We start from the raw sequence: 144,179 nt of genomic DNA, 5'->3' as shown, positions 1-144,179 counted from the left end.
TATACGTGGAAAACAACATCTACAATCCAGTGAGACAGACGCTGCTCAGAAAGGGCACAACCTCTCCTAGATACACCATTACAAATAAAAAGTTGGCCTGACTGCCGTATAGGTGCAACATAGGCTCTAAGGGCCCACACTGAGCACAGTAGCTTCGACCTTTCACATTGTGGCAGGTGGATGGACTGATTGAAATGAGAGTGAGACAGAACCTTAGGGAGGAATGCTGTATTTGGCCACAGCGTGACACCTGAACCATCAAGGTTGTACCTTAAAGACTAACCGAACCCCACCAAAATCTGTGGTGAAGCCTGACACCTAATGGTGAAAAGTAGGGTACTGCACTGCTCATCTGTTATTGGCTGGTCTTTGTGCCAAGTGATGTCACCTTCCATAGAGTACAACAGGTGGTGACATCACCTGGCACAAAGACCAGCCAATAGCAGATGAGCAGTGCAGTACCCTACTTTTCACCATTAGGTGTCAGACTTTGGGGTTTGGGGTTCAGTTACTCTTTAAAGTGTAATTGAGTGTAACAGTTACTCTTTAAAGTGTAACTGAACTCCAAACCCAAATCTGTGGTGAAGCCTGACACCTAATGGTGAAAAGTAGGGTACTGCACTGGTCATCTGCTATTGGCTGGTCTTTAAAAGGTAGGTATATACCATACCTACCTTTTAAGTCTCTCATAATTACAAAATTGTTACCCTCAAATTCACGGCTTTCTTGTTTTGTTACCCTGTAACTACAGCATTGTTATTTTATTACTACCCCATAATTACAAAGTAGTTACACCGTAATTAGCGGGCTGTAAGCGTTACCAAAATGTCTCATTCCCATAGACAACCACTATAGTACTGATCAATTCTACAAGAAATAGGTAATCAATCAAACTGCATCATATGCATCATATCAGACCACATTGACTGGACCAGATACCATTTTTAATAAAAGCAGAATATCGGCACAATATATCTAACCTTGGAGTGTGTGTTTGTGTGTGTGTGTGTGTGTGTGTGAGGAGTGAGGTTAATAAGTTGTCAGTGAGCTATGCTCCTCAGAGAGATTTTTACCCATAAAGCATCTCTGCACCACTCAGCTCAGCTCACCTCTCCCTCTATCAGGGGAGGGGGTCAGAGAGCGAGCGAGCGAGCGAGAGACATAGACAAAGACAGAGAGACCGAGTGAGAGGTATGACGTGCGACATCATTCCACAGCTGGTTAACAGATGGCTGGAGCTGACAGACACAGGAATGACCTTCTCCCATCTATACATCTACTTAGCGGGCTCCAGTTAGACAGCGACCAACTACAAACACTGGTATGGTTGGAAAATATTTGCAGTACTTTGAACCGATGGAAGAGATAACAACATTGTTAACAGTAAGCTGTGCATTGGGGACTAGCTCCTGTCAACTGCTTAATAAGCATTAACTAACCCTTAATTAACAGTTAACTAATGTGTAATTTACTAATGGTGTTCATGTTAACTAAGGTATTAATTTATACATTATTTAATAGTTTATAAAGATGACTATTAAATAATGTATAAATTAATACCTTAGATAACATGAACACCATTAGTAAATGATTACCAGACACATTAGTTAACTGTTAATTAAGGGTTAGTTAATGCTTATTAAGCATTACCTAACCCTTAACTTAGTGACCCTTATTGTAAAGTGTTACCCACTGATGATTTCTATACAATAAGAGTAAGGACATCACCAGAAGACATATTTTACAGGCATGTTTTTAAGTGGGTAACTTGACAGTACTCTAATGAGTTACTACTGTAGTTTCAAAAGTTTCCCCAACACTGATCCCTTCGTTGCAAGGAATGTGGAACTTGCTTCAATTGGGACCCAGTTGTTGGTTCCCATCCCCAGGTAGATCTACTGCCTATAAATAGCATAATTTCAGAATTGATTTGGAGAAATAGTAAGCTCACTTTCTCGTTCTAGGCAGTGTCACTGGTCACAGGAGGGTCAAATGTGCTGGTAACGATTCAGTGTCTTGCTCAAGGACACTGCAGCAGGATGGGGGTCCGAACCCAGGTCCTCCAGGTTGAAATGTCTCTCTGACCACAGGGTCACCCTGCTGACATATAAACTGTCGTCATTACATAGAGAAAAAAGCCAAAGTAACTCATCAACTCTCTCTATGCAGCTCTTCCTGTCTCCTCCTCTGCATTCCTGTCGCACTCTCTGCAGTCATGACAACTCCATGTGCATCAGGCTTTGTTTGCTTCGGTTTAAAGGAATAGTTCACCCAAAAATGAAAATGCTGTCATCATCTACTCACCCTCATGCCAAATGAAACACAGGTGAAATTTGTTAGTCCATATAACACACAGGGAGGTTGCCAGCACAACTTGGTAGCAGCCTTCTCCAAAACAACTGAAGTCAGTGGGGACCTGTTCTTTAGAGTTCCAAAACAAAAACAGCCAAACAATCACACTGTGAATAGAAAGACCTATACACCATTATTTGTTGCAAATCAATCAGCTGTAGTTAAGATTTGCACTAAATGATGGTGTAAATATACTGTAGGTCTTTTTGGAACTCTGAAGAACTGGTCCCCACTGACTTCAGTTGTTTTGGAGAAGGCTGCTATGGAGTTGTGCTGGCAGCCTCCCTGTGTGTTATATGGACAAACTTCACCTGTGTTTCAACTGGCATGAGGGTGAGGAGATGATGACAGAATTTTCATTTTTTGGGTGAACTATTCCTTTAAACTGATCCATAGACTAACTTGCCAGGTTAAATCCAGAACAAATCGATATGCCATCAAGCCTCAGCCACCCTTGGTCACATGGAGCTACTGGGCATGTCCTATGTTGTTCCCACTCTGATCAGTCGTCTTCAACATATTTTCTTACATTTGTGACAGCCCTAACCCTGTGATAGTGATATTTGGCGCAGCCCTAAAAGAAATTTCACTATTTCCAACCGAGACAGAAGCCATGGCCTTTTCCAAACTCCTTGCCAGACAGCTCATCCTTTTCAAGTGGAAAGCCATCACATAAACGCTGGTGGAGGAGGTCATGGCACATCTCAAACTAGAAAAACTTTTTGTAGTTCCACACAGATTTTTTTTTTTTGGTAACTCTTTGCAACAATTTGAAAATAATTTAATTATTTTATAACACAAGAAAATAGTCCAAAAGACAAAAGGTAGATACATAGGACTATAAACACATGCGTGTGCACACACACACACACACACACACACACACACACACAACCACCAGTCCCTACTCCAGTACAGGTTAATTTGTACTGGACATTGTTTTAGTTGTCGTCTTGTTCATGTCTCTGATGCATTATATGTAAATCTGGGCATCATATGTGTATAGTTAATGTGTTAAACCTACACAAAATTATAGGCTATTAAAATATTAAAATAATAATTAAAATAATTAGGCTATTATTTAAAAAAAAAATTCATTTGAATCATAATGCTAGCTATTAAATTGTTGTAACTTGAACATACAAAAGATGGACAAAGTCAAGTTAGGTTTATTTATATTGCCCTTCATCACAAAAGAAGGACTTTACAAAGACAAGCCTACCTAGATCTAACTAATCAACAATCAATCATAAAAACAAAAGAACCAATACAATGTACAAACAAAATAAAAAGGGACGGCAGGGACAATACCTTACAAGGCAAGACAAGACACACGTTGGGCAACTTTATTAATTTTTTTTCCTGGTCATTTTTGTTGTTACCATGGTACATATTATACAAAAATTCAAAGCAAATAATAACAAAAATCTTAAGACAGCAAAATCAGCTTCATTCATTTGCCGTCTATTTCTGCCTCTGCGCCTCTATGTCTCCGTCTCATCGTTGATTTTTTTTTTTTTTTTTTTTTTTTTATTCACGTAATGCTCAGCGCTCACCTCGTTCAATTTCCTCCTTCCTTCCTGTCTGTGATGAAAACATAAACTAACAGCTCTCCTGTCCTGGAGCTGCACTAACAGCAGTAAATCTACTTATAAGATGGACAGAGGGAGAGAGAGAGAGAGAGGCAGAGAGAGAGGGAGAGAAAACATGATCTAACAACGTTTGTGTCCTTATGTTTCTGTGGAACTAATAAATCTTCATCTGGAGCGGCTCTGGCTGGGCTGCCAGCTGCTGCCGAGTGTTGCGGAACATCTGACAAGGGCTGAAACATGGGCAGCTTCGGCAGGGATGAGAAGACCCGGGACAGCAATGTGGAGAACAGTGGGCTGTAATGGTCACAAAACAGAAAGCAAGGGAAAAACACTCATTTTGACACTCTAGGTCATGTAAGTCTTTGTCTAAGTCTACAGCGACTTTCATTTTTAAACTGAAAGATTACACTAGTTGGCCTGGTAACACTTTACAATAAGGGTCACTAAGTTAAGGGTTAGTTAATGCTTAATGAGCATTAACTAACCCTTTATTAACAGTTAACTAATGTGCCTGGTAATCATTTACTAATGGTGTTCATGTTAACTAAGGTATTAATTTATACATTATTTAATAGTCATCTTTATAAACTATTAAATAATGTATAAATTAATACCTTAGTTAACATGAACACCATTAGTAAATTACACATTAGTTAACTAGCATTAACTAACCCTTAACTTAGTGACCCTTATTGTAAAGTGTTACTGATGGTCTTCTGTGCTGGCAAAGTTTCCATGAAATCTATTCAGTGTAGAATTCCATAAATGCATGAGTCAATCAGATAATAAGGCTTATTATCACCAATTAAATTAAAAAAAAAAAAAAAAAATCCACATCAAAAACATGTTTGTCATTCTGTGACACACTAGAAAGGCCAAGCTGTGGACAGTTGACTTGAATTTTAGAATTCTAAATCCATTTTGCATCAGTAGGAGTATTTGTTGTGTTCTTTTATCTTTCTATTTTACTTGATTTGATTCTTCTAATGCAATGCATTTTTGCTTGTTCTTTTATATGAATTTTATCTTTTTATCTGTCTTTTATCTGCCTTCTATTGATGATGATTCTATTTGAGCTGTATGTTGTGTATGAAAGGTGCTATACAAATAAAGGTTATTATTATTATTATTATTATTATTATTTTATGGATACGAGCCAGTGTTGGTTTTCATAATCACACAGAGAAATAGTAGCTACAATTATATTTACCCACTTCAGTTGATGACTTGTTGGCCCTGAGATGCCCAAAATCCACTGGCTAGTCTGCTGTTAAATGTTGAGTCTTTGGAGGTTTAAAGAAAATGTCCTGGTTCAGTTCAGTTGCAGTACAAAGACTTGAGCTGAGTCAGGAAGAGGTTTAAATGACACACATACACACACACACACACACACACACACACACACACACGCAGCTGATGGTTTTGACTGGGAGAGGACTGTCTGGAGGTCTGAGTGGTGGAGGGAACTCACCGCAGAAGAGGTCGACCGTTAGCCTCCACTATGCAGAAGTGAGCATGTTTTGACAGAAAATGGATTAGAAAATGGGCAGTGGGATTAAAAATAGCCTCTAAAATAAATAAAGAAGAATAGCGAGAAATCCCAGAGATGAATGGGAGAAATGGCAACAAGTGGGACAAGGGAATAAAATGGGATGAAGTCTGGGGGGGAAAACAGTGTTGGCAGATATGACCTATGAGGATAGGCTGAGCCTGGAGCTGCTAAAATACAGTAGGTAATACTTTAATATCTAGCAGTGCAAACAAATCCAAACTACACTAATCCAACTACACTAATGGCTAGGGCCGCAATGAGTTTTTGATAAATTAAAGAATGTCAAAAATATATGTCGTAAATATATGTACCAATGGCTATTTGGTCCTATGTATGCCCTGTAAGCTACTTGAATTTAGTTTGGTTTATTATTATTATTATTATTAACATTATTTTCAGTGTAGACCCAAGGATTGTTTGGGGTTGGTTGGGGGGTGATGTTCTATATGCTTGAAGGGAGGGAGGGAGGGAGTGGGGGAAAGGGCGATGGGGATTCTACTGTCAATGTAATTGTATTAAAATTCAATAAAATTGTACTGGGGAAAAAAAAAATATATGTTGATAAATTATTTTCAACTTTTTTGAATGATCTTTATACTGTGATTTGCCGCCGATGGCCTTCATGGATGACAAATGATGGTGGAATGGTGACTGCACAGTGCAATGAACCTGCATTGATCGTTTGAACTCTTTTGTGCATTGATCAAAAAAGTGTCTTTTTAATTTTTTTTTTATTTTGTTACGCTGAAATGTTGGAAGGAAAGTGTATTCTTGATTACAGATAATTTGAATATTCAGTGTAAGATCGGACAGATCACTCAGATATAAATATGGAGAATGCTGAAAATGAAAACAATGCTCCCTTCTCTTTTTTCATTTCTTTTACATGCTCCAATGCGATAATACTTACATACAATTTTTTTTTGTGACACTGAAAGAAAATCTTTTATGGGTATCGTTTGACAACTTTTTCATGCCATTACAAACACAAATAGGGTAATAGGGCAAGTAACATTAAAATTAATGTGCGGGGGGGGGGGGGGGGGGTTGGACCTCGAGATCTTAAAAAGGGGTCAGAGTTCAAGGCTCCGAGGGCAACGACCCAACCGGCCCGGCGATAATTTAGCCGTGTTGTCAGTTCATATATTAAGCCAAGTTCTTTAGCTCTGCTGTAACCATTAAGAAAATACTACTGAGGCTTAACCAGTCATCTCCATTCATCCTCCTTTATCCAACATCGTCATATTTATTGTCCAGAGGGTTTTCTGTCAGACGTAAAATTTGTCCATATAGCCTGAACATTAATGAAGCATAAATTATTGAAATTTCACTACTATTTCTCATTATGCTTTGTACCACCCTGAGGTGGAGGTGCATTTTCCTATACAACGAATACTGACACAGTGTTTTATTCACCCTACATTACATACTAGTATCCTATACTTGACCTAATAATAATAACATGTAATCATCATACAAGGCTTGGTGTGACAATTTCAAGCTGTGGAATTTGGTTGATGATTATACTCTAAAAACAAAAGTTTCTTTATAGCACCAAAAAGTGTTTCTATGGTTGTAATTGTGCAGAAATCTAGTTTGTACAATATAGAAATGTTGTTAGAATATGATGTCAGTAACTGTAACTGTTTTTCTGGTGCTGGTTCCCTAAACAAAGACAAAAATAACCTTATTTATTTTTTTGAGTGTTTAGAAGTGTGAGATCCACCTATTGGCTGATGATAATAATAACATTATTTATATAGCACTTTTCTAATAGCTCTTTACTGACACTTTACAATAAGGGTCACTAATTTAAGGGTTGGTTAATGCTTAATAAGCATTAACTAACCCTTAATTAACAGTTAACTAATGTGTCTGGTAATCATTTACTAATGGTGTTCATGTTAACTAAGGTATTAATTTATACATTATTTAATAGTCATCTTTATAAACTATTACATTAATACCTTAGTTAACATGAACACCATTAGTAAATTACACATTACATAACTAACCCTTGACTTAGTGACTCTTATTGTAAAGTGTTACCGATTTATCTAACCAACTTTTAGCTTATTTTAAGTTTTTCATTCAGCATGAATTACCTCGACTACAAACATATTAATAATGGTATTAACAATAACATCATTACTAATAATATTTCTAATACTAATACAAATATTATACTACTACTAATAATAATAATAACAAATGATGAACAAATAATGTAAGAAATATACAAATAAAATAATAATTTTGAAAGCACGTTACCAGACTGCATGTGGAGCAAAAGACTGGCTGCAATGCTTTAACATGAATGAAACAGGGAAAAAAAAGAGAGAAACAGAAGAAGGGAGAGAGAGAGAGAGAGAGAGAGAGACAGACAGAAAGCAGAGATGGCGTAAATCTTCCTCTGTTGTGAGGAGGTGGTTTTGGTGGTTTTTGGGGCTTTGGCATTTAGCTTGTAGTGACAGAAGAAGCCAAGGTGTGTTTAAAGCCAGATTAAAAAAAAAAAAGACTTTATAACCCAATCAGGATTGTTATATCGGACTTTACAAATTTGGCTCATATTGTTATTGAGTTTGACTTGGGAGCACGAGCGATTTGCAACAGGTCAACTTTACTATTTGAAAGTGGTAATCTGTGAGATCCTTGATTCTTAGCCACTCTTTTCACCACTTTTGGTCACATGGGGGAAAGTGTGAGTTGAACTGCAGACTCTCAATGTGTTCGATTCCCAGCAGGGACTCTTCCACAAAATCCAATAGCTGTTAGACTCTAAGCCTCGTTTTATTTTGTCTCCATCTTTGGTGCCAAGTGGTTCCTGTGTACCAGAGGGTTTATCCTGGGAAAGACCTACACCAGGTGTTTAGAAAAGCATAAAAGTTTTCATAAATTGGCTACAAGTTGAATCACTATTGTGTTGTATCAATCAGTGATAGAGACACAAACATTTATTTATTTACTTATATGAAACCTTTATTGGTAACACTTTACAATAAGGGTCACTAAATTAAGGGTTAGTTAATGCTTAATAAGCATTAACTAACCCTTAATTAACAGTTAACTAATGTGTCTGGTAATCAGTCATGTTAACTAAGGTATTTATACATTATTTAATAGTCATCTTTATAAACTATTAAATAATGTATAAATTAATACCTTAGTTAACATGAACACCATTAGTAAATTACACATTAGTTAACTGTTAATTAAGGGTTAGTTAATGCTTATTAAGCATTAAATAACCCTTATTAAGCACTAACTAACCCTTATTAAGCATTAACTAACCCTTAACTTAGTGACCCTTATTGTAAAATGTTATCCATTTATTTATAGGAAAATGGCATAGATTATTAGTTGAACTATTTTATACTATCTGATTGTTTTTCCATTCTCTTTTTCCATCCAATGCCAGTCCTTGCATCAGGATCTCAGTACTGGACCTTTTAACCCATCATATAGCTGCTAATGAAAGGAGATACAAACGTTAGCATTTACCTCCTTCTGCTTCAGTACTAAAGAGTGAACTGTTTGGTGCCACACACACACACACACACACACACACACAGCTTCTATAAAATGGCCACCAGTCATTCCTAGTTTCTCAGCAGGCAGTGATTTAGAATCTGTTCATCTTCAGTTTTTTTTCTGCATTTTATTTCTTTATCTCTATAAATCCTCTGTTTTTCTTTTGTGTATTGTCTCTCTCTTCTGTCACTGGATATGGGTTAAACTCCCCGTCTCTCTTTGTCTCTTGTTCCTGTTTTTCATTTGGGCGTTTTACTGAATGTCCATCTCTATTTCACTGGCTGTGTCCTTTTCATTTTAAAGTTATGGGTGAGATATGGGATTTTATCAGACTGCTCTTATTGGCTGTTGGATTCTAAAAGGTTTAGGGGAAATCCAATCACAGCTTTATTATTTTGGCATTTTCACCTTTAGACGGTTCAAAGTAGAGAGAGAAAGGAAAGGCTGGTAGAGAGAGGGGACAAAGGTCTGACTGAGCAACATCACAGCTTTATTTTATTGAAAATAAATTCACCAATACACTAAATCTGATGTAGTACATCACATCCTGTGTACTGGCAAATAGAACGTTGACTAAAATGAAGTTCAATGAAATCTATGTAAATATTATACAGTGCTGTGCAAAAGTCTTAGGCATATGTCAAAGATATCCATAAAGCGAAGATGCTTTCAAAACTAATGAAATGAAAAGTTTCTGAATATCAAAAATTTACAATAAACAGCAGTCTACTGACACACTAATGCAGAAAACAAATACACATCTAAGACTTCTAAGAATTTCATATAAAAACTCTAGGGTGCCTAAGACTTTTGCACAGTACTATATATATGTAAATATTGTATAATATTAGTATTCAATTCAGTAACAATATAGACTCATGTGTAACGTGAAACAAAGAAAAGTAATAATGGATTTTCATGTCTATAGGTATATTTATGTATTGTTGTTGCTTATTATTATTATTATAGTACACAGGATAAGACAAGGAATTGTTATTGTTATAGTAATAATAATAATAATAATAGTAACTGCTGGATATTCGTGTTTAATTTTAAGATAGGTTTCACTTATTATTACTATTATTATTATTAGTAGCAGTAATAGTAGAAGTACCAGCAGTAGCAGTAGTATACAAGTAGTGTTTGTATTAGAAATAGTAGTAGCAGCAATGGCATTAGTAGTACTACTAGTAGTATCAGTTGTAGCAGTAGTACCAGGAGCAGTATCACACTGGTCAGCCATATTGCAGTCTATGCTGGTGTGTCAGCAGCAGACGGTGGTTGTGCTGATGAAGTGCAGAGGGTCTGGGGCTCAGGAGGCCATCCATCATCTCCATCATGGTTAAGTGAGGGGCTCTGGACTGGGACGCCACCAGACCAGGACCCAGTCCCACTGGTCTGAACTGGACTAAATAAACACCATCTTCTCCATCATCCTCCTGACAGTGACAGCCCAGCACCTCAGCCAACACTGTTATTCTACTGAAGCTGAGTCAACATCATCATCATCATCATCATCATCATCATCATCATCATCAGAGACAGAGTTTTTGGATTATATGGATATTGGTGTTGCATGGGAGAAGTTCATTGTCCAATAGGGTATAATATTAAATGTTTAATAAGTCTTTAATATCTGTGTATTTCACAAGGTAATTGGAATTTGTCATTCATCTTTGGCATATCCCTCTTAGACAAAGCATAGTATGCTACACCTCCAAATACAATTATATTATTAGCATTAAATACTTCTGTGGACTGGAAATGTAAATGTTTTTTTTACATATGAGAAGTGTACTTTTTCTTCTCTATTCATCCAGCAGTGGTGAGCCCCATTCTAATATCTGTTATTCTTTAATCATAATAACGGAGTAAAAAAAAAAAATTGCAATATGCAGTAAAACCAAAACCAAATCAGGAACAGATGCGGAAGCAAATTGCTCCGACTCACCACCGCGAAAGCCTCTCGGTTAGGAAAATTGATAAGAGATATGTGGTCCTTTTGATCGGAGGTCATGTAAAGAGTCGGGTTTACTGTCAACCCCGATGTGACGGAGGGAACGGACACAATGATGGAGACAACCCTGAAGACTCATAAGGGTTCAGGATGGAAAATCCATAACCAAAATCAAATCAACAACAAAAAAATGGAAAGAACAAGGAAAGAACTTGCTAGCAGGGTACAGACTAGTAGATTTCCGTTATTAGCATTATTACCACAACAAATTACATTTGCTACTACTACTATGACTACTAACTGCTGCTGCTATCACTTCTAGTACTTTCTCTGCTATAATAATAATTAAATATAATTAATAAGTAAATGAAAACCCTGTGTTCCATCAGCGAGTTCTACTCATCCATAGCAGATATATAGTCAGTTATATCCAGGAGCATTTTGAATCTTAATGTTTACCTTTATAGGAGAATTCCTGTGTGTGTGTGTGTGTGTGTGTGTGTGGGGATAGGTCACGTCTCGCTGCCCTCTGCTCTCTCTTTTGATTTGCAGTACATAAAACACATACCGCCCAGGGATAGGTCATTCACACACACAGACACAGACACACACACACACACACACTCACACACACACACACAGGTCAAGTGTCAGAGGTCATGTTGTGTCTGGAGAGGATTTACTCTCTTGCCTGTCAGATCTCACACATGCACACACACACACACACACACACACACACACACACACACACACACAGACGCATGCACACACCAGCTCCAGCAGAATGACTCTGGATTTGCACTGGACCAACTGGGCCAGACCAGCACATTTCTTGTTTCCACAGTTTGTGGAACTGATATTGTTCTTTTATTAAAAATCTGACCCAGGCTGATGTGGTGGATATGATGCAGTTTGATTGCTTACATATTTATTGTAGAATGAATCAATACTACACTGGATGTCAGTGGGAGGCCCTTAAACTGAACAGATTCTGAGATATTTTGATCAGATTCCACACAAGTATGAATGACTATGTTATATTTTTTGTTATTATTATTATTATTATTATTATTATTATCAATGATTATAATAATACTAATCATATTATTGTTATTAGTATCATTATTATTATTATTGCTATTATTATTATTATTATTATTATTATTATTAGTAGTAGTAGTAGTAGTAGTAGTAGTAGTAGTAGTAGTAATATTAAGAATAGAAGTCCACAAAATTCAAACAGTTACCTCTTGCTGCCACTAGGGCCCGCCACAGTGTGAGGTTTCCTTGTGCAGCAATGTTTCTTTCCACCCTTGTACTGCTAAAGCTGGGTACACACTACAAGATTGTTGGGCCGGTTACCACCATATTTGGATATCCTCACAATCACGGATGAAAACCTTGATCTGAAGCGTGGTCGGGACCAATGGTCCACACGGATTACCTGGTAGCTTGAAGTGATAACAGGTTTTATTTGAAACACACTAATCAGTCTCAGACTGAACTGAGCCACCCCGATCATATCAAACATGTTTGATATTTACAACCTGACGTCTGGACGGGTAGGGGAAGTTGTATTAAAAACTTATGTTACTTTTAAATTTACAGCCCACATTGACTAGGGCCTCCAGCCATGGCTTTACCCAAATTCTCTTTTTGTGTTTTTTTTTTTCTTCGGGGGCATATTAAAGGAATAGTTCACCCAAAACTGAAAATTCTGTCATCATCTACTCCCCCTCATGCCAGTTGAAACACAGGTGAAGTTTGTCCATATAACACACAGGGAGGTTGCCAGCACAACTCCATAGCAGCCTTCTCCAAAACAACTGAAGTCAGTGGGGACCAGTTCTTCAGAGTTCCAAAAAGACCTACAGTATATTTACACCATCATTTAGTGCAAATCTGAACTACAGCTGATTGATTTGCAACAAATCATGGTGTATAGGTCTTTCTATTCACAGTGTGATTGTTTGGCTGTTTTTGTTTTGGAACTCTAAAGAACAGGTCCCCATTGACAGTTGTTTTGGAGAAGGCTGCTACCAAGTTGTGCTGCAGCCTCCCTGTGTGTTATATGGACTAACACATTTCACCTGTGTTTCATTTGGCATGAGGGTGAGGAGATGATGACAGAATTTTCATTTTTGGGTGAACTATTCCTTTAGTGCATGTTTCATTATTGTGCATACTCATACATATTGAGTCACATTGGATGTGCAAGTTCCCATGAGATTAGAAGTCCTGACCTCAGTGACACATCAGCAGTCAGCAGGACGATCTCAGTTATATCTATGGTGTGACGTCCCATTCCTCCAAACATTAGCCAGGGAGAGCCAAAAAAATATGTGAAATCCGTCGTTATGTGTGTGATGCAATGCATTTTCAAAATCAGTCAGGAATTTAAAAGTCTTCTAGTGTGTTCCCAGCCTAAGCCAAATTTGTCTCTTTTAGCGTGGTCAGTGTTGTCACCAAAACTCAGCTATGTTAGCTCGCCTGACATTCAATAAAATTGATGATGAACTGAGCTCAGCAATTCAATACTCCTCATTTAAATTATGATCAAAAGCTTTTTACAGTTTTTCAAAATTGCTTACACACATTTTCTGAAACTAAGGCTCATTTTCTCGAAACTCTAAACACAAAACCACTAACACAAAACTCCACAAATCTCTTGCAAAATGAAACACTCAACACACACAACCATCAAATGAATACATTTTTCTAACAACCGACTGCACACTGATGTGCTCAACAGAAAATGAATATCTCATCAATAGGCTTATGCCTTTTGCATGTTCAGACTTACACTTGTGCACAGCAGCCAAGGCTGTTACAGTAATGTATATATACACAAATATTGTTACGCCAAAATACTTAATTTCAATCACAAATACTCTGTTTCAACACGTGAATATGTGTTGGATATGTGAAGTGTTCTACATACAAAACACAATGCAGTAGTAGAAAAACAGAAAAAAAGGTTTTCTGTAAAACAAAAACAAAAAAAATACATAAAAGGATTAAAAAAAAAATGAGGCTGCATCCTGCCTCCTATTTGGGACAGACAGCACCTCATCTACATCACAAGCCATGTTCACACAGCCTGGTCGTCTCTCAGTTCTGCACAAGATCTAAAAACATGATGTGATTGGTTATGGTACAAGAATATTTCTATTTTTCAATATGAAATGACACATTACTGTAACACTGGCCAACCATCACTGAGTAGCACAGGCCTACTGATGTGTAGGACTACAGTATACTATACGTAAAGAACAGTAGCATGGTGTAGAGTGGTGTAACAGCCTACTCTCTACACCATGCTACTGTTCTTTATACTGTAGGCCTATTTCTGAATGTCTGGATGATGGAAGCAGCAGTGAAGCTCAGGTTGGTCTGGACTCTCTGCCCAGCCTCCCTCATGCTCAACCCATGTGGAGCACATGGTGAACCAAAGTGACCCAGATCTCATCTGAGATAACTGTTCTCCTTGCTCTTCTTCCTCCTCTTCCTGTCACTCCTCTTCCTCTAGCTCTCACTGCAACATTGTTCTCAAAAACAAGAGAGCTCACCTGTGGCCTTTTTTATAGTGCTAAAGCTCTGATTTCTGAGTGAACAATTCAGATATTAGTGTTTATATGTGTGATGAGTGGATGTGGCCAGTTGGTAAATGAAGTTAAGCATTTGGGATGGCAGTGCTTCCAAATGAACACATGTGATTTTAGTTTTTGAATGTTGTGCCTAATGTAGAGAACGAGAGAAAACTACACATTACTGTGTGTAGTGTGATAGAGAATTGCAAACTGAGTGAAAAGCAGAAAATGTGCTTGTAGGTTTGCAGACTTGGTTTAGGGATTTGATTCATGAGCTTCAGGTTTTAGTGATTGTGTCCCAAGTTCCAGTTTTAGTGTGTAAACAATTGTGAAAAACTGTAATCCGTCTCACAGTTATGAGAAATTTGAAACCAGTTCCAGGGTTCCCTCTTCTGTTGTAAACTTCCATGACTTTTCCAAGTCCATTGACCTAAGCTTCCATGACCTAAAAAATATGTAATTCCTTCCTGGTTTGTTAATGTATTAATTTTGTTTTTCTAGAGGGGTCAACAGTCCACTCCTTATGCTGCGGTCACACCAGAATTGGCAGGTGTGAAGTTTTTCCACTTTGACTTATCTGAAGGTTTTTCCAGTAAAAAAAACATTATGAAGTCCCTCCTCAGGGTCGAGGTCTGTCTTGATGGACCAACACTATTGGCTTACTGTCAGATTATTCAAAGCCCCAGTCTAAATCAGTGTGGCACCTACTGGTGGACACTTTCTTCCTACTAGTAGCCTATTTCTTTACGAAGTGATTTGTCAGATTCTTAAAGGAATAGTTCACCCAAAAATGAAAATTCAGTCATTATCTATTCAGCCCCATACCAGTAGAAAATTGGGTAAAGTTTGTTAGTCCATACAACAGTCCCGGGGATCCTCGGAAGAAGTACATCGCAGCTTTCTCCAAAACAAGTAAACTAAAAAATAACAGGAAATAGCACCCGACGTCCACGGACGTAATTTTTGGACTAAATCAGGTCCGTCCATCGTGGTCATCATTTAGCCCAAAAATAGTTGTTGAAATTTGGGCTATGTTTAGTCCGTTTTTTTCTGTCCTTTTTTAGCCCAAGATGGATGTCCATTTTAGTCCAAATATAGCCCGACACAGACAACAAAACAACCTTTTGTAAAAGGTTGTTTTGTTGTCATTACCAAGGGTGACAACAATTCTGGAGGCATAGGATTCTTGAAAAGAAATATGGGTGTCACAAAAATACATACATAAGCTGGTGATTTTTCTTATGTTTTGGCTATTTTGATACAATTTTTCACAAATTCAAATGTCTTTGTAAATCATCAGGCCTTTGATGTGGTGGTATCAATATGCAATATGCATTTTTTTATTTGTATATTTTATTATCTAAGTAAATTACATGTTGAAATTATAGTGAAATTGAAACAACGGCCACATCTTGTCACCCACCCCTAAAATCATTAACACAGGTGCCCCCCAAGGGTGCGTTTTGTCCCCCATCTTATACACTCTGTACCCCAATGACTGCCAGGCATCTGGTTCAGCTCACACCTATTTTAAATATGCTGATGACACAGCATTGGTAGGGTTCCTAAAATCTGACAATTCATCGGTGGAGGGCTTTGAGAGGGAGACACAGGGTTTCATTCAGTGGTGTTCAGATAATTTTCTTAAGGTCAACGTAAAGAAAACGAAAGAGATGATCATAGATTTTAGAAGGAAACAGACAATAGTTTCCCCCTCCAAGATTAATGGTGAATTAGGTGAGCGGGTCTCAACTTACAAGTATCTTGGAGTTGAAATTGATGATCACTTAAGATTCAATGAATGTTAAGTCTAAGAAACTACAACAGAGGCTGTTCTTTCTTAGGAAATTGAATCACTTTAGAGTAGACCGTTGCATGTTCTACAAATCTGTTCTGCAGAGCGTTTTGTCCTTCGGCCTGATCTGCACCTTCGGAAATATGTGTGTTAAAGATCATGCCAAACTGCAGCGCAGGATCAAGACAGCAAGTAGGATCATTGGGGGTGATCAGGTGTCTGCAGCACAGCTGTACAACGACCTTATTTTAAAAAAGGCTGATCAGATCCTCAGTGATCCTACCCATCCTCTCCACCTGAAATTCCGAAGGAGTAGCAGGTCAAACTGCCGAATCCTGCAGCAGAAAATTAGAACAAGGTACAGCAAATCATTTGTGCCTACAGCAATTAGATTACTAAATGAGAGATAGATGTGTACCTATATTACTAGGTCTGGGTATTTGATTGTGTATATTGTACATTTAGATTGTATTTTGTTTGTGGGTATTTTGATTGTGTATATTGTATATTTAGATTGTATATGATGTATATTTTATATTGCCAGCATTGCTCAGGATATTCTGTTGACGTGTGTGTGTGTGTGTGTGTTTGTTAGTGCATGTACAGTGTACCTCTGTGTTTTAAACAAGTCTTAGGTTTAACTAACGGTAATGCTAATTAGTAACTGCACTTTACTCGCGCTGAGATATTTGATAGTTGTTTGATAGCTGAAAGCGCAACTTTTCCGTAGGAGAAAATGAAAAAACAGCACCAGCGTTTTTTTTCCACAGGTGTTTGGTGGACACGGCCTCTTTAGCTAACCTCCTCTCAAGGCCAAAGATGAGCTAGTTTAAGCCAGAGGTGGCAGAAGTACACAAATTCCTTACTCAAGTAAAAGTGCAAATACTCAGTTAAAAATATACTCTGGTAGAAGTTGAAGTACCGTTTCAAATCCCCTACTCAAGTCAAAGTATAAAAGTACATGGTCTTAAATTTACTTAAAGTATTAAAGTATATGTCGTTCTCCAAAATTCATTTCTAATGTTCTAAACTGGTTTTCTGTTGAGCGTTCCTCTGAATCCCAGATGAGAAAGAGTCTGCAGCTCAGATCACAAACGTTAATTCTAGCAGCTGAATTCACTAACGTTAATTCTCTCTCTTGTTGCCTCTCTCTTCTTCTTGTTGCTTCTCTCTGTGTCCCTTTTTGGTGTCGCTTTGCTGAACAAGCAGCCGATCACATCTGGCTCTTGATCAGCTGCTTCCGGGTCTGATGCGGAAAATAAAAAAAAATGTTGAAAATCAGTTGATGATTTCCCAAGAGTAATGGGTCTGTTTTGAAAATGTAGAAAGTACAGATTTTAGTAAAAGTAAAAAGTCTTCAGTGAAAGAAAAACCTGAGTAAAGTACAGATACTTGAAAATCCTACTTAAGTACAGTAATGAAGTATTTTTACTTTGTTACATCCCACCTCTGGTTTAAGCTTAGCTTAAGGGGCAATGTCTACCAAAGACCAGTTTTTTTTTATTACTTCCTAGGGAAGAGTTGCGTTTTCAGTGCTTTTTAAGACCCAAAACTCAAGTTCAATTTCACCGCTCATCAATGTCACTTCAGAGTTGTACCAACCAATAAGAATGAAGCAGTGGTGGGACCAGGAGCTGGCTAATGTTTATGTTGCCCTAGCTAACGTCGGGCTAACGTTTATGTTAACCTAGCCAACATTAGCCTATGAGCCTACGTCCGTATCATAACAACATGTCTTCACAGCTCCCCGCTCTAGTGCTCACCTGCCGCTGCCAAAGCGCTCGGCCCCAGCACTTCCAGCACTCAGGAGGTCTTTGGTTGACACAGCTCAGTGTATTCCTGCCTCCGCTTCTTTTCGGCGATCTTACAGTTTCAAGAAAAATGCAAACTTATGGTACAGCAGATCTTGACTAGCTAGTACTTTCTCACTTGCAAGATTTTAGCAATTGTAGCTACTGATGCTTTGTGCTATGTTTAGTTCCACATAAAATTCCATGGTAAATGATGTTGCATTTTCATAACAAGATGCCTATGCGCCAGTGGCGAGTAAAGCAGCATCACTTTAGACTGAACATCAAAAGAATTATGTTAAAAAGATTTTTGTATACTCTTTATTTTGTTTCGTTTTTTGTCTGACTGCAAAGGTTGATTTGCACCAAGGCACAGTTATTTTTAATCAATTATTCTATGCATTTACCAAAATGTAATTCTGTGTCTTAGTGGTGATTTTCTTGGCAGTGCCACAGCCAAGCCAGTCTGTTTATGGGAAACACTGCTTGATGAGTTGCTATGCCATGTGCATAGTATCAACATGAACCAACAGGATTCCCATCCTGTTGGAGGAGTTACACAGAGTATGTAATGCATACCCTTTGGCCAGCACTTTGCAAGTAATACCATAATGAATTAGGGTAAGCGTACCAATTAAGCCCACTAAATCTACATTTTTCATATGCACAGCCTTGATTTCTAGCAGGAAGTTTAAGATATAATGGAAATGAATCTCTATCTACCATTTTAGCTTACATTTTGTTCCTATTTGCTTGAGGAGATTATTGCGAAAATAAGCAGAATTGGAATAGGTTCTGGGTGTACCATTTAAGCGCATAGTTCCAAATAAGCACACTCCATCATTTTTGTCACATAAATAAATTTAATGATTGTGGAAGATAAATAAAATAACACAATAAAACTACACCTATGCAGAAACTATGTCTTTCCATTATGTTTTTATGTCTTTATGGTGTAGGATACATGCAATATTGCATTACATATTTCAGCAAAATCATCCCATTACTGACAATGTACAATATGTAGGCCTATACAAAAGTAGGCTACTTTGTACTAACTCTACTCAAATAACAAAAAACCCCAGAAGGACCTATCCTGTACAACTATATTATATTATCTATATTATTTATGATGGCTCTGCCTGATGTCCTGACATTGATTTGATTTCCTATGTTTTGCAGATTCATCGAGGGCTTCTCTGCAAGGTTCCTATCCCCCCTGTCCCCAGTCCACTACCAGACATGGTGAGAACAAACAACAAACAAATGGTTCTTTCTTAGCCATTTTATGACGGGAATTTATGATACACAAATGCATACATACTGTATAAACATTGTAGGTTAGGTGTAGCACACTGTCATCTCAGAAGTGCCAGGATTCATGCTCAAATGCCATGTTGATGTTTCAGAACAATGCAGGGCTTCAGGAGAGCATAGCAGGAGCTCCCCCTCCACATCCTCTTCAAGATCAGGTGTGTTCAATTGACATCTTGGCCTACAAGATACAAAACTGTTTCATTTTGTTTCTGCTGGCATGTGAACTCACTGGGATGTCTTATTGAACGGGTTTGAAATTGTGTTTCAGAACAATCCAGGGCATCTGCACACCAGTCCAGCCGTAGAAGAGATTCTCTCTCTAGATGTCTTGTCTTCCCAGGGTGCATCTGGCAGAAATTCAACCAGACATGGTAAGAAAAACAAGACTAGGTGGACCTGGTGCAAGCCAGGCCATAGTGCAAACAAGGCGATATCACGTATACCACCATAACTGTGCAGGTCTTGACGCCACTTCTCATGCAACTTTCAATAATTCACGCCATTCATGCTCAAGTGCCATGTTGGCGTTTCAGGGCAATCCGGGGCTTCAGGGGAGCGTAGCAGGAGGTCCCCCTCCACATCCTCTGCAAGATCAGGTGAGTTCAGATAAGGGTTCGACCGACAAGGGTTTTTTGATGCAGATATTGATTTTGATATTTTTTACCTGAACCTGCCAATATTATGTGCCAATATTCAATATCTTTTAAATTTGGTCCGTCCGTCCGTGAGGCGTCTGTCCGTGAAGCGTTCCTGAGATATCGCGTAACATGAAAAACATTATGATGTCAACTTCACTGTGACATCATAATGTTTTGCTTACCACTGTAGCTGAGAAAACGATCTTGGGTCATTCTACAAAAACGGAAGTGCTGTCACTTACTTTTGCAGACACCAAAATCCTTTAAGTTGACCTAATAATCACATTAATTATATATGTTCAATAAATAAAGACTATCCTATCCTTGCAATGATAAAACAAAGTTTATTGGCGGAGGCATACAACCGCGAGGCGGCTCAAGTTCATTTTTGTAAATGGTTTATATATGAGTGTTCCTGTCTATGTGTTTACAACATTTCAGAATTTCAGAAGTGTGTTCTAAAGAAACTGGTGGATATATTGGAGGAGGTCAAGCGTGTCGGGAGGGTGGAGCCAAGGAACTCTGATTATCATGTCAACAAAATGGAGAGGATGGATGAATTTGATCGCTTGGAGGAACAGCTCAAAAGTGCTGAGGAAAGAAATCTAATGGTAAAGGAAGCTGCCCACTTGATAACCCAAATGATTTGCCTATACTCACTCACCCTGGCACGTATTTTTGTGAGATCACGTTGGAAACGCTTGTTGCCATCTCCTGCCACCGGTAGGGGCGCTAATTTAAGAAACGCTCCTGTGGGTTGTATTAGAGAGGATAGGAACAAACGACCTATTTGGTCGTATGGTTTGGAGGACTTCTTGTTTCAATGACATGAAAAAATATTTTCACCTTTCACTTTCAACCAATACCAAACGTATCTTAGACGATTGGCAAAGCTGTTTTTTTTAACGTCTTTTCAAAATGGCTCAATGCAGCTCTTACAGGATAATCCAAGTCTCTTGAAGCCAACAGATCCCAGTGACTTGAAAAGACCGATATTTACACCATTATTTAGCTGCCCTAGATAGGTAAGACTAGCTCGAATTAGCAGAAAAAAGACTTCCAGTTTAGCCGTTTACCCTTCAAAATAAAAGTGCAAGATTTGAAAATAGGTAGAAATACTGTTTTAAACCAATTACTTTGTATTTAATCGTCAGATTCAATAAGTAAGCACCCATATTGATGTTTGATGTCATAATAATAATGAAAAAATGCATGTATTACACTGTGCAGAATACATACAGAGTGGAGACTAAAGTGGACATCAAACCCTAACCCTACTAGCATGGGGGTGAGTAGATAATGACTGAATTTCCTTTTTTTTTTTACTCTGGCATTTGATCCAAGGACTGACAGGATGCGACAACTGAGCATTTGTCTGACATGGATTTAGAGGCTGAAAAAGCTTGGTTTACTTTTGTAATATCTGTAATGACTGAGTAAAATGGAGTAAAATTGACATTTATTTTGAGCTATGATGGGCCAGGAAAATAACAGTCATTTAGTCGGTTAAATAAATTCCTGGTTTTATCTTTTATCTAATTAAGTCCAGAGTTGTACTGAGATGATTTGGGGTTGACAGTGTGATGGTCTAAATGCCCTGGACCAGTTAACTGAATGTGAATCTGAACAGGATTTTGTAGTGTATTCGTACATAATGCACAAATACACTACTTTATGGACAGGCAAGGCAGGCAACTGCCAGGGCTGACTCACAGTCCACAGCAATCTCTCAAAATGTAGGAACCCCCCTAAACTACGGTACCCTTGCAGCGACACAATCAGTTCCTGATTCCTGATTGATTGATTTTACCATGCAAAATGATGAGGGCATATCTGTCCGGGAGTGAAAAAAGAAAGAGGAGGAAGAGAAAAGAAAACAGGACAGTGGTAAGTGGAGCAGATAGTGATGAATGATGATACATAGGAAATAACGTTAGTAAGTCAAAAAGTTAGTTAGCAAGGATACATGATGATGTCATGTAACGTTAGCCTAGCTAACTTTTGTTTTAGGACTAGGAGTTGGCAAGGCACTTGACTACTGCTATCTAGCAAGCTAACAGAATTTAGTTTGCTAGCTAGCTAGAAAGTAGTAGGGGTTTTTTTGTAAGCCGTTATTCTAATTGGCTTGTGGCTTACAGAAGTATGAGTAAAGTTATTTGTTTGGTTTTGCCTGACAAAGTGTCCTCTGGCTGTTTGCCCCCAAATCCAAACATAGAGAGACTGCGGAGCGCGTCATACTTGGAAAGCCAAGCCCACCGTCAGGGAAAACAATATCGCTAACAACCCGGCAAAAGCGGCGATAGGCCAGAAATCTTTACAGATACGGACAGCCTGACAAGGTTTTTCCTGTTTTCGAGTAGACAAGTCTGTCAAAGAGTTATTTCAGCACACTGCCTCCAACAGAGAGGAGAAGGTACACTGAAAAAATGAACTTAATTGGCCTCCATCAATGTCCTTTTTCAATAAAGCTGGATAAATGATCCCACACAGTGACCTGAAGTGAAATACTTCGAGCTTTACCACTACTTCATTTAATCACCAGGTAAGATAATAAATTGACCTTGAATAATTTCACTTAATATTGGAAATACAGCTATGCTTTTCAGACTATAAGTTTGAGAGATGCTGATGTGACATTGGTTATTAAAGTGGATTGTTGCTAAGTTAACTATCTTATGTTAGCTAAAAAGTCAGTGAGATTTCTCATTACTTTGCACCTGGACTGACAGTCAGAGCAAACTGTCCTGAGACCCACATATGAACACAACTCATCTGTTGTATAGAGAGGAACTGGCTCAGTTATGTTAGCTTAGTAGCAGCCTAATGTTAGGACAGCATGGTAGCTTTTAACATTCAGGTTATTTTACAAGACTATAACTAGATAATTACTGGGAAGTTACTGACCAGTGACAAAATACTGGCCACATTATAAGTCAGCATTGCAAGCATTCTACACATGCTTTGTTGAGGTCAGTACTGACAATCAGTCTCACAGCTTGAAACAACTGAAGCTGGAGAGAGTGACTCTACATGGACCAAGATCATCAGGAAACCACAAAGAACCCTGAAATATCTTTATTAGCAGTGGATTCAACTACTGGCTACTACATCTGAAGTTCCTTTCCAGGAAAATAAGTTGTTCTGTTCCATTCCATTCTATGTGCAAAAAACTGCTCCTATGCAATAAAAGTCCTTTGTTATAAACTGCCAATTAAAATTATTACCTATAAACCTGTTGATGTTTGTATGTAGATGATGTCCAAAACAAATCAGTGTTTAAATAAAGATGAATATGTTTGATCATTCAAATAGAAAAGTTTATGACAGAAGGTTATTGAGCAGAGCAAAGAGTTAAAAGATTTTGGTTGTTGCATTTTTCTGGTCAGCTCCATGGCTACTGTTGTTGTTGTTGTGTTTTTGTACCAGCTAATCTTCAGATTATTGTTCATCTCTCCATGGTGAAGTTATGGAGGTCCTTGGTACATATTTACAGCCAAGACACTTCTGAGGGGAAAGAAACATTGGGCCAAAAGCTCAACCTCAGTAAACTATCTATGGCTCTGGATCAGAAAAGTATCACTTATTTCTGTTTGTTAAAGCGACACAAAGCGATTTTCCAACCACTAGAGGGTGACAGAAACCACAACACATTTGTCAACAAACCACAGCAAAGCTGGTGGACTACGGATGCCCAAGGACAAACCGTGCATAAAGGCTAATCGAATAGAATAGAATATCTTTGTTGTCATTGTACAAGTACAACGAGATTAAGTTTGCGGCTTCCTCACTCGATGCAATAAAAGAACAATAAATAGGTAAAAATAGAACAATAAATAAGAAAAAAAAAATAGCAATAAGGTAGCAATAAAGTAATGAACAGTATAAACAGTGTCTGGCAGTAGTAAATAGACCTATTAACCGGTGAGCTGTGTCGCTCACTGGTTAACAGTCTTGCTTGGCCTTATTTTTCTCCCGCAATGACAAGTGAAAAGATAGGTCGCAAGTTTACTAGTTTGAGTTTACTCGCTCGCTTTATCGATTCCGCCACAACGATACATTTTTTCAGGAATGGGAGAGAGCGCTGCTTTCAAACAGCGAGGGAGGAGACAAGCTAGTTTTTAAAAAATTAAAAGCTACTGAACGGGCCGGGAGGAGCTTCGAGTCGGACCGACTTTGACAACAAGCTTTAGAAAAGAGGTGGAAACAGCAAGACAGCTGGCCCGTGTGTGTGGCTATTGGTTTACATCATAACATTTCACGAAAATCGGGGACTGCCCATTATTCCGAAACCCCAATAGTCCGAAAAATACCCACCCATTGGACCAAAAGCCCATTTGTCCAACAGCCCGTTATCCCGGAGGTGGTTGGGTTGAGGCATGGGGTCACTGAGGTTAGGGTTAGAGCAAGCTTACGGTCAAGGCTGTCAGAAGCCACGGTTGTGGATGGACCCAGGCATGGAGTTTTCAAACTATTGGGGTTTTGGAATAATGGGCCGTCGGAACAATGGCATGGCACCTGCAAATCTCCATATAGCACACGTTAGTTTCAGGATTGGTTATAGGGTCTGAAATCGCTTATTGCAGGTTTAAGTTACAAAGCGCAACAAGGAGGGTGCTTGACAAGGATAGATCACCTAGGTCAGTAGTTCTGAAAGTGGAATCCGGTGACCCCCAGGGGTCCTTGATGGGGTTCTAGGCGGTTGCCAAGCAAAATGAGGAATAGTTTAATTTCAATGTAATTTAAATCACAAGAAATTCTCCAAATTAAAGAATGTATAAGAACGACTATTGTAATCCTAGGTTTCACTCTCACCACTATTGTCTCCCTAGACACTACAATTAAATACTAAATCAACAATAGTGTTTCCTCTGTAATCATATGCAGCTGTGGTGCTTGGGGGGATAGTTCCAGTTTTGTCCCATATCTGTTGCTGTTTGGGTCCAAGTTATTTCAAGTTGAGGTTGTATACACTTAACACTAAACAATTACAGTCTCCTATTATGGGTCCCTGGGACTACATTTGATTTAATAGGATTCTGGGGTAATGTTGGTTTATTTGGGGGTCTGGGACATGAAAACATTAAAGCCCTGACCTTCTACCATTTTAGAAGTGGGAAACCTCTGAGTCACAGGCTGGGGGGTTAGGAAAGACCCTTATAAAGTGGGTTAGAAAACACTGTCTTTAAAGATCTCATATCATGTAAAAAGGATTTCCCTTGCCTCTTTGATTATAAAGGAGTTGGATGTCCAGGACATCCTGGAAGTATTATAACACACAGTAGCCAACTAAATCCACACAATCCATATTATAACACTGAGCCTCTAAACAAGATATTTGGAGTTCCATAACTTTGTGGCATCACAAAGGTATGCTCTGTTACCTGGTGCAACACAAAAGGATGGTTCCCCTCCTTCCCTGCTCCCAAACACAACCAGCAAACAAAAGGTTTAAGCCCCAAACTGTTTATTTATTAACATGTAGTGTGTATTTATATTTAGTTATCATGGGAACAGGCTCCAGGGTGGGTACATGGCCAAAGTAATAAACAAAAAGAAAACTAACACAAGTATCCTAATCTTACCTGTCTAAAAAGAACCAAAATTACAGGAGACTTACGTAAACTCCTAACCAAGGAAAAACAGGAGAAAAGGGATTTCAAACAAAAGGCCACCCACCCCTACAACTCCCAGGGCTGTCACAGACCAATAAACCAACAAACAGAACTAAAGTGCTGGCAGGTTGGAAGCTGGCAAAGAAGACATCTCTGGACAGGTGGCAGCAGCTTTATACTCTGGTGTACTCAGCAGGAACCAATCACCAACCAGGACACGCCTACACAATCACACAGTACAACCAATCACAGCACACCACCTGTTGCTCATTGTTGCTCGTTGTTGGATAGTCGTTCACAACGACAGCAATCCCCCAAACATCTCTTAACTCGAATTGTCACAATTGCAAACTACTTCATAGTACAAAGCGGTTAGGAATAATAACTATTGTTTGAGCTACAGTTATCTGCAGCAGTATTTTTGTTTCAGTATTCTAGCGGTGCGGAGTGGAGTATCACAAACGACGCTAAGAGGTTGCGAAGACGTTTGCGACAGTGTTGTTTTTTGGCACTACCACTAGGAGTCGCCAAAATCAACAATTTTCAAATCCTACACAAAGGGGCTTTAAGTGCTCAGGACCAAACTAGTAAACAGTTTCAGGGTTGAGTAGAGAGTGACTTGACTAGAGTAACGTCTATCGGCTCTCTTATGTTTCAGCTAGTTGAGGTGAGCATGGTGGATCCCCACTACTTGAGATGCCATACTGTAGATTCACCCGATTTGCCCAAATTATTTTTATTATTATTACCCTATTTGTCAAGCTGTATGGAGCCATTTTATGTTTTTTTTGGTCGTCCCCAGCAACTTCGGTTGTTTAGGAGAATGCTGCAACACTGTTTTGCTGTGAAGCTCCAGGACTGTTTTGTGGACTAAGAAACTTCACCCGACTTTCCATCGGCATGGGGGTGAGTAGATAATGACTGAATTTTCATTTTTGGGTGAACTATTCCTTTAAGCCTCATGATATGTCAATGGGTGCAGTGCCCATTGGCCAAAGGGTAAGGGCAGAGTGGATTTAGGCCAGGGTTGCTGCAGGTTTCAGAAAGCCACACATACGACATTTTAAGAACTTTTTAATGCTTATTGGACCAATTTATAAACCAAAATAAAGAAACAAAGCTGGCAAAACCAACTGATGTTTTTGAACATAGGTGATGAAGATGTGAAACTATAAAAGGACGGTATAAGAAAAAGGCAAAAATTGTTCAGGGACATTAAGTCTAATTCTGTTTAGCAAAGCAGATGTGATACATTTTGTACTACAAACCCTGTGTTTCTGCTGCATATTTTATTAACCTTGTGTAAGAAGTCGACCCATACCACGTAGAATTGTGTTCTGTAGTGCCATATATTTGCCAACTACTTTGGTGTACATTCTTTGCCAAGACAGTACACCAAATTTCAACTGCATAAAGGAAACCATTTAGGAGTTATGAAGATTTGATTACTGTAGTGCCACCTACATTCAAAATTCACAAAATTTGGTATGCTGAGGTGGAATGATGGAGCAACCACATAGGGCAACTTTTGTGAAGACTGCTCTTTGTGTTCACAAGTTGTGGCTCCTTTCGTGAAATAGGTGCCACATCCCAAATTGATTGACCTATGGCAGCCAAACAATTTGGAGTACCAAAAATATTTTGATAACTTTAGTCATGTGAGTTCAAAGATGCAGCATATCAAATCTGAGGATGATTGTATCAAAAAATTAAAAATGGTCGACAGAAAAAACGTAAGCAAAAAGCTATTCAGCATGACCCAGAAATTGTACTTGGATAGCAGTAGCACAGTTTCAAGAGGTTCAGGCAAATATAAGAGATTTAGGGGCTACTGAAATTTGATTGGTTGATGGCAGCCATGTTTTCTCATTGATCAACATGACCTCAGAGATCTTACAACCTTTGTCCAAAACACAGCATTCTAAATTGGCACATTATTGGCCAAACTATTTAAAGCTGCAATAAGCATAATTTTCTGACCACTAGAGGGCAACGGAAATGGCAACACATTTGTAAATAACACACAGCAAAGCCACTGCTCTACGGAAGCCTACAAAGGACATACATTGCAAAGCACTGTGGATAAAGGCTAATAGCTAAGGTAACCGTCTCATCCATTACCGGTCTCACTTTGACAGGTCTTTCTCTCGCTGAAGGTTACACGTCTCACAAGGACAAGTGAAGAGGTAGGTAGCAATTAGTTTAAGGATAAGCCTGCTCAAAATTGATTGGCTGATGGTGCCCATGTTTTTTTTTACTGCTGTACTTGATATTTGTAGAGTCTGTTGAGGACTCACACCAAGACCCAGTTCACAAAATTTCAAATTCCTGGGACAAATGGTTGAGGTTTATAGACAATTTTTTGTCACAGCACCCCCTGTGCCAATTATTTGGATGCACATGGCTCTAGTATATGCCCCCAAAATTCGGTTTGGATTGGACAAAGCATTCACGAGACATAGCTGAAAAATATCAAAGACACCACACTCACAAAATTTGATTCGTTTGTGTAAACGAGGGTGATTCAATAGTTCAGGATTTTTTTGGATAATCGGTTCAGCCTCCACTGATTCTATTGACACCACTTTAGTTATAATCAAATAAAAATCCAGTGACTATTTGGCAAAAATAGGTTTTGCAAATTAGCATAAAAACAAATTATATGCACCAGTGAATGGGTGAGGCTTCGATGAATTCCTCATGACTCAAGGAATCAGGGGATATGATTTTTTTTTTTAAATGCCACCGTTAAAAAATATTATATATTATAAGCCAAAACACAAATATTATTATTATAATGCCCCCTTTAGGCCACTATGTGTCATTTTTTGCACCTGAGTAGTGTGTAGACTTCTGAAACACTTTAGGCAGGAAAAAAATACATAATCCTAACAAATATAATAGCACCTATGGTTCAAGGTGGCCATCGAACAGGGTATCAAGGCACAGCCGAGGTCTGGAGATTGTCCAGTTCGGTGACATTCAGGGAGCATGTGTGCTGTTTGAGGATGATGTTGTCCTTCTGGCTTCATCGGACTGCGATCTACAATGTGCACTGGAGTGGTTTAAAGCCGAGTGTGAGGTGGTCATGATGACGATCAGCACCCCCAAATCTGAAGCCATGGTTCTCTCCGGGGAAAAAAGGTGGCCTGCCTTGGGGCAGCTGTCCCAAGTGGAAGAGTTCAGGTATCTTAGGGTCTCATTCATGAGTGAGGGTGAGAAGGATCATGAGGTTGACCTTACAAAATGCACAAACTCTTAATTCTTTCTTGTAAACTGTATTCAATATCTTGTGAGCAAGACTGAAGAATTCTTCTGGATGTTGATGGTTGCTGCTGGAAGCCATCTGGCTGGGCCCTGTCTCACAAAGCAAGATTAGTGGGTTGGCGAGCTAACTTTGGGTTTAACCCTGGCTTTTCAAAGGTGGCTCACTTTTAACCGGGGTAGATCACCATGGTAACCTATGCTCCGGAGCAAGTTAAGTTCAGGCTATCAGATCAAAACGTTTAACAGGCCCGACTCTTCACCAATCAGCTCTTTGGAAACATGGAGTTACCATTTCTACAGGATCTCGAAATGGACAAATATACTTCATTCAAATGAAAGTGACAAGTAATAAAGAGAACAGTTAGGCTACTATTGAATTACCAGACAGTAAGTGCTGTAAAATCACTTTGCTTTCCATGATAATTTATTATATCAGAGATATAGCAGGTAGCCTATTTAATTCACCATATTATCAATGAATGAACTTTACTGTTGCATATTAATTGCACTGAATTCTTTTTTGGATTCCAGACAGTGTTTGGTTCAATGCAGCCTATTGAATTTATATTCCATTACTGCAGCCCTGAAGAACATGAGGCCGACTTTATGAATAGAAAATCTTTTTACAGCCTCAGTGTGTCCACAGATTATTTTATCGATGGAAAATATGCCCACTGTGTCCTAATGACTGGGCAGTTCCTCCAGTAATCCTCTCTAGCCTTGGTAGCAGAAATGACATTACTTTCGCTGTTATGTTTTATAATGGTGACATTTTTTCATTAAGCCTATGAGAGTTTGTTCTTTTTGAGAGAAGAGCATAAATGTTAGTAATCCATTTCTTTCCAACACCCACTTTTGCAGTCTAGGCTACTTAATGTGTTGAAAATGTCAGCAGTATGTAGGGCTACCTATAATTAGGCCTATTTATTGTCTATGGCTATTATTGTTTATTTTACTATTTTCTCTTTCTATCGCATCTTTTTATAGTTTTGTGCTTACATTCTATATCCTTTTCCCCGCTGAATCATATTACTTTTGCCGCTGCAATTACCTAACTTCCCCACGGGGATCAATACTTTCATCTTACCTTATCCACATTGGATCTGGATCTGTCCATGTTGCGTATGACTGGCTATTTGTTACAAACCCTGTGCTCACAGCTGGATAGGTTAAATCCTGGGTTGACAGAGCCAGTTGATAACCAGTTATCCGGGATCGCCGATGTTAGGTTTTGTGAAGCCGGCTAAGGCAAAGATAGCCTGACTCTGCTGAACTCACTTGGTGAGACAGGCCCCTGGACTTCCGCAAAGGAAGTGCTGCTTTATTGGATAGTCACAGTGGAGAGAGACAGGAAAGACAGAGACGGGGGATGACATGCAGCAAAGGGCACGGGCCAGATTAGGACCCGTGCCGCTACGGTTAGGACTGGTGTGCACTCTACCGCAGTGGTTCTCAGTGTGGGGTCCGGGGACCACCGGGGGTCCTTGAGGGGGTTCCAGGGGGTCCTCAGCAAATTGATGAATTGTTAAACTTCTTGTGTGCTGGTCCAGAGGCTCTGATTGCATCTGTGTAGTGGTCTGTAGCTACAAAGTTTGAACAGGAAAATCATGTATTTTTCACTACTTTGCTATTGCCTTTCATAACATTGCCTCATTTTGATGAGTTAACACAGCTGGATAGCAAGCAAAAAATCAATACACTGACGTCAGAGCTTACCATCAAACCCTTTGATAGATGCAACTGTTCTAAGTATCGTTTCTGAGACGTTTATACCTGTAGTCTTTCAGAGAACCGGGAAACTTGTAACGGCTGTAATCCACTTCTCATCCATTTTCTGTTTGCCAGGCTGAACTGTTGTTCAGGAAACAAAATCACATCGGTTGGGACACAAGGAAGCGCAGTAATCTGATTGACTGTTTTCTTAGCCGACAAGCTTGTTGACTGTCCACACATCGGAACGAGCCTCCCTGGTTGTTCAGCTCTATAGGAAATGAATGGACTTTTAGTGACTTGTTGATTGTGTTGCTCACAGTGTGGAAAGTTAAGACTTTGTGTTCCTGTGTAAGTGCAGCCTCAGTCACCTTTATCTAGCGATGCTGATCTTCAACATGTACCAAGAGCACAGATGACCTTAACAAGAACAGGAGTGGATAAAGGAATAGATCTCTCTCTGACCGGGCAGTCCAGTAAAAATGCAATAATGTAAAAGATAGGAAACAAAATGAGGGATGCATGACTTTCTTCAGATTCTTATGTACTCAACTTATTTCTACATCTGATCTTTTCATTGCTCTGGCTGTATAAGTGCATGTAGTTAAAAGTAAAATCGAGCCCAGATTTAGTATGTCAAATATTTGGAACCATTTCTCAATACAGTTTGTCTGTCACAATAATCACACAAAATAAATCAAAAAAAAAATAAAAAAAAAAAAATCAATAAACACATTTGACAGCACTCGAAACATAACCAATACAGGAGGTGGGTTTACTTCACACATCTAGAAAGCTAGATGGTTCTCAGTAGAGTGCATACCTCGCTATGCAATTGTCATGATATGCCAGTTCGGATTTTCACCAAAAGTGAATTTCTTCTATGCCTGATTACCAGCTTGTTTTTACATCAGGAAATGCACACATTTTCATGACTGCATCGGAAATGAGATGACATGAGATATGCCTGTTCAAATTCCTGCCACTTTTAAGCAATTTTTTTTATTTTGCTGATTATCACACCACACGGCCAATCAGTACTATATTTGTTCAGTAGCCATTAGGGGTGCCTCACTGTATCAAGATTTGAAAAACAAAATTGTCAGGGAAGTTATGTCTACACTGGAAATGAGTACACTTGTAACAACGCATTATGTAATAACTCGACAAAATGTAATAAATCTTCACTTCATTATGTAATAACACCCGCATTTTGTAATAATCTGCCGCATTTTGTAATACACAGCCTGAACGCAATATGTAATACATTTCCCCGCATTTTGTAATAAATTATTACATATTGCGGTGGTTATTACAAAATACGGGAGTTGCACTTTTTTTTGGATGAAAATGTAATAATATGATGCATTATGGAATAACCAACCAAAATGGATGTCTTCATTCATAAAAATCGTTATAACATTATAACAACGTTTATTTTATGCATTCTAGCATGAATCATACTGACTCAAAATTCATTTTAAAAAGATACTATTAGTTCAGTAGATTAGTATCTTTCATTGGTCAAAACTTCATTAAATGTCACTGTATTCCTTAGCTTAATAGAAACTGTACTTGAGGGTTCATAGAGACATAGAAACTGCACATTTATTACATATTGTGTTCAGGATGTGTATTACAAAATGCAGCAGATTATTACAAAAAGCGGGTGTTAAATAATGAAGTGAAAATTTATTACATTTTGTCGAGTTATTAAATAATGCGGTGTTATTACATAATGCGTTGTAACAGAGCTCTTCAATTTCCCCATGTTTGGGCCAATAATGGATGGTTTGCCTCTTCTTATGTCTGCTGCACAAATGTGCATCATGAGTAAATGAATGTCAGTTTCTAGTGGCATTTTGAGTGAAGTGAGCATGAATTGAGTCAAGGCCTGGTTGACAACCTAATCAGGAGGCTATTTTACAGGGCAAGAGAAGATAACTCACCCACATAACAAAAGAAAACAAAACAAAACATTAAAAAACATAACATATTAAGTGTTGTTCACAATGAGAGATTGTTGGTTGTTGGTATAGCAACAATGTATCTAAAATAACCAATATCCAAGTTAATTATTTACCAAAAACCCATCAAGAATTCAGTTATTGTTCAAATATCCCCCTTGATAGAAAAAGGTTTAAATACAATATTTACTTCACTGTGTCATTCTATCTGTTGCTATGGTTACATTCAGTGGCCATGATGTTGTCATGGTGATACTTCAATGTTAGTTGCGGCTACATGCTAGCTGCTGGGCAGCCATAGCTGGGACTGCTGGTTAAGTTGGTAAACGCTACTAGAGTGACTATGATGCTGCATTCAGGTCTTATGAGAATAATCCTCGGATTGACTTGATGGTTAAAAGCAACCCAACGTGATCGAATAAAAAGTTGTGAAATGAGCATAAACTCTGAAACGCAGATTTACGTGCTGTGGACATGAATTATGTGAAAATTCCATTCCTCCACTACAAATTGGATTCCATAACAATAACACAATTTGGATTCTGTGACCCGAAATGGTTTGGGTTAAGGTTATGGTTAGGCAACTAAAACTGCTTGGTTAAGATTAGGGAAAGGCTTTGGTCATGGTTAAATAATTGAAAAATTGAAAATTAAAATTTGACTCATGGTGGAAATTTCCTTCGGCAGCTGAGAATTGAACCCTGGTCACCAGGTAAATATATATGGCCATCTGCCACCCCAAGCACAATGCCCTTACTTTTTACCACCCTTCTTCAATGTGAGATTACATCCTGTTTATAGTTGTGCTTCCTTCATGTAATCATTTCATGCTGGGAACATGGAATTTTAACACTTTAGTGCCACCAATACATAATTTGGTGTTTACAAGTCGTGTTTATTTCACGTATTTATGTGAGATCAGGTTGAAGCAACAATGTGGAAGTTATCACATATTCAAATGTCGTGTTTGAAGTTTTCTGTGAACTTCGGTTGGTCCTGATCAGCTTTTTCACACCAAAAATCCAGCAAGTAGTTGTGTCCTGCCATTTTAAGAGTTGTGATCACAAAATGACTTGTGATGAAAACCCTTCATTTGGCCCGGCCTAGAAGAGCGAAAGTAGCTGACTGACTGATTGTCAGTTAGTCAGTCCATTGTTGAAAGTTACTCGAGAAGTGGCGTCAAGACCTACACAGTTATGGTGGTGTAAGTGAAATTGTGTTGTTTGCACTGTTACAGGATAAGGCTGGTGTTTTTTAATGCATTGCTTACCGTCAACAAATCCTGTGAAAATAACAAAATCAGCAATGCGTTTGCTCTACTCCCGTGACTTCCCACGTACCGATTTTAGCCATCAACACAGAAGTCATTGGCTCCAATTGTAAACTAAAAACCTTGAAATACAGCTCACAAAGACATAGTTTAGTAAAATCGCTAACTGTTACCATGAAAAGTCAGGCTGTTGTAGTTATTACCAAATCAAATTCAAATGGGAACAAATTCTTCATTACGCCGGGGGCTATTTTCGGTGCTACGGAACTCATTGCTGATTTTGTTATTTTCATAGGATTAAAAATCACCGGCCTTTTCCTTTAAGGCCCATTGACAACTATAAAGATAAGTACAAACTATAACGATACACTGTTGTGCAAGCATTCACACTACAACGATATCGTCGGCACCAAATATTCCGAGAAAAAATGGAGCATGATTACTTTACCAACATGCTTTTATTTTACTCGCTCTCAAAAGTAAATAATGACATAGCCGAAGGAGTTGGGTTCATGAATTGCAGAAAAAGAGAGAGGAGCTGGCAGAATCAATAATGCTCTTTTACGCCGCTTTCATGACATTATTGTGCTTTGTTTATATGACAGTTAGGGGTAGTCACCAAGTGAAGCTGTTAATTTCTTTACCACTAGGTGACTCTGAACACCACATCTACAGAGGCTAGTCTCCATGTTGAGAGAAACACCTGTAACTTCACCATGGCTAAACGGGTTTTCAATAGGCTACTCGTTACCTTCTGGTCATAGCCATTAAAAAGATAGGATCATAATGCATTTGCCCTCGGCAGATCAGGTTGGCCAAGACATGATGCTATTTTGTTAGTTAGCAAGATAACTAGCAAATACTCTAGTTAGCGAGTATATCCAAGTCAGTAAACACGCCTTAAGCCCTATTCGCACGGGACTAGTATTACCTGGGGACCTCTAGTAATTTGTAATAATTGTGGAGGTCGTCTGCGATCTTAATCCCGCGCAAATCTGTCCGTAATTTGTAAAGTAAAAATTCCACCGCAAATTACCTACCATATTTCGCCAAACACAGAAGTCATGTGATAATATTTGTCACGTGCGAATCGGCATCTTGGTGATTTGGGGTCGCATCACTGCAGTGAACTACCAAATTCTCTCACCTCTTCCTTTGTAGAACTTTATTTTGATTTGTTTGAACATGTTTTATCGTTGTCTCTACATAAAAAGAAAATCGCTCTGAGACGGAACCAATGATACAGTTATAGTTGTAGTGTGAACACAGACATTCTACTGGTGTAGTCATAGTTATCTTTAGTTATCCTTCTAGATGTGAATGGGCCTTTAAAATTGTAAAACAAAAAAGTGCAACTTATATAGTATATCACTACAATGCAGAAGGCAGTATAGAACACATATTAGCGTGCGAAAGCCAAGAGGAGGCGAGACATCAATGGCCTGGCTTGCAGGTCAACCTGGTCTTGTTTAAATTAACATACCTTCCCTTACACTTGACTACAGGTGGTGTGGTCCTTAGAATTGAAAATGTTGGGGTCCATCACCAAACCACAAGTTCCCAAGTAGTATGTATCATCTGAAAGCTGAGGTGAACAGTATTTTCTAGTGGTATTTACCATCTGAAAGCTGAATACAACACCCCAATCTTAGCCTCCCTTCATTGGCTACCCGTTAGTTTTAGAATTGATTTTAAGATTTTATTGATTACTTTCAAAGCACGGCTCGGCCTGGCTCCCTCTTACTCTATACTCTGGCGAGGCCCTTCTGACAGTTCCTCGGTCAAGGCTAAAGACTCTAGGTGATTGTGCGTTGACTCTTAGGGCCCCTCCCCTTTGGACCAGCTTGCCAAAGGATATCAGGCGGGCAAACTCAGTGGCCTCCTTCAAATCCCTTCTCAAAACTCACTTTTTTAGACTTGCTTTTAATACTTGATTCGTTGCTCTTATGTTCTTTTGTTTTAAATTTGCATGTCTCATGTTGTTTTATTTTTCTTTTTACTTTGTGTTGTTTTTAGGTTGGTTGTTAATCTGCTTTTGTAAAACACTTTGTTTTTAATAAGTGCTATATAAATAAAGTTATCATTATTATAAAGCTGAGGTGAACAGTATTTTCTAATAGTACTGTATTTCCTCTAATAGTGGCCGGTAGTCAATTAAAAGCGGGGTCTCCGGCCGGCCCCAAATACAGGCCGGGGAAAAAAACAAAGGAAAAAACAACGGTGGATACCGGTAAACTCCTGGTGCCTGTTATATCATGTAACTGTAGTTTGTAGTAACATACAAGTACCACAAGATGGCAGTATGCCACAAGATGGCTCGGCCGGGGGAAGTCTCTGGAGCATGCCGTTGTCGATTACTGTAATTATCGGTAATGCATTGCAGTAACGGCTACCTAACGGACCCCAACAGAAGCAGATCAGAAAACAAGGAGGCTTCGTACTAAAATATGAGCAAATATGCTTATCAAACAGGGGGAATAAGAAATAAAGGCCTGTCTCTAATATGAGCCTGCTTCCAATAAAGGCCTGGTACCCTCTGCAGTTGAGGTAAATAAAGGCCCGGGCCAATATTAGCGGAAATATGGTGTTTACCAACTGAAACCTGAGGTAAACAGTATTTTCTAGTAGTATTTACCAGCTTAAAGCTGATGTGGGAAGCTTGTATCTACCACCTATCCCATATGACCTGAATGCAGCATTACAGAGAAGCTACACCAGAAGGAGTGCGTCTCATTGCCATCAGTGTCTTGTTGCCATCAGCATTTCATTGCAGTGATGCTCTACCTGCAACATTCCATAGCGTTCTGATTATTCATTGCCCTAAATTCATCGGCTGTTCCCGACCCATTAGTATAAGCAAACACTATTGTTTTAATGCATTCTATGTTAATCATTATAATCTGGGCACCAGTTTTTATAACATTTAGCTAGTTAGTTACCATAAAACTGAAAATACTAGACTCATATTGTATTGTCTATTACATGATGTGGACATCTAATTTAATTTAACACTTCACTAAGTTAAGGGTTAATTAATGCTTAATAAGGGTTAGTTAATGCTTAATAAGCATTAACTAACCTTTAATTAACAGTTAACTAATGTGTAATTTACTAATGCTGTTCATGTTAACCAAGGTATTAATTTAAACATGATTTAATAGTCATCTTTATAAACTATTAAATAATGTATAAATTAATACCTTAGTTAACATGAACACCATTAGTAAATGATTACCAGACACATTAGTTAACTGTTAATTAAGGGTTAGTTAATGCTTATTAAGCATTAACTAACCATTAACTTAGTGACCCTTATTGTAAAGTGTTACCAATTTACTTCATGTTACCCACATCACCAGAAAATCCATTTCAATTTAAACATTTCTCAGGAATGATTTACATGTAGGCTATATGCTAATTATTTTCATAGTATGCCACGATAAACAATGTGTTGTTGTTGCCTTGTTAATTTTTCCCATTCACAAAATGGAATGAATGCTAGCATCAGCCATCGGGAATTGGATCTAGGCCAATGTTGATGCCGGACGCTCCACGGCTGTTGCCAGTGCAGCAGGGTCAGTTGACAGGGAGAGTTCACTCGATGGCTGACACCCGATGGCAATGCCTGACGCACGATAGCTCCAGCGTAGCTTGTGCCGTTAGTTACATTGGTAAATGCTACTAGAGTGATATTACTTTAGCCTGGTATTAACTTCCCCTGTGTCACTTCCTGACTAGATGAACCAGTTTATGTCCTGTCACTCCACTGGTGAACATGAAGCAGCTCCTGCCCAATAAGGAATCAGCTTGGCTGTCCCGGCTCTTGTGACAGGTTGAGTGCAGCGCCGCTCCTTCGTCCACCAGTCGGCAGTCCCCCATCCTTCAGTGCAGTATCAGAGCTGGTCTTCAGGGTTCCTACTCGCTCCAGTTTAAAATCTCCTCCTTTGCAACGGATTTCAGTCAATTCAAAATCACAATTGTTTCACACCTTTGATTAGATTACACAGGCTTACACAGTCTTTCTCAGAGGCAAGCAATTAACAGTGCGGTGGTGAATTTCCAGACTTTTCTACACGTTCTGGTGATCTTTTTGTTTTTCCATACCTTTTAAATACATGGAAATTGTTAAAAAATCCATTCCAGTCTTTCCAGACCTGTGTAGGAACCAAATCACCAATCCCCTCTTCTTCAGTGCAATGAGGAATTCTACTGGACAGCCGGGGCCACGGTAGGCGGGACTAGGCAGCCACATGGCCAATCAAGTAGATGTTGTCATAGAGATGGCCTACAAAGTCATCCGAGACATTATGGGCTGCTCGACGAGTGTTCCTGATAAACTCCCTCTTGGACATTTTGTTTTTGACGTGAGGACTGGTCAGGTCGATGGACAGCAGGATCAGACTGTAGCACAACACATAAACAGCATCTAGAGAGAGAGAGAAAGAGAATAAGCTGTGATCAGACAGGAATCTTTTGTCTCCCGGACCATGTATGTGTGAATACTAACCAGGACTGAGGCCCAGCTCTCGGACAAGGCCAGGGTTGCAGGTACAAAACCTGTGGCTGAACTTGGTGATAAGGGTTTCCAGATACTCTCCCCTCTCCTCTGGAGCGTGGATGTGTCTGAAGAAATCCCGCAGAGCGTTGGGAAGGAACTGATTACTGAAGTTATGGAGGGTCACCAACTCATCCAGGACATCCCGCCTGTACACATACATATACACATAAACACACACAGTAAATGACATGATGAATTTCTTTCTAACCTTCATTAATTCGGGGATTGTTGACTGACCACCGCTGAAGACCAACCATAGTCTTCTACTGTTGGCTACTGAGCATCTCCACTGGAACAGTTTGGGGTTCAGCGCCTTGCTCAAGAGCACCTTGTTAGTACCATATTTCCTCTAATATTTGCCCGGGCCTTTATTTACCTCAACTGCAGAGGGTACCAGGCCTTTATTGGAAGCAGGCTTATATTAGAGACAGGCCTTTATTTCTAATTCCCTCTGTTTGATAAGTATATTTACTCTTATTTGTTTTCTGTTCTGCTTCTGTTGGGGTTCGTTAGGTAGCCGTTTTTTTGTTACTGCAATGCATTACCGATAATTACAGTAATCGACAACAGCACGCTCCAGAGACTTCCGCCGGCCGAGCCGTCTTGTGGCATACTGCCATCTTGTGGCACTTGTACGTTACTACAAACTACAATTACATTATATAACAGGCACCAGGAGTTTACCGGTATCCACCGTTGTTTTTTTCCTTTGTTTTTTTACCCAGCCTGTATTTGGGGCTGGCCTTTATTTGTTCGTGTCGACCATGGCCATGGCAATTATCGGAGACCCGGCTTTTAATTGACTACCGGCCACTATTAGAGGAAATACGGTACTTGTTGAGAGAAGGGAGAGTGTTACTCATTCACTTTCCCCACTATCATGTTTCCAGCTGCCCGGGGATTTTAACTGCCGACCTTCCTGACACAAACTTGCTTCTATAACCTCTAAACTATCCCCTACAAGTGGAGAGAAGACAATGTAGTGGTTACAAAGATGTCCTGTAACTGTAAAGTCACAGGTTCAATCCCCCCTAACAGCTAATTTTGTGTCCAACAGCCATGTGTCCTGTCAAAGTGTCCTTGAGGGGGACACTGGGGACACATTCAAAGATCATAAACAACAATAAAAAGATTGAGCAGCGCACATTTAACTGAAATATGCAGATTTCCAGTCTCTTGTGATGCATACACACAACAACAGCTGTCTTTGAGGAGCACAAATCAAAAGATCATAGACCATATACAAAAGACTGAGAATAAGCGGCCGCAGTTCTCTCGTGAGGATGTGATTTTTCGTGGTACACCTGCACTTGTGAGAATGTATTTTTCTGCGCTATTTTGATACCAAAAATAAACGTGCAGCCCATATGGCTTGCGGCAATTGTTTGTGCTGCAATTTGCATGGACGAAAGACTGAGAACACATTCAGGTTTCTTTTTCTTTCCTGGCGCAGCCATTGCACACGTTGGATCTTGTGTTTAGACTTTTTCCCCTTTTTCATAGGCTATTGAAAAACCCCGATAAAATAAAAAAATGTTTGATCCAATCGTGACATTGCCAATTGGGATCATAGGAGAGAGATTTGAGTCTTTCACTTCCACACGCATAACGATTACAGCTGCGACTAAACAGCGTGACTACCCTGGACTATCCTAGACTACCGTCGACTCTGCCCCATCTTAAATCGTGGCAAAATTAGGCTTCAAAAACATCTAATGTGCCCCCAGCTTTAGTCGCACTTGTATAAGACTGTATAAGACAGTGTATCCAGTGCAAATTAAGTCCTTTTTAATGCTTCCTGGAATTGAATTTAAGACCAATTTAAAAACCAAAATAAAGAAACTACCCTATTATGGCCTAGTTGTCAAACTATAAATGGGCAGACACCAGGAAATTGTTAACAGATGTGTGGCGCTAATACAGTTCCAATATGGGTTGGACTATCACCTATGAGCTACCACTTGTCCCTTTGTTTTGTTTCCCCACTCTGGCACACCAAAGTGGAAGTTGGCAGAGTGGTTAAGCACAGATGTTTGGATCACAAAATTGTCAGTTCTCCCTTCAGTAAGTTTCTCCTCATTAAAACTGTAACAGGCCCTTGTGTGGCATGGTAGAATATATAGTATAGAGGAATCACTGCCATTACAGGGTGAAGTGGCGATATGACTACTATTAACTGGATTTAAGACAATTTAACATTTTCTATGGCCTTAAATTTTTATTATTTATTTGAAGACTTTTTCAGACTTTTTAAGGACCCACGCATAAAGAAAAAAGTTTTCAGCACAACAAAGTGTTGAGAAAGTCAAGGAGGGGTGAGTAATTGTTTCTCTTGGTAGGAAGGTGGGGTGTGTGTGTGTGTGTGTGTGTGTGTGCACGCGTGTGTGTGTGTTTACCTCTCATCCAAGTAAATCCTCAGCATCTTCCAGTTGAGTCTTCTGGTGTAGAAGATGAACTTAGCCAGCTCTGTAGGATGATCCACTAGTATACCTTTACACATGAAATAACTGATACCCTACACACAATGAGGGAGAGAGAGAGAGAGAGAGAGAGAGAGAGAGAGAGAGACATCAAATATTCCCTAAGTGGAGGTCTAAAGCAGCCTGAATCCATCTAAAACCCACACACACACACACACACACACACGCACACACACACGCACACACACACACTTTGATGTTGAACAAAGTGTGTGATGTGGTGAAACCTCAAAGACACTTAAAATAATGACATCATCAAACACAGCTTTTGAGTGACACCACTGTTACACATACGCACACACACAGGCAGGGTAAAGGTTAAATTCTGTCTATAGGATTAGAGGCTGTTTTAGTCCACAGCAATTTATTACCTTGCATTATTGGTTATCAACTGATTGATCATCAGGTCAAGATCAATGTCTCTGCAAGGTAAACCAGTTGCTTGGCAACAATGTTGATACTAGCCCTAACCCTAACCCTTTGACCAATATGAGTTTTTGAAGGCTGATAGAGATAAAGATATTTTTGTATTCAAGCTGCTGACACCTGATATTTTGAGGCAATATTCAAATTTTTTTAATTTTCTGTTTTCATGCCAATTCCAACCTGAATATACTTTGTATTGTGAAAATGTAAATAAAGTTGTTAAAAAAAAAAAAAAAAAATATTACACAACTGCACATACAGCTTTTGGTCCAGTTCTCAAATATGATTTATGAATTTACGTTGCTTTTCAGCACCAATCGATCGGACAGCAACCACTAAAGACGGCTTCATTGTCATTTAGTCACTCACTGCCCTGTTTTGTGAAAAGACCGAGTTGGAGAAAACCTGTGCTGCCATTTTTCCTCCGAAACGCAAGCTTCCCTTGCACCCATAAACCAATCCCTTGACTGTGAACCTCATTTCACCGAGATGGAGGAAGCCCTCACTGACAAGAACGGGTGGAAAAGCTTACAAGAGAATAAAGAACTATTTGAGAAGACAGATGACCTCAAGAACCGATCATACCGCAATAATTTACATGTTATAGAGACTAGGAAGGAGGAGCGGTTTCTACATTTATGTCCAAGTTTCTAGTTGACCTGCTACACGATGACTCTTTTAAGACGCCACCGAAACTGGACAGAGCGCACAGAACACTGAGGGCAGAGCCGAGAGAGACCACGGCCGATCATCGTACGCTTCCTTTGCTTTCAACAGAGGGAAGCAAGTACTGGCGATCGCAGGGAAGAAAGGACAACTCAGCTATCAGGGGGACAGGATTTTCATCTTTCCTGATTTGAGTAATGCACTTGCTAAAAAGAGGGCCACGTTCAATCCAGTCAAGTCAAGGCTTTACCAGAGGGGCATACAGTTTCCCCTTCGGCATCCCACTGTACTTTGCCTCGCGCACCAGCAGAGGGAGCACCGATTCCACACTGCAGAGGAAGCTGAGCAGATTTTCAACCAACACCTGGACAATGAATTGGACTAGTATCAGTCCAACAGATGCGCACCCAACATGCCAATTAAACAATGACCAGCATATACATGCTGAATGGTGAGAAATAACTGTAATTAACGGTATTGTCCAAAAGTTTGATACAGATAGATATAGATAGATTTTGGTAGAAATTGGTTTGCAGCAAAATCACAAGGCATTTCTTCAGAACATCACAAAGTCACCAGTAGACATACTCGAACATACCCATATCATAATAGTCACCAATAGACATACAAAGTCATCAATGGACATACTCGTAGACATAATAGACAGCTACCTGTCATAATTTCTCCCTACCTCTTCATTTAGGCTGGTGTTTTTTAATGCATTGCTTACCGTCAACAAATCCTATGAAAATAACAAAATCAGCAATGAATTTGTTTTCCATGTCTCGTCCATGTAGCCGATGCCCAATGAAGCCATGTCCCAGCAGACATAGAACTCCATTGTATTAAAAAAAACTATTAAAAACATGTCAAAGAGCCATGCCGTTGCTCTGGCAGCATATTTCATCATCACGATGCACCGGGCCGGCCGACTTTTTCCTCAAACAACTTAATAAGCCGGCTGTAGACATGTTTGCGATCTCAGGAAAGTAGTTCCGCAGCACCGAAAATAGTCCTCGGCGTAATGAAGATTTTGTTCCTATTTGAATTTGATTTGGTAATAAGTACCACAGCCTGACTTTTCATTGGGGTTGAAGTTATCCGAGTTTGGACTCCTGCTTCCAGCGGGAGTCCCAGCAGCAGCAGGAGCACCACAAGCAGAGTTATTTATTTTCGATGAAGCCTTTTAAGGCGGTAGGAGTGGAAACGGGCAACCGGAACGCCAGCATTTTCTTGATCCAGGACATTATCGAACAGGAATTTAGAAATCCTTTGAGTCCGACCCCCGGGGAGGTGAAATGTTATGTACTGCGTAACTAAGGTTTGAACACGAGCCAATTGTTGATGGAATTTGGCCATTTATCTTTCCAGACAAGAGCTCTGACGGTAGATTTAGATAGATGCGGTAGTGGTGCTGTCAAGCTCTATATAAGTGGGCAGCTTAACTGGACCGTCTTGTTTGAAGTGGCAATTGTGATTGGTGTTTGTTTGGATCAGCTGAAGTGGCGCGCATGACTTACGTTTCCTGCCTGACCTCACACGCAAAGCTTCATTTACTCCCAAATTAGCACTGATTTGAGTGATATCTCATTGGCTTAGGAGAAAGTTTTCCATCAATGGAGGATGTTATTTAAGCCTTTCCCTCTTTCTCAATTGGCTGTCATCCGTCTTCCTACTAGTCTACAGTGGTTTATTACATGACATTGACTACTAACCTACTAGTCTACAGTGGTTTATTACATGACATTGACTACTAACCTACTAGTCTACAGTGGTTTATTACATTACATTGACTACTAACCTACTAGTCTACAGTGTTTTTTTCAGCTATTGCCCTCATTCATCTGTATATACACTCTCTTGTGTGAGGATGTGTGTCTGTTTGTGTGTGTGTGTTACCTCCTTTGGGTTAGCATTGAATGTCAGGCTGCCTTCATCCAGCTGTAGGTAGAGTCTCCTATATGAGAAACCAGCTGGTAGTCTTCTTTCGTAGATGGAGCAGTGACCCCATGTAGACTTACACAGCCTGATGGATTGACACACAGAGGATTAATCAGAATCAGAATCAGAAATACTTTGATTGGTTATGTTGCAGTTGCTCACATTCTAGAAGAGAAATATATATAAGCACAGAGAAGTTATAAGAAAAATAGAAATAAGAAAATAAGAAATATGTAAAATATGTGCATTATAGTACAATATATAACAATAATAAAATAGAAATAAGATAAATAAGAATTATCTACAAATATGTGCATCATACTACAATATATACAACAGTGTAAATAATTAAATCATTAAATAATTATTGCACAGTTGGAGTATTGCACAAAATTATTACCAGAAGGCTGGCATTATTAAAACACAAAATATAGTCCAGGTAATCTGTACTACTATTTTTTTCTTTTTTACGTGCATCTTTTATATTCTTTCAACAACAATTAATAACAAAAAATATACACAGCACTAATAAGGATCAAACACAAAAAACAATCATACAAAAGAAAAAAGGGTACATATGTTTAAATACTGTATATACACACATATACATACATACATACATACATACATAAAGTCATATAGCCTACACACACACACACACACACACACACACACACACACACACACACACACACATATCTATATTCTATACATTTTACAGTTGTAGGGAAAATGGGAATGTTCCTAACAATATCAAAGATAGTTTTCCGCATTAGTTGTTCTTCCTTATATATCTCAATTAAACTAGTGGCTGCTTTTTCCATCATAAGTGTCTCAGGTTTGCAGCCATACAGTTTGTTTTAACTGATCACTATTTTTAGATTAAAATCACCTCATGGACCTATAAAGTAACTCACATACTCACGGTTAGCCTATCTGACCCCTTGTGGCCGTGAGGGGGCATGGCAATGTCTACAGACAACACACTGAATGGGGATGTTCCAAATATCTGAATACTATATTCAGCAAAGCACAATATTTTTTTCCCCTCCAAATGTTTGCAATATAATTCACGTTTTAATAGTATGCCTATAATCACAGAGAAAACAGAGAGAGAGAGAGAGAGAGAGAGTCTGCGTCTCCCCATCGTACCGCACTATGTTTATGGATACATAACATTTAGGTTGGTGTATATATACTTCATTATTACTGATTGTCATTGTAAAACCGTGAGTTGAATGCTTTGATATCTCAACAATAGCAATGGCAATGATCACAAGGGTTACAAAACTTAGAAAAAAAAAAAAATTGGGATTCTAAACCACATTCACTTCCGGTTTAAGCTCTGCCGATTTCCAGATTTATCCAAATATAAATACGAATACAAATAATTTGGTAGGTGAACAAATACAGATACAAATACAAATACTAGCAGCTCTGAACATCCCTATGGATTAGGAACATTCCCTCGCCTCCTCTCTGCAATACTGCTGAACTGTGTAGGCTGCTTCGCATCTCGGCCACTGTGTGTCCTTGTTTCAATTAAGAGCTGTAAGTCTCTTGGCAGCCGTGCATCCTATCCTCAAAATTTGTTTAACTGTACATCCAATTATGTGTTCAAGAGACTCTATGACATTTTCCCCAAAATCTTTCACAACATGGCCATACCAAATGGAAAAAAAGTATCCTTTCCCTTTTTACAATGCCAACATAGGTCAGACTCTGAAGCATTCGTCTGTTTCAATATAACTGCAGTGAAGAAAACCTGATGCACATGATTATAATTGATCATTTTGTTATTAACATATCTGGAAGCCCTGTGGAGCTTCCTCCAAATGGAAGGTTTCAAGAGATTTCCCAATATCTTATTTATTTATTTGTTTGTTTATTTATTTATTTTATTTATCCTTCATTTAACCAGGTGAGTCCCATTGAGATCGAAATCTCTTTTTCAAGGGAGCCCTGGGGCAAGTCAAAAGCAGCAGCCAATACACAACAATGACAAAGAGCAACAAAACAAAGACACAACAATAAATAACATTTTTATCCACAAGACAGCCACTGCCAGGCTCCATATGTCTGACAATATGGATTCAATATGGATTCAATAAATATAGATATACCTCTAATCTGAAATCTGCTTTATGTAGCATGTGTGGCGAGTGATAATGTAACAGCTAATAGCTGCTGTACAATGTAATAACTTTTCACATTAATAAAATGACATTTTGTCAAAAATGTAATAAAATCTGATGAAGAAACATGTTTACTGATAATGTAAGAAATACATCTCTAGTTAGCAGTACTGACAAGCATCTATATGTTTCAATGTTGGGTAAGTGGCTATAGGATTTTAATGTCAATGTTGAACTGTGCATGTCTGAACACACAGGCCAGGTTTGACTAGTTCAGTGGTTCTCAACACCACCAGGGGTCCTTGAGGGGGTTCCAGGGGGTCCCCAGCAAACTGATAAATTGTTAAACTTTAGCATTATTTAATTTACAAAAGTTAACACAATTAGAAATGTAGAAGAATGACTATTTTGATCATAGTTCCACTGTTATCTATACCTACAATACAGATATATATAATTTTGTCCAGAATTCCATGACTAACAATAAAAATATTCTCAGATTTGGGTCCGAGAGACAAAATCTCATCAAATGGGGGTCTGAGGCTCTAATGTTGACTAAATTAGGGGTCCTTGATATGAAAAAGGTTGAGAATCACTGGACTACTTTATCTTTCCTGTGGTGGTAACCCCTACTGGCCTGCAGAGGGCGATGACTGACTACTATTACTTGATGTGCTTTACATCTATCTTTTTCTGTTGAGGAATCACTTTCAAAAACCATTTTGCTAATCCATCGTCCTGTCTGGAATAATTTCACTCCCCTGAGAGCTGAGAAAGATCCAACATGTGGATATTAGAATATCGTACATATCAGATCATAATTAGACCTATCGTGTGTGATCAATCAACAGGCTGTTATTATTAACGAGTCTGATTTTTCTGGCAAAATACATGAACTAATGACATAAACCGTAGATGAGGGACAGAGAACTGAGTATGACAACTGTATTGATAGTAATGATGTTACCAAGTAACACTATGTGCTGAATACTGTTACCCAGTAATACCCACAGAGGTCGATCTCAAGCTGTACTATATAACCTCTGACAAGCCAATAAACTGAGCTTTTGGATGAATAACATGGTGACCTTCCTCCCTTAAAACAACAAGCAAGAAAGCTATTGTGAGGATGAAAGTAGGATTACTTACTGTAGAAGCATCATCTTTTTACTCATTCCTATACACATTGTGACAACGAAGCGATGGTGTGGAATAAAGCCATCATTCAACAACTACACTGTCTTGAAATCTATCCAGCTTAAGAAGGGGAACTCTGTAGCGTTTTTGCAAAAATCCCTTTATTGTAAGTACCTATAGAAGTCATGTTTCCTAATATCGTGCTTTTCTTTCAGATTTTGAAATGACTCTCCAGCTCCCCTTTTCCCCGTCTTCTAAAGGTGCACCATGCAGTGATTCCTTTTTCCACCCACTGTTCGAATCTCTGATCATACATTGCGGGTTTAAAAAGACTATGAAAAGCTACCCATTTCAATATGCCTAAATCTTTCTGTAACTTATAATTTTTCACCATTAAATGTCCCATATTCAAAATTTTCCAGTGCTATATTGTATGTCTTGAGGTCCATTAAATACTGTTTGTGTGGTGTCATGTTCCAAAAACACTCTCAGTCCATTTTTACATTTTCCAGCATCTCTCTGAGCCTTGCCAAGAACAGGCTGTTTCTGTTGCTGTGTCGTTAAGGCTCATTAATATTAACGAGCCCTCTGTTCTGATTGGCTAACCGTTTCAAGAGTGAAACGTGAGACACCGCAGAGCCGGCAGCTATAGACAGCGACAGGTAGGGAAAACTCTCCAGTAATAAACAATGACAACTGCTCAACAGCTTTGAAAAAAATGCTTTGTTACAAAAATGATAATGAGCGAACCTTTGTGACGCCACAAAGTTACGGAAGTCCAAACGGCTCGTTTAGAGGCTCGCTTTGCTAATATGGATTGTGTGGATTTAGTTGGCGACCGTGCCTTTTGATACTTTCACCATGTTTAGATAGACCATCCAACTCTATACTATAATCAAAGAGGCAAGGGCAATCCCATTTTCCACGATATGGGAAATTTAAGAACCATAATTCTGTAAGTGGATCTATGTTAGTTCTCATATTCTTGTATAACTCCTTATGTCCTATTATGCACTGGATTGGATATCCATCTAACTCTTTTTCCATGTCTTTCCAATTCGCAGCATAATCTGGTTTACACCAACTAACAGTGGGCCTTAGTTGTGCAGCATAACAATATTCCTTCAAATTTGTGAGAGCCATACCTCCTCTGTCTTTGGGCAGCTGGAGAGGTTTGTATCTAATTCTAGGCCTCCTGCCACCCCAGATAAATCATTCTGTCCCAGGCCATGAATTGGTTTTGAGGCACCTCCACTGGTAGAGCCTTGGCAGTACATTCATTACCTCCGCCAAGGAGGTTATGTTTTCGGTGCCGTTTGTTTGACTGTTAGCAGGATTATGGAAAAACTACTGGCCCGATTTTCATGAAACTTGGTGGAAGGGTGTAGCATGGGCCAAGGAAGAACCCATTACATTTTGGAGCGGATCCGGATCCGACTCACGAACAAGCAATAACAGCACAAACCTTGGCGGAGGTCTGAGCTCTCCGCTCTCCGAGTGCCCTTCTAGTTTTCACTGTCTCAATTCTTGAGTTAAGCTAGGTCTGACTTTAAGGTGGGCTTCCATGGGCTTGCACACTCATCATCCCTTATGTCCCCCCTCATACCCTGTGATCGCAGGATGTTTCCTTACTGTCCCTAGAATCAAGAAAAAAATTCAGCAGGCAGTACAGTGCTCTCCTACTGAACTCCCTACCTCTGGAACCGACTCCCTGTTACGATTAGTGTTACGGTCTGTCTTTCTTCTTCTCAGACACCGGTGTAGCATTTCAACCTGGCAGTGGACGCGGGTGCTGCCCTAGCCCTTAAGGTTGTTAGTACTGGCCAAAGTCCCATCTCTGATGCTATTTCTCCCTGGCTGTGAATCGCAAGCGCTGACTGTGGCCCATCTTATATAATATATATATATATATATATATATATATATATATATATATATATATATATATATATATATATATATATATATATATATATATATATATATACAATATATATACAATATAATAATATAGCCTAATAATATAATCAAATAACTGTCCCTCTTCTAACTTTGCATGTGTAGAGAGTGTGAGTGAGTGTGTGTGTGTGTGTGTGTTAGGGGGCTGAGATGCTTGGGAGAAATATTTAATCAAACTGATCATTTGTGATAGATTTAATTGTACATATGTGAAGTAAAATATTTTGAAATCAGCTCTCTACCCAAGGTGGAAAAACTATTTCTTGCAGTACTGAGGTTTTGAGCTCTGTACAAGCCATATTTTTTGGGCTCTGGTTGATTGACTTAACAGTGTTTCACTTGTTTTTTCATTGTTCCCTATTTTAGCACTTGTTCAAAATCAGTAGACATCATTATTTTACATGACAAATAGTGGTTAGAATAAAGGAAGGAAGGAAGATGTACTACCTCTCCATGTGTTTCATCAGCATTTGCATGTTCTGATAATATTCTAAGAGGAAAACCTGCATGGTGCTTTAAAATGTGCCAGAGAGATTGATGACAAGTTGCTGTTGTTTTTTTCCTTTTTTTTCCCCACTCGCTCGCCTCACTTTTTTGAAAGGGGAATCTGTTAAACACCTAATTAAATTTGGAATGCCTAAGTGAAATTAAAACTCTAAATCTGCTCTCATTTTTTACTTGAATATTTCACACAGTACCTGATTCTATATATGAAATATGTAGAAAAAATATAGGGAATATGTGGAAATATGGAATATATGGAAAAAAATATTCTTGGCAGGTAATTTTTCTTTGGTTTACCAGCCCTTGGTAGGTGAGCAAAAAAGTTAATTTTGGAAGCTGCTTACAAAGTAATACAACACTATCGCATTATTAATTGACAATGCAAGATATCATATATGTCAAAGACAGAAAAGCTACCATATGTGGCAATAATTTGTAATGGAAAAGTAGGCAAATTTTGATGCAAGGATTTTTAAAACTTCAAAGCAGCGCTTGATGGGTCAGGAATCAAATGGCTTTGGTTAGGATAGAGAAATTCTAATGAGCCGCTATTTAATTATGCTTTGGGAAGATATTGAGAAACAAATATAACCCAGTGTTGGTCTCAGTTCACTTTCAATTCAGTCTGTACACAAGCTTAACAGAAACTAGAGATGAACAAGAGCATAAGAATCTCTACATCCATCCATCCATCCATCCATCCATCCATCCTTACCCCTGCCATAGATATTCGTCGTTTCCCAGGTCCTGCCACACACAGCCGGCCAGGCACAGATCAGTAGCATTCAGATAAGACAGTATGGTGATGCCTAACTCTGGTGGCAACATCTCCAAATCTATAAAGCCACGCTGGTCTTTACCTACAGTCACCAAGACAGAGAGAGGGGGAGACAAAGTTAGAAAACACATTTTTAGATTAAGATTCTCCTGTACTGTTTCCCATTGACTTCCATTGTAAAATTAGACAAGGAAAATGTCCTTGAATGTACACACTCTGGGTTTATCTCACATTGTGACATGGAATTATTAAATCCTAAGAAGCTAAAGATGGTCTTTTTTAAAGCCTAAGTATTGGTACAGAGATATAAAGTTGGTGTTTTTATGCATAAGTATTGTTACAGAGGGCTAAAGTTGGTCTTTTTAAACACTAAGTATTGACAGTATAGTTGGTATTTTTAAAGCCTAAGCATTGTTACAAAGAGCTAAAGTTGGTCTGTTTTAAAGTGTATGTATTCAGTCAGAGAACAGTTGATCTCTTTAAATACTAAGTATTGGAACAGACAGTATAGTTGGTCTTTTTAAAGCATAAGTATTGTTAGAGGGAGCTTGAGTTGGTCTTTTTAAGGCCAAACTATTGTTACAAAGAGCTAAAGTTGGTCTTTTCAAAGCCTACATATTTTTACAGAGAGCTAAAGTTGTTAAATACTGGTGTACTACTGTCAATGTCAAATAGACATCTAGATCTAATGATTTCCCCCTGTCATTTTGCAATGCATGCCATATGTATTCAGATGTTTTAACATTTACACACTTTTTGTAGTTTTGAAAACTTTATGATGTCAAACCTAGCTTGGAATTAACTGTTGTCCTGGCTAACAAAGACACGCTAAATAAAAAGACATGGTTTTGACAATACATTTTCTAAGGAGGTGTTTTTGAGGGATTATTTCCATTTCTTTCAAGCACAGCGAAAGGTAATGCGCACTCTTATATGAAAACGCTCAACTCGGACACAATGAAACAAGTGTAGTATGCATATTTGGTGTATGTGTATACGCTACAGCGTGTAGTGGGGAAAAGAGCACAGAAGGAACGATGTTGACTTTAAACCGCCATTAGGAAATCAGTCTTAAAGTCTTGAAGTCTTTTTCAGTTTTTAGGGTGGATGCGGTAAATGAAACGGTATTCGAGGTCTGCACAAGTTGCCATAGAGGTTAATGCAAAAGTACAAGTCGTCAATGAGTTTAACGCAAACTGTGAAAAGTTGACAGGGTGCCTTCGATTTAGTCAGTGGACAGAGTGTGTCTGTAGAAAACAGGTGGCAAATCCAGTCTGCCCAGTTGTGCGTCAAGGTACATGTTTAAAAGCACACCTAAATGGAGCAACACTGTTGGAAATTCCAAGGTCCCCTGGGCTAACAGGGGGCTCTGAAATATGCCAATTTGTTTTTTGATAAATATTCACAAAAAATATGTATCCAAGTATTAATATAACTGATGATAGTTAGTAAAAATAACCATTTAAACAATTTATAGTGAAATCATACAGTGGAGCCAAACATAATGCAACACCTAGTGGAACACTGCCCCTCAACACTCTTCTCAAGCTCTCTGGCACAGCAGCATAATTGGAGCTCGTGCATAATTGTTGCTGATTCAACAGAAGGATATTTTTAACTACTGATATAGGTAAGAAGAAGGTGCATTATAACATTGGACACTTCCCCTTCTCCTTTCCCACCTCTCCCCCTCACTAATGCGCCCATTAATTAGTATGCACCCGTGACTGCTACGTTGTTTAGTCTTATTATAGACTAGCATAGCGATGTTAGCACCTGCGACATTAAATTATAGCTAAACCCCAAAACAACTTTTTTCAGCTGAAAACCGATGTATTTGGGTATTTAGTAATGTTGATGATGGATTCAGGTCCAAATCTTGACATTCTACATATATGCATAGCGACTGCCCCCTACTGGTTGAAATCCAGCTATTGCAATTGAATTTTGCAATTGGCTGATCGGTGGTGCCAGGTGATGGTGGTACCCTGCACACCATCATAAAATCATCATAAGATTAACTAAACTGAGGATTGACCTATATAAAACAAAACAGCTTACACAAGATACCAAAATATCTACCACATATATTATGTCATAATCTAAAGTTTAACATTGTACTTATTTTATGAAAAGATTTTGTATTAATTTAGAGTCAGATTAGCCTTGAGCGCATATTGTTCTAGCAATAAACATTATGGCGTCTGCCAGTGGGCTATGTAGCATAAGGACTGGTTTGGCTATTATTTTGGCTACACTTGTCCATTTATATTATTTTGGTAGCATTTTCCATTTATAGTGTAAGTCTGTTTCACAAAATGCATGTTTTCAAGTGAAAATGATACATTTTCAAGCATTTCAAACTTACTTCTACCGTTGGATGTTCTTGTAATTCGTCATTCGTCCCCATGGATTTAACAGATGATAATTGCCAATTCTCTCAGCTTTCAGTGTTAAACCTGGACTATATTTTGCCCAAGCTTGGTGCATTGGCGCCCCATCCCCCCACTGTCACCACTGACATCAGTTGTTTTGGAGAAGGCTACTATGGAGTTGTGCTGGCAACGTCCCTGTGTGTTATGTGGACAAACAAACATCCCCTGTGTTTCAACTGGTATGAGGGTGAATAGAGCGATAACAGAATTTTCATTTTTGGGTGAACTATTCCTTACAAGCAACAAACATCTCGGAATCATGCACAAGCCAGATTTTCAGATTATGTCTTAAAAATGACAAATACCGTAGTTACATCATACAGTCAATGTATCTTTACTACCAAAAGCACAACAGTCCACAATGAAATCTTCACGCCTGATATTACGTACGTAACGTAACGTGATTCCCTATTGTTGATTTTAACTTAAAATTTTAACGAAAAGGTTACTTTTTTTTTGCCAACTTTGTTTTTTTTTGCCAGCTTCTACTTATGCAGGGGATTCCGTCCGCCATTACATTAACTGGATGTACAGCCATTCGGTTGTGCACCTGCGCTATACCCCTACCATAATGATTGTAAACAATGTGCCTGAACAAGTCTCAGAGTGCACACCACAGAACTGGAATGAGAAAAATGGTAATGTTATTCAAATCTGCTAGTCTTGAAAAGTATCACCCATGACCGAACAAACAAACTAATACATTAATAACAAATAAAATAAACCAGCAACTTTGACAAAACCAAATGAAGGCTTCATGTTTACTGTGATGGAATATCTAGCTCTGTGGAAGTTGTGGAAGGTAGCACATGGCTGCATCTGAAGGTGGGAAAACGAGCCCTAATATCTCCAACTGTTCTGACTGTATGCAGACACTACCAGGAATAATGGAAAGGAGAGGGGCAACCTAGACCCTTGACACAACATAAAAAACAAAACAAAACTGAACAACAGTCTTATCCTTAAAGCCTAAGTACTGCTACAGAAAGTTAAAGTTGGTCTTTTTAAAGCCAAAGTTTTGGGCAGAGAGTTAGCAGTGTGTGTGTGTGTGTGTGTGTGTGTGTGTGTGTGTGTGTGTGTGTGTGTGTTCATACCTCCCCTGCGTGTTCTCAGTAGTTGGTAGATGTCGGGACCATGACAGTGCTGGGGGGCTCTTCTCTGCGGGCCTCCATCTCTCACTGCGGAAACAAATCAAGGTATTAGTTAACTTTTTTTTTTCATTCATTCATTGTAACTCATTCCACCTAACCTGGCGGGACCCTAAATGTCCACATACTGCTCCTTTGCCTCAACAGCTACAGGAAGGCAACACCTTGAAAAGCTTGCTGATCCATTTAAGGCCACTTTTATGCCTATGGACTGTGGGAGGAGGCCAGGGCATCCCTGGTAATTCGATTCAAGCACATTCATTAACCCAAACTGCCACCTTCATGTGTAGCTGAGCTACCTGGAGCAAATTTATTTTCATTACTTACTACTTTCATTACTATTAACCATCAAGCTGAGCCATAAGCATCATACTGAGCATTGACGTACAGAAAGTACTGGCGTTGATTACAGCCAGTGGAGTGCAAAGTGGAATCAAAAATCTAGTGGCAAATGGCCAGTTAAGAGGATCACTTGACAAAGATAAAGTAGAGTTGTTGACAAGCTCTTTCAACTGGGACAACTGATAGAAATTTTGAGACTAGAAATGGACAATCAAAGGGCTAACTTAACAGCTAAATTAGACAAAAACTAGAAATAACTGCCTCGCGGTTGTATGCCTCCGCCAATAAACTTTGTTTTATCATTGCAAGGACAGTCTTTATTTATTGAACATAAATAATTAATGTGATTATTAGGTCAACTTAAAGGATTTTGGTATCTGCAAAAGTAAGTGACAGCACTTCCACCGTTTTTGTAGAATGACCCAAGATTGTTTTCTCAGCTACAGTGGTAAGCAAAATATTATGATGTCACAGTGAAGTTGACCTTTGAACTTTTGGATATAAAATGTCATCACTCCATCATTTTATCTTATTAGACATTTGTGTGAAATTTTGTCATAATTAGCGTATGAATTCTTGAATTATGGCCAAAAACGTCTTTTGTGAGGTCACAGTGACCTTGACCTTTGACCTTTGACCACCAAATTCTAATCAGTTCATCCTTGAGTCCAAGTGGACGTTTGTGGCAGATGTAATGAAATTCCCTCCAGGCGTTCCTGAGATATCGCGTTCATGAGAATGGGACAGACAGACGGACGGACAACCCGAAAACTTAATGAAATAAAAAAGCTGAAAAAGCTGAAAGAACAACGCAATGTAAAAGCAGATTGTGATCTGAAAGAATATTGTAACATGGTAAAATCAAATGAGAGGGAGGCTGGGGAATACAAAACAAGGAAAATCTAAATATAACAGACCATTGAAACCTCCAGTAGCATTGACTCCCCATTCACATAGTTCCAAAGAGGAGGACGGGACGGGACGGGATCCCCTCCCTCCTCTTCCTCTTGCAACACCTAAGTTCTCCCCTCCCGAGCTTCTCTGTCCCTGCTTTATCTCTCCAGCCCCTCCCGCGTCCGCTCATGCTCTCCCTTCACCAAGCTCTTTAATGCTAATACTCCTGTCGGTCATTAGACTGATGAGACAAGTTATGCAAGTGTCAGGAGACAAATGATCTCAACCCCAGATAACCTGCAAAGCACTTACTCAAACTGAAAATGCTTGTAAGCCTCAAAGCTCCAACAGCAATTCTGTCTTTTTTGGCTCCACTGAGAGATATGCCTGTTATGCACCCTGATGGACATGTTAGATATCATGTGGTACACAGACCGTGGTCTCCCCCAGATTTGTTAGGCTTGAAAGATAGAATGCCTTCCCCTGAAAAAAAAAAATCCTACTGCTTGGACAGACTGGTTTACCGACTGCCTGATATTACCGAATTACTTACTGTTTTCCTTCCTTCCTATATATCAAAACCATTTCTTAATCCATATCGCCCACCCCTGTCACCACATAAGCTGTTTCTTTACCTATTGATCAGAGAGGCGCTTTCGTAAATGGCCAAATAAGATACAGGAGCACAATGGTCTACTGTCAATGAAACCTTTAAGTGTCAGGAGAGGGCAGATCCACTGTAGGGGTTGCTGGTATTCCTGTGTATGACCTGCTTACAAATCCTCCAACATGTGCTACTGGACCTGTTTCTCTTTGCCATGCATTTCTTTTGTCATCACATGCACCAGTAAATTTATTGGGATGAGATTTGCTTTGCAAACGTAACGCTATCATTTACTGTTCACCAGAGGGCGTTTTTGTTGCCATTCCTGTGGAGAATACTGACTTGGCTCACAGCTGCCTGCGAATGCCTACTGTTGATTTCGTGCAGTTGTGTGCAATGACAGCAGCCTGTAAGAAAGATTGGAATGCAATTCTCAACTCAGGCACATTTTTTTTTTATGATGATAGATAACTATCCTTTGATACCAATGTCTAACACATGCTCTGACAAAAATTGGCCTCCTCCCCAATTGAATGACACTACTGCAGATGAGACAAAAAACAAAATTTGACCTATCTTGAATGACGCTAAGGCTAGTTTATCTGACAATGCTGAAGTCATTATTTTACATCAGAAAATAGCTCTAAGCTTGATTTGGCACAAGAATATTTCACAGTAAAACTTCAATCTCGAGAACACATGGTTACTGCAACTGCATAAAGAGAACTGATGGGATACTATCTTTTCTTTTCTTGGGATAGTTCTGTTGCTGTTGATGTAGTAAAGATTGCTGCTATGGCCATGTGGCGCTCTATTCCTTTAATGGTGATTGGTCTTTGCTGTATGTGTTGCTGTGCCAAACGGCTGTTGCATCACAGCGTTCCACATTTGTGACAAATTATGTTTCTGTGAGCACATCTGCTTCTCTGCCTCTCCCTACTGACGCTTCTCCGATTGTGATGGGCGATCTACCATTCTATGATTGGGATGATGGCCTTGTGTAGCCAAGCTCTTCTGCTTGTTGCTTTAGGTTTATGCATTGTTTTAAAAGCATAAAAGGGGGATTGCAGAAGCAGAACTGCTGGAGAGATGGAGAAGTAATGTTAAACATCTACACGTTTATTTACCTCAACATCCTTTATTTACCTAAACTGCAGAGGGTACCAGGCCTTTATTGGAAGGAGGCTTATATTAGAGACAGGCCTTTATTTCTAATTCCATCTGTTTTATAAGTATATTTGCTCATATTTTAGTACGAAGCCTCCTTGTTTTCTGATCTGCTTCTGTTGGGGTTCGTTAGGTAGCCGTTTTTTTGTTACTGCGATGCATTACCGATAATTACGGTAATCGACGACGGCACGCTCCAGAGACTTCCACCGGCCGAGCCGTGTTGTGGCATACTGCCATCTTGTGGCACTTGTACGTTACTACAAACTACAGTTACATTATATAACAGGCACCAGGATTTTACCGGTATCCACCATTGTTTTTTGCTTTGTTTTTTTCCCCGGCCTGTATTTGGGGCCAGCCTTTATTTGTTCGTGTCGACCACGGTCCGGCCATTATCGGAGACCCCGCTTTTAATTGACTAGCATTATGGTATACATTATGGTAATGTATTAATTTTGTACCTTTGAACTATTATCCAGTTTGGAGACCATGGGTGCTTAGCACACGACTGCCATCCAGTATTATATGTTTGCAATACCATTTAGAGATTCTGAAACTCAAGATGCCTTTTGATATAGTTCATATATTTACGCACAAGAATCATTATCTGTTTTCTGCTTTCAAGCATTGCGGGACTTCGGAAGCATGGGAGAGTTCAGATGTACATGAATCTCCATCTCTAAGATAATGGGAGGCATTGCAAGGTGTCACATTGTAAGGTGCTCAAATCATGTCATATCATAAAAACTTTGATGAAGGCTAAAAGGACCTACTAAGTACGAGTTAGTATTGTAGGTGACCGCAAACTTTTTTTTTTCTCCACGTTGCCCTTCAGGGCTTCCGTACAGCAGTGATAGTAATGTTAAAAAAATGTCTGCATTACCTTGCTCTTGTCCTCTTCCTCCTCCTTGGTCAGCCAGTCGGTCAGCCAGCTCCTCTTGAAGCTGCTGCTGTTGTCTGGGAGGCAGCCTCCACAGCGCCTGACCCATCTATATGGTAATATACAGTAACACATTACCACTGACTCATCTCCACGGTAATATATAGTAACACATTACCACTGACTCATCTCCACGGTAATATACAGTAACACATTACCACTGACTCATCTCCACGGTAATATACAGTAACACATTACCACTGACTCATCTCCACGGTAATATACAGTAACACATTACCACTGACTCATCTCCACGGTAATATACAGTAACACATTACCACTGACTCATCTCCACGGTAATATACAGTAACACATTACCACTGACTCATCTCCACAGTAATATACAGTAACACATTACCACTGACTCATCTCCACAGTAATATACAGTAACACATTACCACTGACTCATCTCCACAGTAATGTACAGTAACACATTACCACTGACTCATCTATATGAAGTAGTGGTATTAGCAGTAAAAGTAGCAGTAGTAGTTGTAAAAATAGTAGTAGCAGTAATAATTTCATCTTTACTGCAGACTCATGGTCCATAGAAAATAAAATAAATAAATAAATAAAATAAATAGGTAACACTTTACAATAAGGGTCATTAAGTTAAGGGTTAGTTAATGCTTAATACACATTAACTAACCCTTAATTAACACTTAACTAATGTGTAATTTACTAATGGTGTTCATGTTAACTAAGGTATTAATTTATACATTATTTAATAGTTTATAAAGATGACTATTAAATAATGTATAAATTAATACCTTAGTTAACATGAACACCATTAGTAAATGATTACCAGACACATTAGTTAACTGTTAATTCAGTGACTTAGTGACCCTTATTGTAAAGTGTTACCAATAAATAAATAAATGACAAGTCATTGTTTGTCATCCAGTACCAATGCTCCCTGAGTTTAGATGAGTAGTGAAAACAGCTGTTCACTGACTCATTTACTATACGTGACACATAAATGTATACATAAGATTCCTTATGACTGTCAGACATGTGGGAACTCAGACAGAGTGGACAAATAGCTGACTAGCACTATGATATCTGGGAACATGAAGAAGCAACCGCATGGCATCATTGCAGGCCACTATGAGCCTCTGCATGCTGCTCTTCCTGTAGGTCCACCATAGGTGAAATTTATGACATGACATGTTGGCTTGAGCATACAGTTTAGAGCATTGCCTATAGATATCTCTATCATCAGTTATAGTGAAATAATGACCCAGGTATTTTATTTCCTTGCATGTCATAAGAGGATTGTTACATAAATAAAACATAAGAAAGACAGATTCCCTATCATCTCCACTACGGACTATCATTACATTGCTCTTATTGTCATTATACTTTATATCATAGTCATTGCCGTACTGTGAGCATATCTTGAGAAGCTCCTGCAGCCCAGCACTGTATGGACTAAAAAATAACCAAATTCATCAGCATACATAAGATGATTATTAATGACTGTGTTTCCGACAATACAGCCAGTTCTACAGCCATTCAGTTGTTTCAATAAGTCATCTATATACATGTTAAACAAAAAAGGTGATAAAATACCACCCTGCCACACACCATTGCTGACATAGAATGGAGCAGATATAACATGGCCCTATTTAACCTAAAAAGTCTGATGAGCATACCACAAAGCCAGCATTCTGATTATGGACTTGGGAACACCTCTAGCACATATTTTAGCAAGTAGTTTTCCATGATTTTTCCTATTAAAAGCCTTAGAGGCGTCAAGAAAACACATAAAAATAGAACAATTTTGGCTTCTATACTCAGCTATTATCAACTCAACTCAACTTTATGGTCCCACTAGGAGAAATTGGGTTTGCAGTAGGGCTGAACAATTAATCAAAATTGTATCGAAATCGCAATATGGCCTACTGCAGTTTTCAAATGGCAGGAGACGCAATATTTGTTAAAGGCGAAATGTGTGTCAAAATAGCATTTTAAATGAAATATTGTGGTGCTGCAGAGATGTCCTGGCCTACACATCATACATCTACAGACTTAATAAAACATCTTTGTTTGGTACAGATCCCCGCAAAAATCACGCCATAATCATTTTAATACGTTTTTCAATGAAAATGAGAATAATGATGTAAAAATTATCATTCCCTCTAATATCGCAAATCATATCGGAATTGCAATATCAGTCAAAATAATCGCAATTAGATATTTTTTCAAAATCGTTCAGCCCTAATCCAAACTACTGCTGAATGCCTCCGAAACCAAATTCATCATTTTTTCCACATAAGAAACCGTCTCCAGCTAATTCAACACAGTATTCCCTAATCACTCTCAGCAACATCCCCGCAGATCGCGTCTACAACATACAAACACCTTGGTATCTGGTTAGACGATTCCCTTAGCTTTACCACTCACATCAGTGAACTCCAAACCCAAATCCGAATCCAAGCTTGGTTTCCTTTACAGAAACAAGCTCGGTTTCACTCACTCACTCCAGAATCTCCATGTTCAAATTAGGGCTGGGCGATATGGACCAAAAATCATATCTCGGTATTTTTAGGCTGAATGGCGATACACGATATATATCTCGGTATTTTCTACGACATGTGCTAAATGTTCAGTTGTAAGTAGGGCTGGGCGATATGGACAAAATCAAATATCACAGTATTTTTGACCAAATACCTCAATACTGATATTGCGACAATATTGAAGGGATGACTATTGGTGCTTTCACAAAATATTTACATGATGAGATTTTTGATAAATAATCATCAGTAATGTGGATATAATGAAGTGGGTAAAGGCAAATAATAGAACCTCTAGAACAGTCTGGTAAGTTCAGAAAATGACATCACTTTACTGTAATGCAGCCTTTAAAACCAGGAAAAGACAACACTTATGCCATATCACGATATTCCGATATCCAAACTCTAAGACGATATCTAGTCTCATATCACGATATCGATATAATATCGATATATTGCCCAGCCCTAGTTCAAATCATGTATTCTCCCCTCCTTCAACCACCCTTGCAAAACTGGACACCCTCCATACCATTCCGCCATCCGATTTGCCACCGGAGCGCCCTACCGCACTCGTCACTGCTCACTTTACAGTCAAACAGGCCTCACCTCTCTCCATGGCCAGACGGTACACCCTGATTTACAAAGCACTCACTGGACACACCCCGGCCTATCTATCCAAACTCCTGTGCATATCCACATCCACTTAGAACCTCGGATCTAAACTCTCTAATCTCTCTCGCTGTCCCAAAAACCAACAACTCCATTGGTAGCAAAGCCTTCCACTCTGCTGCCGCATCAGCCTGGAATGGACTTCATAACTCCTGCTGGGCCAGTTTGTTGACTTGGCTGCCTTTGACAGACCATTGAAGTCTTTTTTAACACACATCTGCAAATGTCAACTATCCTGACACCTCTGCCCCCCCCCCCCCCCCCCCCCCCGTGTCCTAACCCTGGCCTGTATGTTAAGTCCTTGTAACAACGCATTATGTAATAACACGACAAAATGTAATAAATGTTCACTTCATTATGTAATAACACCACGCATTTGAACGCAATATGCAATAAATGTCCCCGTATTTTGTAATAAATGATTAGATATTGCGGTGGTTATTACAAAATCGTTGTAGTTGCACTTTTTTTTTTTTTTTTATGAAAATGTAATAATATGGTGCGTTATGTAACGTATGAATGTATGAAAATGGATGTCTTCATTCATAAAAATCGTTCATTCATAAAAATCGTTATAACATCATAACAACAATGTTGATTTTATGCATTCTAGCATGAATCATACTGAGTCAAAATTCATTTTAAAAAGATACTATTAGTTCAGTAGATTAGTATCTTTCATTGGTCAGAACTACATTAAGTGTCACTGTATTCCTTAGCTTCATAGAAACTGTACCTGAGTGTTATACTGACACAAACATCTAAGTACTGCTACACACAAATGTCAGGAGACACACACACACACACACACCACAATATGTAATATTTTTTTACAAAATGCGGGAAATTTATTACATATTGCGCTCAAGCTGTGTTATTACATAATGAAGTGAAAATCAATTACATTTTGTCGAGTTATTACATAATGCGTTGTTATAGTCCTTTTACTACTAACTGCTATGTCTGTGCCTGTCTTTACTAATGTTTTACTCTGTTTATATTCTGTTTATCTGTATTGCTGCTATTTTGTGTGTGCCTCTGTGTCTTTTTTGGCAGGTCGTTATCGTAAAGTAGAATGTGTTCTCATTAACCTACCTTGTAAAATAAGGAAATAAATAAAATAAATAAATAAATAATCCAGCTCCACGCTCTGTCACCATAGGCACCTATTGCATGTCACCCAACACCCTTTCCAACATAATGTTTACAACAAGTACTTAATGGGTGATGCAACGGGTGGCGCAATTCCATCAATTGGTAAAAAAAATGGGCCTGAATTCTTTTCTGAATCGCCTGTTGTCACAACACAGTGTGCGCGTGGGTGCATGTAATCTAGCATGCAGACAGGCCACATCGGTTGTTTTTTTTTTCTTTTTGCCTTTATTTTGATAGTCGGCAGTAACAGCTAGACAGGAAATATTAGGAGAGAGAGAGAGGAGGGGACGACACGCGACAAAAGATACCAGGCTAGACCCGAACCCAGGGCGCTACAGCCATGTGTGGCACGTGGCCCCGGCCAACTGAGCCGGATCAGTTGCTTACAGTTCAGCTCAGTCAAGTTCTCTCTCTCTCTCTCTCTCACACACACACACACACACACACACACACACACACACACACACACACACACAGAGCTGTCGGTAAAGCTGTCAGTGTAACTGGTTGGTTCACATTCCCCAATCTAAAACAATGCGCACTGGAGCACAAACAGGTTAAAAGTTCAACGTTATTCCTTACCCATAACCTGACCTGATTTCTAACTCCACCCACTTAAATAGACCTCTAACCCTAAAATGGCCTACCTCAACCCCCCCCCTCGAGAGACCCTCACCTCAATGTCCAGCACTCAAATGAGTCTTTACAAGTATAATAAATGCACAAAACATCAGCTGATGCCGACTAGGGCTGTTAATGATTAATGAACACTCGATTAATCGCCGTTAAGAATTTGATCGATCAAGCATACATTAACTGATTAATCGACAATGTAGGCTATGCGATATTTCTCATATTTTGCTGAAATCAGTTTACCACCGCGAGGACGCGATTTAACTTTCACCGCTGATACAGAGGAAGAAGAAAGCCAAGCAAGCGGGGGAAAAAGTCCAGTGTAGGAGCATTACACCCGAAAACACAACAGTATTCATTGTACACATTGTAATACAATGCTGAAATACAGCACGCCTAGCACAACGACAGGGAATGCAGGAAGATCTTTTAAGTTTTGCTTGGTTGATTAACTTGTTGAGTCAGCCTAAAGACAGATGTAAAAACACGCATTTTCTATTTTCTATTTTCTATGTCAAAAGCTGTTTTTTACATAATGATTAATCGATGAATTGGTCTTTAACGTGACTGGCGGTCAATTAAGGAAATTGATCGAAATTTGCATCCCTAAGCCAACCAAAACACGTGACAACATCCAGTGTTAGAATAACCAACTAGGGCTGCAACTAACGATTATTTTCATTGTCGATTATCTGTCGATTATTTTCTCGATTAATCGATTAGTTGTTTGGTCTATAAAATGTCAGAAAATGGTGAAAAATGTGGATCAGTGTTTCCCAAAGCCCAAGATGACGTCCTCAAATGTCTTGTTTTGTCCACAACCCAAAGATATTCAGTTTACTGTCATAGAGGAGGAAAGAAACCAGGAAATATTCACATTTAAGAAGCTGGAATCAGAGAATTTTGACTTCTTTTTCTTAAAAAATTACTCAAACCGATAAATCGATTATCAAAATAGTTGGCGATTAATTTAATAGTTGACAAGTAATCGATTAATCGTTGCAGCTCTATAACCAACCATCTAATGCTGGAGCCAAAACAAAATGAGTCTCAACCACCACTGCTACAAAAAATAACAGGTGTGTATTACACACTTATTACACACAATAGTGTTACTACATTCATTTTCACTGAGCTCTCTAATTACTTTCTAGATCTTCTCGTTGCATGTTCCGTCAACAGGAGTTCCAGTGTTAAGCGATAATTCTGGATTATTTTCAACCTGTGCTTCATTTCCTAGTTTGTGTCGCCATGACGATGCATTGTGAGAGGCACAGCTACAAGCAGGAAGTAGTCTGACATGGAAATATATGCATTTGCCTTCAACTGCAACAACCCGGCTTCAATTCCCAATTCATACCGAGAAGATTTCTACTGTGTGTGTGTGTTTCTACTGTTCTACTGAGTGAAGTTTTACTTTCCAGCTAAACCTTTTTCTTATTTAACCACGACCAAAGCCTTTCCTGAACCTTAACCAAACCGTTTAGTTGCTGTAACCTTGACCAAAGTTGATTTGCTTGCCTAAACTTAAAGGAATAGTTCACCCAAAAAATGAAAATTCCTGTCATCATCTACCCTCATGCCAAATGAAACACAGGTGAAATTTGTTAGTCCACTCTGAAGAACTGGTCCCCACTGACTTCAGTTGTTTTGGAGAAGGCTGCTATGGAGTTGTGCTGGCAACCTCCCTGTGTGTTATATGGACAAACTTCACCTGTGTTTCAACTGGCATGAGGGTGAGTAGATGATGACAGAATTTTCATTTTTGGGTGGTGAACTATTCCTTTAACTGACACATTTAAAGACAATTGTTGAATAGAGACATTTTGAATGAAAAAAATCAACATTTAAATGAATAAATCATGGTGGAAGAGAAAGGACAAGCAGCCCAACAGACAGGAATACAGCGATGCCATGCAAATCCATGGAACGCTAATGTGGCTCCACTGTCAGCAGTAGCCGCCGCCAGGATTCCAATCTCGGGTCGGCCAGAGAAATGCGTGGACAGGCCAATTTTTTCTGCTTCTTCTACTGGTTGAGAAGGTTTTTAACATGATCGTCTTAGTGCCATACGCCGTTGCTGACATTATAGCCAAAGTGAACACCAACCAACCATCATACAAATAAAGCTATATAATAGACCTACTAGGGCTGGGCAACTATATCGATATTATATCGATATCGTGATATGAGACTAGATATCGTCTTAGATTTGGATATCGTAATATGGTGATATTGGCATAAGTGTCTTTTCCTGGTTTTAAAGGCTGCATTACAGTAAAGTGATGTCATTTCCTGAACTTACCAGACTGTTCTAGCTGTTCTATTATTTGCCTTTACCCACTTAGTCATTATATCCACATTACTGATGATTATTTATCAAAAATCTCATTGTGTAAATATTTTGTGAAAGCACCAATAGTCATCCCTACGATATTGTCACAATATCAGTATCGAGGTGTTTGGTCAAAAATATTGTGATATTTGATTTTGTCCATATCGCCCAGCCCTACTTACAACTGAACATTTAGCCCACTTCTAGAAAATACCGAGATATATATTGTGTATCGCCATTCAGCCTAAAAATACCGAGATATGATTTTTGGTCCATATCGCCCAGCCCCTAATACCTACCTAAATACATTGTAAGAATTTTACAAAAGCTATGGAGCAGAGAGCGGCTCGGACGCCGAGTGAGTTTTATCTCATGAGTGGAGAGTGGAGAGAAAAAGACCCAGAGCAGAGGGCTTAAAGGATAAGGCTGGTGGTTTTTTTATGCATTTCTTACCGTCAACAAATCCTATGAAAATAACAAAATCAACAATGCGTTTGCTCTACTCCCGTTACTTTCTGACTTCCCACGTACCGTTTTTAGCCGTCAACCCGGAAGTCATCGGCTCCAATTGTAAGCTAAAAACCTTGAAATCCAGCTCACAAAGACATAGTTTACATTTTAAAAATCGCTAACTGTTACCACGAAAAGTCAGGCTGTTGTAGTTATTACCAAATCAAATTCAAATGGGAACTAATTCTTCATTACGCCGGGGACTATTTTCTGTGCTACGGAACTACTTTCCTGAGATCGCAAACGTGTTTACGGCCGGCTTATTAAGTCGTCGGGGTCGGTGACACGAGTAAATCATATCGTTTGAAAGTATTTGAAATAAAGCATAAAATCTCACCTTATCCTAGTTGAAGAGGTGTAGAAGAAGAGTGGCAGCCATTTCTAAGACAGCCATATGAAAACAACTAGGACAAGCCGCACAAAGGTGAGATTTTATACTTTATTGCAATACTTTCAAACAATATGATGTGTAGTGCCAGTCCCAACGGGGCTACAGCATCCCACGCCTTATCTTTAATAATGTTGTTTGTGTTGTAGAAATACTGCTGATGGTCATACAGCTCCTTGTACTTTTACAGTTTGCTGATTAAATTGATCACTTTCATGTATTAAAGCACTCTCTCTCTCTCAACATAAATAACATGAAATTCTAAAAGAAATATAGAAAAAAATTACAAGTAGAAATTAGAGTATGGGTGTCATGGAAAGCAGTATTTAATGGAGTAATAGGCCTATTCATGGTATTCCCATGATGTCATGCAATTCCTACCAATATGGCCCTTTACAATACACACAGCTCATTGGCTGATTGTAATCACCTGTTAATTTATTACAATCACCTGTTATTTTCCTACAAAGATGTCTGTGTGGTGATGTAACAGAATACTATACTACTTTAAATATAAAATGGGACTTGTATCTATAGCCTACTACTATGCACATGGTTCTCTGTGGGAAACTGACTAATTGCACTGATGGGGAAGCTACAGAAATTACTGGTAAAGAAAAATAATGATAAATACAGGTCTGCAGTATATTGCAACATATTCAAAATACTATCCAGCCAGAACAAAGTAGGCTATTTAAAAACTGTTTATATGACAGTAAGCACAGCTGCTGAATACACCTTGTGTGGTAGTGGTGTTCATTTCTGTCTCTTTGTCTGTCATCATCAGTGCACATGTATTCATCTGCAACAACAGTCAAGACATCGGTAGGCACAGTGAGCGAACGAGCAGCGTGTGTGGTGATCAATTCTTAAAATTGAAATTTTGTTGGGAAAAGGCGCTGCTTGGTGGATCATCTCTATGCCGAAATCACTAAAAGACCCTACTGATTTATAAACTGCCTTAATTCACGGTCTGGCCGGTCTGTGCGTTTCCCGTTAAACCAAACAGCAGTGAATTGCCTGATTTTTGAATGGTGTTCGGCCTGACGAGATCTCCCTCTCGTCCCACTTTGCCTCGATGTGTTGCATAAACAAATCCACTACACTGATGTGTTGTAAACATCAACGTTAGAAGTTCCAGCTAGCAAGGTAGTTTGACCCGTAGGTCCCACCCTCCCTTCGGTAGCATTGGTCCTACAGATTACCAGAGCTTTCAACGAGGGCAGCCATTGGTTGAGGCTGCTGTCAACTAAAACTAGTCATAAAGCCCTCGGTTAGCTAACCCAGCTAGTTTTGCATGCTGACAAGGGGGGCAGCCCAAACAGTTTGATTTTATAACAGTTAAAATATCGTATTCATCGTGTTTGCGTTACAAGTATGTCTTAATACTTACAATACCATAAGCTAAAGCTCCATAACGCTACCTACCTGAGTTTAGTGATTACTTAGTTTCTCCGCCAGCACGAGCTGCAAACAAGGACAGGTGGAAATATTGTTTCCCTGCTATTACATGCGGTCAGTTGTCGTTTCGTTTTAAATACAAGGAGAAAAGAGAAGAGTTATTGTTATGGTACAGGAGAAACCCTAATACGCATCCTAACTCAATAATCATCTGTTTCTCACCCTCCTCCTCCTTTCACCTCCGCCCCTCCCATTTATCTGTCAGACGACACGTACAGAAAGTTGTTTTTGTTTTTCAGTTTTTTTTATGAGAATGGTACCGTAAGGGATCGTACATGCTCATTCTCAATGTAAACCACACCGCATACGACACAATAATAAACAATAACAATAAACAGAAAGGAGGGGGAAAAAAGCAGAAAAGCACCGCACTTATAGGCAACGTCACTGACGTCAATGCGTTCGTGTACGTATTAGAGCAACACCCAATCCTACTTCCTGCTGTTGGTCGCCCGGCAAAAACAAAAAATACACAAGAAAAAACCTGAATTAATCGTACTTGAAAAGCGGTAAGTAATATGCAAACATTACTGAATATTACTGTATGTATCTGGCAGCTGACATTGTCTCAGAAGTAGCTAGAACATGTTTTGTGACAACACTAAAAATTGCAATAATTTAACGTTAGTCCTTGTCTCTGTGTTTTATTTTAGTAAAACATGCTGTCTACCGGAGATCTGAAAGGCTGTCTTCGTAAACTGGACGATTTGCTCCGGGTAATAAAGTACCCAGTAGATGTCGATTATAATGGGTAGGTCTACATATAGCTAATCTGCCAATACTGAGGTAGGAAAATAAAAGATGAATCAAACTCCAACGTCTTGAGACATTTTACGAAGCAATAGGATGGTAAATTCGGCATAAAATGATCCACCAAGCCCTTAATGAAGCAAAATCGATTTTTTTTTTTTTTTACAGTTGGTTCATACTGGTTGCTCCAGTATGGAAGCCCATTTCCACCAGTGTGATGAAAAAAAAACGGTCCTGTAAGTCATTATAATGAGAAACTTTCTCAAAAATAATGAGTTAGTATCTCAAAATAATGCCTTAGTATCTCAAAATAATGCCTTAGTATCTCAGAATAATGCCTTAGTATCTCAGAATAATGAGTTAGCATCTCAAAATAATGCCTTAGTATCTCAGAATAATGAGTTAGCATCTCAAAATAATGCCTTAGTATCTCAGAATAATGCCTTAGTATCTCAAAATAATGCCTTATCTCAGAATAATGAGTTAGTATCTCAAAATAATGCCTTAGTATCTCAGAATAATGACTTAGTATCTCAAAATAATGCCTTAGTATCTCAAAATAATGACTTAGTATCTCAAAATAATGACTTAGTATCTCAAAATAATGCCTTAGTATCTCAGTATAATGAGTTAGTATCTCAAAATAATGCCCTAGTATCTCAAAATAATGACTTAGTATCTCCAAATAATGCCTTAGTATCTCAGTATAATGAGTTAGTATCTCCAAATAATGAGAAACTTTCTCAAAATAATGACTTAGTATCTCAAAATAATGCCTTAGTATCTCAAAATAATGCCTTAGTATCTCAGTATAATGAGTTAGTATCTCCAAATAATGAGAAACTTTCTCAAAATAATGACTTAGTATCTCAAAATTACGGAAGAGGATTAGGGCCACATGTGAAAAATGTATTTGAGTTCTGACTTTAATCTCAGAATTCTGACTTTAAAGTCAGAATTCTGAGATTAAAGTCGTTGTTCTGAGATCAAAGTCGTTGTTCTGAGATTAAAGTCGTTGTTCTCCGTCTCACCAGCCTTTCCAGAGGAGACCCCTCGGCTTTTCTACCAATAGTGAGCTTCGTCCTCACCTCCTTCTCTCCCCGATTGGCTGAGCAGCTGGTGGAGGCAGGACTGGAGCTGACTGGCAAGACTGACCTCCGATTCACCGACACACTTTATAAGGTAACTCACACACAGGGTTAGAGCAGTTGTCCTTTCACAACTGGTTTAGCAGGTTATTGTTTATGTTTAGACTGATATCAGTTTTTGAAAGTCGGTACCAAGACTTTTGGATTGAAGCTGCAAATTGATGATATTTTGTGTCAATATTCTTTGTTTTTTTGGTAACACTTTACAATAAGGGTACATTAATTAAGGGTTAGTTAATGCTTAATAAGAATTAACTAACCCTTAAGTGACAGTTAACTAATGTGTCTGGTAGGGCTGAACGATTTTGAAAAAATATCTAATTGCGATTATTTTGACTGATATTGCAATTGCGATATGATTTGCGATATTAGAGGAAATGATCATTTTTACATCATTATTCTCATTTTCATTGAAAAACGTATTCAAATGATTATGGTGTGATTTTTGCAGGGATCTGTTCCAAACAAAGATGTTTTCTTAAGTCTGTAGAATATGATGTGTAGGCCAGGACATCTCTGCAGCACCACAATATTTCATTTAAAATGCTATTTTGACACATTTCACCTTTAACAAATACTGCGCCTCCTGCCATTTGAAAATTGCAGTAGGCCATATTGCGATTTTGATAAAATTTTGAATAATTGTTCAGCCCTACTCATAACAGTATCGGAACAACTCTAGTCAGCACGCATAAACACGCCACGTAAAACCCATTGCATAGGCTTTTAACCATTTTAATACCAGTATTTTGGTGTATTTTTTTTTCCATTAACACTAGACAGGGCATGGGCTGGCTGTTTCTGAAACACTGGAAATACTATGGTCTCATTCCTCCATGACTTTTTCCAAATATTTGGGCTTTAAATGCCCACGTTTGTAAATACATTTTTTTTTGCAATTTTCTTCCTGCAACATACCTCCACCTTACAGCAGTACACGGGCTACAGGGCGAGGATAGACAGGTGAAAGTCTCTCCCTCTCCTTCTCCTCCTTTTAACATTGGTCAAGTCAGCGCCATCAAATCTCCAAGTAAAGTAATTTCGCACATATGATTACTTGCATAGATCAACAGTATGATGAGGCGAACAGAGCTCCTGCACATGCCTACTAGTCCATGTCTACACGGGACGGCCTGTCTGTGGATAAACTGAAAGCATTCATTGCGCAATATTCAAACATGAATATCGACAGCTAGTCGTCAGAAACACTTTTTTCAGACAAACCAGCAAAGGAGCCACTTCAGAGAAATACTGTGAGTGTGTGTGTGTGTGTGTGTGTGTTGTCTGGGTCAGAGGAATAGAGGAGAGGAGAGAAAGTGCGTGCGTAAAATGTTCCCAAACGGATTTAATGGACAGAGCTCATTATACGTGTATAAATAAACTGAAGTCAATGGGGACCAGCCAAACAATCACACTGTGAATAGAAAGACCTATACACCATTATTTGTTGCAAATCAATCAGCTGTAGTTCAGATTTGCACTAAATGATGGTGTAAATATACTGTAGGTCTTTTTGGAACTCTGAAGAACTGGTCCCCACTGACTTCAGTTGTTTTGGAGAAGGCTGCTATGGAGTTGTGCTGGCAGCCTCCCTGTGTGTTATATGGACAAACTTCACCTGTGTTTCAACTGGCATGAGGGGGAGGAGATGATGACATAATTTTCATTTTTGGGTGAACTATCCCTTTAAGCCAGGTTATTAGAGAAAATGTTACATTGAACCATGTAATTATTGTAATCAACATATTGACTTAAGCTGATTACTCCCAATAATTGCTGTATTGGTGTGCATGTAAACATACTCACTGACTACTGACCTACTACTGTACAGTGGTTTGTTACATTACATTGACTACTATCCTACTATTTGCAGTGGTTTATTTCCTTACATTGACTTCTAACCAACTAGTGTACTACTAGACTCCAGTTGTTTATTGTGTGTGCATGCGTGTGTGTGTGTGTGTGTGTGTGTGTGTGTGTGTGTAGGTACTAAGGGATATGTTCCAGTATAAACCGATACTATCCAAGCAGCAGTTCCTTCAGTGGGGTTTCTCTCAAAAGAAGATCTCCGTCATCTGTGATATCATTAACCTGGTCCTGCAGAGACACAAACAGCTGAAGAAGGTACGCACCTGTTTGTGTGTGTGTGTGTGTGTGTGTGTGTGTGTGTGTGTGTTTGTGCGTATGGATTGGATTGGATGCAGTTGTACCAATACTGGTGTGGGACATTATTAGGGTTGCAAAGGGGTGGAAAATTTCCGGTAAATTTCTGGAAAGTTTCCGGTAAATTTCCATGGGAAGTTAAGCTGGGGAATTTTGGAAATATTCCAAATTGGAAACTTTCCATGGGAATTATGGGAATTTATGGGAATTTATGGGAATTAATGGGAATTTATGGGAATTAACTTGGAATTGAGGGTAATTTAATGGAAAGGTATCATATCCAAGCATAAATATTTGTTTTGTTATAAGCAGACATCCATCCAAAATAATACAATTAAAACAGATTTATTTGTAAGTAGAACTTTATCAAGTGTTAAATATTTTATTGAACAATCAATTCTTTCATTGAAGAACAAAAACATGAATGTTGAGTTAAATATTACTCATCCCCCCGACCCAACCCATTCAAAAATGAACAAAAATGCACAGGAATGCACAGTGCATGTAGGGGGCGTGGTCTCAATAGCCCTGCAGTAAGCAGTGTGCTATGTGTGCATGTGATTGAGGAATAACATAGATATTCAACTGTACTTGCATGATATCTGGTTGTTTTAGTCAGGATTATGCTAAAATATATTTTCCCCAACTATATTTAAGTTCCCTATTAAGAGCACACCTTCAATTTCGTAAATTCCTGGTTTATTCCCGTTTATTCCCATAAATTCCCGTTAATTCCCATAAATTCCCGTTAATTCCCATGGAAAGTTTCCAACTTTGAAAATTCCCAGAATTTTGCAACCCTAGACATTATACTAGTCCCAGGCCAAAATCGCTTGTGAGTGTTTAATACAATGTGTAACATGTAGATTTTTTTTGTCTGCCTTTTTTATAGAAAGATAGTTAGATCTTTGATAAAGCCCCTATGTGTAGGTTTTGAAAATTGTTGATTTTGGCGACTCCTAGTGGTAGTGCCAACATCACGGCACTGAATTGACTTTTAGGAGGTATGATCTTACTGTAGACATGTAAAGTATGGATTGCTTTGCAGACAGAAAGGTATGGCGAGTCAGATAGATGAATGGATGGAAAGAGGAATGGGATGAATTCATGTCATATCATTTTTTGCTTAATTGACGAGCTGTTTTTATGCCTTTCAGTTGTCAGACAGGCCATTGGTCGTGAGTCACGTGGGAAATCCCCCCACGTTTCCCACAAACTTCTCCCATAAAGAAGCATTCTCCTCCCATGATGAGATCTGCGCCTCCCATAATGAAGCATACTCTTCCTCTTCTCCTGAACGTGGGATCACAGAGCCGGAGGGAGGGGAGAAGGAGAAGAAGGAATCTGTTCCACAAGTAAGCAGGTTATTAAATCAATATAGATACTGTGAGAGCTCATGTTAGATACTATTTAATAGACAGTATCAAGATAGTAGCTTAAAGAGTCAGACAGGTTTGCCAATATGTCAAACCACATAATGATATGCTGTGATTTGAGGAAATTACAGCCTTTTGAAGTTGTTGCTATATAACAATAATAATAATAACAAAGACTCCTTCCCATTATTCCTGTTATGTGTCAGAATGATACAAAATTTGGTATCCAGGCTTCTTAGACTTGCCTTTACTTTGTTTAAAAGTAGCTAAGGAATTGATCAAAAAATGGTTTTTGCAGTTATTGATGCAGTGCAAGCGTAACTCATTGCAGAAATTAATTAGACAATAATTAATTAAACAGTTATTTTTTGCACACACACACTTTCCTGCACACTCTACATGGGCTACCTATTGGTTATTGTGAGCTGTTCTCTTATTACTGTAGACTCTGTACTGATTAATATGGGATGTTCTCTAGTTTCTATGTGCTAGATACCGACTATTATGGGCTGTGCTGTGGTTATTATTTGATCTGCACTGTAATTATGGTCTGTCTTGTGATTGCTATGGGGAAGCTATGGGTTATTATGGTCTGTCCTGTTATTTCTATGGGCAAGGGACTGTCCTCCGATTGCCATAGACATAGTAACCACCTAGAAACACCCTAGCAGCAACCACTTGAAATCACCTAGCAACCACCTAGTAACACCCTAGTAACCACTAGCAATTGCTTAGCAACCACTAGGTAACACCTTAGCGGCCGCTTATAATCATTTAACAACCACATATTAACACCATAGCTTGGGTCGGTGGGTCCATCCCATCTCCTTACTCTGCCATCCCAGGCTCATGTGGCAACTGCGCCAAAGCTAATCAAAACTTAGCGATCCGTGCATCTCAGCGTGACACTTTTACTCAGCAGCCTTGTAAACAGAAGTGCTTTATTTCTTTCATCTGGGGTTCTACATGAAATGAATTGAAACATTCTGTGAACTCTGATGCCAATCTATCTCTTATGTTTTCCAGTCATCAGAGGTGGAAGGCAGGCTTTCAGTGTTGGAAGCCCAACTAGAGAGGCTGACTGCTGGGCTAGACAGGCTCACTGCCCTGGAGACACGCCTGGAGAAACTTGAGCACTGGAGACACGCAGATAAGGTTGACCAGACAATTCTACTTTACTCTATTTTATCCCATTCCATTGTGCTTTATTCTACTCTATAGACCCTCAGCGCATCCATTTTTCAACGGAGGCAACACCTTTTTCTCGCAAATTCAGGATGACAACACCCCACAAACAGTCCACAAGCTCTAAACCAATTTTTGTGGTGATAAACACATATGTCAGAGTACAAAGTCAATTTCATCTGCAGGCACATCCACCTAAACTAGCGCTTAACAAGCAGGTTACTTGTGTTTTCCTGGCTCCTAAACCTTGCATCAGTGTTAATGCTGTAGGTCAGATCCCCATCTTATCAACAGACAGTTGTAGAAGAAAGAGGAAAAGGCAAAACCAAAAACGGGCATTAAGCCTTAGCCACAGCAGGGCTTGGCTGCATGTCTGATAACAGACTTAAAGGTCCCATATTCTACACTTTCCAGTTTTTTTATTTTAAGTCTTGAGTTCCAATCAAAGCTGTTTGTGTGGTGTCATGTACCAAAAACACACTCAATCCATTTTGACAAGTTCATTTTCCAGCATCTCTCTGAGCCTTACCAAGAACAGACTGTTTCTGTGTCTTTAAGGCTCATTAATATTAACCATCCTTCTGTTCTGATTGGCTAACCATTTCAAGAGAATTTGAGAGTACATTCACTTACTAGTGTCATATGTCCAACTATGCTACCGCGGTACTTCGATGCTGATGTATTATCCCTTATCAGTGAGCAGTAGGAACTGCAACAACTTTGAAAAAGCTTAACTCCTCCTACACAGCTCTATGGGACAACCAAACCTCCCATCCTCTGGAGCTACAGTAGCCTTTAATTGGTGCAAACAGTAGTCATATTTTCATTTTTCAAGTAGCGATCCAACAGAAACATCTAGATATAAGCAAAGATGGCTTGTGCAGCTTTAACATATGTCACAGAATATAAACAAACCAGAGCAGACTGAAATTGAGAATACAATGACTAAAACGTGTTTTTGGGGCTGTCAACAAAAGTTCTCCAAAGGAAACAGATTTTTTTTTTTTTTTTTTCAGTTTCTGTCTGATAAATTTGACAAGAGAAATGCACAAAAACAGGCCTGGATTAATGGCTTCTGCCACACTAAAAGGTTCTTGAAGGTGTGACCAACTATAAAACACGCCCCCTTGTACAAGCCAGCCAGATTTTGCTCCAGTTTCTATGTAGACATCGGACTATCTGAAATCGACCAATCAGTGTTAAGGGGAGGGCGGGCCTTCCAGAATGGCCAGCCAATCAGAGCAGTAGCTCATTAGCATAAGAAGCTGCTTATGTAAAACGACCTATTTTCTTGTAAGTGGGAAACAAACACTGGGAAGTGAATAGCTAAAGCTATAACTAAGCGATTTTTACTGAAAGAAAATGTAACAGATTTATATATTTTATAGACACCAGGTAATTATATAAAATTGCAATTGCAAATGATACCCCTCCTTTAATGTGGCAATGTTATTGTTGTTGTATTATTCTTATTCTGTTATATTACATTTTATGCTCTTGTAATCAATTACAGAATGAAGGACAGGTCATCACCATATCCAGACAGAGCTGGGACAATCTGATGAGCAGAGTCGTGTTATTGGAAACTAAGCTAGAACTGAGCAATACACAGGTAGGACAATTGTTAAGCTTGTGCCATGATGTTTTTAAAGGAATAGTTCACCCAAAAAATACAATTCTGTCATTATTTACTCACCCTCATGCCAGTTGAAACACAGGTGAAATTTATTTGTCCACATAACACACAGGGAGGTTGCCAGTACAACTCCGTAGCAGCAGAGTTCCAAAAAGGGCAAATAATTACCATAGAAGTACTCCATACAGCTCATGCAGCATAATGAGTTTTATGAAGCCAAACAATCGCACTGTGATTGGAAAATACCTACTGTATATTTACATTATTTAGCGCAAATCTTCACTACAGTCATCGTTTTCAAAAACATTCACACTTGCACGCACCCAGACCTCGCGCATTCATGTGAATCCTCCCCACTTCTGTGTTTACACTCCTACGCATAGGACTACGTGACACAAGCTGAAATAACTCTGCACACAACAACTATGCCAATGTGAAAGTGATTGACATGTGCCTATTTTTATACAGTCTATGGGTGAGATCATGATAGGCTATAGTTTCTGTCCTTCTATAGCTTGACCAATCAGTGGCAAATGTGATTTGACAAGAAGGGAGCGCCATACTATGTACGTTACACTGTAGAGACAGTCAGGGAATGGCGGCTGCAGTGACTGAAAATGCCGAACGCTAATAGCAGTTTGCTTGTTAACCAGGTGTCAGGTCTGTATGCCACAGTGAAAACTACACATTTTGGTGACAAACTACACATTTGCAGACCTCTTAATTAGACCCTCCAGGATTCCAGGATTCTGCGATTCCACTAGGGCTGCAACTAACGATTATTTTCATTGTCGATTAATCTGTCGATTATTTTTTCGATTAATCGATTAGTTGTTTGGTCTATAAAATGTCATAAAATGGTGAAAAATGTGGATCAGTGTTTCCCAAAGCCCAAGATGACGTCCTCAAATGTCTTGTTTTGTCCACAACCCAAAGATATTCAGTTTACTGTCATAGAGGAGTAAAGAAACCAGAAAATATTCACATTTAAGAAGCTGGAATCAGAGAATTTTGACTTATTTTTCTTAAAAAATTACTCAAACCGATAAATCGATTATCATAATAGTTGGCGATTAATTTAATAGTTGACAACTAATCAATTAATCGTTGCAGCTCTAGATTCCCTGATTCTGAGATCGCAAAATTTCCCGCGCTAAATAGGTCCACTTGTAGAATATATGTTAATCCGCGGAAAAAGCAGCGTTCGCTCTCAAAAACATGAATTTTTCAAAATTACCACTAGATGTCACTAGGGTATAGCCATTTTCACATTGTCATGGTAACAGCTTCCGAATTGAGAATCAGGTGCATTACAACTTCCTGTTGCCAGCTCTGGCCTTCACTAATCGCTCCACAACCTGCCCAACATTAACATTGGTGAAGTATAAAGACTATTTTTATTGACTCCTGGATCTAAACTAGAGAAAGGCTCTCTCTTTGATTATGAAGGTGAGTTTTACTTCCAGTTTCTCCTAGTCAGCTGTCATCTCTTGGCAGCCATAACCTCATTTACATAACGTTACATCATGGGGCTCATTCATAAAACTTACCGGCAGGTTTAGCGTGACGTTAGGGGCAGATACCGTCATGGTGTTTTCTCATTCATACACGTGAAATTCCAAGACGTTATTTGCGTTACCGTTCTTCCCGTACTCCCATCCCTTTTGACACATATTGTGAAAGCGATTCATAAAAGCACACGGCACTGCAAACGGCAGTTTCCATCTGATTTGATTCAGTTTATCATGATGAAGGAAAGATGACCATACGCACATCCCATAAACTTTTTAGCAGCTTCTGGAGTGAAGTAGAGCTGGAGTATTTAAGAAAGAGAACGCTGCACATTGCTGCCACTGCTCCCATATATTTATTTTACAGTGGTTCATTTTTTCATTCCATCTTATGTGGTGGTTCAACCCTGTTATTTTTCAAGAGTTCCAGTTGAATACATGTACAGTAGGTGTTTAGAAGGAGCATGTTTATTTTATGAATTTTATTACACATCCCTTTTAACTGGATTGATGAATAAATATATATTTTTCAGAATAATTGATCATTTTTAGCTGTTTTTCCTAATGTCTACGGAATATCGCAGAATAATGATTTCTAGCTGCAGAATTACTGCGGAATTTGGGATTTTTTTCCCACGGAATCCTGGAGGGACTACTTAATACACTTTATGATCATTTGAGGTTGACATCTCTGTAGTTATCAGACTTTCAAACAAAGAAACAACTTTGATATAGAAGAGGAACAGCAGTTCTTTGCCCAGTCTTATTTATTTGAACCAAAGTACACAGATGAGGAACTCCGACAGATGGATGTAGCAGCAGCAATAGCAGCTCAGCCGAAATCAAACCACTGGCCCTGTCCGAACAGCATTAGTATTTCTAGAGTCTGGTTATGTACTTTTTACCTGAGTGATTCAGTAATTCCAATCTCATCTCTCTCATCAACTCCATTTGTGATTATTACAGTGTGTGTGATAGACGTGTTCTGAAATCTGATGGGAATGATAAGGCCCCCTCGTAATTTTATGGGAGTAATGAAGTAATACATGTACGAGTCTTACAGGCTTCTCTATGTGGAAGTTTCCAGGAAGAGCACTCACTCAAACCATTTTTAAAATATTATGCAGGACCTCTCTTCCGGAAGATGTTTCCAGACAGTCAGATTGCAGGAAAATACAGATCTGATAAAGCAGTATCCTTACAGCCTTGCCACAGATGGTAGCACAGATATGGACGATGTAAAACTGTACCCTATTGTGGTTAGGATCTTTGATGCTAGTGTTGGAAGAATAGTGGTGTTGCTCAAGATTTGTGAGTCCAGAGAATCTACTGGCAGAGCCATTTATGAGTTGGTCAGTGATCAGCTGAAGAAGAGGGAAATACCATGGTCAAGCTGTGTCAGCTTTGCAATGCAGCTGTGATGCAAGGCTTGAGGAAAGGTGTGGTAGCTTTCTTAAAGAAACAACATGCTGAAGTTTACCTGATTGGTTGTGCTTGTCATCTTATTCACCTGGCTGCAGACCGGGCATCTAGGCAGCTTAGTGTCAATATTGAAGACTTCCTTATCATCATGTATTACTACCTGGTTAAAAGCAGCAAGCGGAAAACAGTTTTGCGTGACATAGAGATCATGTGTGATGTAGAAGTCAGGAAGATCCTCAAAGTGGCCTCTACAAGATGGCTTGCATTAGGGTGTGCACTGCCTTCTGCAACAGTGGGAACCTTTCACTATTTTCTTTGCAAAGGAAGTGGATGCAGGCAAGAAGAGGAGTACTGTGCCCCCAAGTTCCACCACATCTTCAATGCAGAACCAAACCTCCTTCTCTTCCTCTCATCTACCCAAGGGTTCTGGTTCCTCTAAGTCAAGATTGCAGACCAAGACCACCACCACTACCTCCTCTCAGCTGCCCAAGGCTTCAGGTTCCTCACACTGTACAAAGCGGCCGAAGACCAACACCACCTCCTCCTCGCAGCTGCTCGAGGATTCAGGTTCGTCCAAGACCAAGTCCCAGACCAAGGCCATCACTTCCCCTGCGGTATCCAAGCCTCCATCGGCCCCTTCAGTTCTGGCTCCCTCGAAGCAGCAGTTTAACCTGGCTGCATTCCTCTTCAAGCAAAATTAAATGGGAAAACATGCTGATAAGATGAGAACTGAAAAAGAAAAAAAGAGATCTCTCAAAAAGATCTCTCAAAACTAGAAAAGGTGCTGAAGTTTCTCGGTGACCCCATGGCTACACAAGCTGTATGGAGTAATTTTATGGTCATTTTTTGCCTTTTTGGAATTCTATACAACTAGTCACTAGACTTTAGTTATTTTGGAGAAGGCTTCGACATTATTGTGCTGGCAACCTCCCTGTGTGTTATGTGGACAAAGAAACTTCACCTGTGTTGTAACAGAATTTTCATTTTTGGGTGAACTATTCCTTCAACTTCTTCTCTTCTCCCTCATTTGTTTATTCATTTATTTTGTCTACACTGTCTATATGTCAGTCTGTTTGATTGATCCTTTGTTTAGCCGGAGCAGTCACACCGGTTATGTTTGCATGCATGGAGTATTCCCTTCTTACCCTGGTCACTCAAGTAGCACTTGAGTGGGTTTTGGCTCAACGCATGGAAATGCGTTGTCATAACCAGTCTTAATTCATTTTGGCTGTGCTGGTAAATTAAAAAAACAATGTACCTGACTACTGGCCAAATTAATTAATATACATTTTTAATAGAAATATGTCACCCTGCCTGTTTTCAATGATATTTTGTGTACAGAACCGACAACTGTGATTTAGAGATTTAATTTAACACTTGCTCACTCATTTATACAATGGATGGTTTTGTCTTAGGCTTCTTTTTTTTTTTTTTTTGTGGCCTCACACCTGCTATCTGTTGCCACATAATGTAAACTTTCAACTAATGTTAAGCTGGTTAAACATCCACACAGCATTGAAACTTTATAATTGGAAATCAGAAATTTAGACACTACCACTTTGTGCAGAGCAGCATAACAGGCAGCCAATCAAGATTTTCTATCTACCATTTCTGTCTAATACGCAAGGGCAAATAAACTAAAGTTAGTTTGCTTTGCGATTGGAAAGTCGACTTAAGTTGTAAGAATTAGCTAACTTTACTCACAATTTGATGCTTGCTCCCAAAATAGTTTGTTGCTTATTCATCACAGTGCCTCTTTTGGCCAGCAGGTGTCACCGTGAGACACTGTTTGTTAAGGCAGCAGTCTATGCTTCTCAAGTACTGCTGGAAACCCTGAATGTCTCACACTAGTCTACATCTTAAATTACCAAATAAGATCATTTAAATTGGCAAAAAAATTGCCAAGGGAAGTTCCACCCACGATGGATTCATATAGCCGACCCCCAGTGTATTTGTTCTATCATCCAACCCTAATACATATTTTCATTTAATATACATACTACTATATTCATTTAACATACATACATACAAACATTATTTTGCTTCTCCCTCTGTTTTCTCTTTTATCTCCTGTCCTCTCCTCTTCTTTAGGTTAGCGTCTTGCCGTCATGTCCGTCTTCTACTACTTCCTGTTTCTCCAGCTCCAGATCTGATGCCCCACAGGTGAATCAGAACAATTGACTCCTTCTTCCTTTTTTTTTTATTTTTTATTTTTTGTATTTGAGTGTCTTGCACCATTAGTTGCCCAGCCCAAATGGGCTTACAAGACACTATAGGCCTATATTGTATTCTACACATAGTACAGCACAAAAAAACACATCCAAAAATGGCAACACAGGCAATCAACAAATAGGATCTATATCAACCGGACCACAACATATACAGATAATCTAGGGGTACAAATTATTCTGCCTTCTTTTCTAGGCTCTCTCCCAAAAAAAAGATGCCTTCTTCTGAGCACTGTTACTGTCCGCAATGTTCTGATTGCAGTACCTCTGGGAATTGTGTATATGATGTTTGTAATGTTTGCATTAAAACAGTGGTTCTCAACGTGGGGTCCGGGGACCACCAGGGGTCCTTGAGGGAGTTCCAGGGGGTCCCCAGCAAATTGATGAAGTTAGTTAAGTTAGAGAATGTAGAAGAATGACTGTTTTGATCATAGTTTCTCTGTTATCTCTCTACCTACAATACAGATAGTCATGGAATTCTGGACAAAATCATATCTAACAGTAAAAATATTCTCAGATTTGGGTCCGAGAGACAAAATCTCATCAAAAAGGGGTCCATGGCCCTAATGTGGACTAAACTAGGGGTCCTTGATATGAAAAAGGTTGAGAATCACTGCATTAAAACACCATACATTGTTGAGACAAGCCTTGCTAAGGCAAGTCTGCCTTTCAGTCATGTGGCGCTTGGTTCAAAATAACTCAAATCTGAAAAAAGGAAAACAAGCACAGACATCCAAAATATGCTGTCTGTCTAAAAAAGAAATAAAAAGATGATCTCAAGTGTGCTTATTATCTCCCTTGCTTATGTCCACCCCACACAACATTGTCAAATCCACAATTAACAAAGAAGCTCACGTCAAAACAAACGCTGAGACACGGTTACATGCTCCACTTCTCCCGTGTGCCCCCAAACTTTCAGGGTGTATCAGAGACAATCATGAGAACCCCCCCCCCATGTAATGTTAACGCCATGTAACAAAATATATTTTCTTAATTGCACTAATTGTAAATGTAACCATTTGAAAATAACAATAACAGTTTGTAAACCAGTCTGCAGTATAGCCTAATAACATGTTATGTAACTGCTTTTGCAATGTTATTTTTCAATCTTTCTTTTTAAATAAGAAGTTTCATTCAAGTAAATCTACTGTCTTTATCCAGGTCTAGATAAATAGCATAAATTGTCTCCTCAGTGTACGTTTTATTCTACAGTCTATTACAAAAGTACGGTCTTCCAGAGCTGTTGATTACCGTTTAATTTGAGCTCGGAGAATTAATCGACGTTAGGATAAGAGAGTTCCATAATGTTGTCATGACATCTGAGCCAGTGATGGGGTCAAAGTTCAATCCAATTTAAGTCTCAGCAATGGGTGTAACAACCATCACAACGATGACAGATCGCCTGTCACTGGAAGTGTAAACAACATGTCATTGCAACCGACGATAGAATATGATTATCGCCATGGTGACGATCATAAATCGCTGTACTATAAACTGCCCTTTACACCGTAGGCAGCGTGTGGCCAGAGAACACACAGACATGTAAAGGCTCTAGAACTGTTGACAGCACAACTGTCATGCCATTCAAAAATAACAGTTGTCAGACCAGTGAAGAAACAAAACTGTGCAACTTTGTGTTTGATTGAGCCATAAGAAAAGACTGACTTAGAAATAAAAAGCTCTGGGGGAATCTGGGGGAAGATATGTCTCTGGCATTCCATCAGTAGAGAAGCCTTGACCTGTTATGGCACATGACCCGTGTCAGTTGGAAACAGGTTGTTTGTTGGTACAACCCTCTTTCTCTTCCTTTCAAATCTACGGCACACATAAAAACATAATGTAAAGAAAGAATAATTTATCAACCAACTGGTATTCAGCATACTATATCAGCTGCCCACTAGGGGAGAGATTGGCTATCTTGTTTTGCTTGATGTCTCTTATATTGACATAACTTTGTGTGCTCAAACAATAAGGGGACAAAATCTGGACTTTCTGGATCCATTGATGCCTTGCCTGTTTGCCAGTTTGGCTGTTTAGCTAGTTAAGAACAGTTGAGTTTAAAGTGCTGATTCCAGTGGGAAGTTGGAAATAATGTCTGTATGCACGTTGATTGGATGTTCACCCTCTACCCAAAAAAATGTCATAAACATAGCTGTGGTAGTAACGGTCAGACCGTCGTCATGGTAACAGCGCACAAGGCAGTGAAATCGGTTGTAAATAATGAACGAAAGTGCAGTGCTACATTACTGATTATTTGTAGAAAAATGATCACATTACAGAATTTATTTATTTATTGAAATTTATTGAAAATTTTCTGGTACAGGATATAAATCCTCCACACCAGACTCTAGAACTCAAAACAAACAACCATTTTTTTTTTTAAATCACAATAATTTCACGGATAATCACAAATAATGACAAATCAGCTTGATTATTTTTGTATTATGAATCACAATGTTTTGTACATTATTGATTAATCAGTTGGCAGTTACCAGCAGAAGCGAGCATTACACCAGCTTTGCCAGCCAACTTTTGTCTATATTACTGTTTTCCAGAATAAACACCATTTCATAAAATATGTCCGGTGCTGTGATTCATGAGTGCAACAAATATTAAAGAGAACATCATACATATTTTATTGTACATTATGCAAACAATAACCATTTCTTGATTCAGCAGGGAGCCTTTCTTCCTGGAAAATCATCCAATTGAGTCCAAGCACTGTGTGGAGACCAGAAACTTCAAATTTACTTTTCTGTCCTGTTTTTCTATCCAGGAGGATCTGAAGGACAGACTAGAGAGGATCACCAACATGTAAGTTCCTGTGATTGTTTTATTTATTAGTAAGCAGTGGTGGAAGAAGTACTCTGATCCTTTACTTAAGTAAAAGTACCAATACAGCAATGTAAAAATACTCCATTACAAGTAAAAGTCCTGCATGAAAAATCCTACTTAAGTAAAAGTACATAAGTATTAGTAGCAAAATGTAGTTAAAGTATTCAAGTAAAAGTAGTGGTTTGGTCCCTCTGACTGATAATATTTTATTATATATGACATCATTAGATTATTCATACTGAAGCATCAGTGTGTAAGCAGCATGTTACTGTTGTAGCTGCTGGAGGTGGAGCTCGTTTGAACTACTCTATATACAGTTAGCTAGTTTAGTCCAGTGGTTCCCAACCTAGGGGTCGGGCCCCTCCAAACAGTCACCAGATAAATCAGAGGGATCACACTGCTTTTTGTAAGACGTCAAAAGCCAAAATGGTTGGAAATCACTGGTACTGGCACTACCGAATATGACACTATGAACCAGGCTCCACATGAAAGCAAAGATTCAAAGGATTGTCTTGGCACCAATAGAACCAAGTATCGTTTTAAATTGAACAGAAATTTGAGTTTGTCAATTAAAACAGATTGAATGAACATATTGGTCTGAATTGTGTTTTGTAGTGTAACTACAAAAAATCTAAATGCACTCCCCTCTTTTGTTTGGGCTAAATTACCTAAGGGGCAAAACTTAGTCTAGTGGTGAGGGGTTTTAACAATATTTCCTTTTTAACAAAAATATGAATCAAGCACATTATGTAATGTGGATGGTATTTCAGTCCAGTTTCATCATCACCTACTCACTGTTTGTGTTTTTTTGTTTGTATGTAAGGATGGTTTTGCCCAAAATTACCAAATTGGTCATCAGAGCAAGTCAGTTTATGCAGTCCCATTTTTTTTGGAGTATAAACCTGCATTTCTCAAGCTTTTTGCTCTCACCATGCTTATTGCCTTTCACATTATATAATTTTGATAGCTAGCTAGCAATCACTAATTTGTAGCAGTAAAATCACTGTGTGTATGTGTGTGTGCATGTTTTATAGGATGAAGAACACCTCCAGTCTGCTGACGAAAACCGAGTCCTCCATATAGCTCCCTGCAAATTACAATCACTGATCATCATCATCTTCATCACTCGAGAACTTGTAACAATTATGTATTAAGATGTATGTAGGGATTTTTCAGTGTCCAATTAAAGGCTTTTTACTCTTCAATTCCTTGAGTACCTTTTCTTTTCACTGCCCTAAACCCTTGTGAAAACACACTGTATTCAACTGTTCTGTTTCCAGGTTTTAGTATGTTGACACTTGGGCTTCACAGACAAGTAGTATCGAGTATCCAAATCCACAATTATAAGAAATTTTACTGTAGCATTATTGTATTATGATCCGCTGAACATGGCATGCGGGACTACATATCAACCGAAGATAAGTGTGAGATTGCTCTTTCTATTTGCTGTGGCCCTACCTCTTGATTATAAAAATGTCTCAAACTTCTCAAACTGGGGCATCATAGACAATGTAATAGAGTATCAAAATTTACCAGAATTTTGGGAAATTTACCATAGCATTAATGTATTTTGGCCCCCTGAACATGGCATGTTAGACTATGCTCAACCTAGAATAAATCAAATGTGATTACACTCTGACTATTTGCTGTGACCCTACCTCTTGATTATCAAAATGGGTTGTGACAGTGCTTGCTGTCAAGTGAAGGACAAAAATGGGCGAACACACGTAGAATCGACTGTTTACCTTAAGATTTATTAACCAAGATATAAGATTAACCAAATATCAACATAAAATACGCCAATCAGTAAAATCAATGGTGTGTGAAGTTCATGGATGAGTGGAAGGTGTAATGATGTAATGTGTAAACAGAAACTCGAAACAACACCAAACCTAACTCCAAGGGAGTGACAGAGAGAATGACAGAGTCAGTTTATATGGGTGCTGGCCAGCACAGGTGTTACATGTGTAATGGGGAGAAGTCTCCCCTTGGTATGTAGATAGGTAACCCCCATGATAGGCTAAGGTATGGTGACACCTCATGTCTTGTTGTGCTGCCCATAAATCACCAGGGCCCAGTATTTCAAAACCTTTAATCTAGATCAGAATTATCCGGATAGGATTAAATCTCAAAATTGGGTATTTCAAAACCAGAAGATGTGATCCTGATCTTACAAAATCGGGATACGTATTTGGTAATCCAATCCTACCCAGAATCCAGATCAAATGTTGATTTTGGGTATTTCAAAACTGTTAAATGGAGATTAGGATAGGTTTGATGCTAAAAATCAGGATTATCCTAATCCCACTGGAAGGGTGGATCCAGCATGGATTCAAGGTGGATGTAGAAACATGTAGGACACATGACACATATTTAATCATTCTTTCATTCAATGCTTGCATATTAAAGTAGCACAGACCATGCCAAAACAATACACTATGAGAGGGAATGGAAGTTGTGAACAGGAAAGGGAGGCACAGCATCAATGTGCAACTTGTGGTAAACTAGGAGCACAATTGAACTCTTAAATGGGGTGTTGAGAAGGCGCTTTGCATGCCTGAACTACCTGCCTGTAGACCCACAGTGAGCATGCGACATAATTCTCACCTGCATCGTGCTTCATAATATCACTGAAGAACGCAAGGTTCCTCACTGTGATGGGAGGGGGAATCACTCACAGCCCCAAGTAGATGGCCCTGACCTCCCACTGGCAGCACTGCAACCAGATGGAGCAGCTGGACGGTCAATGAGAGACGCTTCAGTGAACCATTATTTTACTTACTCAATAAAAACATTAGTATGCTGACAAAACAGTTTTGTATTTGACTTTTTCTTAATCCAGTGACACACTTCATATACATACCGTGTTAATGAAATGTTGTATTACTTTGAGCAACGGATGGCGGCCTATCCAAAGACTGCAAATCTAGATTCTGTAATCCTGATCTTGGGGTATCTGGATCAGAATGATCCTATCTGAAAAGTCTTTGAAAAACCAGGATAAAACCTACAAGATAAATTTTATCTGGGATAGCAAAAAAGGGATTACAAAATCTGGATAATTCTGATCTAGATTAAAGGTTTTGAAATACTGGGCCCAGATCAGAGGGGTTTTCCAGAAAGCAGGATTGGCAACTTATCCAGATCTGTTAACTCAGAATTCACGGAAATCCGTGATTTTCTCTTCCAAAAACGGAGATCCGAGTAAGTCTAGATCAGTTACTATGGCAACTTATGTTCTCAAGCTAACCTGCTCTGTGGCACTTGAGGCTGACTTGAGTTAAACCCGACTGAGTCAGTTCGTTCAACTTTTCTGGGAGATGGCAATGTCATGGGAGATCCCGTCAACATGGAAGCTCAAATTATTTGTAGGGCTTTACGTCGAGAGAGGCTGACCGCAATATATTTTATCACACCCACCTGTAGCATATCATCATGAGCATTACCTGTCCATGTTCCTAAACAAAATGTGGGCATCTAACATTAACCCAGTAGGGTGTATGGCATGCCATCTGCCTTAAGCATGCCAGGTTTACCCCAGAAAGAGGGCCAGTTATCTAAGAACATGAAACCCTATTGTTTACAGTATTTGGCCAGCCAGCGATTAAGGGTGACTAGCCTGCTGTAGATATCATCATTAAGAGTGACGGGAAGGGGACCAGAGACGATTAAACGATGCCGACTCATCTTGCTGGCGAGGTCACATATCCTGACTATGCTGTGCTTTGTGACCTCAGATTGTTTCATCCTAGTATTGTTGGTGCCGACATGTACTACGATGTTATCATGGGTAGCGTGGTTGTTGTGTGCACTATCCTTGTATCTATGCCTGTTTGCTAGCACCCTAAGGGTAGCCTCTATGTTGGGAACTCTGGCCCCTGGTAGACAGACTATTTCGGCTGGCTCTTCTAGCCTAATGTTGCGGGTAACGGAGTCTCCAATATCTCACCCATTGCCGAAGGGGCTGCGCTATCTGGGGTGTCATGACCAGTGTTGGGCAAGTTACTTGGACAATGTAATATATTACTCTTTACTTATTACTTCTTTAAAAAGTAATCACACTACTTTACTTAGGAAAAGTAGAGCAGCAAACTTCCTAAACTGAACAGCCGCTCCACAGACGCTAGATGGGGTCGGGGTATTGTACTTCATGTAAATGTTTTTGATGTTTGAGAACTGGTTGGGTGTCTCGATCCCAAATCCTCCTGAATAATCCATCACTTCTTTTTCTGCTAAGTAGCTAGAAAGTCTCTGTGACTTGATCTGGATGTGAATTCACCAGGCAAACATCTTCCAAGGTAACAGAATTGTTTGATGAATACACTCCCTGAATTTCATTAGAAAGGAAGGAGTCAAAAATTAAGGGGTGTTTAAGGGGGTTTTGATGGGGTCTCCTTCATTAATAACTCCCTTAATTAAATTTTGCACATTTTGCATGAGTAAAGGGGTGAATAATAATAGAAATGTGACACTGATATTTTCTGATGAGACAGGAATGAAATCAAATTAGAGTCTGCCTTCTTCCCTGAGACTGTTGATTAATGATCTCTCTTTCCCTCCCTCTCTCTCTCTCCCTCCCTCCTCTCGCTCTCTCTCTCTCTCTCTCTCTCTCGCTCTCGCTCCCTCCCTCCCTCTCGCAGTATCATTCACATTCACTTACTGGCGAGGCAGCAGGCTGTTTCCAACATGAAAAGGTATTGTAGCAAACACTTTTCATTTTTAGAGTATTATTCTTCAATCTGTTAATGCTTACTGTTGATTGATTTAACTGTAATAAGACAATCATACAGAAGAAGCCTCTGTTTGTGATTAGGAGGGTGAAACTCACTGTTTCAGTTTGAAATATAAAACACTTTGTGACAGTTTGTGAACACATCAGTGTTTGAGTGTTAACGTTAACGTTAACTTTTAATCAGAGCAGGAAGGCTCTTTGGTTCACTGTAGACGATGAGGTTAAACTTCACCATTTGATAGATGCGTCATAAAACTACTTCCTGATTCTCTCCCACAGACTTCAGATTGGACTCTGATCCTGATGTTATTTTATATGGCTGGTTGTTCATGTTTATTCAGGTCAAGACCTGTATCAAAATTATATTGATGATTGATTGATGTTATCTGATCATCTTTCCATGCAGTTACTTTATATTTCAATAAAAGCATGAGTGATGAAATACATGCTGCTTAATGCACTTCATAGACTTTCACTGTATCAACACTGTTTCTATTACAACACATACTCTTAAAGGTTTATTCCACTAAAACACTGCTGCTCCTACTACTGCTCTGTAAACATTTAAAGGCACATTCCACTTACACACTACTTCTACTACTACTTCTACTATTAAAGGCATATTCCACTGAAACACTACTTCAGCATACTTCAACATATTTATAATTTTAATGGTATACTTCACTAAAGTGCTATGCTACCACTACTCATACTTTTTTAAAAGGTATACTGCACTGAAACACTATTTCAACTACAAGTCATAATTTTAATGTACAGTATATTCTGCTAGAACTCTGTTACTGCTACTACACTGTTTGTAAGACACTTTTATTCAAATTGTAAACAACTTAAATTAACTCCGTTAATAAATTCAGCGGTCATAGGCCTACTGAAGCAAGCACACTTAAAAAAATCTACTGAAAATTTAAACTCTTATTATTCTTCTTTCATGCACTTTTTAGGACATAATTCAGCTTGTATCAGTGAAGCTAGCAATGCCATACAACCTTTCAGATATTCACCGTATTACATTTAGGCTACAGTTAGCTCTATTTTAGGTATTTCACTGACACTCTTATCCAGAGTGACTTCCTTCATTTATGAGTGTATCAGTACAGTAAGCTTCAATCACAAAAAAAAAAAAAAATTAAGTCAACAAAATAAAGGAGGCCAAAGCTGCAGTGACCATAAAATATTCCTGTTAACCTGGGATTTTATTAAGAGAGCCAACAGCATGAGAGAGGAGAAATAATTCATATAATTCATTCAATAATTCTTCTTATCATTATTATTTTGGTGTGCTGATACTTTTTGTGTTTAGACCTAGCTGGTAGTTCTTGGGTATCCACCTGCTGCTGTGGCTGCTTCAGAAAGTGAATGTCCTGCCTTAGTGTTCTTCTTCTCTGTCTACCAGGATCCAGCAGGAGAGACCAGACTCTCCTCAACCCAGCTGTGTGTCCATGAAGAGCGACCAGTCAAAGGATGACGAAATGTTTTTTAAAGATGAACACCATTCTTCTGAAAAGATGTAAGTTGTTACTAGCATTAAAATGTTACTGTATTCATGCTTTAACTAATGCAGAGAACATTTGCTGAGCATGCATGCTCTTTTTCAGCATCACTCTTCTTCACATATAGTAATATATTCACACCTGGGAGCTGCCCAGTGTAACCAGTCTGTCACTGTTAGACACTGGGATTCGGGCTTCAGTTTCTTGAACTTTGGAGGAAGTTGTGGAGGGAGGGAGGAGTGTTTCTCATTTACTCTCCAGCAACTGTCAACCTGCTGGTCAAAAGCCTGTCTGTCTAACCTTTTTCCACCATCAGTCCTGCTTTGTCCATCCTGTGTTTCTATCAGGATCCAGCAGGACAGACCAAACTCTCCTGTACCCAGCTGTGTGTCCATGAAGAGTGACCGGTCTATGCGTATCCCTATTCTGCTCAAACATGGACACCACTCTATTGATAAAAGTTCAAAATTGGTCTGGCCCTTCATACTGTTAGCCAGTAAACACTCCTGTGTGCAGTTTTTATGCTGTTTTTATGTTTGTTTGTTTTTTAGCTCTCTCGAACTCTAAAGGAACAGTTGTTTTGGAGAAGGCTGATATGATGCAGTGCCAGCTAGCTCACTGTGTGTTAAACTGACATGAGGGGGAGAAGATACTGACAACATTTTATTTGTGGGTGAACTATTCCTTTAAGTGTACATCACTGTAGAACCTTGAAACATTTGAATCTGTGAATTCAAGTAAAGTGTGTGTGTGTGTGTGTATGTGTGTGTGTGTGTGTGTGTGTGTCCCAGACTCCACCAGAAGAGGTCAGAGGTTCCTAGTGGTCAGTCTGCCCAGGAGCATCAAACAGACCTGGACTCCATATTTATGGTGTGTAAATGCACAACAACACCTTTTACTTCACCAACAAGTGAAATGCAAAACAAACATTCAGTCTCTGCACTCTTTAGACCAGTGGACTTTCAGTCTATGCAAGATGGATCTGATGTTGTGTTCCATGATTTTAATAAGAAAGTTGAATTCATATGTTATTCTGTTCCAGCTGCTTGAGGAGAACATCGTCACCTTTGTGAAGAACGAGCTGAAAAGTTTCCAGAGGGCTCTGAGTCCAGATTACCCAGAATGCTTAGAGAGGCAGAGGGATGATGAGGAGGTGGTGGACGGTGAGGAGGAAGAGCAGAGAAGGAGCAGAAAGGCTTTTCTGAAGATCACACTGCACTTCCTGAGGAGAATGAAGCAGGAGGAGCTGGCTGACTCTCTGCAGAGCAGTAAGAGGCTTTTAACAGGTTTAACATGATTGAAAAACATTTGCCAAACGAGACCTATTGTCACAGCAAACCAAACCCTGGGCAAACTGTGCATGACACTGACCATAGCGTTTGTCTAGGGCTTCCAGAGCCAGGCTGCTCGTGCATACATGATTACTCAAAGATGCTCAGGAGATAGGTGTTTGGCTGCCAGGCTGGAAAAGGGAAATGAGCTTACCTGTTGCCAGCAAGGAGGTTATGCTGTCCCAGCGCACGCCCTCGTAGTCCCCGCTCATGAAACCCAGCACGCTCCTCCGCTCTCGGAATCCGGTTCGCCTCGGCGCTCTGTTGACAGTTCATTTAGTTAACTCATGAGACGCAGACCAAACTAAACTTTAAACTTTTGGGAGAGGCCAAACACTTCTTGTCCGTGACCTTTTCTGGTCATTGGCAAGTCGCAAAACACAAGAGAATTCCCTCGCCATTTCTCGTGGGCTCCCCCCCCCGTGCCATACTCACACATGGACTGAAGATCCCCCAATCACTCCGACACTACCCCCCTTTCACAACTACCGCCGGCTGTGTGATTAGGTAAGCCCACCCCCCAACCTGACAGCCACTCCGGACAGCCAATCGGGTATGGTGTGCCGTGACACTATTCAGTTCAAGTTTGAAAGGTAACTGAGCACAATGCCTCTGGATAATCTGGTAAAATTATTAATTTGTTAATGTGAGTGTAATACACAGTGACAGTGGTGCACGTTGGGAAAAAATCAGCACCACACCAGTTGCCTTTCACATTGAGCTGAACACACAGTCAGGTTTGTCCACTCCATAGTGATGAGCTGAATAGATGCCATGGAGTTACCAGGAAATGTTCACATTTCTCATGTTTACCGAAACTCATTAACGTTATTTGTTCTTTGTTCATTCAGAAACTTTTGCTCCCATCTGCCAACATCAACTCAAATCTAATCTGAAGGAGAAGTTTCAGTGTGTGTTTGAAGGAATTGTTAAAGCAGGAATCCCAACACTTCTGAATCAGATCTACACAGAGCTTTACATCACAGAGGGAGGGAGTGGAGAGGTCAATGATGAACATGAGGTCAGACAGATTGAAGCAGCATCCAGGAAACCAGCGAGACCAGAAACAACAATCAAATGTGTAGACATCTTTAAACCCTTACCTGGAAGAGATCAACCAACCAGAACACTGATGACAAAGGGAGTGGCTGGCATTGGGAAAACAGTCTTAACACAGAAGTTCAGTCTGGACTGGGCTGAAGACAAAGCCAACCAGGATATACAGTTCACATTTCCATTCACTTTCCGAGAGCTGAATCTGCTGAAAGAGAAAAAGTACAGCTTGGTGGAACTTCTTCATCGCTTCTTTAATGAAACCAAAGAAGCAGGAATCTGCAGGTTTGACAAGTTCCAGGTTGTGTTCATCTTTGACGGTCTGGATGAGTGTCGACTACCTCTCGACTTCAAGAAGAACGAGATCCTGACTGATGTTACAGAGTCGACCTCAGTGGACGTGCTGCTGACAAACCTCATCACGGGGAAACTGCTTCCCTCTGCTCGCCTCTGGATAACCACACGACCTGCAGCAGCCAATCAGATCCCTGCTGAGTGCGTTGACATGGTGACAGAGGTGAGAGGCTTCACTGACCCACAGAAGGAGGAGTACTTCAGCAAGAGATTCAGAGATGAGGAGCAGGCCAGCAGAATCATCTCCCACATCAAGACTTCTTGAAGCCTCCACATCATGTGCCACATCCCAGTCTTCTGCTGGATCACTGCTACAGTTCTGGAGCATGTGTTGAGAACCAGTGAGAGAGGAAACCTGCCCAAGACCCTGACTGAGATGTACATCCACTTCCTGGTGGTTCAGTCCAAACTGCAGAACGTCAAGTATCATGGGAGAGCTGAGACAGATCCACACTGGACTACAGAGAGCAGGAAGATTATTCTCTCTCTGGGAAAACTGGCTTTTGAGCAGCTGGAGAAAGGCAACCTGATCTTCTATGAAGCCGACCTGACAAAGTGTGGCATTGATATCAGAGCAGCCTCAGAGTACTCAGGAGTGTTCACACAGATCTTTAAAGAGGAGCGTGGGCTATACCAGGACAAGGTGTTCTGCTTTGTCCATCTGAGCATTCAGGAGTTTCTGGCTGCTGTTTATGTCATTGTTTCATTCATCGACTCTCAGTCAACATCCTGGTTATCTACGCTATTAAGAGACAAATCTCAGGTAAATCAGCTCTGCCAGAGTGCTGTGGACAAGGCCTTACAGAGTCCAAATGGACACCTGGACTTGTTCCTCCGCTTCCTCCTGGGCCTTTCAATGGAGACCAATCAGACTCTCCTACGAGGCCTGCTGACAACGAGAGGAAGTAGCTCACAGACCAATCAGAAAACAGTCCAGTACATCAAGCAGAAAATCAGGGAGAATCCGTCTCCAGAGAGAAGCATCAATCTGTTCCACTGTCTGAATGAGATGAATGACCGCTCTCTAATGAAGGAGATCCAACAGTACCTGAGATCAGGAACTCTCTCCACAGCCAGACTCTCCCCTGCTCAGTGGTCAGCTCTGGTCTTCATCTTACTGTCATCAGGAGAAGAGCTGGACGTGTTTGAGCTGAAGACATACTGTGCTTCAGAGGAGGCTCTTCTGAGGCTGCTGCCAGTGGTCAAAGCCTCCAAAAAATCTGTGTAAGTGCATAGATAACGGAATAGATTCAATATATGACTTTTATATAAGAGAAAAAAAAGACTTTTATACTTTTAAAGTCGTTGTTCATCACTAATTCTTCCTCAGACTGAGTGGCTGTGAACTGTCAGAGAGAAGCTGTGAAGCTCTGGCCTCAGTTCTCAGCTCCCAGTCCTCTAGTCTGAGAGAGCTGGACCTGAGTAACAACGACCTGCAGGATTCAGGAGTGAAGCTGCTCTCTGCTGGACTGGGGAGTCCACACTGTAGACTGGAAACTCTCAGGTCAGGATTACTGTTACTGTTCAACAGACGGCCATTTAAATTCTGCTTTACATGCACATTTCAGTCAGAGACACTTGCGTCATAGGAGTTTAGACCATTTATTGCAAATGGTTATACAGTTGTTCGAGTTGAAAGAAAGCAGCACACCCGTATAATAATAAAAAAGAATATAACAAAAAAAGACGTCACCTCATTTTCACCAATTTAGTTTTTGGCCATGACTGCTAACGCATTTCGGTATTACACCTTCATCAGAGCAACCTATTAAACCTAAATACTGTTTTAAACCAATTACTTTGTATTTAATTGTCAAATTCAATAAGTCAGCACCCATATTAAGCCACTGCCTCCACCAAAAGGTGTTACTCTATCGGTGCAGCAATCAGCATAGCGTTCTCCCCGTCTTCTCCACACTTTGACCCTACGATCCAACTTCAGTAGGCAGAATCTGGACTCATCGCTGAACATAACGTTCCTCCACATGTTCAGGTTCCAGTGCAGGTGCCAATCAGGTACCTGATTGTCAGCACCTGGGGGTACCGGAAGCTCAAAACAAGAGTCAATAGCAACAGCAGAATAAGCTGTTTGGCATTGGCAGAGAAGATTTGGCAAATTTTTCATGAGCGCAACCCACATACTCAGCTGTGCTGCTCATCCCACAAATGCATGTTCCTTACAAATGGGGCACCATTTAAAAGGGAAATAAACAGGCTTTCCAACGGTATAAAATGTATTGCCAAGAAGCATTGTTACAACAGAGAAATAATCTACCAAACACAAATTTCCGAACTTTTTGTTCGATGTTTATAAGAGAAAGTTTCCAAACGAGCCGCCATGTTTTTCCAGTTTGAAATCCGGGGCAGAAACACACCATGACAGTGCAAACAACATGATATCACGTATACCACCATGACTGTGTACGTCTTCACACCACTTCTCGCGCGACTTTCAACAATGGGAAGTCAGTCAGTCAGTTAGCTACTTTCTCTTCTAGGCCGGTCCCAGAGGCCCGGCAAAAACAGAATCATGTTACTATGCCATTTCCCCAGAGTCACCAACTATAAAATACGCCCCCTTGTACAAGCCAGTCAGATTTTGCTCCAGTTTCTATGTAGACACTGGACTGTCTGAAATCGACCAATCAGCGCTAAGAGGAGAGCGGGCCTTCCACAACGGCCAGCCATCAGAGCAGTGACTCATTAGCATAAGAAGCTGCTTATGTAAAATGAACTAAACGATTTTTACTGAAAAAAACTTAACAGATGTATTTTATAGACACCAGGTAATTATATCAAATTGCTGAAACAGCAAAAGATACCCCTTTTAAAGGAGGGGTCAAAACTATTTGAAGACAAGTTTTGACTGTTGGAGAGAGTGTTTGCTGTGTGTGTGTGTATGTGTGTGTTGTCAATCAACAGTCATGATGGCAAAGGCCCAGGTTGAAATAATAATAATAACCAGAATTATCTTTTAAGATAGGAACTCTGCTGTGGTCATTATTGAAAGTTATCGAGATTATTTTATTTCAAAATCGAGGAAAATTTAACTGAGATGATTACCAATATTATTTTTTACTGGAACACACTATGCCACACTATGTCGCTGTTTGCTGCTTGTGTGTGTGTGTGTGTGTGTGTGTGTGTGTGTGTGTGTGTGTGTGTGTGTGTGTGTGTGTGTGTGTGTGTGTGTGTATGTGTGTGTGTGTGCAGGCTGTCAGGCTGTCTGCTCACAGAGGAAGGCTGTGCTTCTCTGGCCTCAGCTCTGAGCTCCAACCCCTCCCATCTGAGAGAGCTGGACCTGAGCTACAATCATCCAGGAGCCTCAGGAGTGAAGCTGTTCTCTCCTGGACTGGAGGATCCACACTGGAGACTGGACTCTCTCAAGTATGGACAGGCAACGTCTGTGAAGGCTGAGAGTCACACACATTTTCTCTGTCACACTGACAAGCTGAGGAATACTGTTTCATGTTTAATGGTGGATATGAGTGGAAATCATTCATAGGGAAGGTTTTTAAATGTTTCCATCATCAAAGAGAATCTGCTGGTCTGACTTTGTTTATTCCTCCAGTGTGGACCATGGTGGAGTGCAGTGGTTGAAACCAGGCGTGAGGAAGTGTAAGTGTGTATTTAGTTTGATTCATGAAAACAAAGCAGCAAACACTCAACTATTGAGATGGAAAGCCCATCTACACCATAGTATGTGACATCCATTCATAACATCATGTGTTATAATAAGAAAGTAATTGTCATACTGTCAGTAAATCAACAAATAACCAGAACAGGTGTATTAGATAAGAAACTGTTTATGTCAAACTCCCTGTATGTCTTGTATGTTGCTGATCCGAACAAAATTGTCCACGTGTGGACAATAAAGGCATTCTATTCTATTCTATTCTATTCTATTCTAAACTGCTGCTGTATTGAGTCTTGTTCTCTCCATCAGATGCCTGTGAACTCACACTGGACCCAAACACAGCACACAGAAAGCTCCTCCTGTCTGAAGACAACAGAAAGGTGACATGGGTGACAGAGGAGCAGCCATATCCTGATCACCCAGAGAGATTTGACTGCTGGTATCAGCTGTTGTGTAGAAATGGTCTGACTGGTCGCTGTTACTGGGAGGTCGAGAGGAAAGGAGGGGTTCATATAGGAGTGACTTACAGAGGAATCAGCAGGAGAGGAAGGGGTGATGACTGCTGGCTTGGAGGGAATGAAAAGTCCTGGTGTCTGATCTGCTCTGGTAACAGTTACTCTGCCTGGCACAGTAACAGACCAACAGTCATACCTTCCCTCTCCTCCTCTGTCTCTAACAGAGTAGCAGTGTATCTGGACTGGCCTGCTGGCTCTCTGTCCTTCTACAGAGTTTCCTCTGACACACTGATCCACATCCACACCTTCCTCTCCACATTCACTGAACCACTCTACCCTGGGTTTGGGTTCTGGTCTGGGTTTGGTTCCGCAGTGTCTCTGTGTCAGATAGAGGAGGGAGAGAGAACCATGCAGACTGCTGACCAAAGACAGCTGCTGAAATGATAGTTCACTCTGGACAGGATCACACACACACACACACACACACACACACACACACACATGCACACACACCTTAATGTGAGAATAATATTTGTATTTTCCTTTAAATTTGATTAGAATTGCCCTAAAATAAACCAATATCTTGTTCTGTTGTTTTATAAGTTGTGAGTCATTTCATCTTAAAATCAAGGAATGTCAAATTGTCTCAAGTGTGATGTCGTTTTTTGGCCCAAATAAAGTATTTTGCCCCCCCCTTTCAGTCTTAGGTGAGTAGGTAATGACTTTACATACAGGCATTAATATTGAATTTTTCTGTTTTCCATGCTTCTTCTGTTCTGCATTTCTTTATTACTTGAGGTGAATCTGCCAGACAGACTTCGCTTAGCATTCAGCATTTCATGGCTTTGTGAGGAGAACACAACATCCACACCACGGTTGTCAGCAAAATATTTTTAAAACTTCAGTAACGCGTTAAACTATATAACTTCATCATATGTCATTTCTACTGACATTATTTCACCCATTTTAAGAACAGAACGATTTGTAAATGGGATCCAAAAATCCATTTCATTTTATTCTTCGGTGGGATCTAGATAAGAAAGCAGCATCATGAGAAACATGAAAGTCACAGACAAACAACATACGAAAATATAAGAAAGCAAAATAACCGACAATCAATGTCACATTAAAGAAAGAGCAGAGTCAGATTTTATGTCAAAGTACTCCAACAGGCAGCAGACAAGTTCCATCATTTCATATGGAACCACTTTTCCATTCTATTTTACCCTTTTTTGGAACTCACTCAAGAAAAATCAAGGTACATTTTACTCCAGGTTTAATAAATGATTAACGATTTTCAAAAGAATTTCATAGTACATCCTTTCTTATGTTATTCTACTCAATTGTACCCATTTTGGAACCTGTACTCCCAAAACACAGGCCGATTTTACCTGAGAAAACAAAACAGCAAAAACTGAGACAAAACATTTTAGACTGTAAAAAACTCTCTTTAGACCGGCAGAGCGATAACAGTGACAGTGTTGACAAGCTCAGAGTTTATAGCAGCTCTTCTTTGTGTTCAGGTCATATTGTGTTCAGGTCCTGGATCTGTTCAGGAGGTTTTAGTGGAGTGAGGTCGCCCTCTTGTGGACTGTACTGCTACAGCATGCGTGCAGGTCGGCTGCTTTACTGTAGTTTTATATTGTTGCTCTGCTCTCTGTCTCTGCTGGGAAAGTAAAACAGCGGCTTATTGAACATTTTCTGTCTCTGTCTATACAGGAGTAGTATGATAAATACATGCGGTAGGTGTATAGGTAGTGTGTGGTGAATCATATTGTGCTGTTGTAATATAGACTCTAGAGGGCAGTTTCAGATCGGCAGCTCCCCCTGCTGGACTGACAAGGAAAGGACTGCTATAAAACATGATGCACATGGTATTCTGGATGCTAGCTCACATCCTATTAGAGCAGAATATCAATATCAGCATTAACCCAGCTAGATAATATTCCCACTGTAAGGAATCAAAGACTTTGAGTCCATTACATTTCAAAGCAAATATCCTGTGATTTTATTTATATTTTATATTTTGGTTTGATTTATTTATTTATTTAAGAATGTTGCTGCCTGTCCTACGGTCCTGTAGATTTATGATATAGCCTGATGTTTTCTATGGTTCATCTGCATAGTAGTATATCATTCTGTTAAACTCTGAATAGGGCCTCTATGTGAATGCTGAACAGTAACAGACAGTAACGTCATATCCTGTGTATTGTTAAAATATTACTCCGCTCCATGTATCAGACACATGCATGCAGTTAACAGTAATTTTGATGGAAACATTTAGTGTAAAAAAAAAATGTGAGCAGTTGGTAAACACTTAACATGGACTTTTACTTTTGATGCTTAAAGTGCATTCAATACTTGAATCCATTCACTCAGAACTTGTATTTTCATCTTCTGAGTGCTGTTGTGTCAGGATTGTTCTGTTTTTATTTCAACTGCAGGATTTGTGTTCTTCTACAACCAGTCTTTAATATGCTGCTTCACTTTGGTAGAGCATTTCCACTGTTCAGTAAACACTCCTGCACATCACTCCAGCGGCAGACTGCCTCCAACATCAGCTGCACACTGTCACAATGATCCAGCTTTCAGTATTGATCCTGGAAAACAGGCCTAACTACTGTCCAATACGTCTGATCCAAGACACAGAATGGAATAATATGATCTGAATCTTCTTTGCCCTGTTTGTGGGATTCTGTATCGGGGCTCAGACCAGGAAACACTTACGCTCTTCAGCAAGAAAGACCTTCATCAGAGCTTTAAGAAGTGTTACTGTATGAGCTTATAGGCGAGGTGAACGATCATTCACAAGCCAACATAACAACACAACAACCAATCAGAGAACAGAGCTCGTCCTTTAGCAAAGTGTTGAACATAATGTAACGCCCAATGGTAGTAATAATAATAATAGTGACAATAATAATGATAATGATGATAATTATAATAATAATAATAATTATTATTATTATTATAATAATACACTTTATTTTTTATAGCACATTTCATATAAAGCGTAAATGCAGCTCAAGGTGATTAATAAGTAAACAATTAAACACATAAGGGAGACAGTGTAAAAAGAAAGCTACAACTCAAACATGAAAGTTGCAACCAACAACAGAAAACAATGCAAACATTAAAATACAATATATGTCACTTAAAATAAAGTAAAAAAAATAAGTAAAGTAAGTAAAATCTCTAGATATAATCACAATGGAAGAGTTTAACTTCCTGTCACATGCTCCACCTCAGCAAGACACTTTTTTTTTATATTGCAGCTGAAGTCAGACAGATTTTAGATCTACACTCTCATTCTCACTCTGTCATTGAATTTTAAAGCGATATAAATTTCTCCTCCTCCATGCATTACATGTCTGTGTGCTGGTCTGCTAAACACTAGTTAGGTTGTAATCTCCATTCATTACACTGGTGAAATATGCAGGAAGTCACAGAACTAGTCTGAATGTTCAGATACATGTTATGTTTCTGTTAATACACTGTGTACAAAACATCACAACCTCCACAAAACTGAGGTTCATAGAAAAACCTTTTGAAACTTTAAAGTGTCAGTTGTCCCTCAGGATTAAAAATCCTTCTCTCTGTATGAACCTGGTTAGTGAATCTGTTGGATAGAGCAGGTGTTAATAGTATTTTGTACATTCATACATTCAGCGGGGCTGTTAGAATCTTAGTCTTGATTTACCAGTGTGACACTGATATTTCCTGATGAGACAGGAAGGAAATCAAATTAGAGTCTCTCTCTCTCTCTCTCTCTCTCTCTCTCAGTATCGAGCCAGTAGTCTTTACTTTCACTTTCTCTGGCATCACGTGGCAGCAGGCTGTTTCCAACATGAAAAGGTATTGTAGCAAACACTTTTCACTTTTCATTACAGTTTACAGAATATTATTCTTCAACCTGTTAATGCTTGCTGTTGATTGATTTAACTGTAATAAGACAATCATACAGAATAAGCCTCTGTTTTTCATTAGGAGGGTGAAACTCACTGTTTCAGTTTGAAATATAAAACACTTTGTGACAGTTTGTGAACACATCAGTGTTTGAGTGTTAACGTTAATGTCCTGAACATGTAAATTAGTTGTAACATTTTTAATCCTGTTTTAATCAGAGCAGGAAGGCTCTTTGGTTCACTGTAGACGATGAGGTTAGACTTCACCATTTGATAGATGCATCATAAAACTACTTCCTGATTTTCTGCCACAGACTTCAGATTGGACTCTGATCCTGATGTTATTTTATATGGCTGGTTGTTCATGTTTATTCGGGTCAAGACCTGTATCAAAATGATATTGATAAGTTGTCTGATATTGTCTTGATATTATGTCTGATCATCTTTCCACGCAGTTACTTTATATTTCAATAAAATTCATGCTGCTTAATGCACTTCATAGACTTTCACTGTATCAACACTCTTTGATTTTTTATTACAACACATACTCTTAAAGGTTTATTCCACTAAAACACTGCTGCTCCTACTACTGCTCTGTAAACATTTAAAGGTATATTCCACTTACACACTACTTCTACTACTACTTCTACTATTAAAGGCATATTCCACTGAAACACTACTTCAGCATACTTCAACATATTTATAATTTTAATGGTATACTTCACTAAAGTGCTATGCTACCACTACTCATACTTTTTTTAAAGGTATACTGCACTGAAACACTATTTCAACTACAAGTCATACTTTTAATGTACAGTATATTCTGCTAGAACTCTGTTACTGCTACTACACTGTTTGTAAGACACTTTTATTCAAATTGTAAACAACTTAAAAAATTAACTCTTAATAAATTCAGCTGTCATAGGAAAATTGAAAATATGAAAATGAAAATTTTAACTTTTATTATTATTCTTTCATGCACTTTTTAGGACATAAATGCAGCTTTTATCAGTGAAGCTAGCAATGCTATACAACCTTTCAGATGTTCACTGCATTTAGGCTACAGTTAGCTCTATTTTAGGTATTTCACTGACACTCTTATCCAGAGCGACTTCCTTCATTTATGAGTGTATCAGTACAATAAGCGTCAATCACTCAAAAAAAATTAAGTCAACAAAATAAAGGAGGCCAAAGCTGCAGTGACCATATAATATTCCTGTTAACCTGGGATTTTATTAAGAGAGCCAATAGCATGAGAGAGGAGAAATAATTCATATAATTCATTCAATAATTCTTCATTTTATTATTTTGGTGTGCTGATACTTTTTGTGTTTAAACCTAGCTGGTAGTTCTTGGGTATCCACCTGTTGCTGTGGCTGCTTCAGAAAGTGAATGTCCTGCCTTAGTGTTCTTCTTCTCTGTCTAACAGGATCCAGCAGGAGAGACCAGACTCTCCTCAACCCAGCTGTGTGTCCATGAAGAGTGACTGGTCAAAGGATGCCGGTATTGATTTTAAAGATGAACACCATTCTTCTGAAAAGATGTAAGTTGTTACTAGCATTAAAATGTTACTGTGTTCATGCTTTAACTAATGCAGAGAACATTTGCTGAGCATGCATGCTCTCTTTCAGCATCACTCTTCTTCACATATAGTAATATATTCACACCTGGGAGCTGCCCAGTGTAACCAGTCTGTCACTGTTAGACACTGGGAGCTGCCCAGTGTAACCAGTCTGTCACTGTTAGACACTGGGAGATGTCCAATGTAACCAGTCTGTTCGGGCTTCAGTTTCTTGAACTTTGGAGGAAGTTGTGGAGGGAGGGAAGAGTGTTTCTCATTTACTCTCCAGAAACTGTCAACCTGCTGGTCAAAAGCCGGTCTGTCTAACCTTTTTCTACCATCAGTCCTGCTTTGTCCATCCTGTGTTTCTATCAGGATCCAACATGAGAGACCAGACTCTCCTGTACCCAGCTGTGTGTCCATGAAGAGCGACCTGTCAAAGGATGCCGGTATTGATTTTAAAGATGAACACCATTCTTCTGAAAAGATGTAAGTTGTTACTAGCATTAAAATGTTACTGTATTCATGCTTTAACTATTACTTTTTTTTAAAAATCATTTTATTGCAAGACAGAAGACAGAACATTGACAGGACAACACGGGAAAAACAAAACAATAAATACAGGACAGGACAATTAATAAAAGTCGAGCCAGAAAACAAGAGAGCAAAGTGACATTAGTTGTCGGGTATCGTGTTGATCTGGTGTGTGTGTGTGTGTGTGTGTGTGTGTGCGTGTGCGCCTGCCTGTGTCCCACATTGTCAGACTAGGAAGAGGTCTGTAAGGTGGATGGGAGATAGATTAATAATAAGTAATAATAAAATAAATAAAAAACGCTAATACTAATGCTACCTTTGATACCCCCCGACAAAAATAATACTACTGCTGTTATTACTAGCACCATCGTCACCACCACCACCCCTAATAACGATAATAACACTAAAGTCAGGGAGGGTGCGAGCAGCACGTCCGCTCCAGCCACTGGCAGTGAAGCAGGGTCGGGGCCCCACCCAGGAGCTCCAGAACGGGCTGGCAGGGTCGGGCATGCTGGGTCAACAGTGTTTTTAAAATATTGTTTAATTGGTGTGCAGTGCCAGGTGGCGTGAACATAGCTATCAAGGTCATTTTGTGTGCAATGTGGACAGGTTTCTGATGCAAATCCCATTTTAAACATTTTTTGCCCAGTGAAGTGAATTCTGTGGAGTACCTTATACTGTATGAGTTGTAGGTTGGCATTTTTTTTGCTTTAACTATTACTAATGCAAAAAACATTTGCTGGGCATGCATGTTCTTTTTCAGCATCACTCTTCTTCACATATAGTAATATATTCACACCTGGGAGCTGCCCACTATAACCAGTCTGTCACTGTTAGACACTGGGAGATGCCCAGTGTAACCAGTCTGTTCGGGCTTCAGTTTCTTGAACTTTGGAGGAAGTTGTGGAGGGAGGGAGGAGTGTTTCTCATTTACTCTCCAGCAACTGTCAACCTGCTGGTCAAAAGCCAGTCTGTCTAACCTTTTTCTACCATCAGTCCTGCTTTGTCCATCCTGTGTTTCTACCAGGATCCAGCAGGACAGACCAGACTCTCCTGTACCCAGCTGTGTGTCCATGAAGAGTGACCGGTCTATGCGTATCCCTATTCTGCTCAAACATGGACACCACTCTATTGATAAAAGTTCAAAATTAGTCTGGCCCTTCATACTGTTAGCCAGTAAACACTCCTGTGTGATGGCGATCCTCTGTGTCTTACAGTATACCCACAGCATCCCTGATGTATTGTATTGTAGTGTCAATATAACACACAGCGAGTTTGCTGGCACAGCTTCGTAGCCTTCTCCAAAACAACTGGATGGAAACCATTTCATTACAGTTCCAAAAAGGTAAATGACCATTAATTGACCAAACAGCAGAATCCAGGTGTTCTGAAGCCAAACGATTGCACTGAGGGTCCAAGCCTAGAGCACGCTTGAGCGACCCAATAATGTGATAAATACAAATCGAACAAGGTTGAATTTTACATGATACCCAAGATGCCAAGGTATGACATTCTCACTCTGTTTAACTTTTAGTCAATAAACTTTGCAGCACAAAGTAGCTTTGTACCACTTGGTTTCTAAAATAGTCACCAAAAAGCTACTTTTGTTTCAGAGTGCATTTTCTTATTTCTTTCTAAAAAGTACTTGAATACATGACAAGTTGTATTTATGACTGTAAAACTCAGAAGTGCAAGCTGACGAGCAGCACCTGAAGGCAGCAGGAATCTCTGTAGAGCGACCAGAGCTCTGAGAGAGGGAAAAATTTAGGAGATAATGAGGTAAATATTGGACTTTTGGACCCTCAGTGCAATCGTTGGCTTCACAAAACTTGCATTATGATGTTTGCAGTTTTTATGTAATTTTTTGTAGCTTTCTGGAACTCTAAAGAAACAGTTATTTTGGAGAAGACTGATATGACGCTGTGCCAGCTAGCTCACTGTGTGTTATACTGACATACAAACTGACATGAGGGGGAGAAGACACTGACAACATTTTTATTTGCGGGTGAACTATTCGTTTAAGTGTCCATCACCGCACAACCTTGAAACATTTGAATCTGTGAATTCAAGTAAAGTGTGTGTGTGTGTGTGTGTGTGTGTGTGTGTGTGTGTGTGTCCCAGACTCCACCAGAAGAGGTCAGAGGTTCCCAGTGGTCAGTCTGCCCAGGAGCATCAAACAGACCTGGACTCCATATTTATGGTGTGTAAATGCACAACACCTTTTACTTCACCAACAAGTGAAATGCAAAACAAACATTCAGTCTCTGCACACTTTAGACCAGTGGACTTTCAGTCTATGCAAGATGGATCTGATGTTGTGTTCCATGATTTTAATAAGAAAGTTTAATTCATATGTTATTCTGTTCCAGCTGCTTGAGGAGAACATCGTCACCTTTGTGAAGAACGAGCTGAAAAGGTTCCAGAGGACTCTGAGTCTAGATTACCCAGAATGCTTAGAGAGGCAGAGGGATGATGAGGAGGCGGTGGATGGTGAGCAGAGGAGCAACAGAGAGGCTTTTCTGAAGATCACACTGCTGTTCCTGAGGAGAATGAAGCAGGAGGAGCTGGCTGACTCTCTGCAGAGCAGTAAGAGGCTTTTAACAGGTTTAACATGATGGAAAAACATTTGCCAAACGAGACCTATTGTCACAGTAAACCCAACCCTGGGCAAACTGTGCATGACACTGACTACAGCATTTGTCTAGGGCTTCCAGAGCCAGGCTGCCCATGCATACATGATTACTCGAAGATGCTCAGGAGATAGGTGTTTGGCTGTCAGGCTGGAAAAGGGAAATGAGTTTACCTGTCGCCAGCAAGGAGGTTACGCCGTCCCAGCACACGCCCTCATAGTCCCCGCTCATGAAACCCAGCACACTCCTCCGCTCTCGGAATCTGGTTCACCTCGGCGCTCCATTGACAGTTCATTTAGTTAACTCATGAGACGCAGCCCAAACTAAACTTCTTGTCCGTAACCTTTTCTCGTCACTTGCAAGTCGCAAAACACAGGAGAATTCCCTCGTAATCTCTCGTGGGCTCCCCCCCTGTGCCACACTCACACATGGACTGAAGATCCCCCAATCACTCCGACACACCTCCCTTTCACAACTACCGCCGGCTGCGTGATTAGGTAAGCTCACCCCCCAACCTGACAGCCACTCCGGACAGCCAATCGGGTATGGTGTGCCGTGACACTATTCAGTTCAAGTTTGAAAGGTAACTGAGCACAATGCCTCTGGATAATCTGGTAAAATGATTAATTTGTTCATGTGAGTGTAATATGCAGTGACAGTGGTGCATGTTGGGAAAAAATCAGCACCACACCAGTTGCCTTTCACATTGAGCTGAACACACAGTCAGGTTTGTCCACTCACCAGTGATGAGCTGAATAGATGCCATGGAGTGGAGATATATATACATTTACAAGGAAATGTTCACATTTCTCATGTTTACCGAAACATCCACTCATTAACGTTATTTGTTCTTTGTTCATTCAGAAGCTTTTGCTGCCATCTGCCAACGTAAACTCAAATCCAATCAGAAGGAGAAGTTTGAGTGTGTGTTTGAGGGGATTGCTAAAGCAGGAAACCCAACACTTCTGAATCAGATCTACACAGAGCTTTACATCACAGAGGGAGGGAGTGGAGAGGTCAATGATGAACATGAGGTCAGACAGATTGAAACAGCGTCCAGGAAACCAGCGAGACCAGAAACACCAATCAAATGTGCAGACATCTTTAAACCCTTACCTGGAAGAGATAAACCAACCAGAACACTGATGACAAAGGGAGTGGCTGGCATTGGGAAAACAGTCTTAACACAGAAGTTCACTCTGGACTGGGCTGAAGACAAAGCCAACCAGGATATACAGTTCACATTTCCATTCACTTTCCGAGAGCTGAATCTGCTGAAAGAGAAGAATTACAGCTTGGTGAAACTTCTTCATCACTTCTTTACTGAGACCAAAGAAGCAGGAATGTGCAGGTTTGACAAGTTCCAGGTTGTGTTCATCTTTGACGGTCTGGATGAGTGTCGACTTCCTCTAGACTTCCAGAACAACGAGATCCTGACTGATGTTACAGAGTCAACTTCAGTGGACGTGCTGCTGACAAACCTCATCAAGGGGAAACTGCTTCCCTCTGCTCGCCTCTGGATAACCACACGACCTGCAGCAGCCAATCAGATCCCTGCTGAGTGTGTTGACATGGTGACAGAGGTGAGAGGCTTCACTGACCCACAGAAGGAGGAGTACTTCAGCAAGAGATTCAGAGATGAGGAGCAGGCCAGCAGAATCATCTCCCACATCAAGACTTCACGAAGCCTCCACATCATGTGCCACATCCCAGTCTTCTGCTGGATCACTGCTACAGTTCTGGACCATGTGTTGAAAACCAGTGAGAGAGGAGACCTGCCCAAGACCCTGACTGAGATGTACATCCACTTCCTGGTGGTTCAGTCCAAACAGGGGAACGTCAAGTATCATGGGAGAGCTGAGACAGATCCACACTGGACTAGAGAGAGCAGGAAGATGATTCTCTCTCTGGGAAAACTGGCTTTTGAGCAGCTGGAGAAAGGCAACCTGATCTTCTATGAAGCCGACCTGACAGAGTGTGGCATTGATATCAGAGCAGCCTCAGTGTACTCAGGAGTGTTCACACAGATTTTTAAAGAGGAGCGTGGGCTGTACCAGGACAAGGTGTTCTGCTTTGTCCATCTGAGCATTCAGGAGTTTCTGGCTGCTGTTTATGTCATCGTCTCATTCATCGACTCTGGTGTCAATGTACTGTCAGAAACTCAATCACCATCCAGAGACAAATCTCAGGTAAATCAGCTCTACCAGAGTGCTGTGGACAAGGCCTTACAGAGTCCAAATGGACACCTGGACTTGTTTCTCCGCTTCCTCCTGGGCCTTTCACTGGAGACCAATCAGACTCTCCTACAAGGCCTGCTGACACAGAAAGGAAGTAGCTCACAGACCAATCAGAAAACAGTCCAGTACATCAAGAAGAAGATCAAGAAGAATCCCACTCCAGAGAAAAGCATCAATCTGTTCCACTGTCTGAATGAGATGAATGACCGTTCTCTAGTGAAGGAGATCCAACAGTACCTGAGATCAGGAACTCTCTCCACAGCCAGACTCTCCCCTGCTCAGTGGTCGGCTCTGGCCTTCATCTTACTGTCATCAGAAGAACAGCTGGACCTGTTTGACCTGAAGAAATACTCTGCTTCAGAGGAGGCTCTTCTGAGGCTGCTGCCAGTGGTCAAAGCCTCCAATAAATCTGTGTAAGTGCATAGATAACGGAATAGATTCAATATATGACTTTTATGTAAGAAGAGAAAAAAGAAATACTTTTAAAGTTGTTGTTCATCATTAATTCTTCCTCAGGCTGAGTGGCTGTCAGCTGTCAGAGAGAAGCTGTGAAGCTCTGGCCTCAGTTCTCAGCTCCCAGTCCTCTAGTCTGAGAGAGCTGGACCTGAGTAACAACGACCTGCAGGATTCAGGAGTGAAGCTGCTCTCTGCTGGACTGGGGAGTCCACACTGTAGACTGGAAACTCTCAGGTCAGGATTACTGTTACTGTTCAACAGACGTCCATTTAAATTCTGCTTTACATGCACATTTCAGTCAGAGACACTTGCGTCAAAGGAGTTTAGACCATTTTTTGCAAATGGTTATACAGTTTGAGTTGAAAAAAAGCAGCACACCAGTCTAATAATAAAAAAGAATATAACAAAAAAGACGTCACCTCATTTTCACAAATTAATTTTTTGGCCATGACTGCTAACACATTTTGGTATTACACCTTCATCAGAGCAACCTATTAAACCTAAATACTGTTTTAAACCAATTACTTTGTATTTAATCATCAAATTCAATGAGTCAGCACCCATATTAATGTTTGTTGTGCACTTTAGTCTGTTCTGTATGTATTCTGCACAGTGTAATCATTTATAGTCAAAAAGGGCACACTTTATTGGCATTTTTAATTATTATTATGACATCAAACATTAATATGGGTGCCCACTTATTGAATTTGACAATTAATACAAAGTAATTGGTTTAAAACAGTATTTCTACCTTTTAAAAAATGTCACACTTTTATTTTGAAGCCTAAACGGTCAAACAGGAAGTCTTGTTTCTGCTAATTCGAGCTAGTCTTACCTATCGAGGCCGGGATGCATTTTGAAATAACAGCTACAGTGGCAATTTCAGCTAAATAATGGTGTAAATATTGGTCTTTTCAAGTCACTTTGGGATCGTTTGGCTTCAGGAGACTTGCATTATGCTGGACAAGCTGCATGGAGTCATTTTATGGTTATTTTCCATTATTTTTTTAACCGTGAAGTCAAGTCAGGTCCCCAACTTCAGTTGTTTTGGAGAAGGCTTCTACACCATTCCGCTGTGGAGCTGTGGAACAAACTTCACCCAAGTTTCAGTATTTTCTGCTCACTCATTTGCATTTGTCTGCTGCAAACATGGAGAATATGCAAAGTCCATATAGGAAAGACCAAGATGGAGATTTGAAGAAACAAGAAACATTGCTGCTGTGAGAGGACAGTGTTAACATGGGATTTGATCTTATAATCTTGTGCTTTTAAGACCTCTGCCTTAATCACCTGGCCACACACTGTGTGGCAGAGGGGGGAAACAAAACAAAGAGGCAAGTTTTGAGAGAATCCAACTTATGTTGAAAGCCTTTTTTTTAAGTTATGGCCATTTTAAAGTTAGAATATTGCTATACCGCCACCTGTAGGCTAAATGCCACCAAACTTTCCATGTTACCTTGGGCAGTCTACCTACACATGTCCACCAAATTTGGTTAAGATAGAATAAAGCCTTCATGAATACTTTTATTAGGGGCAGTCCAGACTGCTTTGTGTCAAATTTGGTTAAAGTAAAAATGGCGGAAAACAAATACATTTGGCATGAAGAATGTATTGGCAAAGTTGTTTGTCATGACCAAATCAGATTAATCTGGTCAAGTAAGAGATCTGAGCAAGACATCTCTACATTTTATTCAGATTTTTGCATTGTAACTACTTTTAGAAAGTAGACTATAGCCTGAAATGAAGTCAGTCCACTGAGCTTCAGTCGTGGCGAGATGGAGTTTAATATTTGAGATATTTCTGCCAGGAATTAATTTCTATGTTGTTCAATAGTAATAATTTCAGTCTGTAATAGTCTGTCACTGATTTCAATTAAACTTCTCTCGATTTGGTTTCCCTCTCTCTCGCTCTCTCAGGTTACGATGCCTGACAACTACGTTTTTTTGAATGGACGCTTGTAGTAGCGTGACTTGCCGCCTCTGGAAACTCCTGAATCTCGTGTACAAACTTTTAAACTAGCCGTTGTCGATGTAAAATGAAGACAGATTCAGCAACTGTATGGCTGATTTCTCGCCTCAAACGTTTTCAGAAACACATTTCGGTGAACCATTTTCTTAACCCTCTAGACCCCAGTAGAATTCTAGAATGCTGCTGCAGTTGACTGGGAATTCTCACTTAAATCAGCATTTTCTTGGTCATTCCAAACAAACAGCTATACCTCAAAAATAAAAATAAATTGACAATCACAAGTTTTTCCATTTAAAAAAACACAACTTTCCCTTTAATTTGGTACCAAATACACGGCAAGGCGATGGACTGTGTGAAATCGACCAATCAATGCTAAGAGGAGGGTGGGCCTTCCACAAGGGCCAGCCAATCAGAGCAGTAGCTCATTAGCATAAGAACCTGCTTACGTAAAACAACCTATTTTCTTGTAAGTGGGAAACAAACACTGGGAAGTGAATAGCTAAAGCTATAACTAAATGATTTTTACTGTAAAAAATTCAACAGATGTATTTTATAGACACCAGGTAATAAATGTGTATAAGTGTGTGTGTTGTCAATCAACAGTCATGATGGCAAAGGCCCAGGTTGAAAATAACCAGAATTATCCTTTAAGATAGGAACTCTGCTGTGGTCGTTATTGAAAGTTATCGAGATTATTTTATTTCAAAATAGAGGAAAATTTAACTGAGATGATTATCAATATTATTTTTTACTGGAACACACTATGCCACACTATGTCACTGTTTGCTGCTTGTGTGTGTGTGTGTGTGTGTGTGTTTGTGTGCAGGCTGTCAGGCTGTCTGCTCACAGAGGAAGGCTGTGCTTCTCTGGCCTCAGCTCTGAGCTCCAACCCCTCCCATCTGAGAGAGCTGGACCTGAGCTACAATCATCCAGGAGCCTCAGGAGTGAAGCTGCTCTCTGCTGGACTGGAGGATCCACACTGGAGACTGGACTCTCTCAGGTATGGAGAGGCAACGTCTGCTAGAAGGCTGAGAGTCACACACATTTTCTCTGTCATACTGAGAAGCTGAGGAATACTGTTTCATGTTTAATGGTGGATATGAGTGGAAATCATTCATAGGGAAGGTTTTTAAATGTTTCCATCATCAAAGAGAATCTGCTGGTCTGACTTTGTTTATTCCTCCAGTGTGGACCATGGTGGAGTGCAGTGGTTGAAATCAGCAGGTTTGAGGAAGTGTAAGTGTGTATTTAGTTTGATTCATGAAAACAAAGCAGCAAACACTCAACTATTGAGATGGAAAGCCCATCTACACCACAGTATGTGACATCCATTCATAACATCATGTGTTATAATAAGAAAGAATTGTCATACTGTCAATAAATCAACAAATAACCAGAGCAGGTGTATTAGATGAGAAACTGTTTATGTCAAACTCCCTGTATGTCTTGTATGTGGCTGATCCGAACAAAATTGTCCACGTGTAGAGGCATTCTATTCTATTCTATTCTATTCTATTCTATTCTATTCTATTCTATTCTATTCCAACCTGCTGCTGTATTGTGTCTTGTTCTCTCCATCAGATGCCTGTGAACTCACACTGGACCCAAACACAGCACACAGAAACCTCCTCCTGTCTGAAGACAACAGACAGGTGACAGACGTGAGAGAGGAGCAGCCATATCCTGATCACCCAGAGAGATTTGACTACTGGGAACAGCTGCTGTGTAGAAATGGTCTCACTGGTCGCTGTTACTGGGAGGTCGAGAGGAAAGGAGCGGTTCATATAGGAGTGACTTACAGAGGAATCAGAAGGAGAGGAGCGGGTGATGACTGCTGGCTTGGAGGGAATGAAAAGTCCTGGAGTCTGGACTGCTCTGGTAACAGTTACTCTGCCTGGCACAGTAACAGATCAACAGACATACCTTCCCTCTCCTCTGTCTCTGACAGAGTAGCAGTGTATCTGGACTGGCCTGCTGGCTCTCTGTCCTTCTACAGAGTTTCCTCTGACACACTGATCCACATCCACACCTTCCAGTCCACATTCACTGAACCACTCTACCCTGGGTTCTGGTTCTGGTCTGGGTTTGGTTCCTCGGTGTCTCTTGTCAGATAGAGGAGAGAGAGAGAAACTCTCACCCTGCTGACCAAAGACAGCTGCTGAAATGATAGTTCACTTTGGACAGGATCACACACACACACACACACACACACACGCACACACACATGCACACACACCTTAATGTGAGAATAATGTTTGTATTTTAATTTAAATGTGATTAGAATTGCCCCAATATCTTGTTCTGTTGTTTTATAAGTTGGGAGTCATTTAATCTCAAAATCAAAAAAAGGAAAATGTCAAATTGTCATCAAGTGTGACACCATTTTTTGGCCCAAATAAGGTATTCTGGTATTCAGGGCAGCACCAAACTGATCAGGAATACAGCCGAGACACCGGCAATGCCACAAACCAATACCTCCACTCCAAACAACTGCTCCGCTCCCCAGACTCCCCACCCATCAAAGAATCCCCCATGTGCAGCAGCGACAGCCCCGCAGACCCCAGGCACTCCAGCCGCCAGGCCCCCAGGGCATCCGGCGAAGCCCCGCCCCACGCCCCCCGCATGACCCGCCACCGGCGCAAACAGCCCACAGGGCATCCCAATCCAAACCCCATCGAGCCCCGTGGGAAACAGCCCGAACGCACGGCACATGAGAGACGCAGGAAGCATGCGGCGAAACCCCAGCCAAGAATCCCGAAAGCCCGACAGCCAGAACGCCCAAGGCCAGCAAAGATGCCACCGCCGCAGACAGAGGACTCCCGATGAACAGAAAGTCCGAAGAACAGAACAGCCACCCGAAGACAGAGGCAGCAGTCCGCAACACCATCAATGCCACGGACGCTCTCCCCGACCAGTTCAATGCCACCCCAGCAAACAGAAGCACCAACCTCCCCCAGGAAACACAAAGACCCCTCAGTGACCCCAAACTCCCGAACGGCAGTGCATAGGGAGTGAATCATATGAAAGCCTGTTTATATAAGTGTGTTTTTAGAAGGGATTTAAAAGATGAAACTGATTTAGCTAGCCTAATTTCCTCAGGCAGGTCATTCCAAAGTCTAGGCGCCCAAATAGAGAAAGCGCAGTCACCTTTAGTCTTGAGCCTAGACTGTGGAACAACCAAAAGGGCCTTGCCTGAGGATCGAAGGCAGCGTTCTGGCTCATAAAGAGTTAAAAGGTCAGCAATATAGCTAGGGGCTAGACCTTTCTGTGCTTTAAATTTAATCAGTAAAATCTTAAAATCAATTCTAAATCTTACTGGTAGCCAGTGCAGATGTGCTAAGACTGGGGTAATATGGTCTCTACGTTTAGTGCCAGTTAAAATTCTAGCTGCAGCGTTTTGAACGAGCTGGAGATGTGAGATAGATTTTTGACTGAGGCAGGTATAGAGAGACTTGCAATAGTCTAGACGAGATGAGATAAAAGCATGAATTACCTTCTCTAAGTCAGCATGAGATAAAAATGACTTGATTTTTGATACATTTCTTAGTTGAAGGAAGCAAGACTGCACAACACTCCTAAGTTTCTGGCCACAGGCTTTATGTTAGATGATAAGTCACCTAGATCATGTAAAATAAGATTTCTTGCGTTGGGCTGCCCAAATAAGACTATTTCAGGTTTGCTTTCATTTAACTGAAGAAAATGTTGTGACATCCAACACTTAATGTCCGTAAGACAGTTTCTCCGAGTGTTAAGGCAGTTGGGATCATTATGTCTTAAGGGTAGATATAACTGTGTGTCGTCGGCATAGCTGTGAAAGGAAACATTATGCTTACGAATTATATGACAAAGTGGAAGCATGTAGAGGGAGAAGAGGATGGGGCCAAGAATTGAGCCCTGTGGAACCCCACAGGTGATGTCTGCTGTAGTCGATGATGACTTGCCTATTCTGACAGAGAAGGTCCTATTAGATAAATAGGATTTAAGCCAACTCAGTGCTAAGTCTGAGATACCTACCCATTGTTCAAGGCGCTCAATTAAAATAGCATGATCTACAGTGTCAAAAGCTGCACTCAGGTCTAGAAGGATTAAGACTGAGCATTCTCCTGCATCTGCTGTGAGAAGGAGGTCATTAGCTACTTTGACAAGGGCTGTGTCTGTGCTGTGTAATGCTCTAATGCCTGACTGGAATCTTTCAAAAATATTATTATGGTTAAGATAAGATAATAATTGGGTAAAAACATTTTTTTCTAAAACTTTTGATAAAAAAGGCAGTTTAGAGATGGGTCTAAAATTGGTAAGATCAGACGCATCAAGGCTGGGCTTTTTAAGAAGAGGCTGAACCACTGAATGCTTAAAACTAGAGGGAAAAGTTCCTGTGGCCAGAGAACTGTTGACAATAGACAGAATACTAGGACCTACTGTGTCAAAGACATCTTTGAGAAATTTTGTTGGAACAACATCAGAACAGCAAGTAGAGGACCTCATTTGAGAGACAATATCCTTTAAAAACAATAAAGAAATTGGTTGAAAACAATTTAAAACAGCTGAATTTTCCAACATAACAGAGGAGTCCCTGTCAGCAGGTGAAATCTGACATCTTATATTTTCAACCTTCTGAGTAAAACAAAATTCCTCACACTTCTCTCTCTGGGGAGGCTTCAAGGCTGTGGCTGGGGGAGGGGCTAATGACATAATCTATGGCTTGGAACAGAACCTTAGAGTTATGACAGTTTTTAGATATAAGGTCTGAGAAAAAAGCAGCTCTTGCATCCTTAACCATTTTCTGACATGTGAGCATTTGATTTCTCAAGATATCATGGAAGATCTGTAATTTATTAGCCTTCCATTTTCACTCAGCTTTTCTACATTCTCTTAGAGAGGCACATTGTTAAAGATGAAACCAGTGGTTTCCAACCTTTTTGGCTTTTGGCGTCTTACAAAAAGCAGTGTGTAGTCGGGGTCACATTTCAGATGTCTATCAAATAGTGATGTTTCCCTCTAAACCTCACATGGTTTCATTTCAATAAATGTTCAAATGATCCAATATTTCAGCAAAAATCAAAGATTAGACAAAAAGTCCAAAAACTGAAAACAGATTTGTGTATCAGAACTTTGTTTTTTTCTTCTTTCCTCTCCCATTAATCATCTCACGACCCCTCAGATTTATCTGGTGACCCTTTGGAGGGGCCCGACCCCTAGGTTGGGAACCACTGGACTAAACTAGCTAACTGTATATAAAGTAGCTCAAACTAGCCCCACCTCCAGCAGCTACAACAGTAACATGCTGCTTACACACTGATGCTTCAGTATTAATAATCTAATGATGTCATATATAATAAAATATCAGTCAGAGGGACCAAACCACTACTTTTACTTTAATACTTTAACTACATTTTGCTGCTAATACTTATGTACTTTTACTTAAGTAGGATTTTTCATGCAGGACTTTTACTTGTAATGGACTATGTAACGCCCAATGGTAGTAATAATAATAATAGTGACAATAATAATGATAATGATGACGATAATAATAATAATAATACACTTTATTTTTTATAGCACATTTCATACAAGGCGTAAATGCAGCTCAAGGTGCTTAATAAGTAAACAATAAATTAAACACATAAGGGAGACAGTGTAAAAAGAAAGCTACAATAAAAAAAAAAATGAAAGTTGCAACCAACAACAGAAAACAATGCAAACATTAAAATACAATATATGTGACTTAAAATAAAGTAAAAAAAATAAGTAAATTAAGTAAAATCTCTAGATATAATCAAAATGGAAGAGTTTAACTTCCTGTCACATGCTCCACTTCAGCAAGAAACTTTTTTTTAATATTGCAGCTGAAGTCAGACAGATTTTAGATCTCCACTCTCATTCTCAATCTGTCATTGAATTTTAAAGTGACATAAATTTCTTCTGCTCCATGCATTCATAGGCGGTTTTACCATAAGGCATAGGTAGGCAATTGCTTGGGGCCGTGATTTTTTTTTTATGAATTCCACCTGTTCTAAATGAATGCGCGTTCATGAGAATTGTGAATTTGCATAATTGACGCCCCAATAATGCCATATAAGGTTAGGCGTCCGGCCCATATGTCGGGAAGCGTCATTCATAAAACTGACAGGAAGACTAAGGAGAAATCTACCAGCTCTGAGTCTGAAGTCCTACTATTAGAAATAAGTCAACCAAAGCATATTATTTTATATAATTCAATAAAGGCCCCGCTAAAGCCAACGAATGGGAAAAAATAACTTGTGCTGGTAATGCAGTGTCGTCTGTTGTGCGTTCCCTTACGAAAATCAACTATAGGCCTAGTATTCCTATACTACATTTTAGATGAATACTAAATAAATATCCCAACAAATCTATAATTCTGAGAGAGAGGAAGACTGATGACCAAAAACAAAATGGCATAAGAAATCCAGGTCCAGGCAGTCAAGGAGGTTTGAAAAATGTAAAAGGCCTTTAATTCAATGAGCTAGAATCATTAAAAAATACACCAACGTGTGTCGGCTTGCGCCTTCTTCAGGGTGTAGAAACACAGAAACAGAGTAATTATAGTTGCAGTCACCACAGGCGTGCACAGGTGAAAACATGCAACATTTTTTCTGGCCTCTAGGGGCATCACACAATAAAGACAATACAGGAAGTATGGCCAAACACTACATGGAAGCAGTGGCGGACTGGCCATCGGGAGGACCGGGACAATTCCCGGTGGGCCGCTCGCTTTATGGGCCGGTGGCCACGGCACTTTGAGCCGCCTATTTCATAAACGAGAGAGAGAGAACGGTGAGCGATGCCCCCACCCCTCGCGAGTGTCAGATGAGCCGATCAGTGCGTTCAGACAGTAGTATTTTGAAGAAAAACTTAACAAAATGGAAAGGAATCCTCCCGAAAAACGAAAAGGTGGGGCAGAGAAATTGAGGAATAAAAAAAATGAAGGCCCGTGAAGCTGAGGCATAAAAAGTGAGGGGTTGAGTTAGGATTAGCCAAAGTGTGCCTTGTCCCAAAACAAGACACACAGATGTGTGAAAATGACATCCTTCTTCATGCTGAATAAAATGGAGTAGAATAGAATACAACTTGTGTTACTTTTTGTAGGGAATGTCCTCCCATGTGGGTATTATTAATGTAAGGAATATGGGTCTTTTCACACACTGGCAGTCATTATGAAGAGTTATCAATTTTCAAGTGTCACAAATAGTGAGATAAATATTCCTACAATGTCTAAAAATCTGTCTCATATCAGTCTCATAAAGTTAACTATCAATTGGAAATATTAACTGACAATTGAATAATTATTATTGAAATTTCAATATTAATAGTTCATCTAAATGAAAATACAATATTATACCTTTGGTTACACTAAATTAACAATATTGATCATCATACTGTATATACTTAGTAGTGACACTAAGTCTTGCTGTATTCATGTATGCGTCAATGGGGTGGGGATGGTGGAATATTCGCAGGATGTGGGCCGGTCTGGTCAAAAAATCCAGGGCCATTTTCTTGTCCCAATCCGTCCCTGCATGGAAGCCCAACATGGGAGTGATACAACCCTAAGAGTGTCAGGTATTGAAGTCATCAGCTCTAATGCCAGGGGCGGGGACAAAATTAAACGCCTCAAACAAAGAGAGGCATACTGGATCCATGCCCTTAAGGGCACGAGTTACCCTGGTCTCAACGAGGACTTTGACCTCTCATCTTTATTGGTTTTTCTCCCTTTGAGGTGTTGATCATTCCCAAAAGTTTTTCCTCTAAAAATCCCCAAAATATGCCTCATTGTAGGTCCTATATATTGTTATAAAAAAAAATGGCGCTGTGAGAGCGGCAGCCTGTTGCAGCAGCTTCTGTACCGTTTGTGTTCGTTTGTGCTTTATTATATGTCTGTGGTACTCTAGTTGGTAGTACTTTCTTCTTTTGACATAATGGATATTCCAAAGGAGCTACGGAGGAGGAGCCGCGGGTGCAGAGCGGGAGTGAAGCGACGGGAGAAGAAAAAAAGGAAGTACAAACCGTATATATTCCTGCAATTATTATGGGCAATGTGAGATCTCTGGTGAACAAAGTGGATGAGCTTGCTGCGCTGACGAGGAGTCAGAAGGAGTATCGAGAGTGTAGTTTAATGTGCTTTACGGAGACATGGCTGCAGGACCATATCCCCGACTCTGACGTGAACATCGACGGCTTTCAGACTGTGCGGGCGGACAGGAACCAGCGAGAGAGCGGTAAGCGGAAAGGAGGGGGGCTTGCCTTGCTCGTAAATAACAGATGGTGTAATCCGAAACATATTACTGTTAAGGAACAACTCTGTAGCCCGGACATTGAACTGATGGCTGTAAGCCTGCGGTCATACTACATGCCGAGAGAGTTCTCACATGCCATTGTTTTGGTTGTCTACATCCCGCCCTCTGCTGATGCAAGATCCGCATGTGATGTCATCCATTCAGTCACAGCGAAGCTTCAAATGGAATATCCCAATGCTTTTATAGCCATATCTGGTGACTTCAACCATGCCTCTCTCTCATCCACACTCCGCACCTTCAAAGTTCATGAAATGTCACACCAGGGAACATAAAACTTTAGATCTACTGTATGCCAATGTTAAGGAGGCATACAGCTCCACTCCTCTCCCTCCCCTCGGGAGATCTGACCACAACCTGGTTCACCATAGGCCTCTCTATATGCCACTAGTACAACAGCAACCGGTGACCACCAGGACGGTGAGGAGATGGACACCAGAGGATGAGGAGGCCCTTAAGGACTGTTTTGGGACAACTGTTTGGGATGAGTTCTACGACTCCTTTGGTGAGGATATAGATGGACTTACAGACTGCATAACTGGATGTATTAACTTCTGTCAGGACATTGTTGCACCAACCAGGACAGTACGGTGCTTCCCAAATAACAAATCCTGGATCACCAGAGACCTTAAGGCCCTTTTGAATGAAAAAAAGAGGGCCTTTAGAGGTGGAAATAGGGAGGAACTGAAACAGGTCCAGAGGGAGCTGAAGGTGAACATCAGGGAGAGCAAAGACACCTACAGGAGGAAGATGGAGCACAAGCTGCAACAGAACAGCATGAGAGAGGTGTGGTCTGGCATGAAAATCATCACTGGCTACAATGTGGCCAGCCAGCCAATGGTTGGGAACCAAGACAGGGCCAATGAGTTTAACCTATTTTTTTTTTTAGTTTAACCCCCCCCCCAGCACATCTTCAACTTGAGCCTGAGCCTTGAAAGAGTCCCAGTGATGTGGAAGACTTCCTGTTTGGTCCCCGTACCTAAGAAAGGGCGCCCCAGTGTATTGAACGACTACAGGCCTGTGGCGTTGACTTCCCACATCATGAAGACCCTGGAAAGGCTTGTGTTGGCTCACCTCAGACCCCTGGTGAAGGGAGGACTGGACCCCCTGCAGTTCACCTACCAGGCTAACATGGGAGTGGAGGATGCTATCATTTACCTGCTTCATCGGGCCCACTCACATCTGGACAGGGCGGCCAGCACTGTGAGGATCATGTTTTTTGATATCACCAGTGCTTTTAACACCATCCAGCCCATGCTCCTGGGAGATAAGCTACGGACAATGCAGGTGGACGGCCCCTTGGTGACCTGGATTATGGACTACCTGACTGGCAGACCACAGTATGTGAGGTTGCAGGGCTGTGTGTCAGATACGGTGGTCTGTAGTACAGGGGCCCCCCAGGGGACAGTCCTGGCTCCCTTTCTGTTCACTCTCTACACATCTGACTTTAGATACAACTCAGAGTCATGCCACCTACAGAAGTTTGCAGACGACTCTGCAATTGTCGGATGTGTTGGGGGGGGCAGGAGGGGGAGTACAGAGGACTGGTTAGTGACTTTGTGGGGTGGTGCAACCAGAACCACATGCTGTTGAACTTGAAAAAAACCAAGGAGATGGTGGTGGATTTCAGGAGGACTAAGACACCAGTCACCCCTCTTTCCATCGGGGGGGAGGATGTAGACCTGGTGCAGTCCTACAGGTACCTAGGAGTGCACCTGGACAGCAAGCTCGACTGGAGTGGGAACACCGAGGCCATATACAAGAAGGGCCAGAGCAGACTCCACTTCCAGAGGAGTGCATATTGTGCATATTTTATATTTTATATTTTATATTTTATATTTTATATTTTATATTTTAATTATTTTAATTATGTTTGTATTGTTGTGTGATTTTGTGTATTGTTGTTGCTGCTGTGGCAAAGAAATTTCCCCCCGGGGATGAACAAAGTACCTACCTACCTACCTACCTACCTATTGCTTGATCATATCTGCAATATTGGTATTATTTGATTGACCATTGTTGACTTAAATGCTGCATTTTGTTTTCTACATGAAATTAGATGCAAAAAGCAAGGCAATCCATGACTGCAACAGGAGGGCCAGGAGGAATTCTCCGTTACACAGAGAGATGAAAGAATAGGCCTATACCTGCCATAACTGGCGATATAGCAGGAGGAAGATATCGCCCTGGACAGCGATTTGCAAGCTGCTGCAGCTTGTGATGATAAAGGCTTATGCATGACTCTAATGGTAAGACCTAAAGCCATTTCTCTTTTTAAAATTTAGATTCACTTGCACTTACCCACATTAACGTTATCAACTGGAGTAAAATAGCCTAAATCAAATTCATATCCCTCTATAATGTATTTTCCCCAATACAATCTAACCTGTAGATTCACTGTAGATTATGTTAGATCCCAGATCAATTAGAGACCATAGTTCTGTTACCATACATGGCCATGACATCAGACAGGTCACCTCTTACAAATATTTAGAGGTCCACATTGATAGTGAGCTTAGCTGGCACACACGTGGCAAGTGTCTGCGCAAGAATCCATCAGCGCCTCCATTTCCTTCGGAGACTCAGAGTTTTTGGTGTCTGCAGGAATATTATGTTAATTTTTTATAGAGCTACTATAGAGTCCATCTTACGTTATGGTATTACCACCTGGTTTGGAAACGGTCAAGTTTAAAGCTCAAATATTTAGTCTGGTTAAGACGGCAGGGAAGATTATGGGAACGCCCACACCCCTCACCCCCCCAAGCCATTTTTGAGCAGTCCACTATTCGGCAGGCCAGCAGGATTTTATCTGACCCTTCCCATCTGTTGAACTCTGAGTATGTGCTAATGAACTCTGGATGGAGGTACAGGGTCCCTTTGTGTAAGCACAATCGTTATAAACATTCATCCTTCTGTCAGTTAAACTTATTAATGGGCAACTCCTGGAGGACAGACAGAAAAGCAGGAGGCTCTAAGATAACTGTATGTTCCACCAATTGCTTGTTTGCTTGTAAGCATGTAAAGTGAGATGCGTTGCATTGTTGCTTGTAATTTATGTACTGAGATGTGCATGTTCTGAGAAGTATGCCTTCGAATCCTTTGTAAGTTTTAACAGTGTGAATGGCTCTGTGACTAATTTGCTCGGTTGTTTTATCTCAGGCTAATGTTTGCAAATGTGTTCCCTTTTAATGTGTTTTTATTGTAATGTCTGGTTCAATGCAGCAGTTCCCTTAATCCAAGACAATTTTCTCCCATGGGAGACAATAAAGTAACCTTAACCTTAACCTTAGCTGATGTGGTTAATGTCGCTGTCTAGTGGACACACTGTAGAACTACATCACCTGATCTGTGATTCCTATGCCTTAAACTTAGTTTCTGGCCACAGGTTAGACTGGTTTGGTGTCAGACTGATGTTTCTACTTTGATAGTGAAGTTATGAGGAAGTGACAGCAGCCTCAGATCAAATGAACAGAGAAACCCAGAACTGACGCAGGAGAATAAACAGCGTCTTTCTGTCAGTGTTTCCTCTACAGATGAAGGCAGAAAGTTTCTGTGACTTGATCTGGATGTGAATTCACCAGGCAAACATCTTCCAAGGTAACAGAATTGTTTGATGAATACACTCCCTGAATTTCATTAGAAAGGAAGGAGTCAAAAATTAAGGGGTGTTTAAGGGGGTTTTGATGGGGTCTCCTTCATTAAAAACTCCCTTAATTAAATTTTGCAGATTTTGCATGAGTAAAGGGGTGAATAATAATTTAAATGTAAGGTTATTTTAGGGGATTACTGGTTCGCAGAGCTAGCTGACATTGTATGGTATGAGTGTACTTGTTTTAAAGTATTTCAAATGATCCAACTGTTTCTTGATGGCGTTCGTAGTGCCATCATATCCAACATTTGTCGTGTTTGTGGCCTTTAAGAACATTCTGTTTGATATTTGACATCAAGTGGAAGACGAATAAACACTAGTTAGGTTGTAATCTCCATTCATTACATTGGTGAAATATGCAGGAAGTCTCAGACTGAATGTTCAGATACATGTTATGTTTCTGTTAATACACTGTGTACAAAACATCACAACCCCCACAAAACTGAGGTTCACACAAAAACCTTTTGAAACTTTTAAGTGTCAGTTGTCCCTCAGGATTAAAAATCCTTCTCTCTGTATGAACCTGCTTAGTGAATCTGTTGGATAGAGCAGGTGTTAATAGTATTTTGTACATTCATACATTCAGCGGGGCTGTTAGAATCTTAGTCTTGATTTACCAATGTGACACTGATATTTCCTGATGAGACAGGAATGAAATCAAATTAGAGTCTCTCTCTCTCTCTCTCTCTCTCTCTCTCTCTCTCTGTCTCTCTGTCTCTATCTCTTATTCACATTCACTTACTGGCGAGGCAGCAGGCTATTTCCAACCTGAAAAGGTATTGTATCAAACACTTTTCTTTACAGTTTATATTATTCTTCAACCTGCTTACTGTTGATTGATTTAAATGTAATAAGACAATCATACAGAATAAGCCTCTGTTTGTGATTAGGAGGGTCAAACTCACTGTTTCCATGCAGTTACTTTATATTTCAATAAAAGCAGGAGTGATGAAATACATGCTGCTTAATGCACTTCATAGACTTTCACTGTATCAACACTATTTCTATTACAACACATACTCTTAAAGGTTTATTCCACTAAAACACTGCTGCTGCTCCTACTACTGCTTTGTAAACATTTAAAGGCACATTCCACTTAAACACTACTTCTACTACTACTTCTACTATTAAAGGCATATTCCAGTGAAACACTACTTCAGCATACTTCAACATATTTATAATTTTAATGATATACTCCACTAAAGTGCTATGCTACCACTACTCATACTTGTTTTAAAAGGTATACTGCACCGAAACACTATTTCAACTACAAGTCATACTTTTAATGTATATTCTGCTAGAACTCTGTTACTGCCACTACTCAAAAGTGAAATCTGGTGGTCAAATTGTAAACGACTTTAAAAATTAACTCAGTTAATAAATTCAGCTGTTAAACTACTGAAGCAAGCACACTTAAAAAAAATCTTCCAAAAATGTAAACTCTTCTAGTTATTCTTCTTCTTTCATGCACTTTTTAGGACATAAATACAGCTTGTTTCGGTGAAGCTAGCAATGTCATTCAACCTTTCAAATGGCTACAGTTAGCTCTATTTTAGGTATTTCAGTGACACTCTTATCCAGAGTGACTTCCTTCATTTATGAGTGTATCAGTACATTAAGCTTCAATCACCCCAAATTATAAGCAAACAAAATAAAGGAGGGCAAAGATCAAGGCTGCAGTGACCTTACAATATTCCTGTTAACCTGGAACAATCATGTAAGAGAGAGTAGGATAAGAGTTAAGGAGAGAGAGCGGGGGATTTTATTAAGAGAGCCAATAGCATGAGGAGAGTGGAGAAATAATTCAATGAGAAGAGGGCAACTTTTTTCTTCTTATCATTATTATTTTGGTGTGCTGAGCCTTTTTGTGTTTAGACCTAGCTGGTAGTTCTTGGGTATCCACCTGCTGCTGTGGCTGCTTCATTAAAAAGTGAATGTCCTGCCTTAGTGTTCTTCTTCTCTGTCTACCAGGATCCAGCAGGAGAGACCAGACTCTCCTCAACCCAGCTGTGTGTCCATGACGAGTGACCAGTCAAAGGATGACGATATTTATTTTAAAGATGAACACCATTCTTCTGAAAAGATGTAAGTTGTTACTAGCATTAAAATGTTACTGTATTCATGCTTTAACTAATGCAGAGAACATTTGCTTTTTCAGCATCACTCTTCTTCACATACATACAGTAATATATTCACACCTGGGAACTGCCCAGTATAACCAGTCTGTTACTGTTAGCCACTGGGAGCTGCCCAGTATCTCCACAGTCTTCTACTGTTGGCCACTAAGAACTCCACTGGAGCAATTTGGGCTTCAGTTTCTTGAACTTTGGAGGAAGTTGTGGAGGGAGGGAAGAGTGTTTCTCATTTACTCTCCAGCAACTGTCAACCTGGTCAAAAGCCAGTCTGTCTAACCTTTTTCTACCATCAGTCCTGCTTTGTCCATCCTGTGTTTCTATCAGGATCCAGCAGGACAGACCAGACTCTCCTCAACCCAGCTGTGTGTCCATGAAGAGTGACCTGTCAAAGGATGACGATATTCATTTTAAAGATGAACACCATTCTTCTGAAAAGATGTACATTGTTACTAGCATTAAAATGTTACTGTATTCATGCTTTATGAGAGGAGACCATTTGCTGAGCATGCATGCTCTTCATCTGCATCACTCTTCTTCACATACACACAGTAATATATTCACACCTGGGCAGGGCTTGACATTAGCACCCGCCCACCCGCCAAATGCGGGTAGAATTTGGCAGTGGCGTGTAACACAGTCACTCTTACTCGCCACTTTGGCGGGTGGCAAAATATGCCTCATGCCCGCGTGTGTAATGGGAGGCGAACAGACGGGTCCGGTGAGCGAGCGAGTGACAGAGAGAGAGAGAGAGACAGAGAGAGAGTGAGCGACAGAGAGAGAGACAGAGAGTGAGATACAGAGAGAGTGAGCGACAGAGAGAGAGACAGAGAGCCAGATACAGAGACAGAGCGAGCGACACAGAGAGAGAGAGATACAGAGAGAGAGTGAGCGACAGAGAGAGAGTGAGCGAGATACAGAGAAAGAGAGCAAGAGAGAGCGCGCAGAGGAATTAAGGGCTGAGCAAATCAATGCGCTACACGCAGTTCTACAATTAAAGAGTGGGAAAAAAATATATTTTGTGGCGGTCAGTGCTGATATTGTGGTGGGCCGCCACAGAGTTTTCTATGTGTGGGAAACCCTGGTAGACCCTGGTAGAACAAACAGGTACAGGAGGGGTAACTTGACGGATGTAAAAATAAAAATAAAAAATGCTAAAATGGGTCACCAAATATACTTTGGCAGCCGTTAATATACCTGGGCGGCCCGCCCAAAGTCTATGTGCAGAAAACACTGAGTATGATGCCCACACACCATAGTCAACTTTAATCAAATAAAACATAATTTTCCAACAACAAAATTGTGGCTAGTGAAAATGCTGAGTGGCTAGTAACTTGCCACAGTGGCTGGTGAGCAAAGAAGTTAATGTCAAGCCCTGCACCTGGGAACTGCCCAGTATAACCAGTCTGTTACTGTTAGCCAATGGGAGCTGCCCAGTATAACCAGTCTGTTACCGTTAGCCAATGGGAGCTGCCCAGTATAACCAGTCTGTTACCGTTAGCCAATGGGAGCTGCCCAGTATAACCAGTCTGTTACCGTTAGACACTGGGAGCTGCCCAGTATAACCAGTCTGTTACCGTTAGACACTGGGAGCTGCCCAGTATAACCAGTCTGTTACTGTTAGCCAATGGGAGCTGCCCAGTATAACCAGTCTGTTACTGTTAGCCACTGGGAGCTGCCCAGTATCTCCACAGTCTTCTACTGTTGGCCACTAAGAACTCCACTGGAGCAATTTGGGCTTCAGTTCCTTGAAGTTTAAGTTGTGGAGGGAGGGAAGAGTGTTTCTCATTTACTCTCCAGCAACTGTCAACCTGCGACTGGTCAAAGGATGACAATATTGATTTTAAAGATAAACACCATTCTTCTGAAAAGATGTAAGTTGTTACTAGCATTAAAATGTTACTGTATTCATGCTTTAACTATTACTAATGCAGAGAACATTTGCTGAGCATGCATGCTCTTCTGCATCACTCTTCTTCACATACAGTAATATATTCACACCTGGGCAGGGCTTGACATTAGCACCCGCCAAATGCGGGTAGAATTTCTGGAACTCTAAAGAAAGTTGTTTTGGAGAAGGCTGATATGACGCTGTGCCAGCTAGCTCACTGTGTGTTATACTGACATACACACTGACATGAGGGGGAGGAGATATTGACAACATTTTTATTTGTGAGTGAACTATTCCTTTAAGTGTCCATCACTGTAGAACCAGGGTTCGAGTTATGTGGGAGCCAGTGGGAGCTGAGCACCCATAAGGAGGGGTCTGAGCTCCCATAAATTCATACATCTGTGGGGGTCGCTGATACATTGCTAACAACAACCATTATCACAAATAATGCATTTTTCAATGTAATGAGTATTAACGAGATAAACAGGCTAAAAGAAACATGTTTTCCAAAAGAACTATGCACCATATTCTCTCGTGAATGACAGTATGGCTGCACTACACCAAGCGTGCATCACATGCGACATGATAAAAAAGTGGGCTGCTGTGTGTGTGTGTGAAAGTCTGTAATGAGCAGTGAACTCTCTCTCTCTCTCTCTCGCTCCCTCCCTCACGGAAAGGCTATTATTACCTCCGCCAAGGAGGTTATGTTTTTGGTGCTGTTTGTTTGTTTGTCTGTTAGCAGGATTACGGAAAAACTACTGGGCTGATTTTCATGAAACTTTGTGGAAGGGTGTAGCATGGGCCAAGGAAGAACCCATTACATTTTGGAGCGGATCCGGATCCGACTCACTAACAAGCAATAATAGTATGAACCTTGGCGGAGGCCTGTGCTCTCCGAGTGCCCTTCTATTTTATTTATTTATTTATCTCCGCCCCTAACGTTAGTAATTTTAGAGACCCCCACAAAGCTCAGATTATAACTCGAACCCTGTGTAGAACCTTGTGTGTGTGTATGTCCCAGACTTCACCAGAAGAGGTCAGAGGTTCCCAGTGGTCAGTCTGCCCAGGAGCATCAAACAGACCTGGACTCCATATTTATGGTGTGTAAATGCACAACAACACCTTTTACTTCACCAACAAGTGAAAATGCAAAACAAACATTCAGTCTCTGCACTCTTTAGACCAGTGGACTTTCAGTCTATGCAAGATGGATCTGATGTTGTGTTCCATGATTTTAATATAAGTTTAATTCATATATATTCTGTTCCAGCTGCTTGAGGAAAATATCGTCACCTTTGTGAAGAACGAGCTGAAAAGGTTCCAGAGGGCTCTGAGTCGAGATTACCCAGAATGCTTAGAGAGGCAGAGGGATGATGAGGAGGTGGTGGACGGTGAGGTGGACGGTGAGGAGGAAGAGCAGAGGAGGAGCAGCAGAGAGGCTTTTCTGAAGATCACACTGCAGTTCCTGAGGAGAATGAAGCAGGAGGAGCTGGCTGACTCTCTACAGAGCAGTAAGAAGCTTTTAACAGGTTTAACATGATGGAAAAACATTTGCCAAACGAGACCAATTGTCACAGCAAACCAAACCCTGGGCAAACTGTGCATGACCACAGCGTTTGTCTAGGGCTTCCAGGGCCAGGCTGCTCGTGCATACACGATTACTCAAAGATGCTCAGGAGGCGTTTGGCTGCCAGGCTGGAAAAGGGAAATGAGCTTACGTGTCACCAGCGCACGCCCTCGTAGTCCCCGCTCATGAAACCCACCAAGACGCTCTCAGAATCCGGTTCGCCTTGGCACTCCATTGACAGTTCATTTAGTTAACACATGAGCCACAGACCAAACTAAATTTTAAACTTTTGGGAGAGTCCAAACACTTCTTGTCTGTGACCTTTTCTCGTCACCTGCAAGTTGCAAAACACAGGAGAATTCCCTCGCAGTCTCTCGTGGGCTCCCCCCCTGTGCCACACTCACACATGGACTGAAGATCCCCCAATCACTCCGACACACCTCCCTTTCACAACTACCGCCGGCTGCGTGATTAGGTAAGCCCACCCCCCAACCTGACAGCCACTCTGGACAGCAAATCGGGTATGGTGTGCTGTGACACTATTCAGTTCAAGTTTGAAAGGTAACTGAGCACAATGCCTCTGGATAATCTGGTAAAATTATCAATTTGTTAATGTGAGTGTAACACACAGTGACAGTGGTGCACGTTGGGAAAAAATCAGCACCACACCAGTTGCCTTTCACATTGAGCTGAACACACAGTCAGGTTTGTCCACTCCATAGTGATGAGCTGAATAGATGCCATGGAGTTACCAGGAAATGTTCACATTTATCATGTTTACGGAAACTCATTAACGTTATTTGTTCTTTGTTCATTCAGAAACTTTTGCTCCCATCTGCCAACATCATCTCAAATCTAATCTGAAGGAGAAGTTTCAGCGTTTGTTTGAAGGGATTGCTAAAGCAGGAAACCCAACACTTCTGAATCAGATCTACACAGAGCTTTACATCACAGAGGGAGGGAGTGGAGAGGTCAATGATGAACATGAGGTCAGACAGATTGAAGCAGCATCCAGGAAACCAGTGAGGCCAGAAACACCAATCAAATGTGGAGACATCTTTAAACCCTTACCTGGAAGAGACAAACCAACCAGAACATTGATGACAAAGGGAGTGGCTGGCATTGGGAAAACAGTCTTAACACAGAAGTTCACTCTGGACTGGGCTGAAGACAAAGCCAACCAGGATATACAGTTCACATTTCCATTCACTTTTCGAGAGCTAAATCTGCTGAAAGAGAAGAATTACAGCTTGGTGAAACTTCTTCATCACTTCTTTACTGAGACCAAAGAAGCAGGAATGTGCAGGTTTGACAAGTTCCAGGTTGTGTTCATCTTTGACGGTCTGGATGAGTGTCGACTTCCTCTAGACTTCCAGAACAACGAGATCCTGACTGATGTTACAGAGTCGACCTCAGTGGACGTGCTGCTGACAAACCTCATCAAGGGGAAACTGCTTCCCTCTGCTCGCCTCTGGATAACCACACGACCTGCAGCAGCCAATCAGATCCCTGCTGAGTGCGTTGACATGGTGACAGAGGTGAGAGGCTTCACTGACCCACAGAAGGAGGAGTACTTCAGCAAGAGATTCAGAGATGAGGAGCAGGCCAGCAGAATCATCTCCCACATCAAGACTTCACGAAGCCTCCACATCATGTGCCACATCCCAGTCTTCTGCTGGATCACTGCTACTGTTCTGGAGCATGTGTTGAAAACCAGTGAGAGAGGAGACCTGCCAAAGACCCTGACTGAGATGTACATCCACTTCCTGGTGGTTCAGTCCAAACAGGGGAACGTCAAGTATCGTGGAAGAGCTGAGACAGATCCACACTGGACTAGAGAGAGCAGGAAGATGATTCTCTCTCTGGGAAAACTGGCTTTTGAGCAGCTGGAGAAAGGCAACCTGATCTTCTATGAAGCTGACCTGACAGCGTGTGGCATTGATATCAGAGCAGCCTCAGTGTACTCAGGAGTGTTCACACAGATCTTTAAAGAGGAGCGTGGGCTGTACCAGGACAAGGTGTTCTGCTTTGTCCATCTGAGCATTCAGGAGTTTCTGGCTGCTGTTTATGTCATCGTCTCATTCATCAACTCTGGTGTCAATGTACTGTCAGAAACTCAATCACCATCCAGAGACAAATCTCAGGTAAATCAGCTCTACCAGAGTGCTGTGGACAAGGCCCTACAGAGTCCAAATGGACACCTGGACTTGTTTCTCCGCTTCCTCCTGGGCCTTTCACTGGAGACCAATCAGACTCTCCTACAAGGCCTGCTGACACAGAAAGGAAGTAGCTCACAGACCAATCAGAAAACAGTCCAGTACATCAAGAAGAAGATCAAGAAGAATCCCACTCCAGAGAAAAGCATCAATCTGTTCCACTGTCTGAATGAGATGAATGACCGTTCTCTAGTGAAGGAGATCCAACAGTACCTGAGTTCAGGAGGACTCTCCAGAGCCAGACTCTCCCCTGCTCAGTGGTCGGCTCTGGTCTTCATCTTACTGTCATCAGAAGAAGAGCTGGACGTGTTTGACCTGAAGAAATACTCTGCTTCAGAGGAGGCTCTTCTGAGGCTGCTGCCAGTGGTCAAAGCCTCCAATAAATCTGTGTAAGTGCATAGAAAACTGTATAGATCCAACATATGACTTTTATGTAAGAAGAGAAAAAAGAAATACTTTTAAAGTTGTTGTTCATCACCAATTCTTCCTCAGACTGAGTGGCTGTCAGCTGTCAGAGAGAAGCTGTGAAGCTCTGGCCTCAGTTCTCAGCTCCCAGTCCTCTAGTCTGAGAGAGCTGGACCTGAGTAACAACGACCTGCAGGATTCAGGAGTGAAGCTGCTCTCTGCTGGACTGGGGAGTCCACACTGTAGACTGAAAACTCTCAGGTCAGGATTACTGTTACTGTTCAACAGACGGCCATTTAAATTCTGCTTTACATGCACATTTCAGTCAGATACACTTGCATCAAAGGAGTTTAGACCATTTATTGCAAATGGTTATACAGTTCGAGTTGAAAGAAAGCAGCACACCAGTGTAATAATAAAAAAGAATATAACAAAAAAATGTCACCTCATTTTCACCAATAAATTTTTTGGCCATGAGTTTTGGTATTTCACCTTCATCAGAGCAACCTATTAAACCTAAATACTGCTTTAAACCAATTACTTTGTATTTAATCATAAAACTCAATAAGTCAGCACCCATATTAATGTTTGATGTCCACTTTAGTCTCTGTTCTGTATGTATTCTGCACAGTGTAATCATTTATAGTTAAAAACATTTTCATTATTATTATGACATCAAACATTAATATAGGTGCTCACATATTAAATTTGACGATTAATACAATGTAATTGGTTTAAAACAATATTTCTACCTATTTAAAAATGTCACGCTTTTATTTTGAAGCCTAAACGGTCAAACTGGAAGTCTTGTTTCTGCTAATTCGAACTAGTCTTACCCATCGAGGCCGGGGTGCATTTTGAAATAACGGCTAGAGTGGCGATTTCAGATAAATAATGGTGTAAATGTTGCTTTTTCAAGTCACTTTGGGATCGTGCATTATACTGGACAAGCTACATGGAGCCATTTTATGCTTATTTTCTGTTTTTTAAACCGTCACGTCAGGTCAAGTCAGGTCAAGTCAGGTCCCCAGCTACTTCAGTTGTTTTGGAGAAGGCTTCTACACCGTTCTGCTGTGGAGCTCAGGGCACTGTATGGACTAACAAACTTCACCAGAGTTTCAGTATTTTCTGCTCACTCATTTGCATTTGTCTACTGCAAACATGGGGAATATGCAAAGTCCACATAGAAAAGACCAAGATGGAGATTTGATGGAAAGTTGAAAGCCTTTTTTTTTTAAGTAATGGCCATTTTAAAATTAGAATATTGCTATACCGCCACCTGTAGGCTAAATGCCACCAAACTTTCCACGTTACCTTGGGCACTCTACCTACACATGTCCACCAAATTTGGTTAAGATAGAATAAAGCCTTCATGAATACTTTCATTAGGGGCAGTTTAATATTTGAGATATTTCTGCCAGGAATTAATTTCTATGTTGTTTAATAGTAATAATTTCAGTCTGTAATAGTCTATCACTGATTTCAATTCAACTTAGCTTAACAACTAAGTTTTACGCAGAAGAAACATTATCTTTGATTGGACAATAATGTGAACGATGATACACCTGTTGCTATGCAGATGTTCATTCAGGATTTGAAGGGAGGCTTGTAGTAGCGTGACTCACCGCCTCTGGAAACTCCCGAAACTTGTGTACAAACTATTAAACTAGCTGTTGTTGATGTAAAATGAAGACAGATTCAGCAGCTGCATGGCTGATTTCTCATGCCATGTTTTTCCAGTTTGAAATCCGGGGGCAGAATCACACCATGACAAACAACGCAATATTACGTACACCACCATGACTGTGTAGGTCTTGACCCAACTTTCAACAATGGGTCAGTCAGTCAGTCAGTCAGTTAGCTACTTTCTCTTCTAGGCCGGTCCCAGAAGCCCATCAAAAACAGAATCATGTTACTATGCAGTTTCCCCAGAGTCACCAACTATAAAACACACCCCCTTGTCTAGATTTTGCTCCAGTTTCTATGTAGGTACCGGACTGTCTGAAATCGACCAATCAGCGCTAAGAGGAGGGCGGGCCTTCTAGAATAGCGAGCCAATTAGAGCAGTAGCTCATTAGCATAAGAAGCTGCTTATGTAAAACAACCTATTTTCTTGTAGGTGGGAAACAAACACTGGGAAGTGAATAGCTTAAGACAAATTTAACTGTTAGAGAGTGTGTGTGTGTGTGTGTGTGCGTTGTCAATCAACAGTCATGATGGCAAAGGCCCAGGTTGAAAATAACCAGAATTATCCTTTAAGATAGGAACTCTGCTGTGGTTGTTATTCAAAGTTAGATGATTTTATTTCAAAATCGAGAAAAATTTAACTGAGATGATTATCAATATTATTTTTTACTGGAACACATTATGCCACACTATGTCACTGTTTGCTGCTTGTGTATGTGCGTGTGTGTGTGTGTGTGTGTGTGTGTGTGTGTGTGTGTGTGTGTGTGTGTGTGTGTGTGTGTGTGTGTGTAGGCTGTCAGGCTGTCTGCTCACAGAGGAAGGCTGTGCTTCTCTGGCCTCAGCTCTGAGCTCCAACCCCTCCCATCTGAGAGAGCTGGACCTGAGCTACAATCATCCAGGAGCCTTAGGAGTGAAGCTGCTCTCTGCTGGACTGGAGGATCCACACTGGAGACTGGACTCTCTCAGGTATGGAGAGGTACCAGGTACCAACATCTGCTAGAATGCTGAGAGTCACACATATTTTCTCTGTCATACTGACAAGCTGAGGAATACTGTTTCATGTTTAATGGTGGACATGAGTGGAAATCATTCATAGAGAAGGTTTTTAAATGTTTCCATCATCAAAGAGAATCTGCTGGTCTGACTTTGTTTATTCCTCCAGTGTGGACCATGGTGGAGTGCAGTGGTTGAAACCAGGCGTGAGGAAGTGTAAGTGTGTATTTAGTTTGATTCATGAAAACAAAGCAGCAAACACTCAACTATTGAGATGGAAAGCCCATCTACACCATAGTATGTGACATCCATTCATAACATCATGTGTTATAATAAGAAAGTAATTGTCATACTGTCAATAAATCAACAAATAGCCAGAACAGGTGTATTAGATGAGAAAATGTTTATGTCAAACTCCCTGTATGTCTTCTATGTGGCTGATCCGAACAAAATTGTCCATGTGTGGACAATAAAGGCATTCTATTCTATTCTATTCTATTCTATTTTATTCTAAACTGCTGCTGTATTGAGTCTTGTTCTCTCCATCAGATGCCTGTGAACTCACACTGGACCCAAACACAGCAAACAGAAAGCTCTTCCTGTCTAAAGACAACAGAAAGGTGATGAGGGTGAGAGAGGAGCAGCCATATCCTGATCACCCAGAGAGATTTGACTCCTGGGATCAGCTGCTGTGTAGAAATGGTCTGACTGGTCGCTGTTACTGGGAGGTTGAGAGGAAAGGAAAGGTTCATATAGGAGTGACTTACAGAGGAATCAGCAGGAGAGGATGGAGTGCTGACTGCAGGCTTGGAGGGAATGAAAAGTCCTGGAGTCTGGACTGCTCTGGTAACAGATACTCTGTCTGGAACAATGACAGACCAACAGACATACCTTCCCCTTCCTCCTCTGACTCTAACAGAGTTGCAGTGTATCTGGACTGGCCTGCTGGCTCTCTGTCCTTCTACACAGTTTCCTCTGACACACTGATCCACATCCACACCTTCCACTCCACATTCACTGAACCACTCTACCCTGGGTTCTGGTTCTGGTCCGGGTCTGGTTCCTCAGTGTCTCTTGTCAGAGAGATGAGAGAGAGGAGAGAGAGAGAAACACTCACACTGTGACCAAAAACAGCTGCTGAAATGATAGTTCACTCTGGACAGGATCACACACACACACACACACACACACACATGCATGCACACACACCTTAATGTGAGATAAATGTTTTGTATTTAAATGTGATTTTAATTGCCCTAAAATAAACCAATACCTTGTTGTTTTATAAGTTGTGAGTCATTTCATCTCAAAATCAAGGAAAATGTCAAATTGTCATCAAGTGTGACATCATTTTTTGGCCCAAAGAAGGTATTCTGGCCCCGCTCCCTTTCAGTCTTAGGTGAGTAGGTAATGACTTTACATACAGGCATTAATATTGAATTTTTCTGTTTTCCATGCTTCTTCTATTCTGCATTTCTTTTTTTGTTATTAAAGTTTTTATTTATTCATTTAAATATACACAAACAGACAGTATTATTACCTTTATCTATAAAACATCCAAAGGCCCATGGTAAATGCACATATTTAGAACAACCAAAATAAACATTCAGCAGTTATAGCAATACAACCAGATCATCACCGTGTCCCAGCAATACTATGAGCGAAAAAGCGGTCCCATGACCTCTTAAAGTTCTCACCTTCATCATTGACTCTAGCTAACATGTGTTCATCTGATACTATTTCTAACATAGATTCTATCAATTTTTTAAGATCTGGAGAGGATGTACTTTTCCATAATCTGAGGATCATTCGGGCAGCCGTGACAACCCCTACATTTATCACTGCAAAGTCATATTTTGATATATTGGGCAATTCTGTTTGGTCCCCCAGGAGGCATAGTCTTGGCGATACAGGTACCATCGAACCCAACCACTTCCCTATGTATTCTAGTACTTTTTCACAAAATGGGTAAACAAGTTTACACTCCCAAATTGCATGTAAAAATGTACCTGTTTCCGTCTGACATTTCCAACATAAATTATTGGTTAGCAAGCCCATCCTGTGGAGCTTAGAAGGAGTAAAATAAAACCTATGTATTAACTTATACTGAGTAAATTTCCCCCTAGCCTCCATTATATATTTCCCAGTATTCAATAGTATTTTTAACCACTCCTCATCGTTCAGATCACATCCTAGGTCCTTCTGCCAAATGATCCTCAGATTTTTACAAATATCTTTTTGTAACCTGTTAAAGGTTTTGTAAAACATAGCTGCCCTGTGTGCTATACAAGGTAATTCCAAAAATTCCATCACTGGATTATTGCCCAGAATGAATTGGCCCTTAGTAATACAGTCTCTCATTTGTAAGTACTTCCAAAAATTACCTTTACTTTCCAAATCATATTTTTGCACAAGTTCAGAAAAAGAAATAAACACTCCATTCAAGTATAGATCACTTATCTTGTATATCCCTTTTATAAGCCATTGATTCCAGTAAACAGACTTTTTCCCAATATATGGCAGGATTGTGCCATAGAGAGGCATATGATTGTCTTAAGTGCAACACACCACACATCCTGTGTACCTCTCTCCAGACTGCCTTAGAATGAGCCAGTACTGGGTTTGAAGAGTAATCATGTCTATTAGTAGTTGAACCATGTGAAAGAACATCCGAAGGTTTGAAAGGACTTACTAGCTCCTGTTCGATTTTGATCCAGCTCAGCTCAGGGTCTGTTCCCTTCCAGTGCTTAACCAATCTAGACATTTCAAACGATAGATTGTATAGCCTTACATTGGGGAGAGCCAGACCTCCTATCTCCCTTGGTGACCACATTTTCTTTATATTGATACTCGGTCTCTTCTTGTCCCACAGAAAGTCTTTGATAATTCTATCAAATTGCTTAAACAACTGTGGCGATATATCAACAGGCAACATCATGGAGACATAATTGAATTGTGGGGCAACCACCATTTTAATCACATTAATTTTTCCCCATAGAGTAAGCTTCAATTTTTCCCACTTATCCAGGTTCATTTTTATCTTCCGGAGAAGTGGTTCCATATTTGAGAGCATTACTTCATCCAAATTTGGATTTAATTGAATACCCAGGTATTTCATACCCGAAGGTATCCATTTGAAATTAAATGAAGTAACACCACTAGAGTGGCATGTATTCGATATAGGCATACCCTCCGACTTGTGCCAATTTATCTTATAACCAGATAATTTAGTCAATACATTCAAGCAACACCGGTAGAGAGTAGACAGGATCTGCTATCACTGCTAAAATATCGTCAGCATACATAAACAGCTTATGCTCCCTACCCCCTGCATGCACACCCTTAATTCTTACATCAGCTCTGATTGCTAAAGCCAGTGGTTCTAGAACTATCGTAAAGAGCAATGGAGAGAGAGCGCAACCCTGCCTAGTCCCCCTAGAAAGGCAGAAAAAATTTGACATCAGCCCATTTGTGAGAACCGCTGCTCTCGGGTTGGAATAGAGTACTTTCACCCAATTACAAAAGCCAGGCCCAAACCCAAATTTTGAAAGGGCTAACATAAGGAACCCCCACTCCACCCGGTCAAAAGCCTTCTCGGCGTCAAGCGAGAAGGCTGCCACCGGTACCGGATTAGAGCGATTCATATATGTAAGATGCATAAGCCTGCGCATGTTATCAACTGAGGACCTGTTTTTAATTAAACCTACTTGATCACCATTTATGATGTCTGGTAATACTTTCTCTAAACGTGATGCCAGTGTCTTTGTCAAGATCTTACAATCTACCCCAAGAAGACTTACGGGTCAGAAATTAGATGGGTCTGAAGTATCTCTGTCCTTTTTAGGGATAAGAGAAATTAAAGCATCATTAAATGTACCAGGTAGAGAGCCTGAGTCAAATGCCTCCAAATACACATCATGTAAAACGGGAGCCAGGATATCAACATATTTCTTGTAATATTCAACAGGGAAGCCATCCAAACCTGGTGACTTCCCCGTTTTCATGGATAGAATAGTAGCTCTAATCTCTTCCTTTTTGCTCACTAGAAATAGTGGGCAGTTGAAGACCTGAGAAAAATTTCTCCATTTCTTCCGGGCTAGGCGTACAAGCAGACGTGTAAAGATCCTTATAAAACTTTTCAAAAACCTTATTAATTTCCTTTGATGACGTTACTACCCCATTACCCCTCTTAATCATTGGAATGTTGTTAGAGTTATCCTGTTGTTTCAATTGCCTAGCTAATAATCTGCCACTTTTTTCACCCCCTTCATAAAAATTGGTTTTCAGTCTAAATAAGGCATACTCAGCTTTTTTGTTATATATGTCAGTATATCAGTTGCAACTGATATTTCAGATTGCAAACGGTTTGGTATAAATTATCTGAATAGTGCCTTGCCAAATCCTTCTCCAAATTACGTATCTCTACATCTAAACTTTTTTCTTTTTTTACATTCTCTTTTTTCACTTTTGAAGAGTGGGTGATGATTTTCCCTCTTATAAATGCCTTAGATGCTTCCCAAACAGAAGATATTTTTTCTGTGGAGCCAATATTAATTTCAAAAAAGGATTTAAGATCCTCTGACAATGTGTCGTTAAATGACTCATTTTGCAGCAGCATAGTATTGAGCCTCCAACGGCCTCTTTTAACCTTGTCTGTATTCAAGTCAACATGCAACTCCACTGTGCCATGGTCATTGAGGGCGATGGCACCTATCTCACAGTCCACAATTGAGTCCACTAAAGTGTTAGATATCAGGAAAAAATCAATCCTTGAATGTGACTTGTGGCAGTGAGAGTAAAAGGTGTATTCTCTCTCACGTGGATTCACTAATCTCCATATATCCACTCAAGTCCTCTGCCAACATCTGGATTGCAGCTCTATCCCTGGGTGAAGATTTACCACTGGGCTTGCTCTTATCAATCATCCCATCCATTACCTGATTGAAATCACCTGCCAGTATAACTTGACCCTCCATATTTCCTACCACTCTATTAATTTCATGAAAAAAAGCAGGCTCTTCCTTGTTAGCTGCATATATATTGCATAGCACAGTCCTAATTCCGTTGATCAAGGCTTCAATACAAATAGGTCAGCCTTCCTTGTCATTGTGTTGTTTCAGCATGACAAAGCTTAGATTTTTATTGACGAGAATCATCACCCCATTTCGTTTACTTGAGTAGGAGCTATGAAAAACTTTCCCTACCCAACCTTTTTTAAATTTCACTGCTTCCTCATCCCCCATTATATGAGACTCCTGAATAAGTGCTATATCTGTATTTTTGGATTTCAAATATGCCAAAACCTTCCTCCGTTTAATTTGGTTCCCACATCCATTTATGTTCCACGATATTATATTAATGTACCTGTTAGCCATCATTTTCAAACCTGCAAGTACCCTGTGATTGTGACTGCAATTTACCCATCATATCAGACATTTTAACAAAACAATTATCCAATAGGTTATCCAAAACATTATTAGGCCTACTCAAATATACTGTCTTAGTGCAAAAATCAAACATGAACAAAAAAAACACAACCCCGAGCAGAGCAACACAGAACACGGTGTTGCTAAGCAATCCCCTCCCGTCCTGAACTAACTTAACTCGGTCCGTGAGGCGCGTTGACGGTTAACTAGTGGCAACACAACCATTTCGGCCCCTAACAAACCCATCATAAAAGTTACCGTACTTCCATAGATTCACACACACTTCGTCATGTTTTCAATATCAAGTCCCATGGTCCTCTATTTAACATATTGCAGAAACTTCTCCGCCTCCGTGCTGACTCGGAATGTTTTCTTTTGTCCTTTCCATGTAAAGAAAAGCGTTGCAGGATAGGCCAGCCTGTGCCTCACATTAAGCTCGCGCAGACGTCTCTTCACCGGGATAAACGCCTTCCTTTTCTCCGCTAGCTCTCTTGTCAGATCCTCAAAGAAAGACAGCTTACAGTCCTCCCATTCGATTCCACGTTTCTCCTTAGCCACCTGTAGCACCTTGTCTCGAGCCGATGAACGTAGGAAGCACATCAGTATGGTCCTAGGTGGCTCATTCGGGTTAGGCATGGGGGCGAGAGAACGATGGGCGCGTTCGATTTCAAATTCGTCGCCAGTAAGACCAAGGCCCTGAGAGAGAATCCTCTCCACATACTGAATCACTTTGCCCATCTCCTCCTTGCCTTCTTTCAGTCCCACCATTCTGACATTATTCCTCCCACTTCGGTTTTTGAGGTCCTCCACACGTGCCCACAGTGTTTCCAATCTCTTGTCGCACTTCTCCATGCCTTTCTCCAACTGGGCATTTACGTCCTCCATATCCGATATCCGTTGTTCTGCCTCTCCAAGCCTTACTTGGATGTTCTCCACCGAGTCCTTAAGCTCTTTCGTTGTCTCCTTAATTGAAACAACATCCGCCGCCACCATCTGAAGAGTAGCACTCATTTTCCGTATTTCCTCAAACATATTCTTATCGTCATTCCTTCCAGTGTAAGATTTAGGATCGTCCATTTTAGGTTTGTCCGGCGGGGGGTTACTCTCGAGTGTCACCGTTGGCAAGGCGTTCTCAGGCGGCGGGCTGCTTCTCGTAGCTAGCTTACTTCTCGTTCCCGCACCTTTGAAAAAGTTTGCTCCATTGCTTGACATTTCACCGGGAAGCTGCACATTTTCGGTCGATTAATGACAATAATACTTTACTTTAGTAGAGGACACTAATATTATCGCGAATTAGAGCGAAGTGTATGTTTCCAAATTTATATAATTAACTGATGGTTGTCAGGAGCTCTCCTAGTGTGCTGCCATCTTCCTCAGCGGTCCCACGTGACTCAATCTATTCTGCATTTCTTTATTATTTGAGGTGAATCTGCCAGACAGACTTCGCTTAGCATTCAGCATTTCATGGCTTTGTGAGGAGAACACAACATCCACACCACGGTTGTCAGCAAAATATTTTTAAAACTTCAGTAACGCGTTATATAACTTCATCATATGTCATTTCTACTGACATTATTTCACCCATTTTAAGAACAGAACGATTTGTAAATGGGATCCAAAAATCCATTTCATTTTATTCTTCGGTGGGATCTAGATAAGAAAACAGCATCATGAGAAACATGGAAGTCACAGACAAACAACATACAAAAATATAAGAAAGCAAAATAACCGACAATCAACGTCACATTAAAGAAAGAGCAGAGTCAGATTTTATGTCAAAGTGCTCCAACAGGCAGCAGACAAGTTCCATCATTTCATATGGAACCACTTTTCCATTCTATATTACCCTTTTTTGGAACTCACTCAAAATCAAGGTACATTTTACTCCAGGTTCAATAAATGATTAACGATTTTCAAAAGAATTTCATAGTACATCCTTTCTTATGTTATTCTACTCAATTTTACCCATTTTGGAACCTATACTTCCAAAACAGGCCGATTTTACCTGAGAAAACAAAGCAAAGACAAAACATTTTAGACTGTAAAAAACTCTCTTTAGACTGGTGGAGTGATAACAGTGACAGTGTTGACATGCTCAGAGTTTCCAGCAGCTCTTCTCTGTGTTCAGGTCATATTGTGTTCAGGTCCTGGATCTGTTCAGGAGGTTTTAGCGGAGTGAGGTCGCCCTCTTGTGGACTGTACTGGCTACAGCATGTGTGCAGGTCGGCTGCTTTACTGTAGTTTTATATTGTTGCTCTGCTCTCTGTCTCTGCTGGGAAAGTAAAGCAGTAGCATATTAAACATTTTCTGTCTATACAGGAGTAGTATGATAAATACACACGGTAGGTATATAGGTAGTGTGTGGTGAATCATATTGTGATGTTGTAATATAATAGACTGTAGAGGGCAGTTTCAGATCAGCAGCTCCCCCTGCTGGACTGACAAGGAAAGGACCGCTATAAAACATGATGCACACGGTATTCTGGATGCTAGTTCACATCCTGTTAGAGCGGAATATCAATATCAGCATTAACCCAGCTAGATAATATTCCCATTCTAAGGAACCAAAGACTTTGAGTCCATTACATTTCAAAGCAAATATCCTGTTGCTGCCTGTCCTACGGTCCTGTAGATTTATGATATAGCCTGATGTTTTCTATGGTTCATCTGCATGGTAGTATATCATTCTGTTAAACTCTGAATAGGGCCTCTATGTGAATGCTGAACAGTAACAGACAGTAACATCATATCCTGTGTATTGTTAAAATATTACTCCGCTCCATGTATCAGACACATGCGCATGCAGTTAATGGAAATTTTGATGGAAACATTTAGTGTAAAAAAAAATGTGAGCAGTTGGTAAACACTTAACATGGACTTTTACTTTTGATGCTTAAAGTGCATTCAATGCTGATACTTGAATCCATTCACTTTTATTTTCATCTTCTGAGTGCTGTTGTGTCAGGATTGTTCTGTTTTTATTTCAACTACAGGATTTGTGTTCTTCTACAACCAGTGTCTTTAATATGCTGCTTCACTTTGTTAGAACATTTCCACTGTTCAGTAAACACTCCTCCACATCAGTCCAGCAGCAGTCTGCCTCCAACATTACCTGCCCACTGTCACACTGATCCAGCTCTCAGTATTGATCCTGGAAAACAGGCCTAACTACTGTCCAATAAGTCTGATCCAAGACACAGAATGGAATAATATGATTTGAATCTTCTTTGCCCTGTTTGTAGGATTTTGACACTCTCATTTATGAATTGAGGCTCAGACCACCAAACACTAACGCTCTTCAGCAAGAAAGACCTTCATCAGAGCTTTACGGAGAGTTACTGTATTAGCTTATAGGCAGTGGTGTAAAGTAACTAAGTACATTTACTCAAGTACTGTACTTAAGTACAATTTTGAGATACTTGTACTTTACATGAGTATTTCCATTTGATGCTACTTTATACTTCCACTCCACTACATTTCAGAGGGAAATATTATACTTTCTCCTCCACTACATTTATTTAACAACTTTAGTTACTTTTCAGATGGAGATTTGACACAATGGATAATATAACAAGCTTTTAAAATACAACACATTGCTAAAGATTAAACCAGTGGTTTTTGGCTTTTGACGTCTTCCAAAAAGCAGGGTGTAGTCTGGGTCACATTTTAGATGTCTATGAGTTGTTACAGTTTTCTCTGATTGCTTAGGCACTATCTTTGAAACTATAGGCTATTTTTGCAAAACTCTACACACTAACCACAAAACCTTACACCAAACCAGCAAAACATTATACATCTCTTGCAAAAGCAAACAATTCTTGCAAAACTCTTCAAACTGTGTTTTTGCATCAATACAGTACATACAAACCATCATTTCAATAAGCACACGAAGCACCAACTACGCAATGATAATATAAATTAAAAACACTTGTTTCTTTTGCTTTTTCTGTGTGCAGGGCATAGCAGTTTGCAATAACGTTTTGTCATACATGTAGTAAACACACATACACACAGGTATCCAAAAGTGTAAAGTATGGATGTGTATTCCGAACATAACACACTATCAGTACAAATAAACTAACCTTTTTCTCAAAATGTTCTACAGTAACACTCCTCAAATAACAAAAGCGCAGTAGAAGAAAACAAAAACATTTGTGCTAGAAAAAAAAGAACAGAAAAAAACAGGCTAAATCTCGCCTTCTTTGAGGGTCTGGCCATAAGTTTACAGTGTTGCTAGAAGTGTGTTACGTATTACAGTAAATTGCAAACTGAGTGTAAAGCAGTGAGTTGTGTTTACAGTTTTGCAAAAAGTGTGTTATAAAATTACAAACTGAGTATAAAGCAGAGAATGTGCATTCAGTTTGGCACACGTGGTAAATGCATTGGCTACAAGTGTTAATGGTTTCAGAGATAGTGCTTCAAGAATCACTGTTAGTGTTTAAGCATTCAGAAAAAACTGTAATAATCTAATGATGTCATATATAATAAAATATCAGTCAGAGGGACCAAACCACTACTTTTAATTTCATACTTTAACTACATTTTGCTGCAAATTGTCAACAAACATATCTAGCCACGTACGTGAAACGGGACCCAGGATAATGTGGACAAACTGGATCTCAGGGCCATATAAGTTTGTGTCTGTCAGTGACAGGTGCAGGCATGTATTTGGGCCATACGGCCCAAATACATGCCTGCACCTGTTACTCAAATACCTGCCTGCACCATAGTGCATGTGTATAGCCCATACACATAGACACTGGTGCAGGCAGGGTCATCCTCAATGGAGGGAGTGTTGGTGTCAGTGTTAGAGATTGGAGGCTTGTTAGTAACTTAGTAACGTGACTGAGGGCTTGTATAGTGTTGTAGTGATTAGAGGACTGCTTATTTTAAATAAATTATTCAAATGTGTTTATGTGTTTGGACTGGTAATTATCCAACTTTTATTGTCTTCAAGAGTACTAAACAAGAAGTTGTGTAGAATTGCAGTAAATGTGTTTAAAGAATAATAACATTTTTTGACAACATACACCCTGCTGATTTGTCCCTATCACTCTCCAAAGTAAGCCTACACCTGTACTACACACTCCTGAGCAAGAAAGACCAGGAGCTGTACAAAGACCAGCTGGAACAGATTTATAAAGACCACCATGTGACCGAGAAGGGACAATCAAGGATCAAGTCTTTGCATGAGGACCTCAACAGAAAAGGTGAAGGTCATCACTATAGGCTTAGTATTGAGTTTGTGTACATCGTGGTTATCAATGATGAGCACAATTTACCATATTGACACTTACTGATTACTTACTTATTCATCAATTGGCATCGTGAAAAGGATCCCAACAGGAGTCTAGAGGAACTCTGGTGAGTAGTTTATCTGCTCTGACGGGATCCTCAAACCTGTATTGAGAATTGAAGGGTTTCTTGAAGTTTATAATTGTAATTGTTTAGATGATCTGTGCATTGTTCTACAGGAACATTTACAAGTCCTATAGGGGCTGTGGGGCCTGCCTATAGGGTGGGGTAAGACCACTAGAAAGACTCTAGGCTCCTTCGAAGA

The 144,179-nt window shown here is 40.1% G+C and overlaps 4 protein-coding genes and 1 pseudogene across 5 annotated transcripts; 4 read left to right on the top strand and 1 right to left on the bottom strand.

Annotated features, from left to right (window-relative positions):
- Window positions 1-38,085: 38,085 nt before the first annotated feature.
- On the bottom strand, window positions 38,086-67,858 carry fbxo8 (F-box protein 8). The gene is made up of 8 exons (XM_071515062.1): window positions 67,692-67,858; window positions 58,001-58,106; window positions 54,054-54,137; window positions 50,462-50,606; window positions 43,970-44,096; window positions 40,895-41,013; window positions 38,448-38,644; window positions 38,086-38,366 (listed from the first exon to the last, which is right to left on the bottom strand). The coding sequence occupies exons 2-8, from the start codon at window positions 58,104-58,106 to the stop codon at window positions 38,179-38,181; spliced, it is 966 nt and encodes a 321-aa protein (XP_071371163.1). The 5' UTR covers window positions 67,692-67,858; the 3' UTR covers window positions 38,086-38,178.
- Window positions 67,859-68,164: 306 nt separating this feature from the next.
- cep44 (centrosomal protein 44) lies at window positions 68,165-85,163 on the top strand. Its single transcript, XM_071515063.1, has 10 exons — window positions 68,165-68,233; window positions 68,378-68,475; window positions 69,509-69,656; window positions 71,609-71,746; window positions 72,943-73,140; window positions 74,188-74,316; window positions 75,860-75,958; window positions 81,007-81,078; window positions 83,920-83,957; window positions 85,013-85,163. The coding sequence occupies exons 2-10, from the start codon at window positions 68,384-68,386 to the stop codon at window positions 85,059-85,061; spliced, it is 963 nt and encodes a 320-aa protein (XP_071371164.1). The 5' UTR covers window positions 68,165-68,233; window positions 68,378-68,383; the 3' UTR covers window positions 85,062-85,163.
- A 5,048-nt stretch (window positions 85,164-90,211) lies between these two features.
- On the top strand, window positions 90,212-97,617 carry LOC139640872 (protein NLRC3-like; annotated as a pseudogene).
- A 5,291-nt stretch (window positions 97,618-102,908) lies between these two features.
- Window positions 102,909-112,629, top strand: LOC139640870 (protein NLRC3-like). The gene is made up of 8 exons (XM_071515059.1): window positions 102,909-103,006; window positions 105,173-105,251; window positions 105,421-105,637; window positions 106,546-108,331; window positions 108,435-108,608; window positions 111,169-111,342; window positions 111,529-111,578; window positions 111,924-112,629. Exons 1-8 carry the CDS (start codon window positions 102,939-102,941, stop codon window positions 112,454-112,456), a joined length of 3,081 nt encoding a protein of 1,026 aa, XP_071371160.1. The 5' UTR covers window positions 102,909-102,938; the 3' UTR covers window positions 112,457-112,629.
- Window positions 112,630-122,125: 9,496 nt separating this feature from the next.
- LOC139640868 (NLR family CARD domain-containing protein 3-like) lies at window positions 122,126-134,452 on the top strand. 2 transcript variants are annotated; one of them, XM_071515057.1, is made up of 10 exons: window positions 122,126-122,251; window positions 124,275-124,388; window positions 124,763-124,876; window positions 127,348-127,426; window positions 127,597-127,837; window positions 128,713-130,498; window positions 130,602-130,775; window positions 132,993-133,166; window positions 133,363-133,409; window positions 133,743-134,452. In XM_071515057.1, exons 2-10 carry the CDS (start codon window positions 124,321-124,323, stop codon window positions 134,315-134,317), a joined length of 3,258 nt encoding a protein of 1,085 aa, XP_071371158.1. In that variant the 5' UTR covers window positions 122,126-122,251; window positions 124,275-124,320; the 3' UTR covers window positions 134,318-134,452. The 2 variants fall into 2 exon arrangements, with proteins under 2 accessions (XP_071371158.1, XP_071371159.1); XM_071515058.1 differs by lacking the exon at window positions 124,763-124,876.
- Window positions 134,453-144,179: the final 9,727 nt, after the last annotated feature.

Source organism: Centroberyx affinis, unplaced genomic scaffold, assembly GCF_046629955.1.
Source record: "Centroberyx affinis isolate AG114_WGS23_722 - 3 ecotype Tasmania unplaced genomic scaffold, CSIRO-AGI_Caff_v1 ptg000300l_1, whole genome shotgun sequence".
NCBI classification, from domain to species: domain Eukaryota; kingdom Metazoa; phylum Chordata; class Actinopteri; order Beryciformes; family Berycidae; genus Centroberyx; species Centroberyx affinis.
This window is presented reverse-complemented; position numbering and strand designations above follow the sequence as displayed.

Excerpts from the sequence above, each read along its gene's own strand:
- LOC139640870 (XM_071515059.1), top strand. The coding sequence starts at position 102,939 with ATGAAGAGCGACCTGTCAAAGGATGCCGGTATTGATTTTAAAGATGAA. Across the intron at positions 103,007-105,172 it reads CACCATTCTTCTGAAAAGAT|ACTCCACCAGAAGAGGTCAG; the intron begins GTAAGTTGTTAC and ends TGTGTGTCCCAG. Across the intron at positions 108,332-108,434 it reads AAAGCCTCCAATAAATCTGT|GCTGAGTGGCTGTCAGCTGT; the intron begins GTAAGTGCATAG and ends ATTCTTCCTCAG.
- LOC139640868 (XM_071515057.1), top strand. The coding sequence starts at position 124,321 with ATGACGAGTGACCAGTCAAAGGATGACGATATTTATTTTAAAGATGAA. Across the intron at positions 124,389-124,762 it reads CACCATTCTTCTGAAAAGAT|GATCCAGCAGGACAGACCAG; the intron begins GTAAGTTGTTAC and ends TGTTTCTATCAG. Across the intron at positions 130,776-132,992 it reads TGTAGACTGAAAACTCTCAG|GCTGTCAGGCTGTCTGCTCA; the intron begins GTCAGGATTACT and ends GTGTGTGTGTAG.
- cep44 (XM_071515063.1), top strand. The coding sequence starts at position 68,384 with ATGCTGTCTACCGGAGATCTGAAAGGCTGTCTTCGTAAACTGGACGAT. Across the intron at positions 69,657-71,608 it reads TCACCGACACACTTTATAAG|GTACTAAGGGATATGTTCCA; the intron begins GTAACTCACACA and ends GTGTGTGTGTAG. Across the intron at positions 71,747-72,942 it reads GACACAAACAGCTGAAGAAG|TTGTCAGACAGGCCATTGGT; the intron begins GTACGCACCTGT and ends TATGCCTTTCAG.
- fbxo8 (XM_071515062.1), bottom strand. The coding sequence starts at position 58,106 with ATGGGTCAGGCGCTGTGGAGGCTGCCTCCCAGACAACAGCAGCAGCTT. Across the intron at positions 44,097-50,461 it reads GACGAATATCTATGGCAGGG|GCTGTGTAAGTCTACATGGG; the intron begins GTAAGGATGGAT and ends TCAATCCATCAG. Across the intron at positions 38,367-38,447 it reads AGAGCTGGGCCTCAGTCCTG|ATGCTGTTTATGTGTTGTGC; the intron begins GTTAGTATTCAC and ends CTCTCTCTCTAG.